This window comes from Paroedura picta, chromosome 4 (genome assembly GCF_049243985.1).
Source record: "Paroedura picta isolate Pp20150507F chromosome 4, Ppicta_v3.0, whole genome shotgun sequence".
NCBI classification, from domain to species: domain Eukaryota; kingdom Metazoa; phylum Chordata; class Lepidosauria; order Squamata; family Gekkonidae; genus Paroedura; species Paroedura picta.
Window position 1 is genome coordinate 128,132,675 of NC_135372.1, and position 144,179 is coordinate 128,276,853.

At 43.9% G+C, this 144,179-nt stretch overlaps 2 protein-coding genes and 1 long non-coding RNA gene across 11 annotated transcripts; 2 read left to right on the plus strand and 1 right to left on the minus strand.

Annotated features, from left to right (window-relative positions):
- Window positions 1-33,990: 33,990 nt before the first annotated feature.
- Window positions 33,991-77,456, minus strand: ADNP (activity dependent neuroprotector homeobox). Of its 9 annotated transcripts, XM_077335614.1 has the most exons (8): window positions 77,316-77,453; window positions 76,197-76,389; window positions 73,134-73,190; window positions 47,394-47,506; window positions 44,345-44,488; window positions 42,419-42,531; window positions 39,925-40,017; window positions 33,991-38,210 (listed from the first exon to the last, which is right to left on the minus strand). In XM_077335614.1, exons 5-8 carry the CDS (start codon window positions 44,421-44,423, stop codon window positions 35,067-35,069), a joined length of 3,429 nt encoding a protein of 1,142 aa, XP_077191729.1. In that variant the 5' UTR covers window positions 44,424-44,488; window positions 47,394-47,506; window positions 73,134-73,190; window positions 76,197-76,389; window positions 77,316-77,453; the 3' UTR covers window positions 33,991-35,066. The 9 variants fall into 9 exon arrangements, with proteins under 9 accessions (XP_077191729.1, XP_077191736.1, XP_077191730.1 ...); XM_077335621.1 differs by lacking the exon at window positions 44,345-44,488; XM_077335615.1 differs by lacking the exon at window positions 76,197-76,389 and having other exon boundaries at window positions 77,316-77,439.
- LOC143836386 (uncharacterized) lies at window positions 76,720-104,424 on the plus strand. Its single transcript, XR_013230598.1, has 3 exons — window positions 76,720-77,201; window positions 93,006-93,163; window positions 103,919-104,424. It is a non-coding gene; the product is annotated as an uncharacterized LOC143836386 (long non-coding RNA).
- A 9,870-nt stretch (window positions 104,425-114,294) lies between these two features.
- Window positions 114,295-116,519, plus strand: MOCS3 (molybdenum cofactor synthesis 3). The gene has a single exon (XM_077335624.1). The coding sequence runs from the start codon at window positions 114,545-114,547 to the stop codon at window positions 115,847-115,849; it is 1,305 nt and encodes a 434-aa protein (XP_077191739.1). The 5' UTR covers window positions 114,295-114,544; the 3' UTR covers window positions 115,850-116,519.
- The last annotated feature ends 27,660 nt before the right edge of the window (window positions 116,520-144,179 follow it).

A 144,179-nucleotide genomic window follows, 5' to 3' on the forward strand; every position in this document is an offset into this window, starting at 1 on the left:
CTCTGACTGCTTCTTTGAGTTGGTTCATGGTCATCCCTGTGTCGGCTTTGATTGTGTTGAGCCAGCGGATCCTTTGGCGACTACATTTCCTTTTGCTGCTGACCATGCCGAGCATTAATGATTTTTCTAGCGAGTTTGATCGCATGATGTGTCCAAAGTAAGTGAGCCTTAGCCGTAATACCTCCCTTTCTAATGACATAGTTGGTTGGTCCTCTTTAGAACTATCTTGTTGGCAACTTTGGCTGTCCATGGTATTCGCAGCATTCGTCTCCAACACCATAATTCGAAAGCATCTAATCTCCTGTCTTCTTCAGAGTCCAGCTTTCACACCCATAGGTTGTTATGGGGAAGACAATGGCGTCGACTTGCCGGCACTTTGTATTAGGGCTGATATCCTTACTGTTCCATATTTGGTTCATGCCTAACATTACGTTCCGGCCCAGTGTTATTCGCCGTTGGATTTCACGGCTGCGTCCCCCAAACTCCATATTATGTATGCAGCCTTTTATGGGCTTTATAAACAGACCAGCCACCTAATGGCATATGGAAGCCCTTGCACACTGTTCGTTAAGATTAGGAAGCCTGCATCCTTTAAGAGCAGCGCTGAGGGTATAATTAGTTAGGTATGACTAAACTGAGATTCAGCAACCCGATCCCTTTCTACAGCAGTAGCCCAGTCTTCAGCAAAAAGCTTAGGGCCTTCCGTGGAATTTGTTTCAAAGTTGTTTCTTTTAAGAAAAGAGTTATTTCTGATAGCAGGAGCAGAAATGTTGATATGAGAGTTTCCAGCTTGGCTGGGGAGGATTATGGCCATTTTCTGGAGACTGCTAGCAGTTTTCCTGTGATGTAATGGTGGCTGCTGAAAAGGTGCTGTTCTCCACTGTGGCCTTTAGGAGTTGTAACATTTGGCTGTTCTCTGCCCTGCCTCTGACATGCTCTCGCTCCGCTCTCAGCATGTTGTCGTCCCCCCCCCCATGTCTCTCCACAGAGCTGTTCCCTGAGGCAAATTTCTTGCTGTCTGGAGTATCAAATATGCACAGGCACTTTTGCCTCTCCCCTCCCCCTCTTAAAGGATTTCCCCGTGTAGCGCTCACAAAACATGCTACATCTTTAAAAGGCACATTTTCCAGTCAGTTTCCGTTTTCTATGACACACAAGTCCCCTGTTTTGTTAAACTTTTTCCGGACATGTCCCCCCCCCCCCCCCAAATGTGGCCCGAAGTCTATAAGTCTGTGGATCTTGGTTCCTTCTCTTTCCCCCACCGTGTTGAAAACGCAACATGAGCAGATGGCAAGTATTAGCCTATAAAACACAGTTGGTGCCTCTAGATGCTGATTTAAACAATGATGTAGGTTTCTCTCGTGGGTTTGCAGTTAGTTAAGTGGTATTTACAAGTTAATGAATTTGTTCCACTTGAAATATTTGAGGGGAAAAGAGGTTTGCTAATCAACAGCTCCATGAGGGGTATGAAGTTTCAAAACTAACTGCTCTCCTCTCAACAAATTCTCTGTCCAAAATTTAGATTATTCACTCTTTTAAGGAGTTATGAAAATTGATAATGACCTGCGAAATCTGACTTTTAAAAAAATCTAAAAAAATGTTTTTCTTTTCTGCATTCTGGCATTGAGTTTTGGAACACTTTTCCAAAGATGTGGATATGCAATTTTCTGAGTCATTGTATGTTATCTCTGTTATCTGTAGTTGCCCATCAAATCGCCTACTCTAAAATTCAGACAGCACCATAAATGAACACCGATCTGACTCATTGTTGCACATTGCATGTGCAGTTGGCATAAATGCACAACAGCTTGCAAACGAAGATGCCTTTTTTTTCACAAGTCTGATAATGTTTGCAAGCCGGGTGTCTTCTTGTGAAAACAGGTATGCAGTTATTGTACTCCAGTTCAAATTGCAGATATTCGTATATTTCCTAGTCAGAATAATAAAATAAATGACAGAGAGCAGCTATGCATGGCTTCCTATATCCTAAGTGGCTGTAAATCATGCAGTGGATTCCTAGCAAATTTAGCTTAAGCACCACTGTCACAACTGCCCTGTATCTCATGATGCTCTTTTAATACTTCATATATGTAGGTAGGCCCAAGGCAAGGAATAGAAACTACAACAGAATTTTCTGTATTTTGGCCATGCTCTGTTCTATTATTAGGAATGTGAAATATTAAATAGAATAGATGTATAAATCTTATTGAACTGTATGAAAGAGATGAACAGTTTATTGAACTCTATGAAAGAGATGGCAGAATTCTCCACGTTCCATCAATGTAAAATGTTTATTACTACTGCTATTATATGCATACACATAATCCACAAATATTGCTAGCCCTTCTCCAAAAACTTGTGCGGGGTTGTTTGTTGTTTTTGCTGATCAGTTTGGGAGAGGGGTTTGCTTGCAGAACTTATTTATTTATTTTATACTTCGATTTCTACGCAGCTCCTGTCTGACAAACTGTCTCGTGGCGGTGTTATTGGGACAAACAAAGTTGCTGCAATGTAGAATCAGCTGCAAATATTTTGCACAAAACTTATGCAATTTAATTTGGCCACTGATCAGCAAGGTCATAAATATGCAATTATTTCTGACTACTATTCACTCTTTCTTAAGTTCCATTTTAATGTAATACTTCCAGATATTATTTTTTTCTCTTACAGCTCTCCTATACACTATCAGTTCATAAGCATAAATTGAACAGTATTATTTGGCCATCAAATTTTTGATTATTTTATTTACTAAATTTGATGCTGCTTACAGCAGAATATGAATTCCAACTCATAATATCAATAAACACAAATGAAATCTGAATCTAAAAATAATCAGTTTACAAATTCTGCTAGGCAGCACACAAACAAAATTTAATCATAGAATAATCGAGTTGGAAGGGGCCTCATGGGTCATCTAGTCCAACCCCCTGCACTACGCAGGACACTCACAACCCTATCGTTCATCCACTGTAACCTGCCGCCCCCTTGAACCTTCACAGAATCAGCTTCTCCGTCAGATGGCTATCCAGCCTCTGTTTAAAAATCCATACAGTTGGAGAACCCACCACCTTCTGAGGAAGTATGTTCCACTGAGAAACCATTCAGTCAAGTTTGTATATTTTTTGTGGCTATGCTAAATATTTAGAAGGGCTGTAAAATTGAATAGATACATGTGTGTGAGAGAGTGCACATATTATTGGGGAGGCTTGTCTAACAGTGTAGCCAACAGCATTATAAGTGTTTCTTGTTTACAAAAGAGGTCACCACAAGCTACAATTAGGGGATCAGATTGCTTGGCTAATTCTGAAATTGAAGGAAGGAAGGAAGGAAGGAAGGAAGGAAGGAAGGAAGGAAGGAAGGAAGGAAGGACCTGGATAGCCCAGACAAGCTAAAATTTTGTTAGATCATGGAAGCTAATCAGGGTTGGCCTTGGCTAGTATTTGGATGGGAGACCTCCAAGGAACACTAGGGGCCAAGACGTGGAGGCAGCCAATGGCAGACCGCCTTCAAACATCTCTTGCCTGGCTGCCAGACAATACTCCGATCTCCTGGCTATACTACATACATGCCATATGATAAATCAAATGTGAATATTACTGTACCATAGCGTGGGTTGTAGCTTTCTAAATTAATATGCACCCATTGCAAATCTGGCCACTTTGGTGACGCACATCACATGGCTGGACAGCAAATCAGCTGATTCTAGAAAAACCAGGAGTAGATTACGTCTACAGTAGCAAAACTGATAAAATCTCAGAGCACTCTATGCAGTAGCAGTTATGGTGCAAATCCATCAAATGGTCTTTTCACTCTGCCTAAATGCTCCTAATTCCCAAAATGTTTGTCAAGTTTATCTAAGTAGCTTCTCAGAAGGTTCCCGTTTGCCACTAATCTTTCTTTTTTAAAGGTCTGTGCACTGTGTGTGCATGCACGCCCTCGCCTAGCCGGTAGGAGGAAAGGAGCTTTTCTGGCCTGCGTGGAAAATTCTAGCTCTTTCTCTTTGCAGTTGCTGTGGCTGGCGGTTGCTATTGCACACAGTGGTTCAGTGTAGTTTACCCAGCAGAGCTCAGCCTGCAGGAGTCGCCATGATTACTGCAGCTCCCTTCTGGCTGCCCATCCCCCCATCCACACTGCAGTGCCAGTTCCATGGGGAGGGAGGGAGGGAGAGAGAGAGTGTATTTTCACATAGTCATACATAGACTATTTTTATTCTTCCTTGGCCGACAAAGGTGTGCCATGTTGAATGGGGACCTTCTGGATCTGTTCACTGACATGCCTTCAAAGAAGTCATACTGACACCCCTCCACACCTGGTTTGCAGCTGTTTAACCCTTTTCTTGCCGAGGCATTTTCGGCCGTGGGGAGGCGGGTCTGTGCTTTCTGGTTTGTCGTGGGAATCATTTTGAAGTCACTACCCTGACTCTTAGGTAAGCCTGCACACGACCTTTGGGTGGTAGAGTTTATTTTCCAAGGAGTGCTTGTTTGCAGAGGTTGTTTCTTGCATGAAGATTATCTGAAGATGGCTGGAAATTCTGGAAGAGTATGAATCCCTTAACTGCACCTAAATCAGGATGCAAGATCTGTGGACTCAGTTTCCCTGTTCTAAAACGAGGAGCATTTTTGGATAAGCTCCTGATGCTGCTATGGAGACTTCTCATTAATTGAAGACAGTCTGGCATCAGCTACGCAACTGCAGAGCTGCAGCTGTCTGCCGTTGTAGACACCACAGACATCCCAGTGGGTAGGAGTCGCCCGTCACAGGGGAACCACGCAGCAGATGCATTGTGTCAAGCACTTTTAGTTTGGATCAGGATATCCATTTTTCCCTCCCAACCCTTTAACAAAAGTGTCTTGTCCAGGGCTAAAGCTGCACAATCTGTGCAGGAACTAGAGCAGAATGCCCTTGCACAAAACTGAGAACGCCTGAGAGACACAGGTTGTCAGGTTGATTGCAAATAGGAAATAGAAACAAGGAGATAAACCAGGGGTAGTCAAACTGTAGCCCTCCAGATGTCCATGGATTACAATTCCCATAAGCCCCTGCCAGAAAATGCATGGGAATGGACATCTGGAGGGCCACAGTTTGACTACCCCTGCGATAGACAATGCTGATTTTATGGGTATGGTGTTTCTGGCAATATCAGATGGAAAGACTTATCAAAGTCCAGGTCACCAGTGTGGGGCCTGATGCCTAGGAGAGATTGCTGATGATAATGAGTGCTAACAGTGCAATTTAGTCCTTCACCTGTGCACTTTGATTAATTTCCAGTTTTAGATTCAGGGCAATCTGTACGTTTGTGATTTTATTGCACAACTGCGGATTCTAGGATCTGGTGCACATGGACCTTCCTAAACATCTCAGGTTAATTTATTTTTCAGGATAAACTTCTGCCCCTTGCTATGGCAATGCACATTCTAGATACGTGTTGGGAGTGTCTAATCTTTGCCCTGTAATCTGTATGGAGCGGAGTAAGGCTTTATGTAGGCTGTCAGTAGGAAAGTTTGAACACCTTCCTGTTTAGCTCATGGTCTGCTCCAGGGGTAATCGAACTGCGACAGGGGCTAATGGGAATTGTAGTCCATGGACATCTGGAGGGCCGCAGTTTGACTACCCCTGGTCTGCTCACTCGGAAAGAGGGAACTGATTTCCATCAGTTTGCTGTTTGCAAAAACTTTGACCCTATTTATAGTGAGTTACTTTTCAAGTAGTCTAACAATCATACATTAATGTGCTACTGCCAGTGTTTCATACATACATGTATGTTTGTGGATAGTGGTTTCACCTGGTCCATAAGTTTTCTTGTATGGCGCCTAGTTACAGCCACATAACTGATCTGTCTTTAAATCTCATGCTCTCCCAATATGCCCTCAGAAGGATGCTTAGATCGTCCAACATGTTGGTGGTCCCTGGCCTGAAAGACGTGCATCTGGCCTGAACGAGGCCTCAAACCTTTCTGACATGGCCCCAGTCTGGTAGAATGAGCTCCCAATTGAGACCCGGGCCCTTACGGAACTACCTAAGTTCAACAGGGTTTGCAAAGCAGTGCTCTTCCACCAGGTGTTTGGTTGAGGCCAGAACAAGCTGCTAGTCAGCACAGCCAGTTCAAAAAACTATCCCCCTCCCCTCATTCACCTCCAGGTTATTCCCACTGCAAAACTGAATACAAAGATGTAATGTAGAAAGAAATGGATTGGATCGCCAAGTAGACAAGAAGCAAAGTATTATACAGTTTTATTATGGTTTTGTGATTTTAAAAAATTGTATATAGAATATTTGTTGCAAACTGCCCTGAGCCTACTTGCAGGAAAGGGGGGGTCTAGAAAACTAATAAATAAAATAATATTTTGCTACTGTCTGCCGGCATATGAAACCCCCCCTTAATTATTTGTTCTTCTGTAGATGGCAGAAACATTAGGATAAAATATTTTTCGTTCATGCTCTTCTCCCTCAACAGCCAGTACGAAGGTGTTGGGGAGATGGAAAGACTTCCTATAAACTCAGAATCTGAAGTTGTGAATCTTCTAAGCACCAATTCTGATCAAATGAAGAAGTCTGAGGGGGGTGGGGAGTTGACCTCCAAGAGTGCTTGTTTCTTCTAAAGTCAAATGGCTCCCTCTTGTTTCTGAATCCATTATTATTACAGACTTCTGACATTAAAAGAATGAGTAACAAAATGTCTTCCAAATTGTAGGGAAGAATACCTTTCCATGGAGTAAGAGAGGAAGTGCATAAGTCCCCAAAGCCCATTGGTATCTGCCACATCTATGACATAACAAGTGCAACCCCAAAGTGACATAAAACTCTCCCAAGAGTCCACTTTCAGTAACTGCTATTTTCACGGTCTTCTACCAAAAAAGCTGATCGGAGATGAACACCAGTGTAAAGGTTGTTGACAAATAATAGGAATTCTACTTCTAAGTACATAGGAATTAACATATTAACTTTCAAAAATTGTTGTCTATTTTGTAAGATTTTTATGGCACCAATATATATATATATATATATATATATATATATATATATATATATATATATATATATATATATATATATATATATATATATATATATATTCCAAGTATACAACATATAGAAATCCATGCCATGTTTATGTTGTGCCTGGCTTTCAATTTTTCAGCTGTTGAGGAAGGTCAGTGGTGTACACTGGCTTTCAGAAGCAGCCCATGGTCTGCAGCAGCAATTTATTCCAATTTCTCTCTTTTCCACATTTCTGGAAGGACTCTTTATGCCCAGAAGCTATTTGGAATAGAGATTACAAAAGCATGAACTATCAGCAGGGAGTGGCAGACTAGTTAGCATTGTCCATTTGATGTCAAGAAGAATATGCTGGGTCCAAGAACAGATGCCGTAATTGTGCAGGGCTTTTCAGGCTGTTGCTGTCAGGATAAAAGACCTGAGGAACAATGGCTTTGGCCTTATGATGTCATTCCCTTCTCTTCAGCCACCGTGGAGGGTTTCCTCCACTGTTGCACTTGCTTCCTCTGCTGCTAGCACTCCCGCTCTTGGGCAAAATCAACAGCGGGCCCTTGGGCAAATGGAAGTGCTAGTGGCAGTGGAAGAGAACTCTCCTGGGGCCAGAGCAAAATGTGTGCAGAATGCAACCACAGCATCCAAGCCCTAATTTTTAACCCACTTCATATAACTTTGTAAGCCCTCACGGGGGCTAATATTGGCTGAAGGGCAGGGTATTAACTAGCTCTGAATACATACTGTTCCGGAAACCTTAGGAAGAGTGCATTTGATTTTATCATGTTGTTCCCTTCACGCTTCCCTCAGCTGTAGCACTTCCTTCCCCTGCTGCTCACACTTCCGCATGTGCAGGATCAATGCTTTACAAGGAGCCCTTGTGCACATGGGCATCGCAAGACAGCCTGTGCAGGGGCCAGAGAGAAGCACAATATTATAGGATCTTAGCTCCGGCCCTGAATGAATAACCCTAATTTTTTTTCCCCATTTCTTCCCCACCCTTCTCAAAGAGATCATGGCTACATCTGACGTACGCAAGCCATTTAAAAATAGCTTGTGACTTAAAATATATTCAAAACTTTGCCCCCAAATGCATTTTAAAATGTATGCCAAAATGCTGTACAACTGAAGAGTGAAGCTACGTGTCATACCAACAACATGACTGGAACCCTAGTTTTTAATTGGTACTAAAAAGCAACTATGGGAGGGATTAGGCAACATGGATTGGAACATGGTATTAGTGAAGGGCTATGCACTAGCATTTTCCCTGTGCCTTACCACTGGCTGCTTTAAAATCAGGGAGTTGTGGGGGGAAGCAGGTCCTAGAATTCCAGTGTGTGGTTTAGCTCTAATTCAAACCTGTTTAATTTCCTTGGGGGGGGGGAGGGCGTCTTTTCCTGTTCTTCACTGTAACCAGGACAATTGTCTTTGGAAAATCTGTGAAGTTGGGCTTTTTTCCTCCTCCTCACTCATTGGATGCAGTTCAGTGCCCCAAAATGCCTCATTCACGCCCTTCCTGATTAAGCTTGGTACACAATTAGTACAACACTTCCTACGGTAGTTTTCAGCTTGGATCCTGTAAATGGGTTCCATATGTGACTCACTCCAGCTGAGTTTGTTTCTTCTGCCCCCAAGCACCTCTGTTTATCCAAGATCATAAAGGAACCTTGTGCAAATGGAAGCATTAGTGGTTGTGGAAGAGCCAGTCCACTGTGGCTGGAGAGAAATACATGCAGAGCATACAAGAACCAAGTCCTGCTTTAAGACCATTTTATAAAATGTTTTAAATCACTTAGGGCGCTAATATAATTCATTCATTCATTCATTCATTCATTCATTCATTCATTCATTATGTTTATATACTGTCCTCCCGTAAGGCTCAGGGCGGTCCCCATGGAACATAAACAGTACATCGAACTCCATGACTATATCAAATAAGGTAACAGTAACAATAATAGCAAGAGCCTCTTGTGGCGCAGAGTGGTAAGGCAGCCGTCTGAAAGCTGTGCCCATGAGGCTGGGAGTTCAATCCCAGCAGCCGGCTCAAGGTTGACTCAGCCTTCCATCCTTCCGAGGTCAGTAAAATGAGTACCCAGCTTGCTGGGGGGTAAACGGTAATGACTGGGGAAGGCACTGGCAAACCACCCCGTATTGAGTCTGCCATGTAAACGTCAGAGGGCATCACCCCAAGGATCAGACATGACCCGGTGCTTGCACAGGGGATACCTTTACCTTAACAATAATAGCAATAAACAGAGAAAATAACATTCTAACAGTAAACAATGAACAGTCTGACCCATGGTTGGTCAGCAAATGGGTTCAAGGGAGAGAGATTTGGGGGCTCAGTCGACATGGTTTAACTTCAGTTGACTTCAACCAAAAGCCTGGCGGAGGCACTCCCTTTTGCAGGCCCCGTGGAACTGCATTGGTTGAAGGGCAGAGTATAAATACGTTTTAAAACAGTTTTTCTGGAAACCCTGTTGGTTCTTGACAGCCCTGGAAGGGTTTCCCAACTGGGTGAGAGTTAATTTTTTAAATATATTTTAAATTAGCTAAACTTTATCATGTGATGTAACCATATATGGTCATGTTGACCTCCCCCTCCCACAGTGGCCAATGATAGTCCTGGAGGGGGCGGGAAGGGGGGCCTAGTGGGATGAGTACACAGCTGTGCTTCCCATCCATATTTTGCACAATCGTGCCAATTCCGGGGTTTCTCAAAGCCTGAAAAATGTTTTAGGGGTTTCTCAGTGGTAAAAAAAGTTGAGAAAGCCTGCTCTAAGTATGAGAATGATAAACGGTAATGACTGGGGAAGGCCCTGGCAAACCACCCCGTATTGAGTCTGCCATGAAAACGCTAGAGGGCATCACCCCAAGGGTCAGACATGACTCGGTGCTTGCACAGGGGATACCTTTACCTTTACCTTTAAGTATGAGAATACATAGGAAAGCTGTGCTTGCACACAATTGAATTAGTAATCTTCTTATGCATGCACACTTTCCCAGGAATACAAGGAAACAGGAATTACTGGTCCATTTTCTCTATACAAATTCAGCTCCCATTTCTCTCAGTCCTTCCAACTAGTTGTTCTTGTCAGAAAACTCTTGGTGATCCCATGGCACAGCCATGGCCATGATCCCCGAACCTATGCTGCTGCCTTCAGCCAGACAATGTTCTGGCCAACTACTTAGGCCCAGGTTAACAACAAGAAGAGGAAGAAGAAGAGTTGGTTCTTATATGCCGCTTTTCCCTACCCAAAGGAGGCTCAAAGCGGCTTACAGTCGCCTTCCCTTTCCTCTCCCCACAACAGACACCCTGTGAGGTGGGTGAGGCTGAGAGAGCCCTGATATCACTGCCCGGTCAGAACAGTTTTATCAGTGCTGTGGCGAGCCCAGGGTCACCCAGCTGGCTGCATGCAAGGGAGTGCAGAATCGAACCCGGCATGCCAGATTATTATTATTATTATTATTATTATTATTATTAATTTGATTTGTATGACCGCCGCTCTCGGAAACCGGCTCGCGGCGGTTCACAACATTTTGATACAAATACAATATATTAACCATTAAAATTCCCCATTAAAACCCCATTAAAACCCCATTAAAACAATGACTAAGTCACAATGATGGCGATTAAAACTATTCCCGTACAGGCCCACTGGATGAGCAGAAGGGAACGGAGGATAATTGGGCATAGGATGGAACACTCTGGGGAACCAGGTCAGTTTAGTACTGGCCTCCCCCCTCCGGGGAGAGGGGTCCGATCTTAGCCCCGGGCCATCACCCGGCCTTAGACAAACGCCTGGCGGAAGAGCTCCGTTTTGCAGGCTCTGCGGAACTCAGAGAGCTCCGACAGGGCCCGCAGCTCTTCAGGGAGCTCATTCCACCAGGTAGGGGCCAGGACCGAAAAGGCCCTGGCCCTTGTCGAGGCCAGGCGTGCCTCCCGGGGTCCTGGGATCATCAGCAGATTCTTATTAGAAGTCCGCATTCCTAACCACTACACCAAACTGGCTCTCTACACCAAACAAGCAGGAACTTCTGTAAGGATCTCTGCTTACAAATGTTCCTGAGTATCCCAGCTGTCCCTCAGCATCTGATTTAATGGGCAGCAGCTCTGAGCAGGTTTTGTTGTTGTGGAATTATGGCTAGGCTTGCTTGTTTGGATATTTAGAGCTGTTAGGTTCTGGCAAAGCTTTCTTCAAGGGACCTCCTCTCTGCTTGTGGCATGCGGTGATCTGAATGGCATAGACTGATATGTGCTGCGAGCTTTGGTTTTGAATTTACTGGGTCACCTTTCAGTGTCTCTGTAATGCCATTTATTACATTTGTATACTGCCTTCCCCTGAGGCTCAGGGCAGTTCACATGAAACGTAAAGGAACTTTACACTGAAAGTTTTTTATATTGAATAGAAACTATCAGCAATGAGGATATGAGAGCACTTGCTCCAAACGTATTCTGGACCAGTGCACAAAATGTGCCTCAGAGGCCCTGCTGTTATAGTCAATGTTACTTTAAATTTTCTTTTGCATTTGGAATAAGTTAACAAGTGGCTGATGCAAAGCTGAGCCTTAGTGTGTCGGGAGGCCTGGAGACATCAGCACAGCAGCCAGAATGGCCTTCTTGAAGTTTCAAGTGGCACCGTGCCTGAGGTTTAAGAGAGCAAAGAACACTCAGCCAATGGGCTCTGCTGGCTGGGGAGGACACAAGGATCGGATTGGACGGCAGAAGCTACTGGGATTTTTCACTCCAGATGGCTTCTGAGCTGACTCTTTGTGGAGCAGCAACCGTGGAAGCAATTTATCTACAGTACAAGAACTTGGCATTTCAGCCAAGGAACACTGCCATTTATGACCTGTCTCAGATTTTAATAATCAATGTCTACTGTGATCAAGCAGGGGACGACTGTTGATTTTATAATTAAGCCTTTGACTTACTGCGTATGTGACCTCCTAGGAGCCAGGATGGTTCGATTGCATTTGTGCTGGCCCAACCCTTTGAGGTAAGACTAATGAAACAAGGTTTGTAGCCTTTGTTGAATTGCTGCTTAATATTGGATCAAAAGCTTGTGGGAGCACAGAACAAAGAAAAAGGGCTTCAGTGCAGAATGCTGCCCTTAATGTAATGGTTCCCTCTTCACCGTGCCTTCTGTTAGAGTAACAGGTATTGTACCGAACATCCGTGACCCGAGTCCTACTTACTATCAGTGTTAGACACAAGCATCTGTTTTATACTGTCACGTCAGTACTCCATCTAGCACAGTGCATCCTTAGCCCAGGGTCTCTGGCTGATAGCTGCTGCCTTTAGATTAGAATACCAAGGACAATATAGCAAAAAAGGTCTGTTCTAGGCTTTGTCCTTTTATGCTTTTATTTAGTGGGATTTTTCTTGTCTTGCTTAGCTGAGCTTTCTAGTACATATTCTATATTTATATTTATATTTATATTTATATTTATATTTATATTTATATTTATATTTATATTTATATTTATATTTATATTTATATTTATATTTATATTTATATTTATATTTATATTTATATTTATATTTATATTTATATTTATATTTATATTTATATTTATATTTATATTTATATTTATATTTATATTTATATTTATATTTATATTTATATTTATATTTATATTTATATTTATATGCCGCCACTCTAAAATGTCTCACAGCGGTTTACAAAGATCCACGAATACAATAAAATCCCATAAAAAGCCATTAAAACATAATTAAAACACTATGTCAAGATGATGGATAATAAATATATAGCCCACTGCCCTCCCCCCATTCAGCAAGGGTCCATTACTCTCTATCTGGGAGTGAAGGACTTAGTTGGTTTCAGCTAGAGATCCAACAGCTGACAGCGCCGGGAGTTGCCCTGGCCTCAACCATATGCCTGGCGGAAGAGCTCCGTCTTGCAGGCCCTGCGGAAAGCTGGCAAATCCCGCAGGGCCCATCGCTCTTCTGAGAGCTCGTTCTACCAGGTTGGGGCCAGGGCTGAAAAAGCCCTGGCCCTGGTCCTGGTCGAGGTCAGGCATATATCCTGGGGGCCCGGGACCACCATTAAATTCATACCTGCAGAGGAAAGAGTCCTGTGGGAGGCATAAGCAGATACGCTTTCTAAGACAAAATAGAATTTGGTAACAATGCGGGGAATGGCCGAGTAGTTTGGGGCATTTTTCCTTATTGCAGATGAGCTCTTTTTAAAGAAAAGGTTGACAACTCTTGGTCTCTCTTGACTCAAAGTCATTTTCCATCGCCTTGAGTTGATTTCTTGCCCCCTCTTAATTTTCTTCTGACTAAAATAAGAGTAATCCATGCTAGGAGTCTTTAGGAAAGGGAGTGAAATAAAATGGAAATGATGAGGAATGGGGCGAGGATTCCTTCACGGGATTTTCTCCAAGTGATCTGGGATCTGAACCACTTTGTCTTTTATATAGATGTTTTATTATGATTATGCCAATAAAGGTATTTGATTTGATATAAAATGGTTGATGTTGTTATGTCCTTGTGTAAAGCTAAAGTGTGGCCTGATTTGGAATAGTGTGCCACTGTATCTCAAAAGAACATGGTATTACAGAAAAAAAACCCAAAAGGAGGGCAACCAAGACAATAGGGGGTTGGAGCATCTTTCCTATTAGGTGATTCTGACACTTGACTTAAGTCCAATAAAAAGATATCTAAGAGTAGGCATAATAGAGGTTTATAAAACTATACATAGACAGGAGGTAGCCTTTCCTTCCTTTTCCATAGTATTAGAGCTCAGGGGAGCATAATGAAAACATTGGGAAATTAATTCAGGACAGACTAAAGGAGATACTTCTTAAATTCATAGAATCATAGAATCATAGAGTTGGAAGGGGCCATACAGGCCATCTAGTCCAACCCCCTGCTCAACGCAGGACTAGCCCTAAGCATCCTAAAGCATCCAAGAAAAGTGTGTATCCAACCTTTGCTTGAAGACTTCCAGTGAGGGGGAGCTCACCACCTCCTTAGGCAGCCTATTCCACTGCTGAACTACTCTGACTGAAAAACTTTTTCCTGATATCTAGCCTATATCGTTGTACTTGAAGTTTAAACCCATTACTGTGTGTCCTCTCCTCTGCAGCCAGCAGAAACAGCATCCTGCCCTCCTCCAAGTGACAACCTTTCAAATACTTAAAGAGGGCTATCATGTCCCCTCTCAACCTCCTTTTCTCCAGGCTGAACATTCCCAAGTCCCTCAACCTATCTTCATAGGGCTTGGTCCCTTGGCCCCAGATCATCCTCGTCGCTCTCCTCTGTACCCTTTCAATTTTATCGACGTCCTTCTTGAAGTGAGGCCTCCAGAACTGCACACAGTACTTCAGGTGTGGTCTGACCAGTGCCGTATACAATGGGACTATGACATCTTGTGAGTTTGATGTGATGCCCCTGTTGATACAGCCCAAAATGGCATTCGCCTTTTTTACCGCTGCATCACACTGCCTGCTCATGTTTAGTTTACAATCCACAAGTACCCCAAGGTCTCGTTCACACACTGTGTTACCTAGAAGCGTATCCCCCACCCAGTAGGCATGCTTTTCATTTTTCTGACCCAGATGCAGAACTTTACACTTATAAAGTTCTACTTCTTTAGAAGTAGAAGTAGTCTACTACTTTGTAGTCTACTTCTTTAGAAGTAGAAGTTCTACTACTTTAGAAGTAGTGATGGCCAGCACAGTGAGAGCTTCCATAATCAGAAGCGGAAAACCTCCAAACACTAATGCTGGACCTGGGAGGCAATCGGTTGGAGAGGGCTTTGAGGTCAATGTCCTGTTTGCTTTCCAGGGCAACTGTTTGGTCACTCTGTAAATTAGTATGCGGGATTAGATGGACTATTGGTCTGATCCAGCCGGTTTTTCTTAAGTATTGAAGTGAGGATCCAGGAACTGGAGCTACCAGAAGCTCTACCAGAGCCGCAGTCTGCTTTCTACATAGAGGTTCAAAGGGGGGGGGGTGGAGCTGCGGGAGATTATGGCCAGGAAGAAGAGGTCGAAGAGAATTGGCTTTACTTGGAAGAAAGGTCGTTTTTCAGGCAGAGAGAACAACAAACATAGCTGCAAAAGTGAGGGCAGCAACCTAAGAGGATTTTCTTCCCCTTGAATGTGGCAAGATGCTGTTGTCAAGTAAATACAAAATGGTTTCTGTTCAAGATGAAAATCAATTTACACACTAAGTCTCTGCTTGCAGAGAAGGCTGCTACTGTTTTCTTGCAAGATGGGGGTTCCAGATTGAATGTTCAGGTAAAGGTAAAGGTATCCCCTGTGCAAGCACCGGATCATGTCTGACCCTTGGGGTGACGCCCTCTAGCGTTTTCATGGCAGACTCAATATGGGGTGGTTTGCCAGTGCCTTCCCCAGTCATTACCGTTTACCCCCCGGCAAGATGGGTACTCATTTTACCAACCTCGGAAGGATGGAAGGCTGAGTCAACCTTGAGCCGGCTGCTGGAGTCGAACTCCCAGCCTCGTGGGCAGAGCTTTCAGACTGCATGTCTGCTGCCTTACCACTCTGCGCCACCAGAGGCTCTGAATGTTCAAGCACACCCTTATTACAATTACAGTTTCATGATACCTGTCACGACGGAGTCCCTTCCGGTTAATACTGCATACTACAAGGACAGTGTGACTGCTGCAGAGCTCAAGCTGCTTAGTAGGCATTCTTGACAAAATATGAGACTTGAAGATACGCATGAGGTTGGATTCCCTGGAAAAAAACATGTACAAAAAGGGGAGGCAATTTCCACCGATTTTCGCCTTGGAGTGGGCAGCTCTTTAACACAAGGGTAGTCAAACTGCGGCCCTCCAGATGTCCATGCGACATCTGGAGGGAATTGTAGTCCATGGACATCTGGAGGGCCGCAGTTTGACTACCCCTGCTTTAACACCACCACACACATTACTGCTCCTTAGGGTCTGGGAACAGCATGGGAGGTGGGCATTTCAGTGTGTGTCACAATGCTGTGCATAAGATTTAGATGAGATCCAACCCATTTTTTTCCTGCATATGTAATAAATATGGATTTTCTCCTTACATGTCTAGAATTCTCAACAGTAGGCTTCACTGGGCTGGGGTAGCATAAGCTGCAAGTCCCTCGCAAATTCCACTTCAGAAATCTATTTGTATGTAGGGAGGGTTCCAAGGGCAGAACGAAAGGGAAACTGTCACGAAACAAGCTGCAAAGGAGGGAAGATCGAAATTAAGGGCTTCCTGGAATGTTCTTGTTACCCATTCAATCCCCCGAGTTTCTGAAGGCAACAGTAGAGCTTTATAACAGGCGTTTACAAGCAGGCGGTCGACCACCGCTCTCCCTCAAATCACTTGGACTTGCAAAAGAACATTACTCCTTCAGCTTAGGACGGCTTCTTCTCCTGCTTGTTCTTTCATACCAATTCTGGTCACTTCCTTATAATTGATGCCCTGTGTACTCAGACTGCGGAATGAAACAGCAAAGTCCTAAGGTGGTAGAACAGGCGACTCTTTAGGCTACTGGGCAGCAAATTCCAGCTGTGAATGTTCCTTCACATAAAAATGATAAACTGGCACAGCTAGGAAATAAGTCCTAACACTTCACTTGGTTTGCCATGCTGGCTCTCATTTTTCAGAGAGCTTTTAAAGTTGGGGAATATTTCAAATTGCGATCCAATATAGTTGTTCTACCACTTCATTCTCCAAGACCAGATCTCAGGGCCCTGTGTTTTCATTCCAGTTGGGGGTAAAAACTCAGAAAGTAAGTTATGCTTTTGACAACAGGCTCAGGGATCTTTCTTTCTTTCTTTCTTTCTTTCTTTCTTTCTTTCTTTCTTTCTTTCTTTCTTTCTTTCTTTCTTTCTTTCTTTCTTTCTTTCACTGGGAAAGTATCTTGAGCCATTATCACAGGGTTTTTTGTAGACAATTAATGCCCCACAAGGAGCCAGACCTAGCAGGTTTCCTTTTCTACCTTAACCCCATACCCTTCTCTTTCCCAATCCAATGACTGTAACCCCGGTTTGGGTTCAGCACACCCTGAGACTTTCTGTTTCTGTTTAAAATGTAACCAGTTTCTAGTCCTCATATCACAAAGAAAGTATGAGTAGAGAAAGAGCATATTGGCAGGACATTCAGAAGCCAAATGGACTTCAAGGTTCCTACGATGTCAGCCAGTCCTACAGAGCTGCTCCTCCCCCCCCTTTATATTGTGCCCATCTGCATTGTTCCTCAAAGTGGACATGGCATCTAGTTGTTATTCTGGGAACAGAGCTCAGGGCAAGTACAGTAGCATGGCTTCATTCCCACCAAGCTAGTTCTTCACCCTTAATAAGTATATGCAGGCAGCCACAGTCGTGCAAAAAGCAGAAAACATGGTTTTAAATTTTGTTTTGTATGTTTTAATGTATTTTATTATGTGTTATATTACTCTTTGTAAGCCACTTTGAGCTCTGTAAGGAAGAAAAGTGGCTAATAAATGTTTTAAAGGAATAAATAAAAAACCTGCTGAAAACTGGAATACTTTTTGATTTCATCAGGACCATTTAATGAAACTAAACAGTCCGAGCTGAGCTTTCCCCCCCCACACACACTACCCAAAGGAATCCTGAAACAGCTTACAAACACCTTTCCCTTCCTTTCCCCACAACAGATACTCTGTGAAGTAGGTGGAGCTCAGAACAGCTCTAAGAGAAATGTGATTAGTTCAGTGTCAGCCAGTTGGCTACATGTGAAGAAGTGGGGAATCAAACCCACCCAGATTAACTCTGCTGCTCTTAACCACTACACCAGGGTTAGTCAACCTGTGGTCCTCCAGATGTTCATGGACTACAATCCCCATGAGCCCCTGCCAGCGTCTGGGAATTGTAGTCCATGAACATCTGGAGGACCACAGGTTGACTAACCCTGCACTACACTATGCTGGCTGACCTGGTGGGGATGATTTGCAGCTGAGAATCACCTTCTCTTTATGCTGTATAAGGACTGGCAGGAACAGAGGGCTAAACCATCTCTCAGCACTGTGCCATGCTGCCGCCTGGTTTCTGGCTCTGGGCACCGAGTCTTCCCACTCCTACACAGCGGAGCGTTTGGCCCTCTGCTCCTCATCTACCCCAGATTTGTGCTCCTGCATGAGGCAGCCGGGGTGGCAAGATTTCACCACGCTGTCGGACGGTGTCGGCTGTTGTTTTTTGACATGTGTGCTGCGTCATGATGCAGTACCACGTTCCTAAAAATAAAAAGAAGTTCCCCAGGCAGCTCCACCAAACCGTGCAGCACGGTGGAGCCACCTGGGGCATTTATTTTTATTTTTAGGAACACAGTGTGGGGGGGAGCCAGGACAGGCCTGACATACACCCCAATGAGGCCCGCAGCACAAAAGGGAAGGCAGATTCATCCACGTTCCCTCGCTGCAGGCCAACTGAGGGCACCAGGTCCAGAACCACCCCATGACCGGACAAGCGCTGTGGCGGGCCAAATTCCAAGTGTGGAAAAGGTATTTTTTACATCTCAGCAGATTTTGTCTGTTTCTTGTAGTTTAACTGACAAGAAAATAACTCTTGCACGGATGTATTTTGCCGACTTTCTAAGGTATTTTAAAGCAACATGGATATATGATGGCAACTTGTTGATGCAGTGCAGTAGCTTGCACATTGGTCTTAAGTAGCGATCAGGTGAGTGAGTACTAGGGGTGTGCATTTGGCTGTATCTGAGCTGGAAAAAAATACTTTACCTATTTTCAAGTAGAAGAAGAAGAGTTGGTTCTTATATGCCGCTTTTCCCTACCCGAAGGAGGCTCAAAGCGGCTTACATTCGCCTTCCCTTTCCTCTCCCCACAACAGACACCCTGTGAGGTGGGTGAGGCTGAGAGAGCCCTGAGATCACTGCTCAGTCAGAACAGCTCTATCAGTGCTGTGGGGAGCCCAAGGTCACCCAGCTGGCTGCATGTGGGGGAGTGCAGAATCGAACCTGGCATGCCAGATTAGAAGTCCGCACTCCTAACTACTACACCAAACTGGCTCTCCAGTACTTTTAAGGCCAAATCATTTTTAAATCATCTGAACTACTACCGATATTACTGTTACTTATTCAGTCTCTATACCACCCTTCCGAGAACCGGCTCAGGGCAGTGTACATCATACAATTAATGACAGAATGATCAAAACAACAATAGCATAATAAAACATTTAAAATGTTAACGGCATCTGTAGGTAAAGGTATGCCCTGTGCAAGCACCGAGTCATGTCTGACCCTTGGGGTGACGCCCTCCAGCGTTTTCATGGCAGACTCAATACAGGGTGGTTTGCCAATGCCTTCCCCAGTCATGACCGTTTACCCCCCAGCAAGCTGGGTACTCATTTTACCAACCTCGGAAGGATGGAAGGCTGAGTCAACCTTGAGCCGGCTGTTGGGATTGAACTCCCAGCCTCATGGGCAGAGCTTTCAGACTGCATGTCTGCTGCCTTACCACTCTGCGCCACAAGAGGCTCTAAGCCAGTCGCAAAACAGATTATTATCATATTTCCACAGAATTAATCACTATCAATAGACCTTTTTCAGACTGGGATGTATCTGTGGGGGCATTTTGTTAGATTTTATGAGGTCACTGGCCTAAACCAAAAGCTTAGTTACAGGCCCTGTAGAACTGTGTCTGAGAGCTCATTCCACTAAGTAGGGGTCAAAACTGAAAATGAGTGAGGCCAGATGTACTTCCTTGGTGCCAGGGACCACCAACCAGTTGGAATCTGCAGAACAAAGCACTCCAGGGGGCATAGGCAGAGAAGTACACTGGGCCCATACTGTAAATACCAAAACGATAAACCTGATCTGGAATTCAACCGGAAGCCAGTGCAGCTGCTGAAGCACTGGCTGAATATGGGCCTTCCAAGGTGTTCTTTTGAGGACTTGGGCAGCTGCGTTCTGGACCAGTTCCAGTTTCTGGGTCAGGGATAAGGGAAGGCCAGTGTAGAGTGAGTTACAGAACTCCAATCTAGAGGTCACCATTGCATGGATCACAGTGGCTGGGTGTCGAAGATCACACCCAAGTCCCTGGCTGAGTGTGCAGCCATTAGCTGCATACCATCCAGTCTGGGTAAGCACACTTCCTCACATGGGCCTTTCCTACCCAGCTGTAAGACCTCTGCTATTCAAAGGTTGAGTTTCAGGTGACTGTGCTTGATCCACCCCACCAGGCATCTTTCACCATTCTTCACTGTTTTGGGGCTTCTTTTCCTCTTTTGTTTTGGGAGTGGGGAGGGAGTTGGGGATAAGGCTTTGTTGTTTGTTTCCTCTGCTTATCCTTCCTTTTTTGGTCATGCGTATGTGTGTGTAGGGACTCTTGGTTTAGGTTCTTCTTGCTTTCTATCTTAAGTCCCTTTCCCCATCTTTTCGCCCAGTAGAGATCCCCCAACCATATTTCTTCCCTTTAATTTCTAGAAGGTTGGTTTTTGGGGAAAGGGGGATGTTGAAGTTCATTATTCTGGTTTCCAGGTGTGTGCTTATGGTTTCAAGAGCTACTAAGTACAATACTTAGGTGCTACTAAATAGGCTTTTAGTAATAACCGATCTGTTTTAAGAATTGTATAACTTAAAAAAAGGTAAAGGTGTCCCCTGTGCAAGCACTGGGTCATGTCTGACCCTTGGGGTGACGCCCTCCAGCGTTTTATAACTTTTAAACACCTTTAATTAAATTTCAGTATAGGACTTCATTTCCTAAGTAAGAGGTCATTCACCTCATTGCCCAAATAGTGGCTGTAGATGGCTGCCCCTTCTCTATGGGTGAAGACGTTGCCTTCTGCATGCGGTTCCAGAATGCCTATCCCTGGTCCATTTCCCTGTTTACACCACACTGAGCAGGGCAGTGTTGCTTTCATTGTACAGGGCTGCCAGAAACCCACACGAAAGCACTGATGTCCTGTGCTTATGAGAGAACACTGCACTTCACATCAGACTTCTGGACTTTCTCTCAGGCACACAACATGTATCTGCCGCTGACTCTGCACTGGTGTTAAACTAGCAATGTGGGTGGAGTAACTAATGTGAGGCAGGGTGAGGGTCATTGGACCAGCTATTGTCAGGCTTTGTGCAATGTCAAGCTACTTGACATGGTGTACATAGCAGATAACTTATCAGCCACCACGGAAAAACAGTCGGTGGCATGGACAGGCAGGGACCTCTCCATGGCCTTCATGGTGACTGATGGTGGCATGAACATGAGGGCAATGCCAGTTTGGTGTAGTGGTTAGGAGTGCGGACTTCTAATCTGGCATGCAGCCAGCTGGGTGACCTTGTGCTCACCACAGCACTGATAAAACTGTTCTGACCGGGCACGGATATCAGGGCTCTCTCAGCCTCACCCACCTCACAGGGTGTCTGTTGTGGGGAGAGGAAAGGGAAGGTGATTGGAAGCCGCTTTGAGCCTCCTTCGGGTAGGGAAAAGCGGCATATAAGAACCAACTCTTCTTCTTCAGTAATATCAGGGCTCTCTCAGCCTCACCCACCTCACAGGGTGTCTGTTGTGGGGAGAGGAATGGGAAGGTGACTGTAAGCCGCTTTGAGCCTCCTTCGGGTAGGGAAAAGCGGCATATAAGAACCAACTCTTCTTCTTCTTCACTGGCCCTCAAGCACATGTACTGTGCAGCCAACCTTCTCCACCTGGTGGTTAAGTACACCTTGGGGATGGGTTCTGCAAAGAGTCCCAGTTGAGAAGCTAAGACATATGAGCTCAGGCATCTCCTCCAGAAGTGCAGGCATATCACGGGCCACTTCTCTCGCAGTATGAAGGACACCCATCTGCTGCATGAGAAGCAGACACTGACAGGCGTGCCAGTGCACCGCCTGATTGGTGATGTGAACACTAGCTGGAATTCCAGGAGCGCCATGGTTGAGTGCTTGGTGGGACAGAAGAGAGCCCTGAACTCACCCAGGAAGAGTAGTTTCTCATCTCTGACTCTGGAAGTTTTTAGGCCCTGTAAGAGTTACACAGAAATATTGTTGTCCATCGTGGCAAGTCTGGCTTTGGTCACCCCCATGATTCAGATAACTCATGAAGACTTGGCCTCCTGTCTGGAGCCAGCGGCAGGATGTGCAGACGTGGTTCTAGCAGTGTGTATATTGGTGAAAAGTCTGCTAGATGGACTCAAGGGCTGCCTTCAGTCTCTCACACAGAAGAAGGTCTACCATGTGTGACCCACACATCAAAGGCAAGATTGCTTCCAAGCTCATTCTCTGGAGAGACTCCTGGCAAGTTGAGCACATCCAGGCCAAGAGGGGCACATTGGCATGAGCTGAGGAACAGGGGAGCAAAAGTATCTGTGCTACAGTCCATCTCCCACCTTTCCCAGAAGGCAGCACTCCCTCCCATGGCTATCACCATGAGGTGGCACTCATTGGGTGGATATTCAGCCCTTCTGGGAGTGGTAGGCTCATGGGACAGGACATGGCAGCCACAATGGTGAGGGAGTACCTTGCAGGGCCCCAGGAGTCACAGGCCGCCAGGCTGCTGAGCCACTGGGCCATGAAGTTGGTGGTCGTGCCAGACCTTTCTGCCATGATCCAGATGCTCTTCTTATGCCCACCAATGAGCGTGCAGAATGAGTGGGGTTTTATCCCCATGTGGGTGATTTCGTCAGCTCACTTCGTGCACACCAGTTTCCCTGAACAGTTGGACTTCTTGAAGGTCTACTTGTTCAGCTACCCATCCCTGGACATTGAGGGTGACATACTTGTGCCTGCATCTTCTCTGTCTGTGCTGGGAAGGTGGGGCAAAATGTTCTCCCCCAAATGAAAACAAGACTAGAAAGAAGTCGCAGGGCTGTTAACCTGTTGGATTGGCCCATAAATGCCTCACTGGTCTCCCCACTGCAATTCTGAATCCACCCCCCGCCAAAGTACATCTACAGAACCCTGTTAGGAACGCAACACAGGATGATGTTGAAGGTGGTGTGCTCAAGTTCACTCACCAAGTCACCAGACACCCCAAAACAGAATTGCATGAAATTAAAATAGCGGCACAAAAACTGTTCTTAATCTTGATGAAGATGAAAGAGTAGAGTAGGATAGTGTGACCTGCGTGCCAAGCAGAAACCAGCAGAACCCACAGGAGCACTATAAATAACGAAGCTAATTTGCTGTGAAACATTCTTCTTTGCAGAGGTGGGGAAGGGAGAGCCTGTGATGAAAGGCAGCTGGAGCACCTAAGCTAAGGCTCCTCTACTGAAGCAGAGAAGTTAGATGCCCCTGCTTAGAGAGGAAGATCAGGGTGGACCCAACTCCTTCCCTCTGACTTTCTGAGGCCTTCCCTGGGGAAATGGTGTGTAAGGTTTCTCTTGAGTTTGCCCTTGGCTTTGGAAGAAAACAAAACATTCTTGGGCTTCTGTGTATTGGACTTGTCTTGGTTCAGGTGGGCTAGCAGAAGTACCTGCCCACCCTGCTCTTTTGCGTGTTCTGCTGGGCTTCTACTGCCCTTGCTTCTTTAACCCCCCCCCTTACTGGATTTATCTGGGGTGACCCTGGTTTAGGTGTGCACTGCTGCTACATTGGCCCTGGGTTGTGCTGCTGGGCACTCTTGCACTAGTTCTGAATTTCTTGCAATGCCCCCCCCTCCCTTGGATTGTGATTCTGTGCTTGACATCAGCCCAGTTGAGCTGGCATTTGCCACAGTGGTACTAGGTTCTGCTGCTGGGCTCCTTCTACTACCCTGTACTGGTTGTGCTGTCCTTGCAGAAATACCCCCCCCCCACACACACACACACACACGTTTCTACTTCAGGAATTCTCACATTTGACCTTTGTCCTGATGGGTTTGGGCACAGCTACAGTGGCACTGATTCTGCTGCTGGCCTTGCAAAAATGCCCATACTTTCTGCTGTAGAGATTCTCTGGGACATTCCACTGGGTTTGTATTGCCTTGCTACCCCCCCCCCCTTTGGAAACAAAGGACGATGGGGGCACTGTCTTTGGATGCCCCTAGAATTGTACCCGGTGTTCTAACCTTCTTGAAATTTGGGGTTTACTTGAGGAGGGTCCAGCAGCTATGCTGAAAATGTGGTGCTTCTACCTCAACCCCATCCCCCCCCCCGGACCACTGAATATACCCCAGGATAGATTTCCATTGACTTTTAGCGGATAACGGACCCCTCCCCCCCCCCCAAGAAAAGATTGGATTCCTGAATATGACTGAATCTAAATACTATACCAGTAGGGTCTTGCACTTTGGCCACTTTGGCGAACACCGAAGCCCAAGGCGGCCAGCAGAGGGGAGATGCTGGTGCGCCATCCGGCACACAGGCACAGAGCTCTGCACATGCATGCGGACGTCAGCTGGCCACCACCGCCCCTCCCCTCTACAGTGCTGGCCGCCTCGGGCTTCGGTGCTCGCCGAAGTAGCCAAAGTGCGCCAGAGTGAGCAACCGTAATTGGAATGCGGAAATATTGGGGAATACCGATACTTCTGAGCCCAATATACCTGAACTGATTTTCTTTTCCTTCCCCACTCACTCTCTCTATAAATATCTGCTAGTTCCCATGAATTCACTCTGAAAATGACCTTTCAGGGGATCTGCAGCCGGACACATGACCTTTGCCTCTGGTTTCATCTTACAACCGTGGGCAGTGTGGTTCCCCTGCCCCTTCCCTGTGCCAAACCAGATCGTATTGTCTAGTCCAGGGGTAGTCAAACTGTGGCCCTCCAGGTGTCAATGGACTACAATTCCCAGAAGCCCCTGCCAGCAAATGCTGGCAGGGGCTTCTGGGAATTGTAGTCCATGGACATCTGGAGGGCCGCAGTTTGACTACCCCTGGTCTAGTCTAAAGGTGACTTCCTTTCAGTGAACTTTGTTACCCTTTGCTAAAATAACCAACTTCGTTCTGTCACTATTGTAAGAATGAGTTACTCAGCAATTTCTGCAACAGTCAACCTGATCCAAGCAGCTAGAGAAAGCAAGACTTCTTCCTCGGCCACGGACATTTATGCCGGCAGTTCTGAAAAATGTAGCTTTCCTAGTCAGCAACATGTAATATTTATCTCTTTGGGGGAGGGATCTGGAGACTGTGAACCATTTTATTAAAAAATGAAAGGTAGATTCTTTGGGGTAGGGAAATATATATTTAGGCTAATGCACATAGGCTTTCCGGGCCCAATTAAGAGATGAGCATGATTTAGCGAGGGTGAAAATGTAGTATCTCCAGCCTTCACATGCTGCCTTATGGTTGATCTGTTTCTTATGCAGTACTTTTCAGGCATGCATTTATTGGGGGGGGGGGAGTGTTAAAGCTTAAAACCAACAGGCAATAAATGTGCGTTTCTCCCCTGCACGTGGCCCCAGGCTACTGCTCATTCATCTGGTCTTGACTTTGTTTCTTAGCCTGGATTTGGGGGAAAAGAGGGCTAAGCAAACCCATGCAACAAAATTCCTTACCTGCAGATCCCCCCCCCCCCTTCTTAACATTACAAGGGATCTGGGAGTCCCATCTTCATCTTGTAATGAGTGGTTCCTTCATTTCAAAATATTTACTCTGATATGTGAGGAAGATAAGCAGAGAGTTATACTTTGATTGGCAAGAGAAGGGTATTTTCAGGGGTTTCTGCATAACCAAATAGCCCCAGCATCTGGAAATGCTCTGCAAGGAAAAGCACCGGGAGACTAATGTCAACTATTGTTGCCCGCTGTCATTTTGGAGCTCACTGATTAGACAGTAGTAAACCCAGTGCTTGATAACCCAGCTGTTGAGAGCAGTGGTCCCCAACCTTTTTATCACCGGGGACCGGTCAACACTTGACAATTTTACTGAGGCCCGGATGGGGGTAGTCTTTTGCCAAGGGATGTCGCTACCGCCTGAGTCCCTGCTCCACTTGCTTTCCCGCCGTCCGCTGGGGGGGCTCTGCCTGCAGCAGCTGTGCAGTGCCACGCCGAGGGGGAGCCCCAGCCATGGTGGCCGCCAGAGAGCACAAAAGGTGAGCTGGCGGCAGAGTGGCAGGGCAGCCCCCCAGGCAGCAGCCAGGAAGGAGGACAAGGAGAAGTCGCAGACCAGTACCAACTGATCTACGGACCGGCACCGGTCCCCGGACCGGGGGTTGGGGACCACTGGTTGAGAGTACATGTATTTGCAAGAACATATTAGAATGAGAGAAGGGTACAGGTTCTGGTGCCCAATAGGAGATAGCGGGCTGAAAGGGAATGCCGCGGACACATCATGATGTAGATCGAGCAGAGAGGCTGCTAAGGGATGGGTCTGGCAGGGGCTCATGGGAATTGTAGTCCATGAACATCTCAGGACCACAGGTTGATTACCCCTGCTCTAAAGTAGCATAATTTTAAGTTCTATTTTATTATCTGTTTTAAATTGTATTATATCAAATGTCCATATTCTTTTGGTCTTTTATGTATTAACTTCATACAACTTGGGTCTGAATAATTGTAATAGTTTGAACTGAACTGAATGCTGGGAAGACTGAGACTTCAGGGTCTGCAGGGGGAGACAGGAGGGCCCTTTTGCTTTCAGTCAGAAGACAGGAAGGGGATTTTATTTTAGTGTTTGTTTCAACAGGGTTCTGAACTCCTCTGCTGCTTATCTAGCAGGCCAGGAACTGGGAGGCTGGACAGGTGCCATTCGGTTGCCACAAAGTTCCTTTGCATGGGCACTAGCCCAATTTAAACAGATGCAGTTTAGATGAGGTTCCATTTTTAAAGGGGGGGGGGAAGCTCTGCACCTCCAAGGAAAAGGATGGTATCCACACTCTTTGAAGGGCGGGAGCTCAGAGAACTACCTTCACTAGTCATCTAACTTCCACCTGACATCAGAGCCCTAGCCAGAAAATGTGCTGTTTGGTTGCCAGGATACAATAGCTAAGCTCTAGGAATTCTACTTGAATGAATCACACCAAGCAGGTACAGCCTCAGTACAAGCAGTCACTTCAAGTACACAGTTAACCACCATTCACCATAAAGAAATATGCCACTCAGCATCCAGAGACAGTGGCCTCTGTCTCCTACTGCATTGGCTTAAAACACTGATTTTTCTGCATTCCTCTCTGTTCTAGAAGCCCCTTCTGGGCTGCATGGATTGTGTGTGTAATTGTACTTTCTTCTGCAATCATGGTTCCATTAATGGGGAAGGATTTTACCACTTTCTCCCTCTTTACAGTAACTCTCTGACCCACATAGCTATTCCACCAGTTTCCACAATCCCAGAAATGATCTTTTTAGGGGTCAGGCTTCTAAAACAGAGAAATATATCCCCCCCCCCAAATAACCCACTGTTTTGTGCAGGTATAGGTAGACACAGGCCAGTAATAGCCAAATGAGATTTTCAGTTGCATATCAGAAGTTCAGATTATGTGAATTTATAGCTGTTTTCTACAGTTCTGAAAAGGTCCCCCCCCCTTTCAGAATTCATTGACTGAATAACATGCCTCCTGTAGTGCAGTAATGTGAATGACTAAGACCTGGGCCAGGTGCTTTCATAGGGCTAGCCCGAATCTATCTACATCTAGTAGTGACCCAGGGTCACTTTTTTGTATCTGTGGTGAAACTGTTGTTGTTAGGTGTGAAATCGTGTCCGACCCATCGCGACCCCATGGACCATGATCGTCCAGGCCTTCCTGTCCTCTACCATTCCCCGGAGTCCATTTAAGCTCACACTGACTCCATCTAGCCACCTCATTCTCTGTCGTCCCCTTCTTCTTTTGCCCTCAATCGCTCCCAGCATTAGGCTCTTCTCCAGGGAGTCCTTCCTTCTCATGAGGTGGCCAAAGTATTTGAGTTTCATCTTCAGGATCTGGCCTTCTAAGGAGCAGTCAGGGCTGATCTCCTTTAGGACTGACCAGTTGTTCACCTTGCAGTCCAAGGGACTCGCAAGAGTCTTCTCCAGCACCAGAGTTCAAAAGCCTCAATTCTTTGACACTCGGCCTTCCTTATGGCCCAACTTTCACAGCCATACATTGCAACTGGGAATACCATAGCCTTGACTAGACACATTTTCGTTGGCAGGGTGATGAAACTAAAGAGGTGTTTTTACGGATTTCTTGAGTTTTGACATTATCCAGTTGGCCTCTAGGACCTGACCTTATAGCTTGACTTGGCTATTGAGTATAGCTGATATCAGTCTGATTGGGGATGCTCAAACACCTGCCAGTTCAGCTTACTACATGTTCACCAGTGGTGATCAGACAGCCAGTTAATCCATGGGCTCTCAAGCAACCCATTTGTGCATATTTGCAGAAACACATTTACTTGCAGCCATCAGAAGCCAACCTGGTGGGTTGATTTTGCTCTGTTCCAAAGTTTTTTTGTCTGGTGGGAGTTGGGTACTTCTGATTTTGCATCCTGGAAATGACAGATGCAACCAATTTAGCAGGGTCAGGGGAATCGAGAGACCCCGATTTCCCTTCTTCTCCTTCTTAAGCTGTCAACTCCAGCTGCAGCACTATAGGACAAGCACTTTGCCCTCCTCTTTTGGCAAAGCAGAGGTCAAAAGCATTGCTTTTGTCAGGGTCCAGCTTACAAAGGAGGAAAGAGAAATAAGCTCTCCTATCAGTTTTGCCACTTCACTATTTTGCTGGGGTGTATCATAACCTAACTTCCAGTTGGTGACAGAGTATCTGTGAATTGGTTTCTGACCAACAGACAGCGGCAGATTTGTCCAGCAGCTGTTCTAGGTCCTCAGCACAATCCTAACGTGCCCATGATTGGTTCATAGTCTGCTTGCATGTACTGTTAGGTTCACTGAGAAATCACAACACGCCTATTTCTAACTGGTTGGATCTGATAATCTCCTCAGACACAAGCAGAGTAATTTTCACCAATGCTCCCCCCCCTCCTATGTGTCCACAAGCCCCCTTGCCCCTGGAGCAGCATTTCAAGGGACGTTCTGGATCTTGAACTAGAGGACAGAGAAATCATGTTCCAGTGTCGGTAGAGGTTTTTTAGAAGCCTCTAAGCCAGCCACTGCAAGTTAGAACGGTGTGAGGCATAATCTGAGGGACCGCTTCTGTCCTTATGCCTCCCACAGGGCCCTTCACTCTGTGGGCACCAATCTTACAGGTCCCTGACCCGAGAGAAATACACCTGACCTCAACCCGGGCTAGGGCTTTTTCAGCCCTGACCCCAACGTGGTGGAATGAGCTCCTGGGACAACGGAGGTTCCCAGTGGAGCTATCAGCGTTCCGCAGGGCCTGTAAGACGGAGCTCTTCTGCCAGGTTTTTGGTTGAGACCTAGTTATTAAGATCAATGGGGCCCGCTAGGTCATCAAGCAGATCCCTTGGTGGTTGTTTGTAGACGGGAGAAGGGAATTTTCGCTCTTTGTTTTATTGGGGAGGGGTTTTTATATTGGGGGTATGACTTTCTTATAACCCACTTTGAGCTTCAGAGTAAGGCGGGCTATAAATAAAATAAAAGCAACTCCTTATGTTAATACAGGCGCTAGGATGGGATGACAGCCTGAAGACTAGAACGTACAGGGCTGACACGCTCATACATTAGAGCACTCTGATTTGTAAAAAAAAGTAAAAGCTGTATATTGTGCAATCCACATGCAAAAGGGTTTTATCGAAAGCAAAAATAGGACCCTGGAAATGATCACCACAGCACAGAGATCACACCCCCTCCACTAACCAAAACAAATTTTGCCTTCAATTTTGTGGCAAACCAAGCTGTGTCCTGGCAGATGAAACTGCTTCCAGCACTCATGTCAACAACCAGCACAACTAACAGGTAACTCCAGCTGACAATTCAGAGTTGAAACAAATTTCATGACGTTTTATACTTCAATCTTCCGGGATACTCATAGGCCTGAAAATTCCTCTTTAAATTCTTTTTGGGCTCAAGTTTGTTGCTGTAATTGGAATTCCTGAATTTGCTTCCTTGATGTTCATGAAGCGCTTTCACGGATGTTGTGTATCATGTACATTTGATTGAATTAATTACTTAAGCGCAATTTAATTAAAATATCTTGAATGGCTTGGCAGCCAGCCTAGTAAGTATTGTTTTTCTTCTGTTCTCATTTCAGAAATGCAGCTCATCTCCACGGCTTACTTACAGCCTGCCAGAGTTCCACAGAAGACTGATTTCCTTCATAGGTAGCAAATACCCAAACCAATAGTTCTGCATTTATTGATAGCATTTTAGCCAAATCAGTCTACAAATATTTGTAGCGCTATACAAAGTAAAAGACAGGAAGAATGGCAGCATTTCTACCCTGTACTGACTAAAGAGTTGTCTCAGCCAGGAGGGAGAACTAATTCAGTATGCAGGGGTAGTCAACCTGTGGTCCTCCAGATGTTTATGGACTACAATTCCCATGAGCCCCTGCCAGCATTTGCTGGCAGGGGCTCAAGGGAATTGTAGTCCATGGACATCTGGAGGACCACAGGTTGACTACCCCTATGCTAGCCTATCAAAAAACAGCATTCTGATGAGAAGTCAAGAGTACTGAACCTCTGATTTCCTGCATTCAGACTTCACATTCTCCCCTTCCCCTTGTTGCAGCTGACTACAGACTTCAGCGCTGTTCCATCTCATTCAAATTTCTATGTAGTGTAATAGGCAAGCATAGGAGCCTGGACAATTTGGTATGCATTTCCTTTCCACAAATGAGGATCAGAATCCTGGTTTGTGGTTCAGTATCGAAGTCCTAATTGTGCAGGCACTATCATGTTGCTGTCTCTTTGCTTTTTGTTTCTGTTTGACAGCTGAGACATGTTGGCACATATAAACATCAGGATACGGCCTATTTCAGGTTTGATGAACCTTACTTATTCTTCTCTGATTGCCCTGAAGAAGCTATTTTCTCAGTTTAGATACAACCGCTAAAGCTATCATTGATACAAAGGGTGCTTCAGTTCTGCTCTGGAATGCGTGCCTTGCCAAAATTCCATGCTGAAAGCAGCTCTCACGAGTGCTGTACGGAAAAGCCATCCAACACATTGACTGAATATGCAGGAAGGGAAAGTGGGCACAAGCACCCTGGCCCCACCCCCACCCCTTCATGATTGCGGAGTTGTCTGGGCAGTGAAAATGCATCAAGTGTCCACGTCCATTCTGTCAGCATGACCTGCAATGTTTGTCAAGCAGCTTCACTGACCACAGGAAGGAAGTGCCTACAAAGGTACCGCCTCTGATCCTGTATGTTTGCGCTGCACAGGAATGCTCATGTCTGCTGGCCCTCTCAGTGCAGTCAGTCAACATGGGGATGGGTTGTCTGCCTAGGGCTGACGTGACATTTGGATTCAAATGTAAACAGGATCCATTTCCCCCCCACCCACTTCGCAGGTATCCAAAGTTCCTATATAATGTAGCGTGAATGGTACAAATAAAATTATGGAAAATATGTTTTAGCGTTTTGTTGGATCAGTATGCCATCTAAATGATGTGAAATGCCCAATTTAGGAATGATATCACACTACCCCCCCAAAATTCACTTTTTCTAGGCGTCTGTTTAAAAGTTCAGCCCCAGAGTTGTGAGCATACGCGATACAGCACATGCAATCAACAACAGAGCCCTCTGTATCAAACAGTAAGGCACACACCAAAGAAATTATGGGCCTCTTTTTATATGAGCAAACATTTTCTTATTGGAATAAAGGAAATTGATCTGCATGTGGTTTCTTGTATGAACTGATGTGCTCTTCCAACTGATTGAAGAGAATTCGTTAATAGGTATTAGTTTTACTTATGCCCAGAACAGCAGCTATGCAGACAACCGTCACGATAGATGATAAGTTTCCAAGAATTTAGGTCAGGCCTTTTCAACCAAGTTTTCATGAAACCCTTGGGATCCTTGACAGAACTGGACAGGTTCCCCAAATGGGTGTGTGTTAATTATTTTTTATATATTTTTAAAATAAAATTTGTTAAAACATTTAACTGGCGATATGACTATATATAGTCATGTTGGCCACCCCCCCCCCCAAAAATGGTCAATGGTACCATGTAGGGGGTGGGACAGGGAGCGGACTTGGGCGGGTGTGGAAACAACTATGCTTCCCAACTATATTCTGCATGATCATGCCACAGAATGTTTCAGGGGTCTCAACTGTAAAAGCTGAGAAAGGCTGACTTAGGTCCTGTATGTCACGTCAAACTGTCTAAGCTGATTTTGCTGACAGCAGCTGATGGACTGCCTTGGACACAACTGCACATGTTGACAGTATTACTGATAAATAATCAGAAATGCAGACACAATAAGCTACTTTCATTAAAATGAACCTAACTACATTAAGGATAAAAACCAAAGAATATGCAATTTAATACTATAGGCTGATGACTAATTGTATAGTCCAGCAAAAGATTTCCTGGACATACAAAACCTTTAAAAAAAATTAGAACCACAACACAAATGGCTGCAGTTTGAAGTCTAGTAAATGGCAGGCAGCAGAACATGTCCAAACTAGATCCAATTCAAAACGCTCATGGAGGGTAGATCGTACTGTCCTCAACAGGAGCAGCCACTAGAATCCACAAGAGGAAAGTGCTTGCACATCTGAATCAGTTTCTAAAAACTCATCAGCGCCCACATGAGAGACAATGATGAAATCTAACAACCATTATGAGGCACTAATGCAGGGGTAGTCAAACTGCGGCCCTCCAGATGTCCATGGACTACAATTCCCATGAGCCGCTGCCAGCGAGTCCATGGACATCTGGAGGGCCGCAGTTTGACTGCACCTGCACTAATGCAAGAAAAATCAAAGACTTCAGCCAGGAAAGAAAGTGGCCTGAAAGATGAGAGTCGAGTCTATTGGTCTTTCAGGAGCAATCCTAAACCAGTCTCCTCCGAAGTCCCATTTTAATCCAGTGGTATTTAGTTCCTCGCGGCCTTCATCTCTCTCCGTGTGCATTATGTTATCGGCTGCCAGGGATGAGCAAGCAATTTATGAGCTGTAGTTTATTCATTTCATTCTAACATCATCTTGTACCTCCAAAGTTTGCACCCAAAAAAACCTTTCACATTTAAAGCTGATACTTATCTTCTTTATAAAAGCAGCGTTTAATACATAACTCCAGAAAAATGTGTATCTTGCAATGGTTCCCCCCCCCGGAAATGCATATAGCGATATCAACTCTCCGAAATCATAACCACCCATCCTTTCTTTGTCATTACTTGTTCCTAGAGCAGAATATAAATCTTTGACTCCTTCCTCTAGAAAAATAAGGTCCCACATTGTTCAGTAGCTAGCCAACTTACAGGGCAGTATGCCTACAAAGGCAAAAATCAGTCTGGACCCCCACCCTCCCAAGGGACATTTAATTGTGCCACATGGGAAATCTGGTTGTAACAGAAAAACCTAAATCAGCAGTATTCTTCTGTCCTGAGTAGAAAATGCTTCATGCCGAATGTCCTGTCATTATGCTTTTCTTGAACAGTTTACTGACCAACCCATGAACCGTTTTGGAAGCCCAAGGCATCCTAACACTTTCCTAAGTTACTAAGTGTACTACAGCCTGTTCTTATGCCAACACAAATATTGCACCTGCTTGAAACACTCAAGCAGTACCTCCTCAAAGCTATCAGTCCATACATTAAAACTCATCTCACAGATTAAACCACTAGGGCCAGTGAGCTTCAAGGACAGCCTACTTGCAGTAAGTGCCAAAGAAAGGCCAACATAACACTCTCAAAGTACTTTGAAGTCCAACCGATTTCAACAGGTGAGTAACTAAGGAAACACAGGCATAACTTTCCCACTGAATGCAAGGTAGCAAAAAGGAGTCAATTTAACCGAGTGGTGGCCTAAATTTACTCCTTGGTTAATTTCCGTAGCCTTGTACATTCCCATCCCATCAAATTTGCTGCAGTTACAATTTCATATTGACAGACTGTTTGATTGGCATTAGGGTGCTTCAGAAGAATCCCTGCCCCCCTCCCATTTTCTTACAAATGCATCAACACAAAAGAACCAGAATCACTCCCATTTTTTTCTCCTCTCAACAAAAAACAGCTTAATAAAATACATTTTTAAAAAACAACAACAGGAAAGCAGACATTGTAATAAAGCAAATGTTTACATTAAGCACAATACAGCAATTTATTTAGATGCTTAAATGAATACAAAGGGGAAATAAAGATTCACAAAATTATCCATACTACAACAATGTGTCATATATTAGATGGTATAAATGAATACAACACCATGTTGGTGTTAACTAAAGATAAAACTAAATATCCAAAAAATGCAGCACTCATTTCCGTATGCTGCTTTAACACAGTACACTTTTATACAGATCTAAAAGGTGTCAAAATTAGTAGCTGCAAACTTGTTTCTTGCATGTGATTTTTTTTTAGCTTAAAAGATTTCAGAAAATGGCTCTGAAATTCATAGTCATCAGTTGTAATGTCAAGGATATTCAAGAACAAGAAAATTCTATAATACAATAGAGTCCAGATATACTTTATGTTGCTGGCCTCTGTTTTGAGATTGTACAAGGTTATGTGCAAAAACTAAGTCTGTCAAAAGTCATACTATGCAGCTTCAAGCTTTTTGCTAGGTAAACTAGATACAGCATTTATTACACAGCAGGGCAACACTAAAAAAAAAAAAAGAAGAAGGAACCAAATCTATGATGGGTACACAAGAACAATAGCATAAGCATCACTTGAATAGGTCTAAAAGACTGTACAAATATACATTTCAACTATTCAGAATGATACATGAAAAAAAACAAACAATTTTCCCAGAGTCTACTATACACATTGAACTGGTAGCTCGTATGTTGGCCCTATTAACTACCATGTGGAAAAGGTAATGTTTAAAAAGACATACAGCTGAACATATACAGAGTGAAATCAATGTTGAAAATGCCATAAAATAAACCTTTACTCTTCTTCAGTGAGCAACTGGGAGCCACCAGCGTATCCGTTTTCACATTAAGTTACTGTGCTTGTCACAGCAGATACTCTCGGGGTGAGAATTGCCAACGGGATACTTTGAAATAAGAACTGGAATTGGTGTGGCCACCTCACAGCTCCTAGTCAGATGACCTTGCACTTAGAATGCAGTACCAGTAACAATGAACTTCAGCAGTCCTGTAATGAAAATGTTTAGACAGTTGTCATGTGGAGGATAACAGAGGCTAGGGAGTTGAACAGCTTATGCTTGCTGGCTACTCAGCTCTACCCCAGTTAGGCTGCTATGCATTGATTCTGTAACCCCATCAGTCACACTGTCAAACTGATCTCCATCTTCACTGTCAATTGTGCTATTCTGCCACTCCATTTGCTGATTTGACAGGTTCTCCTCCATTTCTGTTGCATTTTTCCACTGTGACTGGTCCTTAGACCAAAACTCATCCACTTTTCCATAGGAACTATTCTTCCATTTTGTCGGTTCTTCATCACTCTCAGAGGCAACACCTTTAGTTTCTGCAACAGGCTTCCCATTATTAACATCTTCGCTTTGGGATGATTCATCAGTCCAAGTCTCCGGTTTCACTTCAGAGGTATTATCTTCGAAGTCAGATGGTTGCTGAGAACCAGGTCCGCTTTCAGATGGTGATGCTTCGTCTTTCCATTCAATGGCATCATCTTGATCTACTTGGTCACCTTCACTGTCAGAGCCATCCGCGATCAGTTTTCTTGGTTCTGTATTACACGTGTCTTTATGTTTTGGGTCTCCTTCCTCCTCTTTTTGGTCTGTTTTTTCTGGAGACACTAAGGTGATGACCTCAGCTGCCTCTTTGGGTATGCTTTCACCTGGGTTCTCATTTATACTATTAACGGAGGCTTTACGACCAGAATTCGACATGGATTCGGCAAACGGACTATTGCTTTCATTGAACTCCTCGTCTATATTCTCATAACTGTCTGAGGAACTTTCATTATCTTTATCTAAGTTTATTTTTTTGTCAACAGTTTTGCTAGCATTCACTCTAGAATTCTCTTCATCGTGGTTCTCAAAAAGCCACTCGGCATCAAAATCCATTTCATGTTTAACTTTGTTCAACTCTTTCATGTTGAATCCTAGTAGGACGCCCAGTTTATACTTTTCACAATCTCGAACACATTTCTTCCTCTTGTTGCTGAAGTGTGAAGCAATGTCAGATTTCCAAAGCCAAAGGCTGGCCGCTAACTTTTCGATTTCCCTCCTGCTGGGGTAGGGCTGCTTGTTGAAATACTTGGTCAGAAACGTTTTTCTGGCCTCGTAAGAATCGTCCTCATGACCCTTGGGATCTAAAGCTAGAACGACAGGTTCTTCAGGCTTTTCCTCAAAGACAGAAGGGCAGTCGTCATCATCCATTTTCCTTTTCTTCATTAAAGAGAATTCCATGTGTTCATAAGTACGTTTGACAGGTCCTGCACCAGGAGACTGATTCAGTCGGGATGGCACACTAGATTTGTCTTGCCCATTTTGGGTCTTCCCAACACCTCTACAGTGGACAAGATGCAGCGTTATAGTCGAGGCAGTCATATTACTGGTATACACTCCAAGACAATGAATACATTTGTAGGTGAGCTTTTTCTCTACTGGATGAACTGTTTGAATAACTTGATGCCTCTCCCTTAAGTGATGTGCCAGTGCATCAGAGATGGGTCCTTTTAAGATTGAAAAGCACAAGGGACAGAGTGTTTTCCCGACATCTTTTTTGTAGGGAACTGCAGCTTGAGGAGAACTTTTTATGGGTATATCTGCTTTCTCCTGAATTTTTGGCTGTGGTTTTGGAGGAACTGGAGGTGTATTTTGAGCGTGGTAAGCTACCGACTCCGCAGGTGCATCTCTCAAGTTGTAAGTTGTTACAAGTAAATGTATATTGGTGTGACTGCCTTGCTGTAACGTCAGATCAAAGGTTAAAGTGGAATCAGTTTTAGGTCCCATTTCTTCGTCAACATGAACCATTCGCATATGAGCAGCCATCTTTTCAACATCATTGAAAGTTGAGCGGCAGTAAGGACAAGATAGACCATGGATCAACATATGGTTAAGCAAAGTGTCAGTAGGCAAGTAGCGATTACAATATAAACATTTGCTAGTGAAATTATGTATTTTCATTATGTAGTTAGCAACTGCAGGCACCTTTTCAGCCTTGTGCTCTTTTTCAAAATGAACACTGTACACATTTTCTGGGAACAGCTCATTACAGATTGTACAAATTTTCCATTTCTGAGTTGATGAAGTATTGACAGCAGAGGCACCTGTAGCACCAGCTCCAAGAGGCTTGGGTGTGGACTGGCCTAATACTCTGGATGCTGCCTGAGACTGAGCTAATGACGTTGGTTTCAGTGATCCTGATGAAAGTGAAGATGAGTTGGCAGACTGGAGAGAGTATCTTGCTGAAGCCTGTGACCTTGGTTCCCCTCCAAGGGGGTAGGGTCTTCCATTTCCACTTGGAGGATACTGCTTCATTGACGGAGACTGCTGGGACAAGGAAACTGGAGAGCTACCAGTTAAACTTAACCTTCCCCCCGTGTGACCCACATAACCCGGTGGCACTGATTTTACTCCGTAGTTGTTTTGCGTTAAGTGAACATTGGACATCATATTAACTCCTCCAGAATTTAATGTAGGCTTTGGTATATTCAGTCGATTCATCATCTGCTGCGATGGAAGAGACCGGACATTTCCAGGGGATAGGGGCCCCATCCTTGGAGGAAGTCCCATAGGCTTTTTATCCTGTGGTTTTGGGGCAATCAGCATCAACGGTTTGGATCTTGGGACCACCACATTTGTATGCCCTATCATTGCTGTGACCTGATATCCTATACGCTCGTGGTCTTCAATAACATGCTGTACTAAAGCTTCATATGACTTCGGCATAAAAAGGCATCGTTTGCAGTGAATCATAACCTCCTCTCGGGTGCCAGAACTCAAGGATACTGCCCCATTGAGCGATTTCTCACTTGCCTTTGCTATATAAGGTGCAGCGACATGCTGAAAATGTTCCCTGTAAATGTGCTTTCTAACTATTTCGTAGAGAGGATCTCGGTAAGTGCACTTCTTACAGTAATAAACAGCTTGCTCTACACTGTCAGCCTGCTTAGGTTTAAGGCTATCATGCTTGTTTTTATCTTTAAAAGTGCTGATGCCTCCACTTGGTGTACTGGCATTTGGAGCATGAAATATTTTAATGTGCGTTTCCAAAGTCTTTTTGTCTGCATTGAAAGTACAGTAGGGACAATTAAGAAGAATCCTGTTTTCAAAGTCTTCATTATGAACATTCCGGAAGTGACTTTTGTAAGCCGAAAAGAACTTCGAAGAAAAGGGACATGCACTGCAGCAAAAGGGTTTTGTCCGGTAATCCTTAAAAACAAACAAACAAACACACACACAAAAAACAACTTTAAGTATTGGAAAATATATTCTATTTCAAGAAAGGTAATACAGAATTGTTATATTTCTTAAGAGTCATGCTTGGAAGAATTTATGAACTTCTTAAAGTGACTTCATGTTTGTAGAATAGAGCAAGTCCAGTAGCACCTTAAGGACTAACAAAATTTGTGGCAGGATATGCACTTTCATGAATCAAGTGAGCAGTGACTCAAGAAAGCTCATGAACTGCAACAAGTTTTGTTAGTCTTTAAGGAACAATGGGACTCTTTCTCTTTTCTATGCTTACCCACGTTGATCAGATTTCATGGCTGTAAAACTTTGCCCCAATTTGCCCCAAAATAAGATAATTTCAAATCATTTGGAATCCTAGCAGTTATTTTGCATATTAAGTCAATGGGCTTCAAAAGCTAGCTAGAGGTATATAAGGTAAGATTCCAATGGCGTTCCCATTATATTGTATATACAATATACCAAGCAGAAAGGACTTTCCTCATGGCCCTACCATGTAAAATTTATAAAAGTTAAGCTTAGACTTTCAAGAAATAAAAGATATTGCCATTTTTCTCATGACCCAAACAGATTTCAAGTGCTCTATGGCTATGGATTTAATACATAACAAATGATCTGTTCTTCATTCACCATAAAATCAAATGGTCAGGGCCATTTGAATACTGTCAGAATTCAAATGCATCTATTGCATACAGATCAGCTAAGTTCGTAAAGTCACAGTGGCATTTAGAACAATTTAAGGTTAAATACATAATCTGAGTTCTGAATATTATTTGTAGTTGTGAAAAATGAAATCTTAATTTTTCTAATAGAACTAAAGAACAGCATACCCTAAATAACGAGTATTTTGGTTGCATAACTTGCCCAAACTATCTGATTATGGAAATGGCAGAAAATTAGTCCTGGCTGTTCACCGTGGTAATGAGCTTTACAGAAGGATATATCCTTCTATTGCAGAGAGATTTCCAGTGACAGAATACATACACCATATATTTATTATAGAACCCCAAGTGTTTAGTATAGTCAACTCATGCTGTTATTCAGTCTCTCTCTCCATCTCTAGCAAAAGCTCCATGACAACGTGACACTTGGAAAACCTTCAGACCTCACCAAATTTCAGTCTAACACACACTAATTACACCAACAGAGGCCATTCTAGTAACACGATACTGCTTCACTTTCAATTCTTTGGCATTTAACTGGCTCAAACAGCCTACATTTAAAAAAAAATTATATACAATAATATATTTTAAAAGCACTAACTTTTCAAATGGAAAAGCCAAAAAAGTTGCTACTTGCAGCTGAATTTCTTATTTGAGAATCAGGATGTGCACTCCCCAAACTGTATGTTGATTCTATTGATGTTATCTGATCTGAGTGGTTGGATGGGTGGGCTACAAATAATTTATTATTATTATTATTATTATTATTATTATTATTATTATTATTATTATTATTATTATTATACCCTCTTCTCCTGTTCTTGTTCCCTGCCCCAATCTGAAATCCTAGGCACATTTACTTGGAATTTCCTTCTGGGGAAGTTGGAAGAACTTAGTTCTGTCTAAACAGGCACAGGATTATGTTAAGCTGCTAACATTCATAATTTAAAAGAGTTTCAAAGTAACTAGTTACAGATTTAAGTAAATATTTGCATGAACCTATTATTACCAACCTGATTTTTTGTAAGTGAAGGGTCCCACAATCCAACATCTTCCCATGTAGTGTTTTTCACATAGAAGTCATTAGGTTCAAATGGTTTAAAATCCTACAAAGATGGATAGGATGGGCAAGAGCACAAACAGAAATAAAAAGCCAGAAGCTGATTGTACATTCATATATTAATTCTTGAAAATTCACGGAGCACTCTATAGTAAGCATATCTAAGTAGAAGTCTTCAACAATGTCCCAGAAAATATAACATAAATGGGTTTATGGTCTTTAAAGCCACAAGTGAATTGAGTCAAAAGGCGTTTAAAGAGACCGCAATCCCTTTAAATGCCTACTCTTGCTATCTGGTGGTCCCAAAAAATCCCAAATATCTTCTGGATTTTTCAGGCTCAGCCTTTTTAGTAACTGAGGAAAAAAATCAAAATCTGTTTCCAGCTGAATTAATACCAAAATAAAATATTGATAAGGTGTTTTTCAGGCTTGGATTAGCAGTACATTCCCCAAGCACTGACTACAATCTAGCAGTAGTCCCTTGCCAAGAGCATGCAGACTTCCTTCTAAGAAAGTATACTGTCCATCTTACAACAGCCATAAAAACATGGAGATACTTGCAGAAGCAGAGACTGTGTTGTGTGCTGATGTAATTTTATTATGATCAATGAGATACTCCGGTGGAGGATTAGATGATATGAGAGCTCTGTCTGCATTTTTCAACTATGTAATCAGAATTAGACCTCAAGTGTTCTTAGATTTGTCCAGTTTTCAGAGTGGTGCTCAAACTGTTCCAATGAAATCAGTTATAGCAGTGAATTCAGATAGCAATTATGAAAAATCAAGAAAGTACACTGTGCACATTTTTATCTTTAAATTTTGAACTTGGAAACAATGGAACTGGTCATACATGCACATTTCTAAAAAATAAGGATAAGCCACCCAATAACTATATTTATCTCAAATGTTAAGTATCTTCTAATATTATAGTTTCAAAACATTTTATATATAGTATATAGAATTCTGTAGCACAATTCAGTAGAGAATGGATTTCCACCACAAAAGTGTGAACTGCTACTTTTCCAGAACACAATATCAGTTCATGATGTCACATCTAGAAGATACACATAGTTCATCTCTATCTCAAGGTTAGCTAGTTTTGCAAATTTAGAAACAGCTCCATGCATTTCTCAATCACTCTCTGGCCCCTCACATTATCATTCTAAACAAGGTGTTGTCTATTGCTGGCCTGGTTCTGAGTACACCGATACAAGGACTGAGGTTCCATGCAGCAAACTTCATTCCCTTGATGAACTGTTTCTGAAGCAATCTGGCCATTTCAAACAGCACCACACTTCCCCTACACACCCCTTTCTGTTGCACAGTCTTTCTTGAACTTTAAAAAAAAAAAAGTTCTGCTGAGCACTATAGTGCTAGATCGATATAATAGAGCCAAGGCATCTCAATGGTGTTGCTGTAGCAATGAAGCGCTATACTGTTCTAGCACTATAGCACTCAACTTAGAATGTTCCACCCAAAAATACAGTTTGAGAAAGACTGCACAGCTAAAAAGGATGGGAAAAGTGCAGTGCTATCGAAACTGTTGCAGACATTTCAAACAGCACGCTGCAGCTGTTCAGAAGTGCAAAGAATAGGTGCAAACCAAAGAAAGCAGTTTACCTCAAGAACAGCTTAACCATGCTTGCTAACTGGATGCGAGCAGCTTTGTAGGAAAAGGTTAATAAAATCTGTTAGCGGCTGGTTGCTACAATGGTTATGTCTTAAATGACACAAAAAATCCATTAGCAACCAACTACCAAAATGTATTTCAAAGGCTTTCTGAAAGTGGCTTCTTTCTCAATTTTTATGCTCACTGTGATAGACGGTACAACAGAATAGTAGGTCAATATGCCCCTCCTGTAGGAACCAATTCTACCCAATAAAAGGTGCAAACTTAGCTGATGTGCTGACATGCTATGTATGTGATGGAAGAAGGCACATCTGCCCACTCCACCATCACAAGAGTGATGTCTGGACAAACAAGTATGCTACCTGTCATGCTACCACCATGCATGCAAGTTACTGACATACAAATTTTATGAAGGTCAATGGAGAAGCTCAGTTAACAGACAGTATTTGTGTTGTAGTTGAAGTGTTGAACTAAGCCTATGTTTTAAGTTCCCTCTCTGCCATTAAGTCCACTGGTGACCTTTAGTCAATCATTTTCTCTCAGTGCGACCTACCTCACAAGGTTGTTGTGAAAGTAACATATGGAGAGTGGAGGGCCATGTATGCATTTTTAGCTTTTTGGCAGGAAAGTAGGGTAAAAAAATGCAAGGCTAAATAGAATTAAGGCTCAGAAGCAAGGTAAGCCAGAGCTCAGGTTACCCTGTTTTAATACTAGCCCAACTCTCATAGTTCTGAAAAAATTATAATTAAACTGTCTTCCACAGAAGATGGAGCTCTTACATTCTCTTGCATGTCAGAAGCTCCAAGATAATACTTACTTCTATATGCTCTTTACAGTATTCCAAACCGATGTCACTTAGTATCTTTTTCACAGTTTTCCGGGCTTTTCTTAAACTGCCAAGGTTGTTGACAGGAAGCTGGAACATAGTTTCTATTTGAGGGGGGGAAAAGAGAGAAAGCAATTCATTCGGAAACATTTCATCCCAAGGGGGGGTTAAGTGCTCACTAACAGGCCTGTCATCATTCAGTTAAATTTTAAGTTTCTGTATTTCTCTCTCATCTAGATTAAAGGAAATTTTGCATCTCAAACGCAATTTATTTGTTTAGCCTATTTTGTTTTTAAAGCATGTATCAGGTAGTGAAAACTTAGAGCAGCGCAAGTTGAAGAACAGGAATGGGAAACATAGGACTCTGGTGTCGCCCATCACACTCCTTCTCTCTAGCTCTGATTTAGTTTTTCATTTTATAAAGGACCCATATGAATGGGCTACTGATTACTAGTGAGGACTCTCACAATTCTTCGGGTTCCATTCCATTTGCTTGAATACTGACAGGACCATGGAAATGGTCAACAAAAAGCAAGCAAGAACAAATCTGGGCTCATGAATATGCCCAGCTCACCCGTGGACCCAAAAAGAAGACCTGAGAATCTAACAAAACAGAACCCAAGCAACAAGTAGGAGAAATGTTCAAGTTGAAATGGTTGCAAATACATATTACTCTGAATGCCTCAAGCAACTTTATGCAGATGTCTGGGAGTAGTAGCCAATGCGTATCCCAAACAAACAAATGTTCCAAATAAAAAACAAATTTCAAGCACTTATTGCCATCTGCATTAAAGCACCTTTCTGTAGCCCTTATTTTTGCATCTGGCTGTATGGAAATATAACTAAATTTTGCTACGGATGAGCACCACTGACTTCTAAGGTTACAGTTCGCCACTTTTCATAGTTATGACAATAACCAGAGGATGTTGATTTATAAACAGGCAAAGTGTCTAGCACTTGAAGTTGGGTCTGAAGCACTCCTTCCCTCTCTGTAATCAAAACTGCACAATGACTCATGAAGCAAAAAATTGTCACTTCATATAATCCATAGTCTCAGAAGAATAAAAATATGCAGACCCCACAAATAAATAATATAGGGTCTAAAATGAAGAAAACAGATACTGAGCACACTTCAGCCCACAATACCAACAATGGCTTTTGTTCAGCTTTATATCTACCGTTCCAAGAAATGATGCACTACATGAAAATACAATCAATTAACACAAAAGAATAGAATAGAATCATTTGTCTGTGGTACGTTATATACAATTAAATCAGTCAGATGTCTAGACTAACACACATGAAAATCTTTCAACATTCACAGTGCAGTCCAAAGCGGAGTTATACCCTTCTAAATCGACTGAAGTCAGCAGGCTTACAAGGGCTCTGCTTACAATTGCATTGCCAAACACGCTTATATAAAACAGTTTTTTTTAAGCATGACAAATTTAACGGGTGGACTTGTATTGCAAAAATGAACTGCCCAACTCTATATTTTTGCTTACGAATAAGATATCCCTAAATATTATGCATGTAGCTTGAGGGGATCAAAGTCTGCTAGCTAGAGGAAAGCATGAGGCAGTCTCTTCTTTACTTGCAATTTACAAACAGTAGCAGAGTTTCAGCATCCTTCCAAACCACTGGTCTATGTACAGCAATCTCATTAGTGAGAATGATGACATTCCTGATATTCAAAAGTTTTAAAGATAAGATTGAGTCTTAGGTCTAGTATGTAAGTCTGAAAGAGCAACGTAATATGTGCAAAAGAGAAGCGTCAAAACATTGAAAAATTAATTCTGTGCCCCAATAAAATAAAACTGGTTCTGGGTTCTAAGAGATGCGACATTGCACATTTCTTACTACATTGCAACAAAAGCAAAATTCCTAGTTTTGCAGAGCTCATTATAAATTACCAACCTGAGCTGACTGTGTCTTGTAACATGCAACAGCAACTGAGAGATGTACAGTATCCATGTTTGGGAAGGACACCACACATTGTTTTTGATTAGGATTGTTTTAAGAAGAATCAATAGGCTCAGGAAGGAGTGCTTGTTACATGACCTTAAAAACAAATCACACATTTTGTGATACAAAACTTAATGATAGGTTTTCAAGTAATAGCAAACACAAACAAGCATTTAAGATGGGGGCTGTACAAATTACAGGGCCCAAGGACAACAAAGCAATCAACACAGCAATGGCACTAACGTACAATCAATATTTAAGGCAACCCAATCAGAAGTTAAGTACTGGACTAGATCACAACTAAACCACGTCTGAAAAGGATAATATTCGGGGGGCGGGGTGCCACATTAAGACATTTGCATGTCTGGTCAGGTGCAGCACAAAAATCTACTACATGCAAATTCTGAAAAAGTGGCACCATCTTTACTGAGCTAGCAGATTTTTGACCCTTACCAAGAATTTCATTTCTCAGCTGTTTTTCAACCTTAAAAAAAAAAAATTAGGGGGTGTGGAGGTTTTGTGCTTAGGACTCTGTCCTGCAAAACATCAACTATTCAGGCAACCAGGGGGCCATGATTTTTCCTGACTTGCCATTACCTGGCAAGGAACCGATTTCCACGGAAAGTGACTGCCTGTCGAATCCTGGTATCGTTCTCACACTATATAATTCTTATAATTCTAAAAGGCATAGCTTTTATTAGTGATACATTTTCTTGTTTGTACAGTTTGCGAACTAACCTGGCATGTAACAGTAGAGGCCGAAAAATGCACTCTGCGTGGCAGCTTGTTTCACGAAATGCTGACAAAATGATCAGATTCAAGTGGGTAGCCGTGTTGGTCTGAAGTGGCACAATAAAATCAGAATCCAGTAGCACCTTTAAGATCAACAAAGATTTATTCAGGGCGTGAGTGCAAGCACTCTTCCTCAGACTATGCATGAGCTCAATAAAACTACGAATAAATCTTTGTTGGTCTTAAAGGTGCCACTGGACTCTGATTTTGTTTTTAAATGATCAGGTTAAGTTTTGGGGGCTCTCAGAAAAGATACACATGAGGCAGCATACAGAGAACTGGAGACCATGCCTCATTTTTGCTTTCCAGTGTATGTAGCAGTCCTGAACCACCTGCAGCTGTACAGAAAAGTGGCAATTTTATATTCTCAGGGTATTTTGTTGATAATCATGGTTGCTGTACAGGTAGCCTGATTATGAATTGGTATTCTGTATATTTTTTTTATATTTTAACTATACTCACAAGTGCAGTTGGGTTACAAATGGGTAGAAGCCTTATATTAAGAATCTGTGCTGTATGCAACTTAACACCTAAAACCTGACGTCACTACCCTAAGTAGGGATTTATATATTATTCAAGCAACTATTTAAACTAACAAAAACAAGTTAATATTTAAACATTAACAAATTCCAAATCTATCAAGCTCACATACATATTCCTACATATGTGTAACAAAATAATTATACTACGCTTCGTTTTTCTCTTCAGACTCAAGGCAGCTAGCAATGCAGCAAAAGCCGCAAGAATTCAGCAACAAATTAAAACAACAGAGTTAAAATACACAGTTGAATCCAATGCGCAGTTAAAACAGCAAGCCAAACCTGACTGTTTATGCTTGATCAAATGCCTTCCAGAATAAAACTGCCATATATGCCTTCCTAAATCATGCAAGTGAAGATGCCCCCCCCCACTCACTCTGGTAGAAGCATGGACCCATGGCAGAATACCCATGACCTGATGTCAAGGAGAACCATCCTATGTATCAACTGAGGAAGTCTATCTGAGGAGTGCAGCTAGCACAATGGAGTACCCTGGGAAATGTAGTTCAAGAGCTAAGTGAGTCTCAAGCCATGTACTCTGAGTTGGGCCCCTAAATAGATAAGTAAACAGCATAATTGATGGAGCACTTTGTAACATTCCAAGAGGATGATCCTAGAAAGCAATCTCATGGCCCCGTTCTATAGCTATAGAAATTTCCAAGGCATCTTCAAAGGCGTCCCTCACCTAGTGTGTGTGACAGTAGGCCCATCCATCCAGAGGTTATATTATGATAGGACAACGTGGCATGGTCAGCAGAGCCTAAATAAGGGAGAATGTTACATGCCAGTCTAATCAGAAGATTACTCCTAGGAACAGCACCGACCTGTTGATCTGCTCAACAAGACCAGGTACAAAAACATCCTAAAGTTCCTAATCTACTAAAGAGAGGTTAATACCACCTAATACTGGTAGACACAAACTAAACACTCCGTATTCCCAGCTGTCATTGCCTGCCTTGTCTGAAGCAAGCTTCTTTGTTTTACCCCTCTGTCACTTGACCACAGTTATTGAAATAATCTTCCCCAAGGAACTTTTCCCTGTTCCTAGCATAATAGCCAGAACAGGCAAGGATTCAGTTTGTAAAAACCCAGAGTACTCTTTTAAGATCAGCCAAGAGAACCAACCTGATCACTATCCACAGAATTATGACAAGAGGTTGCCACTAATACGGCAAAAGCCCAGGATCTACCCTCATCATGGCATCTAAGTGTGATAAGAGTTCTACCAGTAAAGAATCAAGCAAAATAGTCACAACTAGTATCTAGATTATACCAAGGTCATCAACTGCCCCAAATAATTATGTTGCATGAGAATCCTTTCTGGATGAAAAAAAACCTTTGTGGCCTTTCAAGGGCACCCTGAAATCAGAGCATACCATGCTGATGCAAGTTCCTCTACAGAGCTACTCAAAGTTCTTCAGGGATGAGTGGAACACACAGGTAGCTCTTTGCCTGTCTTCTAACTCTTGGAAAATGTTTAAATGTTTATACTTATGTGTTTCCGTATCATATAATATCTTACCAGGTTAATGTAATGTTTTATATCTCTCATCCTGCATTGTTCTCCACACATCTTTGAAAAATTTAATAATATGATTGCCCGGAAAAGTTCATGCAACAATCATTTTTGGGAAGTAACACAGAATTCTGATCTTGTTTCATGAAATTACCTTGAAGAACTGAACAAAAGGTAGAATTATTAGTTTCTAGTTCTTCTCAAATACACCATCCAGAATTTGTATCAAGCCTGAAACTGGACTGCAGGCACAGGTGATACAAAGAGCTGAAAGAGAGAGACAACACAATCTCAGAAACTCAGCAGGTACAAAGTGACTGGAGAAAAAAAAATGGAGACAATATCCTACCCTAGCATTCAGACAAATTCATATTCAGCCACAAAACTTAGAGTGATCTTGACCCACTAGGTATGATCCAGCATAAAAACTTGTTTGAGCTGGTGGATTGGATGTTACCCCACCCCCAAACATTCTGCTGTTTGTCCTGGAAATCATCTCAGAGCAAACAAGATGCATCAACATATGGGATACAGCATCAAGGGAGAAATAAGTAAAACTGCCTTCCCCCTCAGCTGATTCAAGCCATCAAATTCCTCCCTCATCACTATGGGGCATTTTGTTTGCTATTCTCTCCCAACAACCAGAGAGCATCTTTGAGAAGACAGAGAATAGTCTTCTCCATCAGCATCTTTGTGAGGGAATCAGTGGACAAAAGAGGTCCAATCATGTCTATTAGTCATGGTGACTCAAGTCAGCAAACCTCTGAATACCAGAGCTAGGAGGCAGCATCAAGGGAAGGCCCTGACCTTGTTGGCCCTCCAGAATACTGGACTCATTGAACCACTGGTGTGATCCAGCGGGGCTCTTCATATAAGCACTATGTACACTATTTTGAGATTCCCAGAGAAAGGACAGAACAAAAAATGTCAATAATAATTATAAATTGATGAGATCTAGAGTAGCTTAGCCACTTGGGAAAGATCTTAAGGTGATGCAAGTATGCTGTGGTAGTAAGAAGGAGATCTATCCTATTGTGTGTATGTTTAAATGGTATAAGTATGTCAACATTCGGAATATCATGAGTAATATAAAGAGTACAGGAATGGAGATGCACATCAAAAAGTTGGTGTGGAGGGAAAGGACTCAAGCGATTAAGAGGAAGCCATATTCCATAAAAGGAAATGATGAGTTCTGTGATATAAACATTACTTGGTGGCAAACTGTAAAGCTATAAGAACTGAGACAAAACAAGCATTAATACACCATGAAGCAAAATAGCCTTTCTGATGAAGGGTAAAATGCTGCAATGAAATGTTACATTTGGTGAGGAATGCTATACTTACAAAACTGAGGAGAATAGTAAAAAGGAAGCTGAGAGACATGAGAGTCAAATATCTAGAGCAGGGGTCCCAAACTTGTGGCCCACGGGCCACATACAGCCCCTAATCTCTTTCTAAGCAGCCCTCCCACCTGCTTGTTTGCTGCTATCACCTTCAAGGCATTTTTCCCTCAGACCCACCCTGTCCTTCCTGTTGCAAGAGGCACCCTCTACTGCTGCTTTTCCTGTTCCTCTCTTTCAAAAAACACAATAGCAGCACTGTTTCTTCTGGCCTCCATTGTTCCTTCTGTTATTCCCCTCTTAGTCTTTTCTTCCATACTAGCATTTCGGCCATTCAAGGTGCTTTGATGGCATCAAAGCTCAAGTGCTCCTACCATTCAGCTTTTTTCACTCCCCCTCCCTATGCATGACCATGTTGAAAGCTATATACATCTCTATCTTCTAAGAAATATAATACAGCTGTGTGCGTGTGGAGATGTGTGGTCTGCGCATGCAAAACAGGCACTAAAAGGACAATAAAAGGATACAGTGCCCTGCATACTGAACATTTCTAGAGGTTCTAGAAGTGGCTTCCAGGTTCCTGGTTGAGGGTGCTGCTGCAAGCATAAGCATTCTTCCTTCCTCAAAAGTGTTGGTTGCTCTCACTCCTTGCCTTGCTTGCTTCTGCCTCTCCTCCCCCACCACCTCCACCAGGGAGTCTTCTCATGCATCTGTGATGGCAAGATCCTGTGAGTGGCCCCTTGGGTCGAGAGGGAAAGCTGCTGGGATTCTCCTTCCCACGTCTTCCTCCAGTCAAATTTCCCTCCTCCCCAGCTGTCATTTTGCTTCTCATGATTGGGGCTTAGCTGACAGTGACAGGTACATGCATATCCCTGCTTATAATATGAAGCCGTGTCACAGAATCGCAGAGTTGGAAGGGACCCCCAGGGCCATCCAAGTCCAACCCCCTGCACAATGCAGGAACTCACAACTACCTGCCCACTCATGGTGATCCAAGTAGGAGGCTGCCCTTTCATTTGTTCTTGTACTCTACCTGTCCTTTTTTTTGGAGTGATCCCAATTTTTTAAGTATTAGCATGCGTAGATTAAAGCCTCAAGGCAGTGTGTTTATTGAGAAATAATTATCACAGTATTCTTCCTAGCCTGCACATATGGCCAAATACTCTTGGCAACTATAGTCAATAGGAAGGTAGGAATCTCTTCTCTTTGTTTGCCTTAGTCAAAATGAAAATTCCCAGCTAACAGCAGCTAGAGTGCAATGGATTTGATGGGAAAGGGAAAAGCTAGGCCCCTAAAATTAGACTTCTACTGAAACTCTTCAACTGCTGATTGGTTAAAAATTCCATAAGATGTCTGCCAAAGAGACAGGACATTAAAATGGGCTGAGTATTTCTATTTTAAACAGGGATAAAGGTTCTTCTGATGCGTCTTGAAACTGTCTCAGTATTAAAGGAGTACAAGGTTAAAAGGCACTTTGAATCCTGTCACAAGTCATATCAAGAAGTATGAATGAACAAGATGAAGAATCTTTTAAAAAATCAATGTTGTTTTTTTGTAGCTAAATAGTTTTAGAAGGCATGCTGAAGAGAACTTATGAAGGCAGCCTCTCATGCTGTACTGCAGAGAGTGGCAGACCATTCACTGATGGTAAATTTATTTAAATTTATTTAAAAGTTTATGGTTAAACAGAGGAAATGTGCTCCGATATTTTGTGCTAGTTGTGTCAACATATTGCCAGACATGTTGATGATCGAGGAAAAGAGCTGCAGATGCTACTGATTGTCAAGGCAAAGTTTTGTTTTGATTAGATGAAAACAATATTACAGACGCTGCTCAATTATTAGTTTTTATTAGGGGGATAGATTCCAATTTCAGAATTACAGAAGAGTGGTGTACACTGCAGAGTTTGAAAGGCACTGCAAATGCAGAAAACATTCTTGAAGACGTGTAAATCAGAAGAAAACCTTGGTCTGAGCTGGGATAAATTGAAAAGCATCAGAACTGATGGTGCAAGAAATATGGTGGGTAGTAAAACTGGTGAAGTTGCAAGAGTCAACGTAGAGATACTGAAATTAAATAGTACACTTCCCATGCAAGTTCACTGCATATCTATCGGCCAACCTTGTATAGTAAGAGTCTTCAGGGGGAACGTGTGACGTGTCCTGCTGCATTCAGCATTAATTAAATCAGACATCATGGCCTTACCCATTTCAAATTTTCTCCCAGCTGCAGACTATGGAGATGTATTGTACCATGCAGAAATCAGGTGGCTTAGTAGAAGCAAAGTCCTCTGACATTTTTTCAGTCTTCATCATGAAGTTGATATCTTTCTCAGGGAGAAATGAAAAAGCCAAGAAGTACTTTGATTTGGCTTTCTTGTGGCGCAGAGTGGTAAGGCAGCAGACACGCAGTCTGAAAGTTCTGCCCATGAGGCTGGGAGTTCAATCCCAGCAGCCGGCTCAAGGTTGACTCAGCCTTCCTTCCTTCCGAGGTCGGTAAAATGAGTACCCAGCTTTGCTGGGGGGTAAACGGTAATGACTGGGGAAGGCACTGGCAAACCACTCTGTATTGAGTCTGCCATGAAACGCTAGAGGGCGTCACCCCAAGGGTCAGACATAACCCGTTGCTTGCACAGGGGATACCTTTACCTTTTTTTTTTTAACTGATATCATAGAGCATCTGACCACTAAGGTTGCAGGGGAAAGAAATGCTTATCTTTGACATGTGTTATGAACTGAAAGGATTTGAAGGAAAATGAAACATTTTTGTGAACAAACTTTTTCCAAGATGAAAATAGTCAAATCCAAGTGACGGTTAAAACTCGCAGATAAACATGTATATGACATTTTAAGGGTGTCTGTCATAAACTTATTATTTATTTGCTTGTTTCCCGCCACTCCCAAACAAACTGGCTCGTGGCAGCTGACTTGGACATTAATGCCTTGACTCATAGAAAACATCCACAAAAATCACACTGACTAGGTAAGCATGTGTAACTAGATATTTTTCCAAAATGGATTGTATTCCAAGTTACCATTTCTTCATTGACCTCTGAAAATGTTTACTTTTGATCTAAATAGGTAGGCTAATACTTTTATTACAATAACTAGAGATGCAGAACTATGAGGAGCCAGTTGCTAAAAGATCAAGACAAACAATAAACATTTTTAGAAATATACCTGGAGCAGGAAATCAGCCAAAAAAGCATTGGGCCCTTTGGATGACAAAGGAATAAAGGAGTTGCTAAAAGAAGAGAATCAGAGAAAAGGCATAGAAGCTCGATTTGTTTGCTTCTGTGTTCACAGTGGAAACTCTGAAGAATTGAGCCAAACCTGAGGTCACAGAAGATAAGATTCTAGGCCTACTGAAGAAATTAAAAATTAATAAATCTCCAGGTCCTGATGGCATACACCTGAGGGTAGTTAAGGAACTCAGATGTGAGAAAGTTGATCTGCTAACCCATATATGTAACCTATATCACTAAATTCAATTGACTGCACCAGAAGACTGGAGAGTCACAAATATGACACCAGTTTGTAAAAAGGGATCCAGAGGGGTACCAGGAAATTACAGGCCTATTAGCCTAACATCTGCCCCGGGTAACAGTAGAAATTATAATCTAAGAAATGTTAGAAACATTGAGAGGCAAAGCCTGCTGAGGGAAAATCTGGATGGCTTATGCCTCTACAACCATTTGGAGATCTTTGAGAAACTGAAAAAACATGTAGACAACAGTAACACAAAGCCTTTTGAAAGTCTTGCCATATAATGTCTACTGTGTTACAATAACACAGTAGACATTGTATACTAGAACTTTCAAAAGGTGCCTCACTAAAGACTCCTTAGTAAACTTAACAAGTTGCGGGATAAGAGGACAAGTTCTCTTATGGATTAAAAACTGGTTAATTGACAGGAAGCAAAGTGTATTAATCAATGGACAGTTCTCACAACGAAGGGAAATAAGCAGTGGGGCCCCACAAGGACAGCTATTGGAGCTGGTACTACTTAACACTATTTCACTCCCTTATATATTTGGGAAACAGCCTCCTGGGAGGAGACTGTCCGGGGCCCTGTCTGTTCAGGTCCACCCTGATTGGCCCTCCCACTCCAGCTCCCACCCTCCCTCCTTGCCTGCTAGAAGCCTTGTGGCTGCTGTCTCGATTGTCACCCACGAGGAGAGGCAGTGACAGGGCTTGGCGGCTCACAAGTACACTCCTGCTGAGAGGGAGCTGAGGGGGGGGGGGAGTTTGCAGCCTCCCTGTGGGCCACAAAGCTCTGTTGCTGCCGGCTTTAGCCCGCTTTGCAGGCCAAAGGGAGCCGCAGCCACCCTCTCACGCCCTCCTGCCTGCCACCCCTTTCAAAGCCCATTTTTAAAATGGGCTTTGATGCTAGTTTATTCATAAATGGTCTGGAACTAGGGGTGAGTAGCATAGTGACCAAGTTTGCAGGTGATACCAAATTATTCCAGGATGGTGAAAACCAAGGCCAACTGTGAAGAGGTCCAAGAAGACCTCCTCGAACTAGATAAGTAGGTGACAATGTGGCAAATGAAGTTCAGTGTTGTTAAGTGTAAGGTGATGCACATTGGAACAAAAAACCCAACTTCAAGTATAGGCCAAAAGAGTGTGAACCTGCTGAGACTGAGATGGAAAAAGATCATGGGGACGTAGTGGACAGCTCAATGAAGATGTCAACCCAATGTGCTGCAAGGATGAAAAAAGGTGAAGTCTATATTAGGGATTACTAGGAAAGGGACTGAGAATAAAACAACCAAAATTGTAATGCCCCTTATAGAGCTATGATGCGGCCTCATTTGGAATACTATGTACAATTCTGGTCACCATATCTCCAAAATGACACTGCAGAGCTGGAAAACACAACTAAGATGATTATGGGGTTGGAGCACCTTCCATATGAGGAAAAGCAGAGGAGTCTGAAACTTTTCGGTTTAGAAGAGAGACAACAAAAGAGGGAAATAACAGTTTATAAAACTTTCAGGGGGTGGAGAAAGTTGACAAAGAGAATTTTTTCTCTCTCCCCCAAAATTCTAGAACTCAAGGTCATCCAATTAAACTGATGGCAGTAGATTCAGGATGGACAAAAGGAAAAACTACTTTACACTGAAGATTATCAAAATGTGGAATTCACTGCCTGAGGATATAGTGGTGGGAACAGGAATAAGCAGCTTTAAAAGAGAACTAGATAGATTCATAGAGAATAAATCTATCAATGCATACGGGCCATGGTAATATTCAAAGGCACTAAGCCAGGAAGCAACATCAGGCGAAGACCAATGCCTCTGTGCCCTCTGGTTATCCAGAGGAACTGGTTGTTCACTGTGTGAGACAGGTTTCTAGACTAGATGGGCTACTGGTCTGATCTGGCAGGGCTCTTCTTATGGTCCTAAGGGGACATAATAAATGTACATTTACAGAGATGTATAAAGGCCTGAGTGATGTTAAGAACTTACTCTCAACATCTCAAAGATTCCACATACAGATGCAGTCAGAGACAGCAAGCCAGACTGCATGGAACTTCAATGAGCAAGGCAACTCCTGGGTACCAAAGTAGATTGGTTACGTGCATCTGAAACTAGTCCAGATAAAACTCCATTCAACTAAGGACAGTTATATGCATTATGCAATTATATGCTAAGCTCGCCTATTTTTGGCATAATTTTCTTCAGTAACTCCCTTTCAGAAAAGGACATTAATTAATTAAAATTAAAATAAAATAATCTAAAGCAGCTACTGGCTATACCAGTCATGCACCTGTCTCAAGAGAAACCTTTAGACCTAGATACATAAACCACCAGAGATGTACCCCTTTGTAAAAGCTGAGGACAATCAATTCAAAAACCTTTCCTGTTAAAGGTAAGCTGCTACAGTTCTTTTATCTTATGAAAGCTGGTAGGAAGTATCAATATTGCCTACATGGTGAATTTAGAATGGTCTGCCATTAAAGCAAGACATTTATTATTCCGAGAGGATACTCAGCAAAAGGAGATTACCAGCAGCCAGGTCGAAAGGTCCAGAAACAAGACCTGTTTTACCCAGAATGAAACTGAACTGCAAACAGAGCTGACATTTTCATAGACTGAAAAGACAGAATGGCTTTCCAATTTCAGTGGTGATGTCTAGACAAACTACCCCCTGAAAAAAATATCATCCACGGACGCTCCCTACTTATTTCCCACCAACACCCAAAAAAAGTTTGGAGAAGAGGATGCACAGACCTACAACAGCAAGATCAAAATGCTAAACCAACCCTATTTTACTTCTCATAGTTCCTGATGATCAGTTCAGTATCTGATTTTATAAACATACACACAGAGGCTGAAGGGCTCACCCTCTCCCCCTTGCTCAACAGGCCACCCACTTAGCAGTTCCTGTTCTCCCCTTGCACACCAACCTGCATTAAAGCCACCTCCATGGCAGGTGGGGAGGGGGCTCCTACTCTGCCTCATCAACCAATTCTGGTGCATGTAGTACCAATCTCCTCCCAGAAGCAGATTGTTTTATTGTACATTTTATTGTGCATTTTTACTTGCTTATTGCTGTTTTATTGCGTATTTTTTATTCTCTACCTTTATAGTCCAACACATAGAATCATAGAATCATAGAGTTGGAAGGCCATCTAGTCCATACATCTAGTCCATACAGGCCATCTAGTCCAACCCCCTGCTCAATGCAGGATCAGCCCTAAGCATCTTAAAGCATCCAAGAAAAGTGTGTATCCAACCTTTGCTTGAAGACTGCCAGTGAGGGGGAGCTCACCACCTCCTTAGGCAGCCTATTCCACTGCTGAACTACTCTGACGGTGAAAATTTTTTTCCTGATATCTAGCCTATATCTTGAAGCTTAAACCCATTACTGCGTGTCCTCTCCTCTGCAGCCAACGGAAACAGCATCCTGCCCTCCTCCAAGTGACAACCTTTCAAATACTTAGAGAGGGCTATCATGTCCCCTCTCAACCTCCTTTTCTCCAGGCTGAACATTCCCAAATCCTTCAACCTATCTTCATAGGGCTTGGTCCCTTGGCCCCAGATCATCTTCGTCGCCCTCCTCTGTACCCTTTCAATTTTATCTATGTCCTTCTTGAAGTGAGGCCTCCAGAACTGCACACAGTACTCCAGGTGAGGTCTGACCAGTGCCGTATACAATGGGACTGACATCTTGTGATTTTGATGTGATGCCCCTGTTGATACAGCCCAAAATGGCATTTGCCTTTTTTACCGCTGCATCACACTGCCTGCTCATGTTTAGTTTACAATCCACAAGTACCCCAAGGTCTCATTCACACACAGTGTTACCTAGAAGCGTATCCCCCATCCAGTAGGCATGCTTTTCATTTTTCTGACCCAGATGCAGAACTTTACACTTATCTTTATTAAATTGCATCTTGTTCTCATTTGCCCATTTTTCCATTGTGTTCTGATCTCGATGAACTCTGTCTCTATCTTCTGGAGTATTTGCCAGTCCTCCCAATTTGGTGTCATCTGCAAACTTGATGAGTAGTCCCTCCACCCCCTCATCTAGATCATTAATAAGTATGTTAAAAAGTACCGGGCCGAGCACCGAGCCCTGAGGTACCCCGCTATTTACCTCCCTCCAGTCTGATGAAACACCATTGACAACAACTCTTTGAGTGCGGTTCTCTAACCAATTCCCTATCCACCTGACTATCTGAAAATCCAGATTGCAGTCCTTCAACTTATCCATCAGAACATCATGAGGAACACACTGGATTTGGTGCAGTTGCTGCTGAACATTAGCAAGCTGCTGGGACTGGATGAGTCCTGCAGATCATGTGGTGGTTGCAGCCAGCTTTGACCCCATCAGTCCTCCCTCAAAGGACAAAACAATACTGGAAAGGGCTCTGACCCCCTCCGCCTGCCTTTTACTGACAAAAACCAACAATTCAATTGGCAACACAGTTGTAGTCATCTACAACAGCCACAGAGGGCATTTCTTAAAGCTACAGGTGACTTTTCTTGGGTTTGTAGGAAGAATTGTCTTGTCTTTCTCTAGCTCCAGTCTCTGTATTCAAATCTATTTGGAAATGCTGAGAATCAAACATATTGCACAGAGCATCTCATTTTGCCCTCCCTAACAAGGCCCTCTTGCTCATCCATTCCCTCAAAGCCCCATGGCCTCTCCCCTTTGCCTGCATCTTTCTTACCTTGCCATCCATTAGCCAAGTTATCTTTATTCCCTACATGTTCAGTTTTCCCTCATTCCCTGCCCATGTCAGCATCTCACCTGCTGGGTCAGGTGAGATGTATGGTAAGGAATACTGAAGTACTTGTCTTATACACCAACCTGCCCACATCTGATCTGCCCTTCATTTATTGCTATATTATTTACTTCATTAATACCACACCCTTCTCCACAATGCAAACCAACATCAGCGTACATGTTCTCTTCTCCTCCAATTTTATCCTTGGAACATCCCTGGAAAGAAAGTTAGGCTGAGTGTATGTGACTGGCCCAAGGTTACCCAGTGAGCTTCCATAGCAAACAGAGAACTTGAACTTTGGTCTCTCAGATCCCAATATGAAACTAAGCAGTGGCTTTGTTTTGGTGCCTGTTGCTGAACAGTAGTGAGCAGGCAGTTCTGTATAAGTCATGCAAGTTGGGTAGAGAACAGTGGTCCTCCATGAAGGTCCAAAACAGCCCTGGAAAAATCCTTGCTCTGTTCCCCATATCTTTACTGAAAGAATGCAATATTTCAGTTGGCTATGATGTTATAGTTGCCTTTAACAACCACAAAGGACATGTGTTTCCTAAAGCAAAAGTTACTGCTTCTATTATTTTGGAGGGTTTTTTTCATTTCATATGTTTTCCTGCACACCTGGGGTTTTTCCTCAGGCTTGTAGAAAGATCTATCCTGCCCGGTCTTTGCTCCAGTCTCCAAATTCAAATATACACAAATCTGGCCACACTGAGAAATATACTGATATCTGTTCACTTTCATTAGCAGCTGCTGTATTTCATTTTACTTGGCAATTCTTTTTAAATTGCACAAATGCTAACTCTTTGGTAAGGCTTCCCTCTTTAGAACAAATTAGGTTCAAGTAAGTCTGAAGCAGGGCAGAGTACAAATATGAAGTGAATATATGAAGAAAGGGAATATTTAAAGAACAGGCAAGGGGAGAACATGAGCACAGAGATAAAATGGATTGAGGAGAGCAAGTGAGCAGAAAAAACAGGAGAAGGCAGAATGAAGAGAGAGGGTTTGGATTTGAGGTTGGTGTGACTGTGGGTGAGAGAAAGGACCTGGACCATAAATGTCAAGTAAAAATAAGTAAAGTGCTACCTGCCACAATGAGTTTCTGTACTAGCTATATCATACATCCTTCCCCTAGCCTGACTCTTTTCAGTTCCATGGTAAGGAGGCTGCCCTGCCTGAATACCTGTCCAAATTTCAGTCCATTGTTGACCTTCTTTGCTGCAGTAGTTAAAGCCCTACATATCAGAGTTCTAGCCACCAGCTTACCATCTGTAACTTCCATGGCTTTCTAAACCCACTGTTCAAAGATATATACATACATACACGCACACTGCTAATTCATACACTTCCCATGAATTTGTTTGACAGGTCAATGGAATGGTTGTCTTCAACCTATGGGGTCAGGCCCCTCAGGTGAGTTGTGCAGCTGCCCCTGCTGGCTTATGAGCCCTAAAGAACTGCCATTTTTACCATCTTTTGCAGGAACCTGCTGCCAGTAGGCATATAAGGAGAAAAAAAGGCACGCTCTCTTGCCAGCATGTGAATGGAGACGAGCCACAGGATGGCAAGACACAACACAGGCAAGTTTCAGAGAGTTCTAGCTGTATATTTCCATCTCAGTAGGTTCCATACTGCAGCCTGGGTTCAAAGGCCTGGAGAGGGTAAAGACCACAGCAAAGCCAGGTACCTAGCACAGAGCTGATAAACACATACCAAGCATGCTAAGAAATCAAAGTCACGTTCCAGCAGAGATTTTTTTTTGGGGGGGGGGATCAAGCACATTTTCACCTTCAGTTCTGATACCTCAAAATGCAACAGTGGCACAGATTTATTAGGAAATGCTAACAAGATTTTTTTAAAGTGATTACTTGAACACCCCATATATTCTGCACCAGGCCATTATAAAAGTCTGTATGCACCTATTTTGGCCACCTCATGAGAAGGAAGGACTCCCTGGAGAAGAGTCCTTATGCTGGGAGTGATTGAGGGCAAAAGAAGAAGGGGACGACAGAGAATGAGGTGGCTGGATGGAGTCACTGAAGCAGTCGGTGCAAACTTAAATGGACTCTGGGGAATGGCAGAGGACAGGAAGTCCTGGAGGATCATTGTCCATGGGGTCGCAGTGGGTCAGACACGACTTTGCAATTAACAACAACAATGCACCTCCTATTATCTTATTACAAACTTTCAGGCAGTTTTACCACCTGTGTATCAATGCCTATGCTGTAAAGTTTCCTCTCGCCAAAATGAGATGATTGCAACAAAAGAAACGAAACTGAAATAAACGAAAATCATCTAAAATTTCTACAGCTAGCAAGCTTCAGTTAACTGGAAAACGTCCTCCCTAACCATTAGCTCAGCTGCAACAGAATGTTTTATGAGCATTTCAACTACACAGAAGTTTGAAGAAACTCAGCACACAAGGACTAGGGACAAACAGAATTCAGGGTAGGATTGGTAGCCAGATATTTTATGGCGTGGCAATGAGAAAGCCCCTATCGTGCTAAACACTACATGAAATTTCACACAGCCGTCTTTTCATTCAATTCATGTAGAAAACTTTCTTCCATTGGCAACCAGACCCCATTAGTTCCCATATTCTATAAAAGAGGATAACCATACAGGTACATTAGTTCCAAAAGGTACAGATCAGGTGGCTGGCTTCTGACATTTTTTATAACCTGGCATTCAAACAAAAATTCACAAGCAAGGCACACTGAATCTGAAGCTTCCCCCTTAAGCACAGTGATTGGTGAGATGTACATAATGCAGGAGACAGTATTTTATATAGACAAGTGAGAAATGCAAACGATGTATGTGTAAACATGGAAGTGTACAAGAATATTGCGAATGGACAAAGAGAGAATTGCAAACAGACAAGTTTTTACTTGCTGTGTTTATTACTGTACAGAATTCTCCCACTTCCAGATGAAAAGCAAGTAACTTGCCCATAGCCGCAGGATGCTTACGTGTGCCTCTTAGTGGTTCTGGCCTGGTCATTAGCAAAGTGCATGCTCTGCAACAGAAGAATCCTAATGCTGATACATCAGCAAACAACTGAACAGCTCCTAGACATGGTACCGATATAATGCCAAAGCATGACCTGATTCTGTCGGAATCCCAACACAGTGGCCCTGGATGCTGTGGCCCCCACTGACACTTGTCCAGGGGCTTGTCAAATACATTTAAAGACCGGGTGGAGCTAGGTGAAGCTGCACAGATTCTAAAAGGCAAGAGCTCCTACCTGACACATAGAAGAGAAACTATTAGTTGTATGCAGCTTTGTTTCTTAACATTTTGGTGGTTGGCTCCATTTCACATGGCAGCCGGTTCAAGATGGTTCCCACTGACATGTGTCAGGAATGGATTCCAAAGGTGTCCATGGGCTCAAAAAGGCTGAGGACCCCTCTGGTACTGCATGAAAAAGCCCTTTGTCCAAGCACTGCTTCTTTCCTACTGTCACCCTGGAGTCAATAAACCACTTTACTTTAGCACCAACTATGGTTTACCATTAATTCTGAACTAGTTAACTATAGTATGCTCTGTCCTCCCCATACTAGGATTACAAATCAATTTTAAGCCACAATTTCTAACATGGGGGTGGGGAGCAAGTTATAGTCTGGAGGTTCGAATTTAATATTTTAATATCCATACGGTGTCAAAATAATTTGCAATAAGCTAAGCTGTTTAACAACTAGGAACCTTAAACAGGCACGAAAACCAGTGTCTGACCAGCACGGAGTTCAAACAAGGTCACTAATGGCTACTGGTTCACAGCCAAAGTAAACCGGGGGAGGGGGCCAGCAGGATTGGGCCCACTTTTAATCTCAAATGTAAATGCAGTATCTGAATCACTACATAATAACCTTTCGTATACGCTACACAGCATGCTGAGCAATGTTATTTGGGTCATATAAAAATCCTTTCTTTTCAAGTTTGTCAATCATACTGTACCTAAAGAAGAATTTTTAAAGTGGGAGGGGGGGAATGCTCCGTTTCACAGACTGCTGGAGTACGGTGATTAATGAAAGTAAAACCCACAATTCATTCAACTTTTCAGAGCACATAAGCTTGCATGCAAACAAACAGTCATGCAAATAGAAGGCACTTCCATTCATGCTAAGGCTGGTTTTGAAGATGCTTGCTGCCATCCTTATCTGCTCTTCCAGAAGAATTTCCTGATCCTCAAGCAGCTTTTTGAAGCAGGAGGCACTGCAGCGGAAACTGGGGGGGAGGGGAAGTGGGGTCGGGTAGGACAGCCCTTGTGCCCAAGAATGTCTACTGCAGGTCTCAGCCAAAGAAAATAAGGCTCATTTAAAGCATGCCTTGAGTTAACATAAGGGCAATATTTGGATTTTTAAAAACCACTAAGACTTCAACTGACAACACTTCAGACATGACATATGACAGCGTACGCCCACATTACTGAATCTTACATACCACTGCTAAGGACCTTACTATTCCTTCAGTTATACCATGGTGTTTTCCTTCAATTCAACCTGGCCAGATTCAGTACCTTTTACATAAACATGGCAACAGATGCAAATGGTTATCACTGTGCTAAAACGTGTAGCTAGATTCTATAGACCAGAGGTTCCCAACCCCTGGGCCGGGGACTGGTACCGGTCCGTGGATCAGTTGGTACTAGGCTGCGGCTCCTCCTAATCTTCCTCCCTGGCTGCTGCCTTGGGGGCTGCCCTGCCACTCTGGCGCCGGCTCACCTTTGATACTCTCCAGCGGCCGCCATGGCTGGGGTTCCCCCTCGGTGTGGCACTGCACAGCTGCTGCTGGCCGCCAGCTGGAAAGCAAGTGGAGCAGGGGCTCAGGCAGCGGCGACTTGCCTTGGCAAAAGACCCCCAGGCCTCAGTAAAATTGTCAAGCGTTGACCAGTCCCCGGTGATAAAAAGGTTGGGGACCACTGCTATAGACTGTGAGTGCATTTGTGCTAGTGGAAGCGGCTCTTTCCATCTTATGCTTCCCCCGGCACTCCTGAAATGCCAGGCAAGAGGAACACTGGACAAATGCCAGAAGTTGTGGTGGGGGCATGTGTGGAGGATTGAGGGGGATCCCAGGAAAACTGATTACATCTAACTTCCTTTTGCCAAAAGGGAAAAAATCCCAACATGATAAAGTTTCCTATTGACACAACCAGCTGTGCCTCAATGTATTTTGTCCAAGATGCTCCCCTGACCCTCAGCATTAGCTTTTTAAGGATCTTAGCGGGCTGTTGGTAAGGAGAAAGGCAGGGAAGATCCAGTGCCACAAGCCTCTTCCATTTGTAGTTCAAAGGATACGAATTATGGAAGCTATTCTACTTACCTGAACTGGTAAGTAAGGAGCAAAAGCAAATGAATTACCAGCTCAGTTGCAAGGATTCTCAACTAGGAAAAAAGCAAAATGCCATCTAACTGCAACTTCCAACCAGAAGACAAGAGCTTGTACTCAGCAGCTCAACTGACACAAACCAGACCACAGATTGCCACTGGCAGACAGTACAGCAAAAAGGTTCCTAAGAAAGCAAATGATTTCTAACCTGCTTTCAGCAAGAATATTAAAAAAATATTTACTATAAAAACACATTAACCCTTCCCAAGACAAAATACTATGTTGGCAGCATTCTCTTAACTACAGAGAAAATAGTACAAGCCAAATTCAACTATCTTGTAAAAGATAAAGGTAAAGGTATCCCCTGTGCAAGCACCGAGTCATGTCTGACCCTTGGGGTAACGCCCTCTAGCGTTTTCATGGCAGACTCAATACGGGGTGGTTTGCCAGTGCCTTCCCCAGTCATTACCGTTTACCCCCCAGCAAGCTGGGTACTCATTTTACCGACCTCAGAAGGATGGAAGGCTGAGTCAACCTTGAGCCGGCTGCTGGGATTGAACTCCCAGCCTCATGGGCAAAGCTTTCAGACGGCTGCCTTACCATTCTGCGCCACAAGAGGCTCTAACTATCTCGTACTAGAAGATTAATAGCCTCCTTAAAAAGGGAAGCCAGAAAAGCCTCTCTAAGACCCATTATGCACGGTGGTTTTAGCGCACATTCGGGGTGGAATGGCGGCGACTAAAATCACGGATAACACACGGAGCCGGCTGCAACCGGCTGCAGCTTCGGTGCATGCCGCCGAAAAAGCCGCGTCAGTGAAACGCGGAAGAAGGCGCAGCTTCCGGGTGAGCGGGGCGCAACCAGAAGCGGCGCCCGGATCGGCGCGTGCATAATCGGTTACTCTGGGTTTTGCCGCCGTCGCGCCCCGCCCCGTGCATAACCGGTATGCGTCGCGTCTTCCCCCTCAGCGTTTTCCACGTGACCCGAAATCGCCGTTTCGGCGGCCGTGCATAATGGGCCTGTATGGCCCATGATCTCACATCTGGATATGCCAAGCAGTAACAAAATTCCATAAAAATATGGCAGCAATATAGAGCATTTTAAGGCAGCATCACAGCAGAGATTCTTACTATTCCTCTATGATTAAAGAAGTTTACACATGACACAAGCAACAGAGCACTCTCAAAGTTCAGGGAAAGGCACACACACAAAACCAAAAACAACCCAGTAACATATGCATTCAATGTCAGATGTCCTATGATTTTACCGCAAAACTATTGTGCAGATTGCTCCAAAGGTTAGAATAGTGTATGCTAGGTCTTTCTCAGTAGCAAATTACTACCATCTGGACTGGGGAAACTTGTAAAGCAACCAATAAGGTCAACAGATCAGTAAAAATCTATTAACTCAACAAGTGGTGGCATGAACAAATACTCTTGCCCGTCTACTTTCCCTAGAATTCTCTTTGAATTTCCAAGAATCATGAGAGCAGTAAAAGTACTAAGCGACCATTAGTCTTACCAGTGAAGGGTCCTTCTCCCCAGAAATATAGGAAGATATCTTGGGGTGGGAATCACCCAAAGATGTCTTCCGTCTCTGGGGGAGAATTCCAGCATTCCATGCATAAATGCATATCTCTGAATAAGATCCCATGTTCAATAAATACAGGCAGTGGAGGGTTTGCTGGGGGAAAAGGTTTTGTGGTTTGATTGAAATGCACATGAGAAGCCCAGGAAACATACTGGACAGGACACCTTTGGGTCCTACAAAAAAAGTGAGATATTAAAAAAAAGAATGAACACACAAAATAAGTTCTAAATAGTATGCAACTTGAATCTAATGCTATTAGTTGAAATATATTTTCTCGCAGGAAAAACCGTCTACAGTTCCTGCCAACAGACAACTAATGAAGGCCGTGGGTGTCAGAACATGAAACACTGAATTGTAGGCACTGCTGGCTGGTTAAGAACAGTTTATCACAGCAAGTGCTTTCCTTACGCTATTTCCTGTATTTATCTGAAAACAAATGTTGTAATAACCTCCTATGGCAAACCAACATAAAAACAGTCGAGTTATTCTGTTTTTAAAAAAACCAAAGGAATCAGGAGTGAAATTTTCTAAGAACCAGGTCATCTAGTGTCTTGAGTCAGTTCATCTCAAGAAGATAATCGACAAGTCACAGTTAAATCAATCTTCAGACAGAGACTGATACTATCAAAAATTGAGTCAGGGAAGACGTCAATAGTGTAAAAAAAAGTTACCAGCAGTACTTCAAAGCTAGTGTCTTCTGATTATAAATAGTGAAATCGCAGCCTTTGGAAGTAATGCTATCATAGATTGGTTTTCTAAAAGCAAAGATTTGAGATTAAAAATGCATTTTTGGAAGATCATTATCACAGTCAGCTGCCAATGATACAGATTTGCAGGGTTACAATGTCAATACAAAGGATTCAAATTTATTAAAAATCTGAATATGCATGTATGAGTATTTTATTGTTGTCTTATTGATGCTCCATTATATATTCTACCTTTCTCACTGGGACTCAAGGCAATTTACACAGAGAGTGTCAAGGGGACATTTGATAAACTGTGGAACAGGATTTCTGTTGCAGAACCAGCCAGAATTCTTAAAAACAGAACTGAAGTGAAATAAGGCAAGATGGAGCAGTAGGACACACAATAATCTATGCTGAGTAATATTGAGCACAGTGCCTAATAATTTGTTCAAGTAACTTTCTGAATCATTTTGTACAGTGCTACCCTCAGGAAGACCATTCCATGAGGTGGGGGTGATAATGCAGAAGGCATTGCACAGCCAGTTGTTTTGTCCGTTTTCAGGTTAGTACCTGCTGAAGGTCCTACTCAGGTGACCTAGTTATGCACATTAGCATGAATCTATGGAAGAAGATCAGAACTCAGTACTAAGAGGCCTAGAAGGTACCATTCCTGGTGGAAATACAGTGCCATGCACACACACACCCTAATGTACTAATGGTTCTTCTCCAAAAGTTCTCTCTTCTACTTGCAAAGATTCAAAAGTACTTCACTCAAAACCTTTGTTATTAGGAAATCAATTACTATATTTATTAATTTAAACTGAATACCTTGTGAACTATAAAACAGTGCTTTCCCAAAGCAAAATAAAGCACAGAATCCACGCTCTATCATGAGAACAAGGGCACTAATTTGGCTATTGCTTAAGAGTATATATTTTCTACTATATTTTCTTCTAGCTTATTTCAAAACCAATTATTCTGGGGGGGGGGGAAATCTTCATAGCAAGGAAGTGAATGCCTCTGTGAATAGCAAAGCAAAAACGAATACTTTCATTAGAAAGACAGCAGAGGTATGTATGTAATAGGAAGCTTCTTAAGAAATATTTCAGTGAAGTTTCCCAAAAGGCAGCATTTTATCTCTGTTTAAACACAACTTGCTTTAAAACACTAAAGCATCTATGGTAGTGTCCAAAATCACGAGTTGGCTGATATCAGAAAAACTCGTTTCACGTTTGCGTCTCTTTTTTCTACAGAAGTCTTTCACACAGCATGTTCAAGAGATTTTTTTACTGGAAAGCTGAGAGACTATGTAAAACTATAAATATATTGGAGGGTAACTCAGGGAAGAGAGGAGATGCAATAACCATTAGACAGCTTATCCTAGCTTCAGATCTGATACATTAAGAGAAACCATGTGCATAACTAAACAATATTCTTTGAAGTTTCTTTTTAAATTCCTCATCCATATGAAAGTATAGCAAATTACAAATATTACAGCTTCATATAGCCTGTGGTTAACAACCTGGGTCATAGGTTATAGAAATAGATTCTTATGGTTGATATAGCAGAATGCTAATAATTCTCTTCATTTATCACTAGTTATATTTAGGGATGTGTGTTTGACTAATCCAAAATGGATTAATTTTTATCCATATTTTTCAGGTATTAATTAAGACAGAGGGGGGGGGATTCTATTTTTCCACCTACCAAAATAGCCAAGTGTGAAAAATATGAATATCCACCGGATATCCAGAGTTAAGATCCATTTAAATGCCTCAGCCCGAGAAGGTATTTAAAGGGACTGTGACTCCTTTAAATGCCTCAGATACATGGAGCCAAAAATATTTGGCCAGTCAGTCAGTATGTTTATTCGGTCAACTGACCCATATAAAAAATATTTGGCATTTCTGAATATTTACCAAATCTAGGTATCATACCAGTATTGGGATTTGGGAATATCAGAAAATATCGATATTCTCGCAGAAAGGGATAGGGTGGGCAGCTGGAGAAGAAACATACCATAGCATCCAATTCAAAGTTTAGCAAAATATTTTAGTTGATGATGAGAAATAACCAAGGAGTTAATCTATCAGATTTTTTAAAAGTCATTACTAGCTCTGGGTTTTAGGCAAAGCATGAAATAACATTTCCAGCAGGGTGATTCCTCTCTCCTGTGTTTACTTTGTTCAAAGTGTATCAAAACAATTATTTACTGGCTGTATGTTGGTATCTCTTTGGTTCAGACACTGTTAGGAACTGAATACCTAGAAGTATACATTTTTCACTGTTTCTCATAGGACTTGCTTAATCCCATGACTGTTTAAATTATTAGTTTATTGGCATCCAATAATTCTTGCAGGAGAAAACAACAAGAAGAGTGCATTAATAACAGATAGCCATGGAACAGTCTACCTTACACTAACAAGTCTCACATGGCAACTCTTTATGAGATGGTGTTAACAGCTGTAATCAATGAAAGACCAGCTAGTTTACAGCACTTCAAAAAAAGTCAGTAAATTCTGCATATAACCTGAGGTCATTAAAAACAAAGCTTTCCATTTGGAGAAAAAACAGCAGCTTGCATTAAAAACAGCCATATTAAATGTGGTTACATTCAAAAGGACAGGGCTTCTGCCTCTTAAAAAAATAACCAAGCCAAAAAAAGACCTATTAAGGGCACTTTGTCCTATATCTGCAAAACAGGGATGGGAACGACACCTCTCAGATATGTGTGTCTTCCTCGAAGCTTTCAAAAGGATGGCTGTTCTGTCCCTGCTTGGAACAGACACTCTAAAGGAAGTCCTCATGTTGAGATGGCAACCAAAGGAATTGCCCTTTCCTTGAAGTTCAGTTGGAAAATAAATGAAGCTATCTTCAATTAAATGGGTTCACACAGCACTCTGATCTGATAGTAGTTCTGCTGACACCAGCACATCTACAATCGCAGCAAGCCACAAAGTTAAAAAACAGGATCTGCACATCTTATAAAAACACTGTCTACCAAACATTTTGGCAATGAACTGTGCTGACTTGGGTTATGCTTCGCTGTTTGCTCTTAAAAGCAACGTAGGGTTATGCGCGGCGGTGTCTAAATCGGCCGTTCCGGACCGAGGCAGCCAGCACTGTAGGGGGAGGGGAGGCACGGGTGCTGGTGCGTACCTTGCCGCACACAACCCTATTTCTGACTGTTCCCTCACAAAAGAATGTAGTGTTAACCTAACTACACAATCTCCTGCTGTAGCTCACATTAATTGCTCATCACAGTCCATCCTTTGCGCCCGCCCCCCTTGATTCTGTACCTGAACTTGCTCCTGCCAGTGAAATGAACTACTTAATGCAATACAGACTTTGTATATGCTCACTCTCTGAAAAAGGCAAGTTCTTAAACAGCTTATTGGTATACTAATTTGGAGGTTATTTCCTCCAAATTAGTCTCCTCTCAAATACTTTGTTTTGTTTATTTCTCATATATTTCTATATTGTATTCCCTTGCAGCACAGAGTGGTTTACATAGAACAAGGGTAGTCACACTGCGGCCTTCCAGATGTCCATGGACTACAATTCCCATGAGCCCCTGCCAGCAAATGCTGACATAGAACAAAGGAATAGTACAGCAGAATTCACAACACTGGGTAAAATCAATAATAACCGTGGTTTCAATAATCCACGGTGCTTTATTTCTAAGTGAAAATTAAACACATGTCTCTGGGACTTAAAAATAAAACTACCCCCCTCTTTTGCACAGCTGAACAACTCCGCATAAATATACAATAACCCTAAGAGAAATTTAAGCAGCAGTAAGTTGCAAAGAGGCAGGCTGTTGATAAAGGAAAACACTAGATGGCCTTTTGGGCTCACATATGTCCAAGCTGTGGCCATGGACCATAGGACAATCTATCAACCCACACATAAAGAGCATCAAGCTATAGAACAGGGGTAGTCAAACTGCGGCCCTCCAGATGTCCATGGACTACAGTTCCCAGGAGCCCCTGCCAGACTACCCCTGCTATAGAACATCAGCTGTGCTTTCAACCAGGCTGACCACGCCACCAGAAATAAATAATGCTGGATAACACCAAATACTTGGTGGGGTTAGATTCTGACAGTTCCATAGTCACTGGGCTTAGAGGCCCTCAGAAAATGGCAGAAAATAGCCTAACCAAAAATAGCCTAATCTAGACAGATGCTCACTATTAGCAGGCACCATAAATAAATACCCCAACCTTGTATGCTAGGACTGCAGAAGAAGCTAGTTTAAAAGGAATTAAGTCTTAAACCACTCTGCAAAAGTAAGTGTAATACGAAATATCATTCACCTATTCCATAGAAGGCTTTCCCAATCCTCACCTACTGTATCAAAGAGAGTGCAGGCCCTCTTATGCTTTCATTTCAAAAATATTACGATAAAGTGCAAAAACCAAAACCATGAAGTCCGTTAAAAGTCTGGGGCTGGTCTTTTCCTTTTGTTGTGCTTGTTACTTGCTACAAGTCTTTTAGGAAAAGAGGGCTGTTGGGGGAGTCCTTAAACCTACTCATGTTAACATAAGGTATCTTTTTCATATTAATTTGGAAATAAACTTACAGCAAACCTTGCTGTGTACAAGAAACGGCATGACACTTTGTAAATGACAACATATGCTGGCGGATCCTTTTAAAGCTGTAATTGCATCAGCAATTCATTCCAGTGGGATTTCATTTTGAGGTTGTCCAGATACATGCCCCATCCCACTCCACTTTGAAATCACTTTCAATCTAATCAATTTCACCCAGTAACAACTGCAGCCCCCCAACCACAAAAAAGCATTCAACAACTGGTAAAACAAATGGCAGATGTGCTTCTCAGTCACATCATGCCAGCAAATAAAAATTCCAGCTCACCTCCCCTGTCCAGAGCCTAATTTTTCAAAAATACCAAGTACCTATAAATTCAAAGTGATGAGTTAGAACTGCATTTTTTTTGTGCAAACCTCTCAGAATTATGTAAAAATGAAGTTATATTACATTCAGCTCTGAAACTGCTTACACCACTTTGCTATCACTCTTGGAAGGACCAAAGAACAAGCCTGGCTTCTATTTAAAGAGATCAACCATTAGTTAGCAAGTTGTCGGAGAAACTAATTGAATAGTAGCACTACTCCTACACAAGTTTTCAGTGACATGAAGAGTCCTCAATGGGCTGAAATACTGCTAAAGCTCTTTGAGGTATTGATTTTTAAAAGAAAAATTCCATCTATTGCCAAAAGGCTGCAACTTTCAAACTGTGGATTAATGCTGTGCATCTAGCCTGGCTAGTGCACTTCTTAAAATTACTATTTATTTCATGTCCCAACATTACTAGGTTCTGATAAAAAGCCTGGGAAAGGTGTGACACAAAATTTTATTTTTCAAGTTCATTTCAAGGTATCATTCACAGGTTGCCACTCCTCATAACATCTACAATTTGGAGCTTCTTTCAGTACTGAATCTCATGAAGCCATCCTAACATACATACAGCAGAAGGGCAGAATCTAAGTTCCTTCATACCATGGCCTGGCAGGGCTACAATTTTCTGGCACATAAACATCCTGACAATGGGGTATCTACAACAATAAGGATAATTTTATTTTTCTTCTGCATATTAAATAGAGCTCCATTGCAAATACACTCAGTGGTGCATTGCTTGATTGCCATGTTAAATAGGAAGAACATCCATGAAGCCAGTTAGAAAGTCATGAGCTACGACTACCTTCCTTTTTTGGTCTGAACACTGTTCGGCTGCCTAGCAAACACAGCCCTCTCAACTCACATTCCTCCCTCTTGGTGAGTTCTGGAATTTTCCACTGGCAGCAAAGACGCCATCTAGTGTGCATGCACCTCGCTACATGAGTGAAAAGAAGGAATTGCAGTGACTATTTCCTCATGAAGCAGAATAAGCAGCACACATTGCATTCCTTTATGTGCAGCCATACCCCTTAGTAAGAATGTTGGCTGGTAGGGAAATCACAGCCTTGTATTTCCTTAAATAATGAAGTCTCATGGTTATTCAGACACACACATGGAGGAAAACTGAAACCAGCAAGCCTCCTCACAATGTTGACAACTTTGGCATGACCATGCAACTATTTTCCATCCAAGTGAACAGTCCTAGCCTTCCTCAAATGTACATGAAGCTGGGCAAATGCAATGAGTGAACCAAAGAAAAATGCCACCATAAGGACTGAAATATGTCTACCCATAACTGTGCAGATAACAATTCTTAGAACACAAGTGCATTTCAGAGATGGTCGAGACTGTTTATGGAGATTTTTAAAAACAAGTAATGTGTGAAGCAGATTTACCATCTTTGAAATAACAAAGAAGGTCAAAGCAGTCTACAAAACAGAACTTTTGCTGTTTGTCCGCTGGAAAGCTGAAACAAGGGATTCCACATTCAGAAGGCAGATTTTTGAATATGCTGATCTTCACATATATATTGGCACGATTCAGCTTTTGAGATTATACATGCCTGGAACTGCAGTTTCGTGAGCATAACCAAGGCTTATCTCATTTACTGCAAATTCAGCCATGACTTTACTAGGTAGTCTTAGTCAAACTATTTTCAGCTTCAATTCTTCATCCCCTCCATCTATCTATATGGACATATTACCTTAAAACTGGCCTGTTTCAACAGGCTGCTGGAACTGGCATGATTTACATGAACTGCTCTGAGCACTCATGAGACACGCTATATAAATACTAATGACAAATCCAGACGTTAAGCACCTTTAAGTCTCACTGGTTACAACATGAGAGATTTAGATACATGCTTAACTCTTCTGTTCAAATCAACTGGACTTAGGAATACTTACATCTGTTTGGATCATGCCCCAAGCATTTTTCTGTTACACCCCCATGCTTTGATAACTGGTTCTCTTAGTGCTTTACTTAGAACTAGTAATAAAATCACATTTAAATAATATGCTAAAAATAGTTTGGTCTGTCTAGCAAAGAAATTCAGCAAGCAATTTATAATGGTTTTGTATCCTAAGAACCTTAAAGCTTATACAATTTTTCATTAAATAACAGGTAGATGGGGGTATTTAGGGTGTTACAACTTTTGTTCTATGGTGAAATAAATCCTACATTCATCTATGCCTATCAAATGTTGATACAATATACCTCAAACTCCAACATCTAGGGAAGCTTACAGCTGTTGATAGATCTACCTTTGGGCTTTTCTTTTTGTGAAATTTGTTTTAAGTCACTTAACTGAATGTTGAAATTAACAATTATGAACAGCTCTTCTGCATATCTCAACCATATTTCATTCATTTCTAGCCATCTATGGCAACACCAAAATACAGGAACTACAGAAGAGAAAAACCCAACTGATTTCTAACTTACCCATTAAAAAAGTCTGTGAAGTAATGCCAGGCAAAAGAAGATACTAGGCTCATGATTACAAAGCCTGTGCTAGTTTCTATACCAGTGGTAGAGAAATGCTGGCAGGGCTCATGGGAATTGTAGTCCATGGACAACTGGAGGGCCACAGTTCGCCTACCTGTTCTATACCATAGCCTTTGAGTGCCAAGATATACACAGCATCCAGAAGGCACCCAAGGAAATTAATGCAGAACGTTTAAGAGGAAGAGTGTTTACCCAGCACAGTAGTGATCCATACCAGAGGAACAGCTGTGATAATCTGCTGCAGACAAACTGACAAAGAATTTTGTGGCACCCTGAAGACTAACACATTTATTGCAGCATGAGTTTCTGTGAGCAAGTCTGCTCTGTCATGATCATCTGTGCTCGCAAAAGCTTATGCACAACAAATTTTCCTATCTTTAAGATGCTGTAAATCTCTGTCATTTTAGCAATGATTCATACTACTTTGCAAGATAAGATGGGAAAAGAGAAGCCTTGAAAAAAGTCAGATAACTCATCAGCAGCAATGTTCAAACCTTGAAAGTTGTGGCAGAGGGACCCGTGTATGAATGCAAGGATGAGGAATGTGGCAGTTGCCATCCCAATCTCCAAATGCTTAAAAAAGATATGAAGAGAATCCTACATACATACGACCAGAGGCATTGTACAGACTCTGTACATATAATCAGGGATCCCATGTGTGTATACACCAGGAACAACCAGTGCCCTGCCCATCTGAAATCCTAGACTAGTGTGAGTCTGCCAAGACTAACAGGCATTTTTTGTGTGTATCCTCCTCTATACCTTTTACTCAGCCACATAATGAATTTGCACACTGCTAATAAAGTGAGGAAGAACTGGGTACTCTGCTTTTGAGATCCTTGCAGGAGGACAGAATGAAAGATATATTAGGTAGGCATTCAGACAGACTTTCAGGACCTCAAACAGTGGCCCACTTATGAAGGTGACAGTACAAAGTCTCAGCCTTATTTTTCTTAATACTTTTATTAATAATTTTGAAACTAATATGACTCTTGGCTGCTTGACCTGATTCATATATCCAGATTTGGAGCCCCAAAGTTAGTCATGTGAACACTCGTATCTCCTATCTATCTGAGCATACAAAATTACACATTGAAAGTGTATCAGTGGAGGCAATTGTGAACTTCAATCCAGTTACTTAAATGTAATTTACAGTTTGAAATCAACATCAAAAGGAATTCTCTTAACTTGGGAGTTTCAATATGTTTATGAACTGCAAAGAAGCTTATATTTTTCACAGGGAATGCAGATTTAGGTAAGCACGCTCTGAACGGGCTGCCTTACTCTGGTCCTTACCATCATATGGCGCATCAAGTTCTTTTCAGTGTCCAGAAATGCCACCAGGGGAATAATCTAGGTGAAAAAAATTACACCATTGATGCTGTGTGCCCCAAACTCACATCATCAGATACTGTCATTTTAGCACACTACAATAAAGATGCTTGCATGCAATACTTAACTAAGCCTTAGTCAACAACACAGCATGGGAAAGATGTGTAGGTCCTTCAGGTTCCTGTCTTGGCATGCCACAAATCCTTGTTATGCCACCTTTTAAGAAGTTTGTCTTCCATGATTTCGACAAGAGCTGACCCAGTTATTTGCTACTATTTCTATCTGGGCACACCAAAAGTGTTTTTATAACCTGCCTTCCTCACCTTTAATGTTAACATTCTTTGCTGAGTAACAGTTGCCCAATCAGTGATCAATATGGACATATAAAGCTGCCTTATAAAGTAAGGTCCTTCCAGCTGAGCAATGGCCACTCACGCTTGGCAGAAGCTCTCAAAGGTCTCAGACAAGTCTTGCCCGTTTCTGCTTTCTTTGGCTCCTTTACAGGGGATGCCAAGGGCTGAATCTAGGATCTTAAAAAAGAATGCTCTCAGTTACTTAACTAGATCTCCTTCCTATGGGAGGACGAGGCTAATTCACTATGGTAGGCATCCAGACCTGTCTCACTAAGTAGAGAGCAAGTTTTTTTCATGCCCCAAATGTTTTATTCCAACATTTTACTCTGCACTACTGCTGTGTGTGTTACTTTGTGCATTAATTATATGGAACATTATTATCTCCATCAAACTTGTGTGCAATTCTGACTGAATTCAAGTGGCTGTCTGCTACCAGTCTGCTTATCTAAGGCAGTATAGTTCACTGACATAGGCACATTCCACTGATCCAAGAGGCTTTCCCATCAGTGAGATGCACCTTGCACTGACTGCACAAAATGCCTTCAGCTGAGATGCTTGACCCACTGTGCTTCTCCCAACCAGGGGCATGCCATTCAACATTCCCTAGCATTACACAGGTACTACATTGCAAGCAAAGAAGATCCCTAACCCCTCCCCCACATTACAATCAGTGCTGAGAAGGGCAGCCCCACTTTTCTCATGCCATCCCATGTGTGGGGAATACTCGCTTACCTTTTGCAGAACTGATTCTTGGAAATACATTCTGCACCCCACCCTTTCCCTTGATTGCGGAAACTTATGCCCAAAATGAGACTTCTGGAAGACAGCTCATCTTTTGTTTTGTCTCTCTTAGATTTTGGAAAGCTCTAAATGTCTGCTTTCAACTCAGGAAGATGTGCAGTTGCAAATACTGACAATTCCTTCTTCCCTACTGTATATACTTCTTATACATATGGCACACATATGGATATGTACATACACTCATCCCTTAAAGAGATCCCACAAGCTGCTGGCACCATTTCTCCTCTATATTCACTCACACAGGTAACTCAGCCCACAATTTTGTGCAGATACTAACTTATCAGTTATTTATACCTCAAGCACATGCTTCCCACTTTTTGCTTTTAACCTGCAGACTCTGGCTAAAAAGTAGCCACAACTAAACAGTCTTCTACATTCACAGGAAGGCTCAAGGTACTGCATGCTCAAACTCAAGTTAAATGGTTTTCACATTTGTTTTGTTAGAAGTCATAGTATCACCATGCAATTAAAGAATCAGGCTATGTACTGATAATCACTGTTGGCAGTGATCTGAAATACACATTTGAGTATTGGCAAACAGGACTAAATCTTATCAGCTGAAAATGGCTTTCATAATCTACTGGCATGAGAATGAATTCTGGTCAATTTCTGAGGCACTGAAACAGAACACTGCACTTCCAACAAGTAAATGTGTAGAATACTGTAGTTACTACACATAGGATGACTGAAACCTATTAAAAAGCCAAACAGAGCAAAAATGTGAACACTTCTCTGCAAAAAGTAGCCAATTCATTAATACTCAATAGATTCCCAGACAATCTTACAAGCTTGACACATTTAAAGTTTAAGTATGATATGAAGTACAAAGTATTTTCCTCTGTTGTTGTTTATAGCGCCATGTAGTAAAAACTTATGCCTTTGACTAAACCCATTATAAACAGACAACCTCAACCATCCATCCTGGGAATCTGCTTCTTTAATTCCTCTGTGGCAAGAAAGGTATGGATAGAAAGTGGAAGCAATTGGATAGCAACCAATCAAAACATTCCAGAACAGTAATCCCCCCCCTTGCTCTTATGTAGTGGGATGAAGCAAGTCTCTGCCTCCTTCATTTTTTCATTTCATCAACTATGACTTGAAGTCTTTGATGTCACTCTTGTCCAGGTAAGGTAAACTGAGACTTGAGACACTGAATTTGTCACTATTATGACAACACAGAATTGTCAATAAGAAGTTAGAAACTTCCATAAAAGAGGTCACATCATAATGCAACGGGCATACTTCTTTTTCTGACATATTTCCTGTACTAAAAATCAAAGCTAAGCACTGCTCTGGGAGAAATTTCTAACAATCTCTGCTACCATGCTTTCAACAGGAGGGAAACAGCCATGCAAGAGAGCCAGATTCATTTATGACTTGGGATGCCACATGGCGATGCACAGTTCCTTGACTCATCATGAAGTTTTGTAAACTTCAAGGCTAGAGAAGGGAGAAGAATCCTCCCTCCACAAAGCTACTCTCTCCACTTAAATCACTGCTCTCATGCTTAGAAGCAAGTACTGCATCAACTTCTAAACTAGCAGCAGGCACTTTCAGTGGCTCAGGAAAGCCCAACCTCCAGGAATCTCAGTAGAAGCTTCAGGCAGGTGAAGGGCATCTGGGATGACATTGCTTTCAGGTACCAAACCACGATGACACTTCTGGTCCCCCGTTTCCAGGAAAGCGGAGGCAGTGGTCAGATTCCTTAAATCAATGCTCTGGCTCACTAAACCTTCGCCAGTGCTGCTGTCATCTCCTAAGAGCAGCCGAGCCTGCAGTGATAGGCCCATTTTCCCAGGCCTATAGAAGGCGCTGTGTGGCAGCTCCTTTCCGTACATCTGGGGCCCTTCCCCCCACTCTGCAGCAGCCTTACCCAGTGTAGAGAATGCGCCCCCTACTGACTTCCACGCTCATTTCTCCATTCCACCGACTTGGCTGCGGTGCATTTTGGGTGGGGGCTGGTATTTTTTTTTCCCCTTCGATGGCCGTAAACCCCAAGCAACGGTAGTTTTAAACGTCAAGCCACAGGCTCGTTACTGTAGATGCCTAAGCAAAACTGCACTAGACTGCAAAAACAAACAAAAACAAAACAAGAAAATGCCATAACCGAAAGCAGCAGCAGAGAGGCGTGCTGGAGGAAGGTGCAGCAGGAGGCGGCCTCCTTTCCCTCCCGTCTTTGTCTAGAAATAGGTTAGAGCAACTACTGCCCGGGATGGATGCAGCATGGAAGAGTTGCGTGGGCGGATGGGTGCCTGTTACTCTCCCCTGGAGCTGCTACTCTGGTTCTGCCACGAATCCCGCCTTTTCCAGCCCCCCCCCCCACGCCTCTAGTTAGGGGAAGGGAGGAGGGGGTCGCAGGGGGAGGTGGCTTTCCATTCATTGTACCGCAGCCCTGCTCTAAAATTTTCAGCGCCAAATCCGCAGTCATCAGGGGCTTTCCCAAAGCTTGCTTCTCTCTGAAACTAGCACATGCTAAAGGGACAGAAAGAAGCCCCCCGTTTTGCACCCCGCCAAAGCATGCCTGGGAGGTACGGAAGCCATCGCCGTCCCCTCTCCCCCCACCCCTCTTCCCCCTCCGCCTTCCCTCTCCTTCCACGATGCAGACCGTGCAATCACAGCCACACTCGGGGGCGCAACGTCCATGTGCCGCCTCCCTGCAAAACAAAAAAAGAAAAAAAAAAGGAAGGGGGGGGGGAAGCCAAGGCTGCACGCAGCAGCGGCCGCAGCCACCGCTTCCAGAGCGGCCGCATCCCACCGAAGGCGCCGGGGCTGAGGAGGAAGGACAAGAGCCGGCATTGCACGCCAAAGGAGGGAGGAACCGGGCGAAAGGCTCGCTCTGCGCGACCCGCAAGCCGGCCTCGGCCGAGCCGCAGCATGGGTGAGCAGCAAGCACGAGCCGCCGGGCCCGGCTTCACCAGAGGAGGAGGAGGAGGAAGGCGATCGGCGGGCGGGAGGGAGCGGGAGGGGGGGTTGCGCGCGCTCAGGCACTTACCTGGCTGTCTCTCGCGCGCTCTCCTCCTCCTCCTCGGCGCGGCTGGCGGCTCCTCGTCGGGCGGGCGGGAGGAGCGGGGCCGGCGGCGGCGCCGGGGAAACAAAGGGGGCTGGATGGCGGGCGAGGGGGGGACCCGGGCGGGGAGGGCGGGGGAGGAGGAGGAGGAGGGCGGCGGGTGGCGGGAGGGGCGGGGGCCGGGCCTGCGCGGGCTGAGGGCCGGGCGTGAGGCGGCTCGGCGGGGCTGGGTGGCCGGGCCGTGCGGGCGTCGCGCTCCGGGCCGCGGGGAGAGGGGAGGGGGGGCTCCCTAGGCGCCCTGCAGACAATACAGCCGGGTCCCTCCTGCCCAGAACCTGCCCTGGCCAAGATGGCGGCCGAGAAAGAGCGGAAGTGACGCGGGCGCTCATTAGCATATGGGACTCATTGTCCGGCCGGGGAGGAGGGGGGGGAGGCGCCCCCAACGGGGAGGGAGGGGGGGAAGGGGGCGCGCGGCCCGCCCCCCCACGGGCGTTGGGAGCCGCCTTCCCGTGCCCACCCCCCCCCCTCCTGCCCTGACAGGAAACGGGCCCTTTAACAGGAGGTGGAGGGGAGCGGGTTACATAACCCCGTCGGAGTGGGGGGATTCTCGCGAGAGGGAGGAAGAGGCGGCGGGATCTGCCCCGGCTCCGCTAGGAGGCGCCGCGCCCTGCGGCTGGGGCCGGAGAAAGGGACACGGAGCCGCCCGCTTATCCCTCCGCCGCCCCCAGCCGGGACTACATCCTTCCCCCTAGGGGAGGGGGGAGGAGGATGAGGGGTCACCCCCACAGCCAGGCAGAGAGAGAGCAGAGCGTGGAAGGAGCCCGCCGCCGCCGCCGCCACGTGACCTGATAGTGGGAGCACCACGTGACGCACACTCCCCCTCACTTGCGGGAGCATCATCACACCTCGTGCTCCGGGGTCGGGGATCACCCAGGTCGTGCATTAGTGAGTGAGTGGGGGACCTGAAGGATGAGTCACTTGGAGCACATCAGGCAGAGGAGCCTTTTGCATTGCCTTAACTGGTGTGCTGCACCACTCCAGTGCTTCCAAGGCCCTAGTTCTCTCTGCAACACCATGGTTGCCCCTTGGCATACAGCAGTTGCACCATGGCTGATTCAGCAGAGAGCATGTTAAGTGACAACCAAAGACCAACATGGCACATGCAGGGTGATACGGTCTGCCTGTGATGATGTTTCATGTTCAGAATGTAGGTTATGCTACAGAAGCAACAAACCCAAACAGTCTCTTGGGATGGCGTCATTTTAGAGGTGTTGGCGATGCAATGCGCAATCTCAGAGATGCATCCTAACACCTGTGACATTACGAGGGACCCCTTGTGCACACTTGTTGACTTCTGCAATGAAGTCAGAGAAATTCATACTAGAAACAATTCAACACCACAGAAGTATAGTAAAGATAATTCAGCAATGACAGGCCATGTGACCAACACTCAAGCAACTACTTACAGTAAAACAAATGATTTTAAAGCACACTGAATTACAGATTAGTTACTGCATAAATAGGATCCAACCATTCAAGCACATGTAATACAATCAGTACTGATAGCCTTTTGACAATACCCGTAACCCATGAATAGTAGTCTCAGTACTGGGGGTGAGACTGCAGACACTCCCAATTGCATACTATGGTATACTAGTTATATGCAAATACTCTAAACCAGTGGTTTTCAAGCTGGGGGTCGAATGTGCCTTTCACGGGTCACAGCAGGGTGAGCAGCTTGGCTGGGGCGCATCACCATTCTTGCCGCTCCTCCTGCAGGCATCTGTCTGGAACAGTGGAAAAGAGTGAGATCGAAATGGTGGGACAAGAGGCAGAACTGAACTGAGAAACCTCAGAAAAAACAATTTATATACAATCACATGAACAATGGATCTTCACACCATTGGTCAGTTTCGGTTTAATTTCTGTAAAAGAACACTTGCATAATTTTATGGTTGTGGGTCACCACAACATGGGGAACTGTATTAAAGGGTTGTGGCATTAGGAAGGTGGAGAACCACTGCTCTAAGCATGCATAGCAATGGCAATAAAAAGGACAGGGAAAATAACTATTCAAAACATGAATATTATTTCTTACATTAGTTTTCCACCTGATCTGGGGATTCAGAGCTGATTACATCCGCACCACGAACACCTTCTCAATATGCCCCCCAGAGCAGTCATTTGCACAAGGTGAGATAGAGTTTGGCCAGGATGCATTGGCAGTTCCAGCAGCAAGTCAACTGTCCAAATCATCCTCCACAGCACCGTGGAAGAGTTCTATGTCTCCACCTCCTTGTCAAGACCATCCTTATTATTTACCCTTGCCTTGACTTCAAGAATAGAGCAACTGCAAAGAATGGAGCAATTGCAAAAAGCATCTCCAGAACGGAAGCACCCCTTTGAGCCATGATGTTGCAGGTCTGCCAGTTGGGTATCCTCCTGCAATCTCTTCTCAACCCATTATGGGATGCTCAGATTCTTAGGAAGAGCAGTTTTTGAGGTCTGAGGTCTCCTCCTGGCCCGGGCTCAGATTTGCCATTGGATCCTCCAGAAGCCCATGGCAAATTGTATGCAGAGCTATACCTGGTATAATCTCCATACCTATCCTCGAGGGTATTGATGACTTCTCTAGGGCCCTATGGCAGAAACCAGCTAACATAGCTGCCACATCCAAAATGGTAGACAATTTATATAGAGTGCAATAAGAGGGTCATTCTTATTTTGCCATCCTCTAGCTTCATCCCTCCTCATAGCTGAGGGGATGCAGGCAAGAAGGTGTACAGGTGTGCATTCATCCCCTGCTGATAGAGAAGGGTGGAAAATTGATGAACTTAGTAGTTTATTGTACTGCAGCACTCAACTTGCACATTGTCAAGTATAATGCAATTATGGGAGGATACTAGTTGCTCACCTGGGAAAAGATGGTTACTAATATAGAGCTTTTGCCTGAAGACAAGAAGCCTCTGGCTAAATTTCTCCAAGCGAAAGCATTGTGCCCCTCCAAGCAACAGATCAATGCAGGCAGTCACTCCACTGACACTTCTTCAAGGGCCATGATTTCAGCACTCATACTGAAAAGGTGTGTTCTACAGCTCTTCCACCAGACAGAAGGTCTACCATTTGAGAGAATGACACTATTTGCTTCATCAAATTGCTTCAGATTTGATGATCTTTTATGCCAAATCAAGAGGAACAAGCAAACAGATTCATTTGGCACCACAGCAGGCCCTACTTCCTTGTATTGTTTCTACCAGTCATAGTCCCCATACTCTTGGTGCTCAGACCAACAACCTTGCTCATCAAAGTAGTCTGCACAGCAGCCCTTTTCAGGGTCTATGGCACAGGGCAAATGTAGGCCCAATTGTTGTTGTTGTTATGTGCGAAGTCGTGTCCGACCCATCGCGACCCCATGTACAATGATCCTCCAGGCCTTCCTGTCCTCTACCATTCCCTGGCCCAATTAGCATTAGCTATTTAGGCTTACAACACCAGCCACTTCCTTAAAAAAACACAACGAACTCCAAAGGGTTCTTTCTGACTAGGACCTGTAATAGACCAGTCACCTGTTATATTTGTCTGTTTTCAGTGACAAATGGCAAGAAGTCACTCATGACACTTGGGTTTTGTCAATTGTTACTTTAGGGAATAGATTAGAATTTTGGCAATGGCCACCCCTACAACATCCTGATCAGGCTCTGAATAACTCCATGACTGAGGTGGAATAGGAGCTGCTGCCATTATCCTGTCTTGGACCCACATCACAGGTTTCTACTCATGTTTTTTCCTGGTACTCAAGAAAGATGGAGACTTTAGGCCAATTCTGGATTTGAGGGATCTGAATTTTTTTTCTGAATGTTAGAAAGTTCAAAATGTTGTATTTGCAGTTAGTCCTACAACTGTTAACATTAAGCTGCTGGTTTTGTGTACTTGACCTTCAGGATGCTTATTTTCATATAGCTATCCACCCTTGTTATTTGCAAGTTCCTACGCTTTAAATATAATCATATTTCTTAACAGTACATAGCCCCTCAGTTTGGGCTGCCAACTGCCCCATGAGTATTGTCTAAATGTGTCTTGGTTGTTGTAGCACACCTAAGGCTGTTCTGTTTATCCATATTTGGATGACTGGCTTGTTACAGCACTTTCCTATGAGGAATTAGAGTTGCAGTTTTCCCTGGTTATACAAATGTGCCAGGTATTGGGTTTGATAATTAACAACAAGAAATCATGCCTCCAGCCTCCTTACTTCTTTTATTGGAACTGTTCTGGACACCACAGTAGCCAAAGCTTTCCTACTAGTAGATGGAGCCTTACACATCATGGTGGTGATAAGAGGTCAGTCTAACAACAGATTTCAATTACGCCTTTTCTTTCAAAAGCCGTTAGGACTGATGGCTTTTACCACAGCCACAACCCCACATGCACACCTGAGAATGCAACTTCTACAAGATTGGTTTTTAAGTCAAACACCCTTACCTCATTTGCAGAACTCTCACCAAGGGGAAAGTCATTCAAGTAATTGCAGACAATACTATGGCAATGACCTATATTTATTTATTTATTTAGATTTTTATACCGCCCTCCCATACGACCCTGGACAGCTTACATATAACATTATGGGATGATTACATAGAACATTGCAACAAATATAACAATCATAACATGTCAACCAGGACAATATTTAAACAGGAATAGGAACATGGACAGCTTTGGGTTGGTCAGATTCTTCAGTCATGGGTGGGGGTGTCTGGGGGGGCAGTGGGTGTTTTTTTGCTGGTCAATCTCAAACAAATGTCTGGTGGAGGAGCTCCCTTTTGCAGGCCCTGTGAAATTGTGAGAATTCAGACAGGGCCGTGATCTCTTCAGGGAGCTCGTTCCACCAGGTGGGGGGCAGGACTGAGAAGGCTCTGGTCCTTGTTGAGGTCTGACGTGCTTCTCTGGGGCCAGGGATCTGCAGCCAGTTGGAGGTGGCAAAGTGTAAGGCTCTTTGGGGGTATAGGCAGGGAGGCGGTCTCACAGATACACTGGGCCCAGACCACATATGCCCTTAAAGGTGATTAGCAAAACCTTAAGCTTAAATTGACAGAGGGGCACAGTCTTGGCAGCCCTGTGCAGGGAAGGCACCTTCATTTGGGAATTGGTCAAAGCCCAAGGATCCTCCCTCCAAGGAGTACATGTGGCAGGTACTGCCAACAGAAGGGTGCACATCTTCAACAGAATGTGGCAATTGGAACACTAACGGTTTCTAGAAAAGAAATATATCAATTTTTCAATGGTTGGGTTTTCCAGGAGTGAACTTTTTGCCACCCATGCCAAAGCAAAAGCCCTGACATTTTGTTCCAGGGTGGGTACTAGTAATCTCTCTCTAGGGGATGCACTCCAAATCTTCTGTAAAGGTAATCTATTTTATGTCTTCCCATCTCTCCTACTTATCTACAAGGTTTTGACCAAAATGTGAGAGAAGTACACATGGTATATTCAGATCACTCCCTTTTGGCCCAAACATATCTGATTTTATCCAAGGACCTTCCTTTAGCTACATACCTTCCCTTGTTCTGCAGGAATCCTATGGTTCACCACCAGGTGAGCAGGCTCAAGTGGATAGCTTGGTTGTGGAACAATTGTAGTTTGGGTTCTCCTGTCATGTAGCTAATGGTCTCTGTAGCCCCTGTTGTCCTACTAGGAGATCTTATATAAGTATATGGATCCATTTTTATAATTGGGCCAGGACACAAGGAATTAAGCAGCAACTTGTCCTATTGCCTTGGTATTTGAATATCTTCTTCCTCTTAAAAAATCTGGTCTAGCAGTATCTTCCCTTAAGTTACATTTAACCACTAGCCAAGATCCAGGACAGGATCCAGTTGTCTCACCCAGCGTCCAAGAGTTTTTTGAAGGGGTTGTTTATTTCCCCCACAACTGCCTATAGTGCCACAGTGTTCCCTGAAAGTGGTTTTCTCACAACTCATATTAGCCCCACTTGAACCTGTAGGTGCTTGGAGTTTGTGACTTGTCATTCAAGGTTCTGTTTTCGGTGGCAATCACGTCAGCCAGGAGACTTGGCAGCTTGGAGGGCTGGCCATCTGTTTATCAAGTTCCAGACTAGCCATGCAATCTGTCACAATGTTCTAAGACCCAGTTTATGTTTGGGGAAGCCTGTTACTTGGTCACTAGAGAACAGGTTTCACACCTATCTCCACACTGTCAAAGTTCGACAAGATACTGAGACAGCTGCGAGTACATTTAAATTGTAAACAGAGTCATCTTGGTGTAACGGTTAAGAGAGTCAGCTTCTAATCTGGTGAGTCAGGTTTGATTCCCCACTCCTCCACATGAAGGGAAACTGCATCTTCTGTATTTTCTCCAGCAAGACAATTAGCAGCTCCAAGGGCTTGCTTGAGATGATAGGCAAGGAAAGGGTTTATCTCTTCTCTAAACAGCCCATTCAGGAGCAATTTTTAAAACTTGTGAGATTCACCCACAAATCTGTCAGGTGTCTGGCCTACTTCAGCCAGGACTATAGCTTTCCTTTACTCTTCTGTAGGAGAATATCTCCTGTCCTCTTCTAGGGAAAATTGAAGCCCTGCCCTTGGAGACACTATTTCAGTGGCTGTGCATGTTAGACCTATTCATTGCCTCTGACGAGGGGTAGTCAACCTGTGGTCCTCCAGATGTCCATGGACTACAATTCCCATGAGCCCCTGCCAGCAAACGCTGGCAGGGGCTCATGGAAATTGAAGTCCATGGACATCTGGAGGACCACAGGTTGACTACCCCTGCCTCTGACCATGAGTATTCCTAGCTTCTACCAGTGAGGGAACGTGGAACTCCCTGCTCATAATGCATACGGTTCCCTCAAGGATTTCCACAGCATATGGGTCTTTCCTCCCCAAACACCTGGCTCATCACAGTGGCATTTTAGCAGCAGGAGGAATGAATAACAGGAGCAGTTATCTAGTGCATTGCCAAAGTGTTTCTGAACAATAATCCTCTCAAAACCCTTATAAATTAGATCAATACTATTTATCCTAGTATTGCAGACTGGGGGTGAGGGGGTGGGAGGCCAGACAACTGCAGAGGGAATAATCACTATATTAATGGTGCAATCCTAAAGGCACTTTCCTAGGAGTAAGCCCTACTGAACAGACCTGCCTTGAACTGTCTGCTCTGACTTCCTGGCAGAGCAGTGATTTGCAACTGTAGCTTCCCAGCTCACGCATTCATTTGTTTTAAAAATATGTACCCTGCTTTTTCAAGGCACAAAGCTGCTTACAAAACAATAGTGAGGCCACGCCATTAAAACATCAGATCATAATTACCCAAACAGAGGGAATAATATTCTATTAAAGCCTCATGGATGCCTATCCGTATGTCTTCAGAAGGAGGATACAACCCATGGTGCTATCCTGCTCCTTTCTCTTAGCTAGAGAGCCTTGGTCAACCTTTTGACTGTGGAGGAGCCCCTGAAGTATTTTTCAGGCTTTGAGGAGTCCAGGAACTGGGCCAAAAGTGATGTCAGCTGGCCACGCCTCCCTGGCCGAGGAGGGCTGGGGGACGGGGGAGAAAGTAGGTGGTTGGGGCAGGAGTAGATGTCTAGTCCCCACCCGCTTTCTCAAGTATGGTAACTACATGAGAACGCTACCTCCAGATCAATGGAAGTGTCACAGGAATGCCTGGAACACCTTGTGGCCAAGTCCATTAAGCAGAAAATAGGGGGAAGGCTGGGCAACCCCATGGGGAGAGCTCACGGAGTCCTGATTGGGAATCCCTGGGCTAGAGAACCAGTGTGGTGTGTGATTAGAGTATCAGACAGGGAAGTAGGAGATCCAGATTTGAATCTGACTCCACTTCCATGAAAACTTGCTTGGGCAGTCATATACTGTCATTGTAATCTACTACACAGGTTTGTTGTGGGGATAAAAGGAGGAGAGGAGAATGATGGAAGCGTGGAATAAATGAAGTAAATAAATAATAAAAAATTTCCTCTTCTCCCTTCATGACACCAGTTTCTATCCCTAGAAATCCAAAGGCCCAGAAAGATTTTGGGGAAAGAGGGCAATTGTTTCCCAAGGGCATTTTTCAATTGTTCCATTAGAAATTTTAGGCCGTACTGAAAGAAAAATTCCTGTGAAATATTTTCTCATTTGAAACAAGTGGAATGCACTGTAGAGATAAGATTTTACTCACTCAAAATGTAAAGCCATCAACTGCATTAGATTATAACTCCAGTGTATACATAGGCACACACACTCCATATTAAATGTAATTTTTGTGCAATTATGTCCTCAGTTAATTTTTGGTATCAGGAATAGACTATGGAAGAGGCCGGCATTTTCAATGTGATAAGGTTCGGGTATCCTATTGTGACCCTATAAAAATGGTTTATCCAAATAGTACACTTGCTTTTGTTGACTATGAAACCTGCGATTATATTTTCAAATTTTATTTCTATCATGCCTCTCAGAGAGCAAAAACAAAGACATATGACAAGACAGAACAGCGAATCATTACATACTAGGCCAGGGGTAGTCAAACTGTGGCCCTCCAGATGTCCATGGACTACAATTCCCATGAGCCCCTGCCAGCATTTGCTGGCAGGGGCTCATGGGAATTGTAGTCCACGGACATCTGGAGGGCCACAGTTTGATTACCTCTGTACTAGGCTGTCACAGGTTCTTGCCATACTCACAATTCTGCTTGTAGGAAACTACAGCATTTTCCCTAAACTTATTGAAATTATTTTAATCACGTTCTCCCAATACATCTTAGGTCTAATACAGTCCCATCAGCACTACATGATTGGATGTATGCTGACTGGCTTTAAAAAAATTAGCTCTTATTGTTCTTTCCTTTAGTTTTCATTCATTTGTAACATCTAGAAGTATTTTATCAGATGTTATTTATTGTGAACTGCTGGGAGGCTTACATCTCTAATAGTAAACTGGTTGGTTCCTGTGCCAGTTATGAAAGCAGGGAAATCATACCGAAGCAGTACTGGATCTATTTCCAAAACTGCCTGTATTAGTGGCCATTAGTATATTCTGTGTCAGTGAGTTTCAGGAGTTAGTTATGCATTGTGTGAAGAACGACTTCCTTTTGTGTGCCTTGAACCCATGACTCACGGGTTTTATTGGGTGCCCACAAGCTAAAAGGCCCTGGATTTTGTAAAACTGGATTTTGTAAAATGCTACCATGTTCCTTCTTACTCATCTTTTTTTTCCCCCAAACTGAAAATTCTCAAATTATTTTTGCCTTTTTCTGGGTGGAAAGGCAATACTGAAAACTGTTGAGAGTAATTTACAGGGGGGAAAGGGGAGAAGAATTTAGAGCAGAATTTATTTCCAATTTGTTCCCCCTTCTCCCAATTCCTTACTGGCTCCAGTGTTGTTATATTACTGAAAGATAGTACTATGAAGCTAAAGCTATGAAATGAGCAGGAACTCAGCATATGGGCCAGAGAAAGAAATTAGGAAAAGCAAAACAGAAAATGTAGGATATTACTTCAACTATCCTCACATTGATTTAGACCTAAAAATGTTTAAATACCATAAAATGGTCATATCATGGAACAGTTAGTGAAATATTATCTAGAGGTAATCCAGTCTAACACTTTCCTGGGAACAGGCCTCACTTGGGAGTTACTTCTGAGTAGACCGGCTTAGACTTGACCCTCATGTCCCTTGATTTTCATAAACTTAAACTGGAATAGATTTTTATTTTTAGTCACACAATGTACTAGAAAGGAGGAGACCCAAGTGGTGCTCAGGACCTGGCAGCAAATTTAAGCATTGCTGAACATTTGGGAACAGGCAGTATAGCACTATTAAGTTCAGCATTTTAAAAATGGGAATATTGCCCCAAAAGTCCAAACACAGACGCATTTGTTTCCAAGAAGCCTAAAAAATCATCCAAAAGGAGGGAGAAAAGGAGAGAGTAAAGTAGGTCAATCTCTTCCGGATGCAAGTTACATAAATCCACAATAATGGAAACTTAGACAATAAAGGATAACCAAACTGTTTGAGTACCTTTTTTTACCAGGAAAAGAAGAAGAGTTTGTGAGTTTGTAATTAAAAAAAAAAAAAGATGAGTGTGAGGGGACATGACAGCATTTTAAAAAAGTAATGTGAAGAAAGAAATATGACAACTCAGGGACATTCAATAAAATTATGAGTCATAGCTTCAAGACACACTTCCTCACTCAGTGCATAACTAACTTGTGAAAATCACAGCTACAGGATGTCCTAATGGTCACTAGTAAAGGTAAAGGTATCCCCCGTGCAAGCACCGGGTCATGTCTGACCCTTGGGGTGACACCCTCTAGCGTTTTCATGGCAGACTCAATACGGGGTGGTTTGCCAGTGCCTTCCCCAGTCACTACCATTTACCCCCCAGCAAGCTGGGTCCTCATTTTACCGTCCTCGGAAGGATGGAAGGCTGAGTCAACCTTGAGCCGGCTGCTGGGATTGAACTCCCAGCCTCATGAGCAGACAGCTTCAGACAGCATTTCTGCTGCCTTAACACCCTGCGCCACAAGAGGCTCTAATGGTCACTAGTACAGTCAACTTAAAAAATGGGTCATCAGAAGTAGGGTCATCAGAACCTATTTGGCTACAATGAAAGGTGTGCATTTTGGAATTCCTGGAGTAAAACTATACACGAAAATCATGGTTTCAGACCATTACTATGATTTTGTACAGTGGTTATATGAATATGGGATTCTTAGGTATTACCCCCCTTCCATATTTCTCCAGAAGTGGTCTGGGTAAGGCGGCTCCCAGCCAGTGAAAGCTGAGTCCAACCAAGCTGCATATCCCTACCTTCTTCGGTGGGGCCAGGGCCATTTCCCCCTCTGTAAGTGGGATGTCTGGGGGCACCTTGCTCTGGTTTTATAGAACATTTAACCCAGTATTCAGATCTGGGGATATTTCAGAAATCCTGAATTTTTCCAGGTCCAATAGACCTGAGAAGAAAAAAATGAGGAGAAAATTGCACACCTAAAGTTGAGCTGGTGAGGAGCAGTTTAAATGGGGCAGCACAAGAAGCCATCTTGAAGCTGAGCAGGCAGGAGCAGTCCACTCCCCACCTGCACTGATCCTTGGGCTATCTTCTGCAGTCTCTTTAAACCCGGTAATTCTTGAATATATCCAAGTCCTCCCTTCCCCCCAATTTTCCTGGAAAACCCTGGGTACCTTTGGGATGCTGAAATATATCCACAACATACCGATAATGCATTTTTGGAGATATATTCAGCACACCCCTAGTTAAGAGTGTGTCTAGCTGAGCAAATAGTGGCTTAAAGCAGAATGGGGAAAAGTCAGTTGGTAACAAAAGATCCTAAATGGTGGAATAGGGAAACAATTGAAGAGTTCAATTAAAAAAGAAATATTGTCACCTTTACCAGTCTTTCTTGAGTGTTATGTTCAAATCATCAATAAAAGTTAACCTTGTTTGTTTAATACACACACGCCCAACACAAGCTAAGATCTCAGTCTGTAAATATTTCACGGGAATGAATAAATGGTGGCAGCATGTGAGTGGAAGTGTTTGAATCCCCAACCCCAATAGCTCAATTTGGTGTTTGAGTGCAGGGAAAGTATGAAAGGGATGATGGTGTGTTTCAGTGCTGTGTCTGGATACCCTTCCCAGGCAAGGTCTAAAACCCCAGCCTGTAGATCCAGGAGTGAGAGCTCAGCCTACTCTGAGGCTAGCTGGGACATCCCCATCTAGATGCACATCTTCCTAAATCCAACACTACCACACAGAAGGTATCATCTTAGACAACATCAAAACATTTGTTCAACCCAATAATTCTTAACCGTTAGTCTGCTACCTGATAGTTATACTGGTCTAAATGACTGCAAATAAACGTCTTTGACCTTTAACCTCTTTATTCCACTACTGCTTTCCAAATGTACAATGTTATTGAACATTCTCCCCTTGTGACAATTGTGACAATTAAAAAATTGAAGTGGGGAAAGAGGCTGCCTAAACTCCAAAGGCCCCCATTCGCCCTTAAAGGTTCTGAATGCCACCCAAGGTTTATAGATCACTCCCTGGTGGGCCATATGACTACAGTTAAGAATCTGTTTTTCACTAACGTGCAAGTCCTCTCTCCACCCCGAAGAAATTCTAATTCTGTAAATGCAAACATACTAATTGGTTTGTAATCCTGTTTGAGAAATAATAGCTAAACTTTGCAGTACTTTCCTCCTGTTATTTTTGACGACTTAATATTTGTCTTGAGAACAAGGAGTGTTTTTCCCAAAAAATGATTTATATGTGAATTTGTCTACTAATAGTTAATAAGCTAGATGACTTCAAGACATGTGAGAGCTCTCCTTTTGTGTATACATCTGTGAAGTGGGGAACACAGCAGAGCTGCCATCAGAACATTGGTCTAGCAAGGTCAGTATTTTCTACTGACATCTGCTCTCCAGAGTCCCTGGTGGGCATCTTTTACAGCGGTGTTCCCCAACCACCGGGCTGCGGCTTGGTACTGGGCCACGGCGGGGGGGGGGGGAAGGCGCCAGTGCCAGTAGGCGCGCCTCCCTCTCCCCCCCAGCCCAAAAAAGATTGAGGACCACTGTTTTACAGCAGTGGTCCCCAACCTTTTTATCACTGGGGACCGGTCAACACTTGACAATTTTACTGAGGCCCGGGGGGGGGTAGGCTTTTGCCGAGGGACGTTGCCACTGCTTGAGCCCCTGCTCTGCTTGCTTTCCTGCCGGCACCCCTGACTTCCCGCCGCCCACTGGGGAGTGCTGCCAGCAGGAAGAGGAGGAGCTGCGGCCCAGTAACAACTGATCCATGGACCGGTACCGGTCCCCGGACCGGGGGTTGGGGACCACTGTTTTACAGCACCTACTATATGACCCTTCTTTAACTGGAACCTGGGATTGAACATGGGACCTGCTGCATACAATCCAGTTGCTCTGTCATTCAGCTCCAGTCCTTTCTCGACATATATAAAAAGTTCCAGTTGAGCCAAAAAAAACAGGGGAAGAAAATCCAACCCAGAGCAGTTTTCTGAGTATAACTGCTGACAAGACGAGCAAGATCTCTGTGGTGCCTTGTCAGTCTTTGAACAACTTGGTACAACTTACAGAGAAAGCATTCTATGCACATTAAAGTAAAATGCGATCACTGAAGTCTGGCTTTGCTTGGTCTGCCGCATCTTTCTCTGTTCTCTGGCCGGGCATATTTTAAGGGGTTCAAAAGTATTCATGAGCTCCCATTCTCTCTCTCTCTCTCTCCCCGCTCCCCGCCAGAAAGAATTGGTCAACTTAAAGAAGCTGAACATTTCCAAGCTATCATTCTTTTCATCTAGGAACTTGCATATGATAATATTTAATTGTTTGCATTGTGTTTACATTTAAATACTTTTCACATAATAATTTTAAATCTTGATAGGCACCCCGTTGAGGACTGACTCTAAGATGTGTCTTTGATGGTGGGTGCATTAATTCTGTCATCTTGGAGGTGCTTCCCCATCTCCATCAAAGGCAACATGCGGGTGAGTCATGCAAGATGCTACACAAGGCCTGACAGCTTGGCTGCCATTTTCCATGGCAGCCAAGCTGTTAGGCTTTGTGTAGCATCTTGCATTTTCCATGGGAGCCACAGGTCCGATTCACCCCTCCTCCCCCTGCAGAAAGTCTAGGCGATAACAAGATGGATCTTCTCTAGTCTTTAATAGTTTTAAATGGATGGATGTGTTTTTATATAGTTTTATGGTTTTATTATTCACACTGTTGTAAATTGGCTCAAGAGGGGTAGGCAGGCAATAGATAAATTGGTTGGATGGATGGATGGATGGATGGATGGATGGATGGATGGAAGCGGGGAATAGCATGGTACTTTTCTACTCCATGTTGCCCATTAAGCTGCTTGACCGACAGAGTTCTAAATGTGTATACCGGGGTGATACAGTGATTAGGGTGTCAGACCCAGGCTTATATCCCCACTTAACTTGCTGGATAACCTTATGCCACTCGCTCTCTCTACCAAACCTACCTCACAGGGTTGTTGCAAGGGAAAAATAGAGAGGAAAGTTATGTCTGTCCAGGGCTGCTTGGAGAGAAAGAGGGAGGGAGTAGATTTGAAACCCCTACAGGGAAATGCTTCAATTAAGGGAGATCTGGAAGAGAGCAGTACCAAACAGCAGGGGGAAAGGTTATGCACAACTGAGAATCCTGGATCAGACCAAGGCCATGTAGTTGTGCATGCTGTTTCTCATTCTGATTAAGCCAGGCTTTCTCAAGCAGGGTTTCTTGATAGCCCTGAAATGATTTCCTTAATGGGTAAGACTATATATATATATGGGAGTTGAAGCTCACCATGAGGCTGGGAGTTCAATCCCAGCTGCTGACTCAAGGTTGACTCAGCTTTCCATCCTTCCGAGGTCGGTAAAATGAGTACCCAGCTTGCTGGGGGGTAAACAGTAATGACTGGGGAAGGCAGTGGCAAACCACCCCGTATTGAGTCTGCCATGAAAACGCTAGAGGGCGTCACCCCAAGGGCCAGACATGCTGTTTGAAGCTCACCATGAGGCTGGGAGTTCGATCCCAGCTGCTGGCTCAAGGTTGACTCAGCCTTCCATCCTTCCGAGGTGGGTAAAATGAGTACCCAGCTTGCTGGAGGGTAAACGGTAATGACTGGGGAAGGCACTGGCAAACCACCCCGTATTGAGTCTGCCATGAAAACGCTAGAGGGCGTCACCCCAAGGGCCAGACATGACCCGGTGTTTGCACAGGGGATACCTTTACCTTTATGATCACATATCTCAGGCCAAGGAGTTGTACTTAATGAACTGGATCCATGCAAACTTACAAAATCACTAGTGTCCCTGTTGGAAAGGTCAGGATTCTTTTTGTTCATTTTACACTAGTTATTTTTTATTGCTGTTGTTACAGTGCTTATCTATACCACGAGGTTCCTCCCCCCCCCCAAAATCAGTTTCAGAATCCCAAATGGAATTTCTGCCCTCATAATAGAAATCAATAGAAAGGGTTGATAGACAAAGCCTGTAATCCACAATTCATTTTCTTTGGACTAGTCCCACTGAAGAAATTAGAACATAGCCAAGGTGATGGCATTTGAGGAGAGTGTTCTTGAAACATTCTGCTTTGGCAACAAAAGAAATCAGGCCCAAACGAAAGCGGGAAAGCAGCCCAGCCACAGCTGAGAAGCAGTTTGGAGAAAATACCTGGTCGCTTTGACAGTCTGTGGATTGCAATCTCCCTCACATTTCTTCATGCAGTTTAAGAGCATATTCAGAAAAGTTCTCTTGAATGAACAGCCTTGACGTGTTTATCGTTATTGCAGCTTTCACTTTCAGCAATGTAGAAGAGTCTTGGGCTGGCTGGTGAGTCTGTGACCCCCTTGGCCTCAGTGAACCCAATTTCCTGGAAGCAGGTTTTATACTTGTCTCAACACTGTTCCCAAATAAAATCCATTGACTTCATTTTGTAGAACCCTATCGGGTCCTGCCGTTAGGTGCATTCGTAGCTTTGCATTCGGTTTCATTTCTTGGCGGCACTAAAACGCGACCCTACTTTGCTAGTATATATAAAATACTGCCAGGTTTGATAGATGTAGGGAAAGGGCAGGATCTTGAATTCAAGTCCTTTTTTCAGCCTGACTAATGACATTCACCAATTCTCCCACGCACAGAAGCCAACTGGACTCAACCACTTACTCAGCAACATTAAACAGAAGTCTATGGGCACCTTCATGATGACAGGACTCCAGCATAAGATTTCATGAGTCAGAGCTCGCTTCATCAGATCAGAAATCGTCATCTACACACCACTGGCAGTCTTCAGGCAAAGGTTGGATACACACTTTTCTTGGATGCTTTAGGATGCTTAGGGCTGATCCTGCGTTGAGCAGGGGGTTGGACTAGATGGCCTGTATGGCCCCTTCCAACTCTATGATTCTATAATTCACAGTAAGCTCTAGCCACAATAGAGTATAGGAGGGCAACCAACCAACCATTAGCAAGCAAGAAGTGGAGCAAGGTCCACTTCTACTCAGCAGTCAGCTCTGAACTGACTCTGGTGTTCAGGAACTAAGAAGGGAAGACCCACATATGTCACCCCAAGTTCATTGGATGAAGGGCAGGATAAAAACTGGAGGGGCGGGGTCAGTCTTTGGGAAGAATGAATGTTTTTCATTTCCTTAGAACAGGGATTCCCAAACAGGAGTCCGTGGACCCCTGGGGTCCGTGGCAGCTTTGGAGGTGATCTGCAGCCTTTCCCCTCCTACCTTAATGGGCACGGTCACAAGCTAGGGAGCTGGCTGCTTCCCCCCTCCCTCCTTCTCTTGTCATTTCTGCACCTAGGAGAGGGTGGATCTTGTGGTCTCTGCACTTTGGAGGCGGAGCCTACATGCCTACTCCCACCTTAAACCGCCTCCTGTCTCTCCCCCTCAATACTCAAGCCTCCCTGTTAACTTAGATGGTGATGCCACTTTGGATGATAAGTAATTTCCAGGGGATGTGGCAGGGAGATGTGGTCAGTTGACACCACTTCCAGGGCTCCCCAAAGCCCAAAAAATTATTTTGGGCTCCTCTAGAGTCAAAAGGTTGAGAAAAGCTGCATTAGAAACTTACGTTGCTGGTTATTGCACCACTGAAAACAATCCACTTGCCTGAAATCCCAGAATACTGTCTTAACCTTCAGATCCAGAAAGAAACAAAAAACATCAGGCTTCCTTTGTAATTATATAATTGAGGTTTGGCACCAAAGACCACTCTCTCCCCATATACAGAAATTCCTGAACGGCAGATTGCATTGAGCAGTATCAGGAGACCACTGGAAAGGGAATAGGCATTATTTAACACATGCTGCCATTATTCACTATGAACATCATGTGGTTGGATGTATACTTTGTTTCCCTTTCCACCCCAAATTACACAATCATACTAAAATATGACTGTACCTGTGTGCCTCCTTCCCCCCCCCCCAAAAAAAAAACCAGGACTCACAGATAAATATTTTAAAATTCTCCTTAAACTACCTTTTGGTGCTCATGTTCCATGCTCCTTTGATGTTCACTATGGATTCAAAATGATCAAGCTTATGCAGAGAACAAATGCATATTCCATAGATGATAAGAGTCAGGTTGCAGAATGTGTTCTTCCCTTCCTAATTTGCAGCGGAATTCTAATACCAGTGTTAAGTCTAAATATGGGAGCAGAGACTCAGAAATCTAGCACTGGACTAGGCTGAGTAAAGTGTGGACTGCTGTGTTTAGTTACAAAAATATCTGCCTGTCTTCTGAGGCCGTCCCTGCTCTCCTGGGGGCAGCAGTGGCTTTGGAAGATGGGGGGCAGTGGGGGCACAGGAAACCAGGCTCAATAGCAGGCCTTGGCATCCTCTGGCGCCCATCCCCCGAGGCCATCCCCGTTCTCCTGAGGGTGGGAGCAGCTGCAGAAGATGGGCAGTGGCACAGCGAGCCAGGCTCAGCGCTGGGCATTGTCAGCTGCTGCCACCGCCTGTCTTCCAAGGCCGTCACCTCTCTTGGAAGATGGACAGCAATGAGGCCACAGTGAGCCAGGCTCAACAATAGGCATCTCCAGCCCCCCAGCTCACCTTTCGAGGCCGTCCCTGCTCTGCTGAGGGTGGGTCAAGATGGGTGGCGGCTAGGGTGGTAGTACAGCGAGCCGGGCTCAGTGCTTGGCCTCACCAGCCGTTGGTGCCACCGTTCAAACCAGCTTAACTTAGTTCATTTTGGGGCTTTGGTCTAGGTTTGGTTCAAACGTTTGGTTTGTGAAAACCCTGAACGGAATCAGAATTTTCTGGTTCATGCCCATCCCTGCGCATCCCTACTTATTGCATCATTTCCACATATGGATATCTTGTACAACCGGTTTCTGAGTGCTATAATATATAGAAAGGAAAGCACCAAGTGTTGCGCAAGATCTTGCACAAGCAGAACTATGCTAAGCCCATTTATGTTTCCTCTTGCACACTGCTGGATCCAAGCCAAAGCCTCTACCATTCCAGGGCTATCAGCCTGTTGATTTACCATCACTGTTGTAAGACCTAGCATTGCCAGGTTTAACAGTTAAGGTAATGTCCAAGGTTAGAAAACGTAAAAGAATCCAAAGGATGTTGCCAGAAGAAACCTAATTTTGATCACACTGTTTTGTAGCCTGCCATTGTCACTCAGCTAACAGCAGCATGATGTTGCTGGAAGAGAACGCTGCTGCCAGCAGAACAGAATAGCAGGATACAACCCATGCATCTTTCAACACGATGAAATCTTATTTCTGCAAAGAGAAAGCCAGTTTGGTGTAGTGGTTAGGAGTGCGGACTTCTAATCTAAACTCCCCCACATGCAGCCAGCTGGGTGACCTTGGGCTCGCCACGGCACTGATAAAACTGTTCTGACCGAGCAGTGATATCAGGGCTCTCTCAGCCTCACCAGGGTGTCTGTTGTGGGGAGAGGAAAGGGAAGGCGACTGTAAGCCACTTTGAGCCTCCTTCTGGTAGGGAAAAGCGGCATATAAGAACCAACTCTTCTTCTTCTTCAAAGGACCTTCCCCATGCAGAAGTAAAGGATCATATTTCAGAAAAAAAATATCTACTACAACATATAACTGTAGTGAGCCTCATTTATTTAAAATCAAAAAAATACAAATTGGTGATTTTTCCACAGTTAATAAATAACGCTTACTGGATTATCTGTGTGTTCCTTCTTTTTCTTTAAATTAGAATGGCTTTTCTAACCACAAGGAAGCTTAGCAAGGTTCTCTCACACAATGCAAAAACAGCTTTTCAGTCCAGATTATGTTGACTGCAGGGAAGAGTCCCTTATGTAGTTGCAAATAAAGTCAATAGCCCTTTTAGAAAAGAGACTATCTCGTTGCCTCCTAATTTAGATTCCCCGTAGACTCGGTCCACAAATGATATGGGAACCTATGGAAAACAAAACATATCATAAAATTATTCCACTCAGCTTTCAAAGATACAAGATAATGAAGGAATACAAAGGGAAACAAAGTGGGGGGCGGGGGGAAGACAACCAAAATCAACTGGATTGAATTCAGCTCAAAGTTTAACATGACATCTAGGAACACACTCATGACACAACATGTTTCAATGAAGAACATACAACTATATTAGCACTATCAATTAAACAATGTGGTTCTGTCTAACGACATGGTAGTCAAATTTAATCCACAAAACATTTGATGAAAATCCTCTACAACTCATCACAGCATCCAAAAATTATTAGCTATGATTTCTTATGAAACAGTGCTTGAATTCTTATGCAAAATGAAACTGGGGGGAAATGCCATAATAGATCAGCAGCTCAGAACAGACAATATTCAGGATCTTATTTATTTATTTTTCACATTTATATACCACCCTCCCTGAAGTCTGAGTGGTTCTTCTCCTCCAAGTTCCACCTGCCATTGCAGGTGCTCTGATAATAACTTTTTAAACCGCTATGGTGGCTCTTCACAGAATCACAGAATCAAATAGTTGGAAGGGGCCATACAGGCCATCTAGTCCAACCCCCTGCTCAATGCAGGATCAGCCCAAAGCATCCTGAAGCATCCAAGAAAAGTGTGTATCCAACCTTTGCTTGAAGACTGCCAGTGAGGGGGAGCTCACCACCTCCTTACGCAGCCTATTCCACTGCGGAACTACTCTGACTGTGAAAATCTTTTCCTGATATCTAGCCTATATCGTTGTACTTGAAGTTTAAACCCATTACTGCATGTCCTCTCCTCCGCAGCCAACGAAAACAGCATCCTGCCCTCCTCCAAGTGACAATACTTAAAAGAGGGCTATCATGTCCCCTCTGTTCTGTTCATCTGAATCCACTTCTACGACTGTATCTGGCCAGGAGGATATTTCACGGTGCTTGCTGACATACGCTCAGGCATGCAGCCACATAACATGGACACAATCCAAGGATGTGTTCAGATGTCATGTTACTGTGCCAGAAAATTACTTAAGTGTATTGGAATGTTTATGGCAGTGGTACGTATACCATACTGTCCTGGAGTATTTATTAACATTTTGATTCTGTCCTTCAGCTAATGAGCTCAGAGTGGCATAATTTTTCTCACCCTGTTCATTTCATTTATTTATTTAATTATATTTATATTCCGCCCTCCTCCTCACAACAACCCTTCAAGGTAAAGTTAATCTAAGACAAGTTTCTCAACCTGGGGTTTCTTGACGGCCCTGGAAGGGTTTCCAAATGGGTAGGAGTTATTAATTTTTATATGTATTTTAAATGTGTTAAACATATATTGGGTGCTATGACCATATATGGTCATGTCAACCCATCCTTCCTTCACAAAATGGCCAGTGATGGGCCTGAATGGGGAGGGGAGGGGCCCTAGGTAGGTGTGTCCACAGCTGTGCTTCCCAACCATACTGTTCACTATCTCGCCACTTCTGGGGTTTCTTGAAGCCTGAAGAATGTTTCAGGAGTTTCTCAATGGTAGAAATGTTGAGAACACAACTAGCCAAGGGTGACAACAGTAAACGTCAAGGCCGAGTGGAAATTTAAACTGGAAATTTAAATTCTTAGCTCAATACACTCAATGCTACACCATAGTGGTAAGGTGCAACAAAAGCACTGCAGTATTTCATGACTAAAAATGACTCAGTAAAAATAAAAGTTTCAGAGTGGAGCCATGCTGGTCTGCAACTGAATAGCTAGATTCCAATCTAAGTAGCATCTTTAAGGCTAACAAGATTTTGGTGCCTTAAGCCAGGGGTAGTCAACCTGTGGTCCTCCAGATGTTCATGGACTACAATTCCCATGAGCCCCTGCCAGCAAACGCTGGCAGGGGCTCATGGGAATTGTAGTCTATGGACATCTGGAGGACCACAGGTTGACTACCCCTGCCTTAAGCTTCTGAGAGTCAAAGTGGTAACTGACAAGGGAGATGTGCCTTCTGGATACTTATACTTGAAAAATCTTGTTGGTCTATAAGCTGCTACAGGAGTCTCCTGTAATAAAAGTAAAAGTGGAGAAGGGATCTTTGGCCCTTATTTGCATTCTGCACGCAATAATGATTTCCTACCCACAAGGCTGTTGACAAGGACCAACAAGGCAAAAAATGGCCAAGCGTCACATCCAAGGTCCCAACTAAAAGGTTACTAATGAATTTCACTTTCCTTTTTAATGTATCACTCACCGATAACATTCCCATATTTAAAGGCAGCAATTTCAACTGTAACTACACATTTCCCTAGTTCCCTTAGTTAAAAAGGGGAAAACAGGCTTGCAGTGGGTTGGACTATCGCTTATTGTCGGAACAGCAATACAGGAAAAAGTTAAATGTTTCAGCAGGCAAAACTATATAGTAAATTTTTTTCAAGGGCTCAAATTCAGTCTGTGGAATCCACAGATGATTTGGTTTGGTACTTTCAAACTGGCACATGCAACTCAAAAGAAATGGAAAAGACGTTTCCCACACCTGTGCTACTCTGCCAAAAGTAAGGAGGTGCTCCATCTCAAAGCAAACATTGATTCTGCCACTGCAGAGCCCAAGGCAGGTTTCCTGGTACATTTTCTGGTACCTCCCAGACAAGGGCACAAAGTCAGGAGAAAAAACACCACAGCTGAGTCATTCAGAGTTCCCAAGGGAGCTTCTTTTTCATACTGACAAGCTAGTAGAACTGGGGTTATTTTTTAATTTTAAAATTAGTAGGGTAAAGAGGCCATTAAGATTAAGAGAGCCAGTTTGGTGTAGTGGTTAGAAGTGCGGACTTCTAATCTGGCATGCCGGGTTCAATTCTGCACTCCCCCACATGCAGCCAGCTGGGTGACCTTGGGCTCGCCACGGCACTGATAAAGCTGTTCTGACAGAGCAGAAATATCAGGGCTCTCTCAGCCCCACTTACCTCACAGGGTGTCTGTTGTGGGGAGAGGAAAGGGAGGACAAATGTAAGCTGCTTTGAGCCTCCTTCGGGTAGAGAAAAGCGGCATATAAGAACCAACTCTTCTTCTTCAAGACATTCCATAATTAAGGCAAAGGACCATTTCAAGAATGTCTCTGATGTGGAATCAGGCACAGATCCCCCCGCAAAGCAGCATCCAAGCACTAAGGACATATCATCACTAAATGTTTGCACATTTTAGCAATTGAGTGCTTCATTTGTGGGTCATTAACTATCAGGCTCTCCATGATGCCCCTGACACAATTTGTGCAATTCCTGATCGGATACTAGATCGAGGCATTCTCAGTCTGCTTTGTTAATTATCAGCAACAAAGATCTCAATTTTCTCTCGTTAATCTTCAGCAATCTCCGGATGGAGTTATGTTTCCTAAGCATTTTCACCGGGCAGCCCATTAGGACTTTAGGAATTACTTAACAAACGCAAAAGTGAAAATTAATGTCGCTTACCTCTCCGATGGAGTATCCCAGTTGCCTAGCCCGCACAATCATTTCCATCTGGAAAACATATCCTTTTGAAACACACTTCTCAATTAGCTTCTGTAAAGCCTCTTTCCTGTATAACCTGGAAGCACACATCAAATTTACTTATTTGCCTCTCTCACATGGACTCAAAGAGGATTATGCATAGTGAGTCAGTACAATCAACAAAATGGGATATTCAATAACTAATGCATTAGGGTATTAGAAGACTGGTACCACGACATACTAAGCAGTACAGAAATTAGAGGATCCTACACACAAGTGGATAAGTGGATCCTACACACAACACAAACTGCAGGTTAAAATGCGGCTTCGTGAATGGTTGTTCCCTCAGGAATGGCATGAGGGGCAAACTGGGGGTTGTAGTGACATTGATGTACCGTATTTGCTGGCGTATAAGACGACTGGGCGTATAAGACGACCCCCCCAACATTTCCACTCAAAATATAGAGTTTGTTACATTACATTACTATGGGCCACTATGGGCAGCTATGTCTATCCCAACTGAAGTGCACCCAGCGTATAGGACGACCCCCCCACTTGGAGGCATGTTTTTCAGGGGGAAAAAGTACTTATACGCCAGCAAATATTGTAATTTATACTTCCCATTCCATTTGCAGAAAATTTCTTCTGGATTTGCAAGAACATAAGTACAGCATACTAGATCAGTGATAAGAATGAATTTTTAATGTTAGCTTTATTTCTATATATTATGATTTTATTATGGTTTAAACTGTGTGAACCACCCCGAGCCTCTGGAGAAGGGATGAATGAATGAATGAATGAATGAATGAATGAATGAATGAATGAATGCTCATCCTGTTTCACACAGCAGCCAATCAGATGGCCTAGAGAAAGCCAAGCAAACAGAGCACAGAGCCTGAGGACTTGCCCTAACGCTGCCTCTCAGCAATAGCATTCACTCGTTTCTTGCCTGTGTATATGGATTCCCTTTTCTCACCATAGTTAGTAACCACTGATAGACTTCTCCTACATGAATCTGTCTTTTGAAGCTATCTAATGTTCATGATCACCATTTTCCCACTCTCAGTAAATTCCAGTTAAATTACTCACCAAGTATAGGAGTATTTTCTTTTTCCTGTCCTGAACCTGTTTCTCCATCAACATCACCGGGTGCCCTCTAGTTCTAGTATTAGCCAACCCAGCTCTTTAGTTGGCACTATTAGACATTCAAATACTACATTGGAGCCAGCATACCTGAAACTTCCTGTTAAGTCAGATGCACCTGGTCGCAGAAGAACCTGAGTCAAGAAGTTGGCACCACGGCTGCCAAATAAGACATACAGTATTATTAAATGATTAAATATTAAATATGGAGTCTAATATTTGGCGTATTAATTTTTTTTCTGTTACTAAAATGAACATTTCAGCATAGGCTCATCCTATCACAGAGTAGCAATGAAGGCACAAGTCACAGTTGGTGCAATCTTCTCTTCAATTGAACTTTTACAGGGTTTGGTTTTGGTTAAATATTATGTGCAAACTCTGCCTGACGTTTCGAAGCCTCATCTTCTTTTAAACAATCAAGCACTTGGCCTAGTTCAAATACGGACGGCCATGCAGATGGAGGGTTTAACCATCCCTGCTCCACTGTTTTCCCAACTTAAAAAAGTCACATAGCACTGCAAGTTCGCTCATGCAAAACAGCAACTCTATGGGGAAATTCAAGGGTCATCAAGACAAGCAAGAAGGACGGGTTAAACCTTCCTTTACCCTTACCACAATGGTAATCCATATCAGATCCCTAGCAGTTATTTAAACGGAAGACAAAATCATAGGCGCATCAGACATGGAAATCTCAGCATCGCACATGATTTGACCCACAAAACAGAATTCTCAAATTAAAAAATCAAACCAAAATGGTAACATCCTCATTCGAGAGTTTTAGTATCAAGGAGGACCAGAACAACGATATAGGCTAGATATCAGGAAACAATTTTTCACAGTCAGAGTAGTTCAGCAGTGGAATAGGCTGCCTAAGGAGGTGGTGGTCCCCCTCTCACTGGCAGCCTTCAAGCAAAGGTTGGATACACACTTTTCTTAGATTCCTTTACATGCTTTAGGATGCTCTGGGCTGATCCTGCGTTGAGCAGGGGGTTGGACTACATGGCCTGTATGACCCCTTCCAACTCTATGATTCTATGATTCTAACAATCCTGTGTTGCAGGTGGAAATTACATGCAGAGGGCTGTTTGCAACCACCTAGACAGGGGTAGTCAAAGTGCGGCCCTCCAGATGTCCATGGACTACAATTCCCACGAGCCCCTGCCAACAAATGCTGGCAGGAGCTCAAAGGAATTGTAGTCCATGGATATCTGGAGGGCCGCACTTTGACTACCCCTGACTAGGAAAAACACTCATGCAGCTCAGATACAGCAAGTAAGTCCCACTGAAGCCAACTGTGCTACTCACAAGGAAGTCTGCACAGCTGAACTGTTATTGTGAAAGGAGCCAAGAAACTCATCGTCCGGAAGAATCTCTGCTCCCAGGCTAGACATACCCCATCACTTGTTATTTACATCAGCATTGAAGATGGGGCCATAAATATCTCCTTGCATAGACGCAAAACCTTTTAATAGCTTTTATTCCAAAGACAACATGGGACAAATGTAAGCAGTTGTTCTCCCAGGCAGATTTCATTGACGTTTCCAATCCAAGCTCTTTGAGATAATCATGAAAAAGTTGGCTGAGGTACTGTAAGCCTGAAATCAGGAATTGCAGGGCTAGAGCCTCTTCTGGCGCAGAGTGGTAAGGCAGCAGAAATGCTGTCTGAAAAGCCCTGCCCGTGAGGCTGGCAGTTCGATCCCAGCAGCCGGCTCAAGGTTGACTCAGCCTTCCATCCTTCCGAGGTCAGTAAAATGAGTACCCAGCTTGCTGGGGGGTAAACGGTAATGACTGGGGAAGGCACTGGCAAACCACACTGTATTGAGTCTGCCATGAAAACGCTAGAGGGCGTCACTCCAAGTGTCTGACATGACCCAGTGCTTGCACAGGGCATACCTTTACCTTTACCTATGTTTACATCTAGGCATCTCAAAATAAATAACAAGATCAGTGATATCTCAATTATGCAAATTTAATTCTGTTTGAACTTTTGATAAGAATCAAAGGCAACAGAATTCATGATATTTCGCTTCAACAACTACATGTTCTGAAGAAACACAGTACATATGCCACTGTCAAGACACGTATATCTAAACAAGTTTTGGGGATTGACTTGAACTACTTTTTCCTAAGGATCACAGATAATTGATTAGGTGCCACCTTTCAGACATGCCTGAAATAACATTGTTTGGAACATCTAAACATTAGGATAACAATGATTGTTATGAGCATCCACTCCCACATGGGAATGCCAACAGTACTAAATCTTTCTACCCAACTAGCAGATACTTGCCAGAAATAATATCAAGAAATGCAAATTTACTCATGAGTTGTCACATTGACTTCAATGGTTCTCGCCTGCTACATTCTGAACTCTTTCCTTTATATGAGTTGCAATATTTCATGTTTTCATGAGTTGCAATATTTCATACATTTTCCTTTTGCCATCTGCAGCTGGTATCCAGAAGTGAAATGTTTTTAAACTCTTGCACAAACACACCTGACCAAACTCCTGTTCACAGTTTAAGGATAAACTAAACAGTCCAATATTGCTAAGATATGAAATGTATTTCCTAGTTCAGATTTGTAGCTTCCAGCTCTGTGTATCCTGAGATTCTCTAACAACCATGATTTTTAAATTCACTGCCCAGAGAGGGGGAAAAAACCCTATTTAGACCTGTCATAGAAATAAAGGTAACTGCTATCTAACATCTAACTCCTAATGGGAAAAGGCATTTATGGGATCATGAGCTTCATCAAATGTTAAAAAGGTGGTTATGGGATTATCAGAATCACGATGCAGGAATGAGGCTTTGCCACAACCAGGTTTTTGCTTTCACACGGACAGTGCATGGACTGTGACTAAGCTCTTCGCAATCATTAGGACGGTTTATCCTTGAAAAGAGTCTCTTCTGAAAGAAACACTTGGACAAATCTACTAACCTGATTAGTTTCCGTTTCACATCCCATCCGTGAACACCACCGTTTCCTTTATACCGAGTTCCAGACACAATATCAAAGTTACCTTCTTTCTGTTTTCTGCAGAAATAAAAACCGGGACGGAGAAGAAAACGCAACTGACAAAAAGCTAGGCCAGCAATGTTATGATAAGCAGATATGGCTGCCATCCAATTGAGCACACATTTGTTCTAGCACTAAAATATGTCAACAATGGCATAAAACCAAATCCGACAACGTTGAGTCTTGATTTAGATAGGCAAACACCAATCTCTTAGTTTTGATAGACTGTGTGGTTAATGTTTAGAATTAGGAACTGAGCAAGTTACAAATATAATGAGTTTAGTGGCACACAGAATTGCTTTATATTTCTGTGCTTTTATGGTGAATTGCTGTCAAAATTTATGTAAACTGCCCTAAGCCTTATGGGATGGTGATATAGAAATTCAATCAATCAAATAATAAGAGCCGGATCAGATTTCTTTTAATGCAAAAATTTGTCTTGCCCTTTTTTTGTGTGAAAGACTAGGTGAAAAGCAAGAGCATTCAGGGGTGGTATTACAGGGGCTGTATTTCTGCCATGATTTAGTAGTTTGAAGTAATAAAGAAACTTTTCTAAACATGGTTTGCATTTCTTGAAGTAAACGAAGAAGAAGAAGAAGAGTTGGTTCTTATATGCCGCTTTTCCCTACCCGAAGGAGGCTCAAAGCGGCTTACAGTCGCCTTTCCATTCCTCTCCCCACAACAGACACCCTGTGGGGTGGGTGAGGCTGAGAGAGCCCTGATATCACTGCTCAGTCAGAACAGTTTTATCAGTGCTGTGGCGAGCCCAAGGTCACCCAGCTGGCTGCATGTGGGGGAGTGCAGAATCGAACCCGGCATGCCAGATTAGAAGTCCACACTCCTAACCACTACACCAAACTGGCTCACACCATGGAGCCTCTGGTGTATTCCATGCTGGATGCTTCCCTAGCTCTGCCCTTAAGCTCCTGTAGAGTTGCTGCTGATCATTCCGCACCACCTGATACTCAGGCTGGGGTGAGGGCGGTTAGCTATAGCTGGGGTAGTCAATCTATGGTCCTCCAGATGTTCGTGGACTACAATTCCCATGAGCCCCATGCCAGCAAACACTGGCAGGGGCTCATGGGAATTGTAGTCCATGAACATCTGGAGGACCACAGGTTGACTACCCCTGAAGTAGACCAATGATCTAGCAAGGTCAGTGCTGTCTACTCTGACTAGAAGTAGCTGTCCAGGATCTCAGAGATATTTCACATCAGCAACTGGAGATGCCACGGACTGATCCTGGGACCTTCTGCCATGCAAAGGTGTTCTTCCACTGACCCAAGCCCCACCTACCCAAGTGGTCCATGATGACCTTTATATATAAACTGCATTCAACCTGAGAATGCAACTTTTGAACTGAAAGAGTTAGCAACATGGCTCCAATGAAATACAATTGTTTGGTGATCTCTGATATACATAATTCAACTGTATGTTAGTATATATAATACAGAAAGGCAGTCATTTTGAAAACTTAAGGTATTAGAAAACTACCCACCTGATAAATTCTGGAATGAATTTTGGCTGAAACACAGAAACATTCCAAATCAATGCACGCTGAATAAATCAAACTAGTTGAAATACATATGCATGTGCACAGGTAAAACTTACATGGTGCGAGAGGTCAGCATCCATAATAATAACGAAGTTCCCTGTAGCATGTTTCATTCCATGAATATAAGCAGTCCCTGATACAAACAGCACAAAAAAACATTTCTGTCATCCACATACAGATTGATGCATACAAAAGGTTCAGATGCAATCTTCTCCATGTATTTCTAACTCAGTTACCAGGTTCTAAGTTCAATCCTACACAGTGTTAAGTTCACTTAACTCAATGGGCATGAAAAGGTGTAATTCTGTATAGGATTGCACTGTCAGTATTCTACAGCAGTGGTCCCCAACCTGCGGGCCGCGGCCCGGCGCCGGGCCGCAGCTCCCTCTCCCCGCCCCCCCCCCGCAGTAAAAAACTTCCCAGGCCGCAATCTTGCGGCTCGGGAAGCTACTTACTGCGGGAGGGCGGGGAGAAGGAATCGGGGCCGGGCTGTGCCCGTGCAGGCCGCGCCTGCGTGGCCCGATCTGCAGGCACGGCCCGCGGGTGCGGCCCGATCCGCGGGTGTGGCTCGCGGGCGCGGCCCGATCCACGGGCTTGGCTTCTGGGCGCGGCTCGATGCGCGGGCGTGGCCCGCATGGGCGCGGTCCGATGCCCTGCCGGTCCCCAGCCTAATAAAGGTTGGGGACCACTGTTCTACAGAATTTCTTTGCCCTTAACAGTGAAGGGATGATTTTAGAAAGCACTGGAATCTTTCAAAATTGTTTTTAACCAAATTGCACTCTGATTTCAACTTCAGTTTCAAATGTTGGTGTGCAAGACAACACCTAGATCAGCGGTTTTCAACCATTTTGATGCCGCGACCCCTACTTCAGTGGCGGTGTGCATTGGTGTGCGGCACAGGTGCACAACAATCAAGGCAGGGTGGAGGCAGCCAGTGCCATGGCTCCGCCTCCTCCGGCCGCTACCTCTACCTGCCTCTGCTGTAGCGGTAGCCAGCAACGGGGCAACCCCGTGGAAGGCGCCAAGCGACCCTAAATGAGGTTGTGATCCCAAGGTTGAGAACCACTGACCTAGATTCAAGTCAAGTAGTACAAAGGCAGCTTTGACTTTCAAAAGCTCATACCACCAAAATTGTGCTTCCGGACTATAATCTAATTAAACCTTTATAAATAAGAAATCAGAAGAACTCACGCATTACAGGGACAGATACGAACAGCACAAATGAATAGTCTTTTTGCCTTTCCTTAGATGTTTTAACATCCATTTTTATTTATTTCACAGTGCATAATCATTAAAGCACTCCTCCAGAAATCTAGTCCGCTCTTCCCTAAATGAATTTCATTCTAAAATGAAAGCATGAGACATACTACGTTTTCTTGGAGAAAATCCTATGTAATTTCTAGAATACACTTGTCATCTAAGAAACGTGTGTCTATGATTGATAAATGTTCTCATTATGCAGGATGCACACTACACTGTTTTTAAAACCATCTGCCCCTTTTCTTTGCCAACATTTCAGCAAAACACAGTATTCCCTTTTCAGTATTAAATCGTGATTCATTTCATGTGGGTCACAAAAACGTATGTGATGAACAACACAAATCCAACACTGTCTATCCACTTGTGGAAATGAAGAAGAAGAGTTGGTTTTTATATGCCGCTTTTCTCTATCCAAAGGAGTCTCAAAGTGGCTTACAGTCACCTTCCCTTTCCTCTCCTCACAACAGACACCCTGTGAGGTGGGTGAGGCTGAGAGAGCCCTGATATCACTACTCGGTCAGAACAGCTTTCTCAGTGCTGTGGTGAGCCCAAGGTCACCCAGCTGGCTGCATGTGGGGGAGTGCAGAATCAAACCTGGCTTGCCAGATTAGAAGTCCACACTCCTAACCACTACACCAAACTGAGAGAACTAGATTTAGGAACAGGGAACTGTGAGTTCCTTAACGCAGAAAGAAGTTTTAAGGACCACAGAGCAGCAAAACATTTACTATATTTTTACCTGACTCAGAATTGCAAATAAATACACACACACATCAAATCATCAGCACTCTAACAACATTTCATCCACCTTTATGTGCCAAGACCTTAGCCTAGGCAACTGTTTGCATGCAAGGAATGGTTCCTGCTAATAAGTGAATGGTTGGATACAGGATTGGTGCAGTCTACAGATACCATATGGGAGACAGAAATGGCCAGCATTTTTAATTGTTCTTCAGTCAATCAGCAAACCTACAATCAGCAAACATCTGGAAGAAGTTTCTGACAGTTAGAGTGGTTCCTTGGTGGAACAGGCTTCCTAGGGAAGTGGTGGGTTCTCCTTCTTTGGAAGTTCTTAAGCAGAGACTAGATAATCATCTGACAGAAATGTTGATTTTATAAACTTAGGCAGATTGTGAGTAGGTGGTCAGGAAGGGATGTGTTTGAGTTTGTCTCTTGTGGCCCTTCCTTGCATACCCAGGGAATTGCTGATTGCCACTGTGGGATGGTAGGTGAGTTTCCTCCAGGCAAGGCTGATTCTATGATTCTATTTTAGCAAACTGTTGGTGAGAAATACATACGGAGCTATTTCAGGCAACCACTAGAAGGACAATGATTGTTTTTAACCTAAATCCAACCGATTTCAAGAAAATGGAGTTAAGCTTGCAGCCTAATTACCTTTTAAAACTGTACAGGGATTGCTTGTAATTTAAAGAACTTGAGATATGCTACTGAAAAGTTAACACTCCTACTTCTATAACTTAATATATATAGAAAAGCTTCCTCAAGTTCCCAGAACTAACAGGAAAACCTCTACTTAAAACTCCTACATCATCCATTTAGACAAACACTTACCCAATCCCAGTTTCTTTGCTCTGGGCCTTAAAAGCTGTAAAATAGGAGACAAAACGGATAATGTATTAACTGCATTCCATGACTCATAACTATGTACAGTTCCTTTACTTAGATAAAATGTCAACATCATCATGGTTTGTTCTTCTCTTAAGCACAACTGTTAAATATTTGTGCATCATTTGTCTTCCAAATAGGAACGATACAGAACTTTGTAAGAGCTGTTGATAAGAAGGGGTCTAGGTGAAATTTAGAAGATGTGGTTCCTGTTCTTTCTCGTTGGCCTTGATGGGTTGAACTGCTTTTCGTTGGGATGGCTCACACTCATGGCAGCACTTGACCTTCCCACCCCAACTGGTTTCCGCTGTCACTCTACTGGCATTTCCCCCACCACCTCTTCTCCTTCCACACTCCTTCCCTGCCACCTTCTCCTCCATGCAGAGATGACTGCTGTCTAGCAGGAACCCTGCAGTGCTGAATGCAGCATCTGAGGAGCAGGCCGGCTGCCCTTAAAAGGCAAGGAGATGTCAAGGAAAGAATAAAGTGGAGGAGGAGATTTGAAGCAGTAGAGAGGCCTGCAGTGAAGTAAGAGATTTTTTTTCCTCTTCTTTTTGCAAAGCTCAGCAGGTTGTGGGGGAGAGGTCAAATGCTGGCTGCCGCACAGAGGTCCCTTTTCTCTCACTTTCTCTCTCCAACAGCTTCTGTCAAATGCACACACACTCTTTCTTGCTCTGTCCCCAAAGACTTCTGACACAATTGCGTGAGGGCACACGCTCTCTTTGTCTTATTCCCTCCATTCCACACCAGCCCACACTGCACCCCGCTGAGAGTCCATGAGAGAGAGAGAGAGAGAATGAGAGGAGCCAAATCAGCAAAAAAAAATCAGCATTCTCTTTCTCACATCTCTGTTTCTGGCCATGGGGAAAACTGAAAGGGGAGGGGGGCTGAAGCAGTACCCAACTACCTGTCTCTTATCTGAACTGGGAGCAGTGACTGCAAGAGCAGTGCCAGGTTTGAGGGCACTGGAAAAACCAACATCTTTCTGTATAAATGGTCCCTGATGGTTGGCTTTCAATAGATCAGCCCCAGCTCTACTGTTAGATAGATAATATATATTTTAAATACCTTTCTAACCTGTCCTGGCTTTTTGTCCCCCCGTATATGGGAAAATATTAGCAAAGAGAACTACTTGCACCTGGCTTGAGTCCCTCCTTTCAGTCCATACCTGCAAGACCTCTCTGACAACCAACTATGAAATCATCTTCCGACAACATGATGAAAGAATGCTAAAATCATGTGCAACTTTTAACAGTGAGACGCAGAGCTGCAGCAAAAGATATCAGTTCATGGCATCTAAAGATAACCCTCTGGACTAAGTATCACTGCCCATTATTATGGAACGGCAGAGCAAAGGTTAGTTTGTCCAGTTAACAAAACCAAGAATCCCATTGCCATTCCAAATAATTTAGAACGGTTTTTGTTCTATCAGCTCAGCAGGTGGGACAAAATAAACAAATTGCAACTTACAATTTTATCTGATCCATAAATCTTTATCAATTGTTCAGCAATTTCCTGTGTCCCATCTGGGCTTCCATCATCTATCACTATAATTTCGAAATCATTGCCACTGAAAAAGAGAATGAGCTTGTAAAGCTAGTTTTGAAACTTCTCTCATTTCACGAGTCAGTTCTGAAAGGAATACAAGGAAGGCAAATGCCCGATGCCCACAAAGGTAAATACTGTAATTAATGCTATCACCGTTTGCTTACATCTCAGAAATGAATTCAATTGCTTCATCCAATAGACTCCAGATGGTTGGAGGCAAGATGATTGTCCATCACTTTCACTTCCCGTGCCAGGATTTAAGAATACTGTATCCCACTAGAGTCTGATTTCAGCAGTCCTGCTACAAGAACTAGTTCATGGCTAATCAGCAATAACAGCTTTGTATTCTACAGACTGCAGCCTTCAGACTTTCTGAGGCTATTGGCAAGGGCTGAAGTTCTCTGTCTATGAACATATTCAATTAGGCCTTACTGAATTTGTTATTTGGGAAGCAAATTCAAAGACCATTACACTGAGTCCTGAATCAACTAATATATTCAGCATTGCCCAATAGGATCAGCCCATGTAGTCCTGCATCTAGTTTCTCAGTGATCAGCAGCAGACCGCTGGGAGGTGCTCTGGAACACACACAAGCACAGCATAAATGCAATATCCCTCTGCAGCAACAATTCCAGAGTAGTAGCGGCATAAAGGTAAAGGTATCCCCTGTGCAAGCACTGAGTCATGTCTGACCCTTGGGGTGACGCCCTCTAGCGTTTTCATGGCAGACTCAATACAGGGTGGTTTGCCAGTGCTTTCCCCAGTTATTACCGTTTACCCCCCAGCAAGCAAGCTGGGTACTCATAGGGCTGTCCTATTCCTTTAAACCAGTGATTCTCAACCTTCCTAATGCCACAGCCCTTTAATATGGTTCCTCATGTTGTGGTGACCCCCAACCATACAAGTGTTCTTTCACAGAAATAAATGGCATAAAGATCCATTGTTGGATTGTATATAAATTAGTTTTTTCCCCTGGGGTTTCTCAGTTCAGTTCTGCCTCTTCTCCTACCATGCCAATCTCGCTCTTTCCCGCTGCTCTAGACAGATGAACGCTCTATTTTGATCTACCCCACAAGGCTGTTGTGTGGATGGCGCCCCCCCCCCAGCCAAGCTGCTTGCCCTGCCACAACCCCTGTAAAAGGGTCGTTTGACCCCCAAAGGGGTTCCTACCCCCAGGTTGAGATCCACTGCTTTAAACAGATGCTAAATTATTAACCTTCATACTGAGAAAAACTTCACCTACCATTTCTACACATAATAGAGACTTAAAGGGAAAGAACATTATTCTGTAGGCCTGCTGGCAGTTTTACTGCTGTGGCAAAAGAACAAATTTAGAGTCCAGTGGCACCTTTAAGACCAGCAAAGTTATTCAAGGTATGCAAAAACAATTCTTGCAGCATCTAGGCTTTTGTGTACTAGACACCACTTTGTTAGAGATATGTAATGGGTAAGCTGGCATACATTTATGGCTTCTTATTTATATGTTCATCACATGGTGCTGCTTGGAGGGACCAATGTCTGGAACCAACCGAGATATTTCATTGCCATGAAAAAGGGAGTTATTCTTTATGAAGGCAGGACAATCACTTTTTTTGTGATACTATTTTGGTGTGTGTGGCCCCCTTGCCTTTCTAATGACCTCATTCAAATTACAAAGAGCTCTTACTAACTTTTTTTGTATGCTATTTATGAAAGCACCAATATGCCACATCAAGTGATGTGTAGCAAAACTTGTAGCAAAAAATCAATTTAATATGCAGCTGTTGAAGTGAGCAAAAAATCACTTCTGTAGCAAAAAATCAATTTAATATGCAGCTCTTGAAGTGAATATATCGGTTATTAAACAAATAAGAACAGATACCATGGTTAGATCTTCGCCATAAAGCTGCAAAATTGATACACAGAACTCTTATCAACTTTTCGAAATCAAAAGGTGTGATGAGCCCCATTTGCTAGAGATAAGATCCCTTGAACCTACTACTCTTTCCTCTGTTCAGGAGCCATTATGAAATCATGGGGAATAAAAGAGACCTTGTGCATGGCAGTAGGCTGCTACTGCTTCTGCTTCTTGTTAGAAGCGATTGCAATAGAGATGAGCTGATACTAAGAATGGTCTGGTTCCTTTTTTCCTAAGGGATTCATTCTCAAAGCCAGTCTTTACACAAATATACTTGCCGTGGGGTTTCTGGACCCTTTTCTGTCAAAATCATTCTGCTGTCAAAATCATTCTGAGGGTCTGGCTGTTTCCTCAGTTGCTGCCTTCATTTATGTGACAACAGCTAACGGCAACTTAGCACGCACTTGCAGAACGTCCACACATGTTGCCAGCTTACATATATGTGAGTCTGTGAGTTTATAAGCACTTATTCTGGAAGCAACTTCTGCTGAACACAGTGAGATTTACATTAGAGAGAACGAGCTTTGGATTGCGCTTACAGTCATTTCATGAGCCTCTTGTGGCGCAGAGTGGTAAGGCAGCCGTCTGAAAGCTTTGCCCATGAGGCCGGGAGTTCAATCCCAGCAGCCGGCTCAAGGTTGACTCAGCCTTCCATCCTTCCGAGGTCGGTAAAATGAGGACCCAGCTTGCTGGGGGGTAAACGGTCATGACTGGGGAAGGCACTGGCAAACCACCCTGTATTGAGTCTGCCATGAAAACGCTGGAGGGCGTCACCCCAAGGGTCAGACATGACTCGGTGCTTGCACAGGGGATACCTTTACCTTACAGTCATTTCTGTGATTTGAAAGAAATAACTTTAATATTTTTTTTCTTTTCCTATGGGCAGTTCTTGACAGAAGAGGCCATAGAAAGGGTGACAAAGAAGACCAATTTAACATGCAAAAGCCAAAATGCCAACAGAAGAGACTGAATAATTAAACTGGGAACTTTAAAAAAGAAATCATCATTGGAGCTCCTGCCATGATCGCATGAACTGGTCATGAAGAAACCTAGCAAATAAACCCACAAATGTACTTACTAAGCTACCAGATCTGATTCTCCCCCCCCCCACACACACACATCAGTAGCAAACACATCTTTCTAAGTGATTGTGATCTAGTGCCAAATTCATGTCACTGATTGCCAAGTGGTTGCACTGAAGCCATCATACACAGATGAACGTCAATAGAGGGTGAAACCATAATTTCCATGGCCTCAGAAAATCATGTGAATTGTTCCTGAGGAACAAAAAGCTACATAATAATAATCTATCCAATCCATTTATTCCTGATGAATACAGGTTAGATTAAATTGTTTAAAAATCATTATTAGGCTTAAAATATGAACAAAGAAAACACAAAAAGGCCATATTTAACTCATTTCATGAATTTGATGAAGTAGGCACTAGGCTACAGAACCTTACAGCAAAATAAAGCTTTAAAGAATCACACAGCTCCTTTTTTCTGTAGAAAAAAGCATAGACCATCTGTCAAAGCAGGCTCTAGTCCCTAAAAGTTCTTGTTAGAAGAAAAACCTGTTGATATTCCTGCTTATTTTTTAGCTTGTCAGAATCACAGTAGAAAGACATATGACAATCTAACCCAATAAACCTTAAGAGGGGCACCTAGCTAACTATTTGCTGCACTTTATTCCACCTGTTCTCCAAGCCGTTCAGATCAACACACTACCTACCCACATTCCATCCTCACAACAACCTTGCAAGGTAGTGTAGATCAAAAATGACAGTCTCAACATCATCCTGTGGGATCCACAAAGAATCAGGATCTGAACTGCTGTCTCCCTGCCCATTACACACTGAGAAGCCTCAGCATATTATATCGCCCCAGCCTATTTGGCTCGCCTTAGTGACCCTACACCACAGGAATGTGATGGGTGGAAGGTTGCCAGATCCAGGTTGGGAAACTCCTAGCAATTTGGGGGTAGAGCCTGGGAAGGTCAGGGACCTCAGTGGGGTCCAAAGGCCATAGAGTCCACCCTGCAAGACATCCATTTTCTCCAGAAGAACTGATCTCCAGGCTGTAATTCCGGGGGATCTCCATGTCCCACCTGGAGGCTGGCATCCCTATCAAAAGAACCCTATGGAAGGGCAGTATAAAAATCTAAAATAAACAAACAAGTAAGTAGAATCATAGAATCACAGAGTTGGAAGGGGCCACCCAGGCCATCTAGTCCAACCCCCTGCTCAACGCAGGATCAGTCCAAAGCATCCTAAAGCAAAGTAAGTAAATAAATAAATAAATAAAGATCAAATGACCCCTAAACACCCTTGAGCCCACTTCCTTGGCATCCTTTCCCCCTTTCCTTTTGCGCCGCCAAGACAGGCGCAGCGCGGGAGGGAGCGACTTAACCCTCTTCGTCGCCCGTGCAAACGGGAAGGGGGGTATACCCGTCTAAACCGGATTAACTAATCCGGAGTGCAAAACCTGTCTGGATCCCCAGCGGCGGGCACCCCGCAGCCCCGGCCTGGTCACCTTTGCTGGAAGCTGCGCACGAGGAGCCACACGATGAGCGGCAGGTTCTCGCGCTCGTTGTAGGTGGGCAGCAGCACCGAGTACTTGTCCCGGCGGGCGGCCATGGCGGCGGGCCGAGCCCACGGCGCTTGCGTGGCGAGCGGGCCTCGCGCCTGGGCGGCGGAAACGGAAGAGGCGAGGCCGGCCTCCGCGGCGTCGCCTTCCCCGCCCGGCCTGAGGGAGAAGCGGCGGCGATGTCTGAGGCGGGGAAGTCGGCGCGGCCCGCTGAGGCCGAGGCCGAGGCGCTGCTCCTCCCGGCCCCGCTGCCCGCGCGGTCGGAGCTGAGCCGGCCGGAGATCGAGCGCTACTCGCGGCAGCTGGTGCTTGCGGAGGCGGGCGTGCGCGGGCAGCTGCGGCTGTCGGCCTGCTCGGTGCTGGTGGTGGGCTGCGGCGGCCTGGGCTGCCCGCTGGCGCAGTACCTGGCGGCGGCGGGCGTGGGCCGCTTGGGCCTGGTGGACCACGACGCCGTGGAGCTGAGCAACCTGCCCCGCCAGGTGCTGCACGGCGAGAGCCGCCTGGGCCGCCCCAAGGCCCGCTCGGCGGCCGCCGCGCTGCGCGAGCTCAACTCGGCCGTGGAGTGCGTGCCTTACGAGCTGGCCCTCGGCCGCCACACGGCCCTGGCGCTGGCGCGGGCCTACGACGTGGTGGCCGACTGCTCCGACAACGCGCCCACCCGCTACCTCGTCAACGACGCCTGCGTGCTCGCCGGGAAGCCCTTGGTGTCGGCCAGCGCGCTGCGGCTGGAGGGGCAGCTGGCGGTGTATGGCTACCGCGGGGGGCCCTGCTACCGCTGCCTCTTCCCCAGGCCGCCGCCTCCGGAGACCGTCACCAGTTGTGCCGACGGCGGGGTCTTGGGGGTCGTGCCCGGCATCCTGGGGTCGCTCCAGGCCTTGGAGGTGCTCAAGATCGCCATGGGGATCGGGACCTCCCTCAGCCAGGCCATGCTGGTCTTCGACGCTTTGGAAGGCCGCTTTCGGCACATCAAGCTGAGGCCCAGGGACCCGAATTGCGCCGTGTGCGGCGACCACCCGTCCGTGACCGCCCTGCAGGATTACGAACTCTTCTGCGGGTCTTCGGCGACGGACAAGTGCCGGACGTTGAGCCTCTTGAGGAACGAGGAGCGGGTGTCTGTGGAAGAGTACAAGAGGGTACTGGACGGAAAGGTCCGTCACGTGTTGGTAGACGTCCGTCCCCAAGCCGAGGTGGACATATGTCGCTTGCCGCAGGCTGTCTTTGTGCCTTTGAGCAAGTTGCAACAAAAGGATGAAGAGTCTCTGAAATTTCTGGTCCAAAGGATATGTGAAGCAAGGCAGTTGTCACACGAGAATACGGCTTTTCCCGTTTATGTTGTTTGCAAAGTAGGAAACGACTCTCAAAAGGCAGTGAAAATATTGCAGGGATTGTCTTACCCTGAGCTAGGGTTAATTTCCATTAAGGACATCAGAGGGGGGCTTATGGCATGGGCTGTCAAAATCAACCCTGAGTTTCCTCGATATTAATTTTATATAGTGATAATCTTTTTTGAAGCTTGAAATAGCATTGATCATTGTCCTTGTTAAGATTTTTTAAAGAACCTCTACAGTGGTATACTGGAATATTCAGTTTCTCATCATTTATTTTTATAAAATAATATAAAAACCAAAAGATGTGTTTATTTCACAGTGCTAAAGCTTATATGATGTTTCTGAAAGGTTTTCTTGCTATTGAAATTAGTTGCAGTTTACATCTTTATTGCAGTAAAACAAAACCAGGAATTCAGTCACAACATTTATTGCAACCTAATAATCCATGCTTGTCCCAACCTCTTACTAGGCTACTTTGCCTCCCTATGTACTGGGGCTTCCATCTTTCTTTTTCTGCTGAATTTGAGAATTCAAGATGTGTGCAAAAGATCATGAGCCAGGAGACAATTTCCAACTAACTTGAAAACAAATATTAACAGTAGTTTGCACAAAATTTTCTTCTAAGTTACATGTACAGCCTAGGAAGATGGATTAAGGAAGAGCTATTTCTCGCAGTAAGGTTAGCACAAAGAGGAGACAGGATCTGCTGACATATTGTGCTGTAGCATGTAGAGCACAAGGTGTCTGTTCCTAGACTCTTGCAATGTTGTACAGATTCTCTCAAACATACATTTTTAAATAAAAGATTCTGAGCTTGGATAGGAAACTTGCAGTGTGTTAAGCATGTGCAGCCTTGATTTTTAGCTCTGTAAAGTAATGACTTTATACGTACCAGTGATGATGACCTCACTGTTGTTTTCCCTGTCTCATATGAGAGTTAGTTATATGAAAAGAAAAAGGAAGGGATGGAGGTAGAGAGTTGAAAAGGCCATATGGAAAGCCAGTTTGGCGTAGTGGTTAGGAGTGCAGACTGATAATCTGGCACACCAGGTTCGATTCTGTGCTCCTCCACATGCAGCCAGCTGGGTGACCTTGGGCTCGCCATGGTGCTGATAAAACTGTTCTAACTGAGCAGTGATATCAGGGCTCTTGCAGTCTCACCCACCTCACAGGGTGTCTGTTGTGGGGAGAGGAAAGGGAAGGTGCCTAAGCCGCTTTGAGACTCCTTCGGGTAGAGAAAAGCGGCATATAAGAACCAACTCTTCTTCTGTTAAATTGGCTTTGTTTCTAACAGCTTTAATGTCTTATAGGAAGGCTGTGTATTTCTTATTATGCCATCCTAAGCAAAATTATACCCTTGGCTTACACACCATTGTCTTCATTAGACTTAGAAGGGTGTAACTCTGCTTAGGTCCTGACCAAGATTTGATAATTTCTCAGAAGCTAAACCAGCTCAGCCCTGGTTAGTATTCCAGTGGGAGACCACCACGGAAGAAGTCCAGAGCATGCTGCAGATGCACGCAGTGGCAAACCACCTCTGAACATCTCTTGCTTTGGAAACCCTATGGGGTCATTGTAAATCAAGTGTAACTTGACAGCACTTTCAACCACCAGCAGTACACTGTCAGTACCCTTATCCACTGTAATACTGAAGCAGGTTTGACCTTCCCCCCTCCCAAGCTGCCTAGATGTAAGACTGCTTGAGAATGCTGTATAAACTATTATATCTCTTTGGAAGAAGAGCAGGATTTAAATGTAATATTTTAAAAACTGTAACCTTTCTGCTCAGAAGGATCAGTCCAACAGCTCACAGAAATGGAGGAAACTATCACCCATACCCCCTCCCCCAAAATTTTTAATAATGACAACAGCAGGAAATTACTACATAAAATGACTGGGCGACTAAATACAGTAGTCATAATGGAAATTTAACAAATTCCGGGCAAACATTAAAGCACCCTCACAAATAAATCTGTGACCACATAAATCAGACTCTCTGCCAATGACCAGTAAAGGATGGATTTAGATGGGATGATGTAAATAACAGTGGAAAGTTTCACAGGCAGGATGCAACTAAAAAGCTTTTAATGGAAGACACCTGCCTTATTTCTGAATGTGGGAAAACCATTGAAGGGTCTTCAGTGGCAATTTCAGATGATGGCCAGGTTCAAAGGAGAAAAGATATTCCTTAACTCTTGGGTATCAGATTGTTTAGGTCCTTAATTGCCATTACCAGCACTTTCTCCAGCTACAGGGTACAGAGGCTAAGCCCTTCCCCTGATGTTGCCTCTTTGCACTGGGATTCATAGAGTGACTGCCTTTGAATGTGGAGGTTTCTTTTGGTCACCATGGCTAGAAGAAGAAGAGTTGGTTCTTATATGCCGCTTTTCCCTACCCGAAGGAGGCTCAAAGCGGCTTACAGTCGCTTTCCCTTTCCTCTCCCCACAACAGACACCCTGTGGGGTAGGTGAGGCTGAGAGAGCCCTGATATTACTGCTCGGTCAGAACAGCTTTATCAGTGCTGTGGCAAACCCAAGGTCACCCAGCTGGTTGCATGTGGGGGAGTGCAGAATCGCACCCGGCATGCCAGATTAGAAGTCCGCACTCCTAACCACTACACCAAACTGGCTACTAACTACTGATAGACTTGTCCTCCATGAATTCGTCTAAATTCCATTTGAAGTTTTCTATTCCTGTGGTCGTCACTACATCCTCTGGCAGTGAAATTACTGACACTGACACTGAAATTACTTGCTGTGTAAAGAAGTCCTGAATCTACTGCTCAGCAGCTTTATTTGATGCCTTTGAGTTCTGGTATTTTGGGAGAAAATCAATTTTTACCACTGTCTGCCTAATTTTATAATGTGGCATTGGAAGTGCCAGTTTACAAATTTTGTAGGCGTGCCCATCAGTGTGAACATTGGCATATGAAAGTCTAAATCATCTTTCTGACAGCAGTGTCTCCACACTTTGAGCCCAACATGTGCAGTAATTGAAAATGTAAATTGCCCGCATTGTGTGAAAACTGCATCTCACCACAGTGTATTCCTTGAATCTGTCTGCTGAGGATATGGATACTTGTAATCTTGATTTGGCCACTTCATATGCTGAATGGCTCTACCAAATATAGCTAGTGTGGAAACCGACAGATGTTACAGGCAGGATGTGTAAGCCGCACTGAACAGATTCCATGGCAAAAGTGTCCTTTCAAAGGTACATCGTGAATCAAATTTGTGCTAGATGGCGCTACAGGCTAATATACAATTCATTTTGCAATTTACACTGCTAGATTGGGTGACTACAAGGGACTGAAAAGGGTCTTTCTTCTTTGTGAAACAGTTCTACTTGGAAGCAGTGGAACCTTACAAAAATGGTGTAAAGTAGGATCCAGCCACCTAGCATGCTGTGTGAGTGCTTCAAACGTAATATAGAATATAAAAGAGATCTTTGTTTTAAGGATTGGGAATATCCCTCATGCTATCTGAACATGAGTAATCTACTTGGTTAGGACACATTGAGGGAAAAATTAAATCTATAGGGGTATCTTTAGACTCCTTGTATCTGATATCTGAAAAGTCTGCATTTAATTTAATTGAACGCAGAGTGTTAGACATAGAACTGCAGGAACTTAGCAGTAAAGCTAAAAATGTTTGCTCGCCATTGAGCTTGGGGATCTCACCAAGCTCTCAGCCCCTAGCTGCATACTTCTACCATCTAATCATCCCACAACAGCGTAGAGCATTCATGTTAGCTAGAACTAATGCTCTACCTTCTGCTGTTCTATATGGGAGATTTCAACAGATCCCGTATTCAGCTAGGTTGTGCCCCTGTGGACAATGCTGTATAGAATCAATTACACACGTTTTCTTCCATTGTCCACTTTATTCTTAGAGCCGAGCAACATTTCTTAACTCACTGCTGTGTAAAATAGAACTGCATTCGGATGAACGAAAGACTCAGTTTCTTTTGACATCCCAGAACCCTGATATAATTGAACCAGTTGCAAAGTTTTGACATCTTGCCATGAGAAATCGTGAATGTATTATGTCTAAAGCATGATCTTTGCCTTTGTTCTCACTAGCAGTGGATCCTTTTGCACTTTCCCTTCTTATATTGTACTTTTATATGCTATTAAAGGCTTGTTGTTGTTGTTGATTGGGAATAAAGACTAAATGTGTGATCCCTATTCACTTAAAGGAATATCTTGCAGAAACCCATACAATTCTCATTGACATGAATTAAGGATGCAGATTAACTGTACATGGATAGTGTGTTTAACTTTCCATATGGCTGGCGGCTGGAATTTTCAGAGGGTTTCTGCAGAATATGTCCCATCGGGAGAAAAAAGGTTTGCACTGGAAGAGCAATTTTGTAGATTGGAAAGATTATAATCTTGCTAAATTTCACAGGGTGTCATATTGATGAATCTAGGAGGGCAACAAAGCTACATCACAGGGAATATATTTCATACTGTATTTGTATTTCCCGTTTCCCCCATCCCATGTAGTTATTCCCATAATGCCATCTAGTCCGAGTATAAGGTTGAATGGGCCTACTGTACTGATTGCTGCCAAGCTTGTTTTATGATGTTCTACTTGTTTCTATACATTTGATTGTATAATATTATTTCAGGTATTTTTGTTAGTGATATTGCGTTCAATTTGTTTGTTTATAATTGGATTTGTATGCCGCCAGCCCCAGAAGGCTCATGGCGACTAACAATAACAGAATCTCCCAATAAAAAACCCATGCAATAAAAATCGATATAACACAGGCAACTGACTAAAATCCCATCCCAACTCCATTCCCAGGAGATGCATAACGCTGGGGGGGGGGGGGGTTATAGAAAGTGTCATAGATCTTAAGTGCCTGTGGGGAACTCAGATCTTAGCTGCCCTGACCTCAACCAAAGACCTGGTAGAAGAGCTGCATCTTACAGGCCCTGTGGAACTGCACAAACTCTATAAGGGCCCCCAGCTCTCCCGGGAGCTCATTTCACCAGGTTGGAGCCAGGACCAAAAAGGCACTGGCCCAGGTGGAGGCCAAGCAAGCCTCCCTTGAGCCAAGAATCTCCAGTAAATTCACACCCGCAGAGCGACGAGGTTTACGGAGGACATAAGCAGGTAAGCGGTCCCTCAGGTAAGTGGGGCCGTGACTGGACGGCCTTGAAGGTTAATGCCAAAACCTTGAACTTGATCTGGGCCATAACTGGCAGCCAATGCAGCTGCCTCAGCACGGGTGTGCTGAGAGAATCCTAGCAGCTGCATTTTGCACCAGCTGCAGTTTCTGAGTCCAATCTGGAGGTGACTGCTGCATGCCAAATGGACCACAGACAAGTAGGGCGCTAGTAGCCATGCCTGTTGCAGATAGAAGAATGCTGAGGTGGCTACCTGTGACCTGGGCCTCCAAAGATAAGGAAGATTCTAGAATCACTCCCATATTTTTTGCTGATAGTGTGATGTTGTGCCCCAGCAAAGGTGGGTAGGCATGCTTTGCAGCCTGCCCCCTTCCCATCCGTGTTTCCCAGGTTGAGTTTCAAGCGAGACTGCTCTAACCAGCCAGCCACTGCTTCCAAACATCTGGCAAATGTATCCGGGGGGCCTCTGAATGAGGAAATCTATGAGGAAATAGAGCTGGGTGTCATCTGCATATTGGTGACAACCCAGCCCACAACTCTGAACCAGAAATTGCTAATTGTATAAAAATTGGCGGGTGCCTTCAGGAGGAGCGGCAACAGTGGTGGTGCCCCCCCCCAGCCAAGCTGCTTGCCCTGCCACGACCCCTGTGAAAGGGTCATTTGACCCCCAAAGGGGTCGCGACCCCCAGGTTGAGAACCACTGGTGCAGGGGATTGGACTAAATTACCCTGGAGGTCCCTTCCAACTCATTCTATGATTCCTTCTGTCTGTGACTTTTAAAGGTCCTTGTTGCTTGTCCTAACAAAATGCATTAGACATTATCTTTGAATAAACATGCAAATTCCCATTTTTATCTCTGAAATTAAAGAGGGTATGCTTCCTTGTGTTCGAACAAGATATCCAAACTGAGCTCCTTGCGTTTGTAATCTTTTTAAAGTTCTTGTTTAGCTTTTTGAAGCAAGGATGCAGGTGCGACGTTCAGCTTTTCAATGTACCTTTAAAAAAATTAATTTTGTTATGGAGTTGACTTTTGACAGTTCATTTCACTCTTCAGATAATTAGTAGAATGAATGGGTACTTCTGCCAAGTTTTGAAAGGCTCATTAGAAATCTGTTTAATTACCTGCATGGCATTATTTGTTATGCAAAGAGCCTGATTAATCTCTGATTGATTTAGGTGAAAGCTGGTGTTCAACGTGAAATGTGGAAAGGGCACCTCTTTCTGCTCTACTTACTCTTCTTCAAACGCAACAGTGGGGCAACTTCCTTTTTTCTCCCCTAATATTTTCTATTAATTATTCTACTCTTTCTAAGGCCGTATCTACATGGAAACACAACCGTGCACTCCCACTATGGCGGCAGCTGTAAACAGGGTAGGAATGTCATTTACATTCACATTAATTAAATTAATTGTTATTATATTATAATTGTGGTTTGTAATCTTTTGATGTTTTTTGAAAGTTGTTTTGATGTTATAGTCTGCATAATGTTTCATGTAAGTTATAATGTTCTGTGCAAACCGCCCAGAGCTGCAAAGAAATGGGCGGTATAGAAATCTAAATAAATAAATGAATGAATCTTTTTGCTCCCCTTGCTGCTGCCACAGGCCATCACCCCATTGCACACTCTTTTGTTTGCAGTCGTGTAAAAGCCTAGACATGACTGCATTCCTCCTCCCTCATATTCTAGACCAGGGGTGGCCAAACTGTGGCTCTCCAGATGATGATGGACTGCAATTATCATGAGCCCCTGCCAACACATGCTGTCAGGGGCTCATGGTGATTGTAGTCCATGGACAGCTGGAGAACTACAGTTTGGTTACCCCTGTCCTAGGTCCTCCCCCCCCCTTTCTCCACTGTCCCCTTGCTATTACACTATATCAGGGGTACCCAACCTTTTTTCCAATACAAAATGGTGGGCATTGTCACAAAATGGTGGCCAAAGGAGGGGAAGCCAAAGACAAAATGACTGCTGTAACTTACCTTCAGTCGCACAGTGAAGATACTTGTGCTGGGGTGGCGCGTGTTGCTAAAGTAAATCTGCAGAGCCAGTCAAAATCTCCCATGGCCAACTAAAAATCTCACTGGGACCAATCCACTTTCTAAGAACACTTGGTGCTTTCCAGAAAAAGTTTTTTGGGGGGGGCACGTTGGTACCTATAGGCACCATATTGGAACCCCCTGACAAAGCATGGTCTAGCTAAAAAGGGAGGGTAAGTCCTGGAAAGGGAAGTGCATGGAACACATCATTGGAAGCAGAGTGTAGCTCTTTCCCCTTCCCTGTGTAGCTCTGTAGGCACCACCCTATAATTTCCCATTTCAATAGCCCCCCCCCCCACAGATTAAAAGGGGGAGGGATATAGCAATCAGACAAGTCATATCCACAATGAGTATGATGTTGCTTGGTCATTTCCATGTACTGAGGCTTCCCACACCCAGCTGGGGAAAATATCTCAGTGTGCTAGCTGCCCAAAGTCTTCAAAATTACACCCCAGGATTAGTACCCACCCTAATGATCAGCATTTTGCTAGCAGATTATTATTTCGAACAATAGACTGTTCTTATATATGAAATTACTTCCCAGCAGATTACTGGGCTGGGCATTTTATTCCTCAAACTGAACCGTTCTGTCACAAAACATGATAGGCTCACATCACTCTTTCTTCTTCACCAAACTACCCCCAGAACGAGGTCATTAAAATTTCACTGAGAACATCACTGCTACCACCTAATTTATAAATGGCTATGATTAACAATCCCAGTCTACTTTGACAAGAACTGTGAATGCCCCCTGAAAGAAGCCTTTTGTAAAACTACCCAGCGGGCATCAGAAAGCCACTGCAGTTACTCAGCACAAAGTAGATGATTTCTGAGCTGCAAATCCAGATAAGAGCCATCTTTGCTTTACTAGTACTCTGCTGTTACAGCTATGCAGCAGGTGTTATGCCATCACTTGGGAGAGAGAAACTCACTAGGGTACATGAAGAAGAAGAAGAGTTGGTTCTTATATGCCGCTTTTCCCTACCTGAAGGAGGCTCAAAGTGGCTTACAGTAGCCTTCCCTTTCCTCTCCCCACAACAGACACCCTGTGGGGTGGGTGAGGCTGAGAGAGCGCTGATATCACTGCCCGGTCAGCGCCGTGGCGAGCCCAAGGTCACCCAGCTGGCTGCATGTGGAGGAGGAGTGGGGAATCAAACCTGGCATGCCAGATTAGAAGTCCATGCTCCTAACCACTACACCAAACTGGCTCTCATGATACAATGGCAACAGAATGCAGCCAGTGAATGAAACAAGGGTTTCAGGAAAAGGGGGAAATGCAGGGCCACTGACAGGACAACTGATGCAATCATCTCATAGATTTAGAGTTAGGAAAATAATCTTCTAGTGATCTAGGGAGCCAGCTTGGTGTAGTGGTTAGGAGCGTGGACTTCTAATCTGGCGAGCTGGGTTTGATTCCTCGCTCATCCTCCACATGTAGGCAGCTGGGTGAACTCGGGTTCGCCACAGCCCTAATACAGCTGTTCTGACTGAGCAGTAATATCAGGGCTCTCTCAGTCTCTCGCCCCTCACAGGGTTTCTGTTGTGGGGAGAGGAAAGGGAAGGCAACTGTAAGGCACTTTGAGACTCCATCTGATAGAGAAAAGTGAAATATAAGATCTTCTTTTCCTCCACCTCCTCCTCCACCTCCTCCTCCACCTCCTCCTCCTTCTTCTTCAGTTTTGAAGGTATGTTTCTGTGTGCAGATGATGATGATTTATCCTGCTTAGCATGCAGAAATATACACATATGATATTGGCAATGGGCATCCACATGTCACCTGTTGTAAGAATTAAATGGCTAATAAAGATGCTGAAGTCAAGCGTATATGGTAGTTGGAGTATTCAACATGTCTCATCAGGGCATGTATAATTGGTACTTATTTTGAAGCCTGGATGTACTTACGCTAGCCTGGATCTACTCAATATTCGGGTAAAAGTTTGCTTTGCTTTGAATGTGTGGAAGAAAGCAGGGAGGCGAAGCAAATTTATAGGATAAAAATATGAGGAGGAAGTTTGCAGAGGCTGGAGAGTGGAAGATAATGTGAACAAACAATTAGGAATCAGGAGGTATGATTTGTGCATTTCATGCACAACACCTATTTCTTAAACAGTCTGAACAATGGCTCATGGGAATTGTAGTCCATGGACATCTGGAAGGCCACAGTTTGCCCACCCCTGGTCTGAACTGTGTAGTGTTGCAAATCTTATTCCCACTGTTAGCACATGAGTATGTGATTCCATTAATCACGAAAACAGATTCAGGTGGGTAGCATGTTAGACTGAAGAACAAATCAATGTTTGAGTCCAACTAAGTTTTGTTCTGGATATAAACTGTCATGTGTGTGCACACTGCTTCAGGAACCTCATCGTTGTTCCGTTTATTTAAATGTATTATTGAACTATTTAACTTGAATGCTGAAATCATTATGAAAGAGATTGAATTCAAAGAATCAAACACTGGACTTAAGCTTGGAGGAAGATATATAAATAATCTTTGGTGTGCTGATGACCCTATGTCAGGAATGAAGGAAGGCCTAGAACACCTGGTTACACAAATCAGAGAAGAAAGCAAGAAGTTTGGCCTCTTCGTAAACATTAAAAATACAAAAATAATGACCGTGGCAAAAAACAGACATGTCACAATAACAATTGATGGTGAAGAGATTGAACGTGTTCAAGAATTCATTTATCTTGGATCACAAATTGGTAAGAATGGTGATTGTAGTATGGAAATAAAATGCCAAATGCCTCCAGTTTCCTCAGCTTGAACTGAGTGTGGAAAAGGAGGGACATAAACCAGACTACCGAGTGTAGATTAATCCAATCTATCGTCTTTCCAAAAACCACTTATGGCTGTGAAAGTTGGACGATGAAAAAATCAGACAAGAGGAGAATTGATTCATTTCAACTCTGGTGCTGGAGAAGGTTCTATGAGTTCTATGGACAGCAAAAGTAACAAAGAAGGAAATACTAGAATGCATAAAGCTTGATATCATCACTGGAAGGCAAAATCACAAAACTCCAGTTGACTTACTTTGGCCATATCATGCGAGCCAATGCAATGGAAAGTGCAATTATGCTAGGAGTAGTCAGTGGTAAAAGGAAACCTGGCTGACAAGGACACGGTGGTTAGACACGATCAAAATGGACACTGGCCAGAGCATAATGCAACTAAAAGGGAGGGCCTTCAATAGGGCATAACGTTGTAGAGTCCACCTTCCAAATTATTTATTTTCTCCAGGTAAACTGATCTCAGCCGTCTGTAATATCAGGAAATCGCCAGCTGCCAGCAAGAAATTGGCAACCCTTTGTGAACTTGCATGTCATTATAATATTGCTGGGTCTCTTAAACTTCCATTTTATTGGCTTCTCTTTATTTCCCAATTAGTTTGGGGACTGGATATCACTGATGTGCTAATGATATCTGTGAAGAATCTACCTGATAAAAGTTTGCCACCTATATTTGGATTGGGTATGTAATGGTCATATATATTGAAAAGGCAAAGAGAGAAAGGATCAGGGTTAAGAATAAGATTGGTTAAAAGTTCTGAGGTAAAAGTTGTGTGGTTTAACTCTCAGCAGAATTTTTATACGGCTATAATGCAATGTAGGCCTCTGTTGGCAGCTGGCCAAACAGCAGAGTTCATCCTAATTATTGTAACCAAGGGAATGGAAACCCTGTGAGACCTTACATGTCTAATTGGACAGAAGGGTCCAAAAGGTCCAAAACTAATTGGTCAGTTATTGGCTATTCAACTCTATCCCCTTCTTCCATAATTAAGAGCCAATGGACCAGTGGCGTGAGATGTAATTTGGCTGACGAAATGCTGGCCAGAAAATGTAGTCAGACATTACCTGCTAACATTTTGACTGGCAGAAATATGAAGAAAGGAAACTAAGGAAGCAGCAGAAATTTCCAGAAGAAGACTCTTGTGTTCCAGTACCTTTGGACTGTGGAAGTTATTATTGGCCTCAGAAATTATGAAAGTTATTATAATTATCAAAGAACCTGATCAGATGAAAGCTTCAGAGCAAAGTGAATTGATGTTGGGTAAGTGCTAACTTGGGTAGTTATTTTGAAGGGAAACTGGCTGTTTATGTTTAATTAGGGGAGTGAACTAAAATACCAGTTTCTGCTTCCCTTAACTGCAGTGTGCTGTAAGCAAATGCCAGAATTTTATGGTGTAAAATTATATGCCTGCTATGTTGGGGGAACTTACCTTAAAAAGTGCTCTCTCAATTAATGTCTGACTGTGAGTCCAGTCATCCAGTTCTGAACATGGGTCTCTCAGATACTGACCCATAACTCTAACCACTGGTTTTGTCGCATATTCAGTGTTCATACGGCAAACATAAACTGAACATGTGTATATTGAATGTAAGAGCCTCTTGTGGCGCAGAGTGGTAAGGCAGCCAACATGCTGTCTGAAGCTCTGACCATGAGGCTGGGAGTTCGATCCCAGCAGCCGGCTCAAGGTTGACTCAGCCTTCCATCCTTCCGAGGTCGGTAAAATGAGGACCCAGCTCGCTGGGGGGTAAATGGTAATGACTGGGGAAGGCACTGGCCAACCACCCCGTATTGAGTCTGCCATGAAAACGCTAGAAGGCGTCACCCCAAGGGTCAGACCTGACTCAGTGCTTGCACAGGGGATACCTTTACCTTTACCTTTTATATTGAATGTGGTGTCACTTAGATGTGAAGTCCACAATTGGTAGTATCTGTTTTCTTCTTGAATATTGTTTCATGTCCTGGATCATTTGGCCACAGAACCAAATAACAGAATAACAGTTACTCAGATATGTGGAATATAAGAAGAGCTCTCCTGGTTCAGACCAATGGTCCATCCAGTCGAGCATCCTGTCTCATACAGTGGCCAACCAGTTCCCCTAGAGGGCAAACAACATGGCATAGAGGCTGAGATCTTCCCTGATGTCACCTCCTGGCTCTGGAATTCAGAGGATCTGTAGATCTGAGTGTGAAGATTCTCCCTTGGTCACCATGACTAGTAACCACTGATAGACTTATCCTGCATTAATCTATCTAAGCCCCTTTAAAGCTGTTTATTCCTGTGCCCATCACTAAATCCACTGGCAGTGAATTCCACATCTTAGGAATTCTCTGCTTAAAGTAATATTTCTTTTTGTCTATTCCTAAAGGATATTTATTTATTTTCTTGGATTTCTATACTGTCCTCCCATAAGGCTCAAGGTGGTTTACATGAAACGTCATGGGCATATATCACAATCACAACATATCCACAGCAATTCCAACAGTGATTCCGAAATTAATAGAATATTACAGCAAATTTGGTTGAACAATGTTCACAACAACAGCTTAACAAGAACCCCTAGGAGTTCAGCTTGGGTCAGGTCATGGAGAGGGTATCTGGAGGGGGGGGGGAACCAGTGGATGCTGTTGGGTCGGTCAGCCTGAACTGAACGCCTGGTGGAAGAGCTCTCTTTTTCATTCCCTGCGGAATGGTGGGTTGTAATCGCCTTCCCTTTCCTCTCCCCACAGCAGACATCCTGTGAGGTAGGTGAGGCTGAGGGAGCCCTGATATCACTGCTCGGTCAGTGCTGTGGCAAGCCCAAGATCACCTAGCTGGCTGCATGTGGAGGAGGAGTGGGGAATCAAACCCGGCTCATCAGATTAGACGTTCTTAACCACTATACAAATAAATAAATTATGCTTACGGATTATCCTATCAATCCGGAGGAATTTACAAACATTACATTTTTCGTACCTTGGTGTTTCTCTCTGTAGAAGTTAAAAAAGAGAAAGTGTACAACATATCTATAAAAAGGCCTGTAGATGGCAGCATAAGATGCACACATGAATTTTGCTCCCCCCCCTTTCCCATTTCTGGGAAAGCAGAACTCAGCTAGAAGAGTCGGAATCTTGCCAACAAATAGCTGGGCCTGCTGGTAGAAATGGGTTTCATGATTCCTCCCCACCCTCTTACATGCTCTGCATTCCCTCATGGGATTTATCAGATGACATACCTCCGAAGGGCATTTCCCTGTACAAAAATCTGAAGCATGCCTCCCCAAGAAAATATGGGAATGTTCTACAAGAGATTAAGACATTAGAGGGAGAACAGGTCTACTTGCTGCACTTGCAGTCCTTTCAGTGTCAGTGTCCCAGCTGTTTGCAGTATTCCCCAGGTATTTTGCAATGTGTAAGCATGAAATTTGTCACTGGGTAGATTCCAAGAATCCTGAATGTTTCAGCTGGATGCATCTTGAAAGACGGTGGGTCAGCTCCTGCCGTGAAGGGCAGTATTTCTTGTGGCCAGATAGTCTTAGGGAGGGGCCACAGTTCAATAGTGGAGTATCTGCTCTGAACACGGTCCCACCAGGTACAATCCTCCAGCATCTCTACTTAAAAGAATTAGCCAGTAGGTAATGTGATAGGCCTCAACCAGAGACCCTGGAAAGCCACTGCCAATCAGAGCTGGAAAAGCTGATCTTGGTAGTCTTGACTTCCTTTTGTCCACCTTCCTTTTGCACTCCCTTGATATAGTGGTTAAGAGCAGCAGCCATTAATCTGGAAAACTGGGCACTTTTCCTCTGCATGCAGCCAGTTGGGTGACCTTGGGCTAGTCACAGTTCACTGAGCTCTCTCAGCCTCACCTGCCTCATAGGGTGTCTGTTGTGGTGAGAGGAAGGGAAAGTGATTGTAAGCCGCTTTGAGATTCCTTCAGTAGTGAAAAGCAGGGTTTAAAAACCAACTCTTCTTCTAGATCAGCCTTTCTCAACTTTTTTTTACCATTGAGAAACCCTTGAAACATTCTTCAGGCTCCAAGAAACCACAGACATGGCATGATTGTGCAAAATACGATTGGGAAGCATAGCTGTGTACACACCCACCCAGGGCCCCTCCCCTTCCACCCCCTCCAGGCCCATCAGTGGCCATATTGGGAGGGGGAAAACATGTCTATGTATGGTCATATCAGCCAAAAAAAAATGTTTGTTCAGCTTTCAGCATCACTTCTCATAATTGTTTAAAAGAAATGCAATAAAGAGACTTTATTTTTGCCCTTTCTTCATTGTGCTCATAAGATATAATCAGCCACATCATCTGTTGCCTAGCTTAGAGGCATGCAGGCAGGCAAAGGTTAACATACTGGCTTGACCCCTACCCATCTAGTAATAACTTCTTCCCTCTGCAGTCTTCTAGTAAGGCCAATAGCCTTCTCCATCTGCTGTGTCCCCAGGCCAGTCTTCTTTACTTCCCTCTCACAATTGTTAAAGCAGCTTATGTGCATGACATAACAAAGCCCACCCAGAAACTGTATCTGCTAATTATCTGCTAACAGGTAGGTGAGTTTGAAGGCTTCCTGTTATTTGAAAATGCAGAACCGGCAAACCAGCCCTTCAAGACATCTTGTCCTGAAGGGACAGCTTTATTAATTGATTTTATTTCTTTTCAGCCACCCTTTCTTACTTAGGCTCAAGGCAGATCATGGAAGGGAACCTTCAGGGTTCAATAAAGCAGGGGGCTTGTCACTTGATAGGGGATTAGCAGATATCCACCCGGTATGCACAAAGGCACCTATTAGAAATCTTCCAGATGCTCTCTGTCTTTGCAAAGGAAAGAGGCTTGGGTGGGTGAGTAATTGAGAGTGGAAAAAGAAGGAATTTTTACTTATGTGGCCGAAGGCACAATAGGAACAGAGATGTGTGGCGCTATGCTAGTTAAGTCTTTCAAGGCAGGGGTGGCCAACAGGCCCAGCAAAAGATGTTCTGTCTCTTTAACACAGAAACGTAGAGCTGGAAGGGAAACTTTAAACTATGCAAACTAGCAATTGAAGCATTTCCTGGCATTGAAGTAGATAACCGTGCAATGCCACACATGCGCGTTTGTGCCCCGCTGGGCGCAAACATTCATGCGCGGCAGGTCCGCGCATGTGTGTTTGTGCGGGTCCCGGGTTGCTCTCTCCCCCCACCCCTTGGCAGCGGTCCGCAACAGGAAAAAGGTTGCGGACTGCTGGACTAGATGCTCCTGGAGAGGTACCTTCCAACTCTATGATTCTGCCTTAAAGTAGGATGCATAGTATTGCAAGATTACTGGAACTCAAGCAATGCTGGCACAACACATTCTGTCAGGTACCACTGCAGCAAAACTGCACAAAAGCTTCCAAAACACAGCCTAAAATGAAACAGAGCACAGAGCATCTCTTAAATGGAATTTACTGGGATCCTTCATTGTGCTATGGACATATTTTGTGGTTTTTGGTTCTACATTGTTATGCATTATGGAGGTCACTGTGCTTTGTGCAGATTCTTTAAGAGATTTGTGATACAGAGCAGATCTCTACCTTTTACCATTTAAAGTATATTTCCGTGAATGGAAAACTAGGACCAGTGCAAAGGGATAGGATTAAAAACTTGTCTCCTTGGCTTGTTAAATTGCCTGGAGTTTTTACATACAGGAAGGTTAAAACGATGACCATTCCCCTCTACAGCAGTCCTGTCCTTTCTACGACCTTGGGATTTTACCACCCCCTTCTGCCTCACATAGAGACCACTGTGGTTATAGCGATTAGAATACCGGACTCTGAGGTTCAGGTTTAAATCTTTGCCCAGCTGTGAAACGGAATAGGTGATCCTGGGCCAGTCATATTATAATCTAACCCGTCTGTATGGACTGTTGCAGGAATAAAATGGGGGAGAGTCATGGATGCTGGTCTGAGTTAACTGGAGAAAGGACAAACAACCAAGCACTAGAGACACAGAGCTGGAAGGGGGCTCAAAGACAATCTAATCCAACCCCCTGCACAATGCAGGAAATTCACAACTACCCTTCCCCTCTCCCCCAATCACCCCTATTCTATGCCCAGATGAAGGCAAAAATCTTCCTGGAGCCCCTGGGCCAGTTTGACCTGGAGGAAAATTCCCTCCTGATGCTGAAGTGGTGATCCATATTACCCTGGACATGTAAGAAAGGGCCACAAGAGCAGAGTACTGGCTCATCCCTTCCTGGCCTCCCTCTCATGATCTGCTTAATTTCCTAGAAACAGACGAGGAGGAGGAGGAGTTGGTTCTTATATGCCGCTATTCTCTACCCAAAGGAGGCTCAAAGAGGCTTACAGTTGCCTTCCTTTTCCTCTCCCCACAACAGACACCCTCTGAGGTAGGTGAGGCTGAGACAGCCCTGATATCACTGCTCGGTCAGAACTATCAGTGCCCGGACGAGCCCAAGGTCACCCAGCTGGCTGCATGTGGGGGAGTGCAGAATCAAACCCGGCTTGCCAGATTAGAAGGCTGCACTCCTAACCACTACACCAAACTGGCACACAGGAGTGTGCATGTGTGAACCAGCCCTAAGGCAGCCATGCTGGGTAATGCGTTGTACTCTTGAAAGAGGAAGAGGGACAACTCCCACACCCACCCATGCAAACTTACTGGGTCAGTGACATCCCAGAAGTATGGTTACTAACTTTTAAATTGGTCCATCTAGCTGTATCTCTAACTTCAGTTTGAACTGCAACACATGTCCAATGATTTTTTAAAAAATCTCTATGCCATTTCCACGCATTTTATCTCTATTAAAGAGCCAGGATGTATTTCTCCTGATTGGTTGGGAACCCAATCAGGAACAGGTCTCGTGCATTCACATTCTGAATTCCTTGTTTCCTAGAACAAGTCTGAAAAGACTGTGGGAACCATGCTCAGCTAATGGCAGCTCCCTGTGTTTTGATTTCAGTTGCTCAGGCTGTAAAACATGATATATAACCCTGTTTCACACCAAAAAGGATCTCCCCGTTGTTTAACCAGAAATGTTATTTCTGTTACTGTTACATATTAAATTTATATCAAAGGATTTAGGAGTATCCCATCTGTTCAATACTTTCCTGTTTAGGAACACTGAATGTGGTTTTGATGTTTTCAAGTAGCTGAGTATGTTTGAAATATTTGTCAGCCAGGGTTTTTTTTTTGGTTGCCATTGTTGATTTTTGGTGGAGGATGAACAAGGAAGGCAAAGTGTCCAGTGCCTTGAAATCATTACCTTAAATGAACATTTTCAGCAGCAACAGAGGTCTGTTTTGTAGTATGGCTTTAATCACAAAAGAGCATCTGCTGGCTCTGAAATTGCTTTGGTCGGAAGCTTAGGAAACACGAGGCGCACATCTGGATTTCACATGCTGCACAGCTACATCAATGTGCACAAGACGCATACAAAATGATTTCATAGTAATGTGTACATGATCGCATCCTTTTGTTCATAAAGGACTGTCAACAATCACTGCTTTGTTTCTGGATAAAGATTCCTTCTGAGCACCCCTCACTTTATTTATTTATATTTATTAAGATTTAGATTTATCCAGTGCAACTCCCAAACCAAGTCCGGCTCATGGTGGTTTACAATAAAAGACTAATCTTTACACCGCCTGTGGCGCCGCGGGCGCCACGGACTAAATAAAACAGTAAGCCCTTGGAAGGCAGGCTGTGTCCGGGATGAGGAAGGGTGCCGATTGGCCCCTTCCTCATGACAGACTATCGGAGGGACCAATCGGGAGGCGCGAAGTGCCTGCCGATCGGTCCCTCCGATTACTTGCCGGAACAACTGCGAGCCGCGCGTAGCGCGGCTTGCAGTTGCTCCTTGGCCGCCGGCAAGGGAGCACCCGCCAGCCGCGCGAGTAGCGCGGCTGGCGGGTGCTCCCTGCCCGGCGGCCTGACGCGGTGGGAGGCGCGAAGCGCCTCCCACCGTGTCAGGCCGCCGGCTACGGAGTCCCCGGCAGCCGCCCTGCGTAGCGCGGCTGGCGGGTGCTCCCTGCCAGGCGGCTGGACGCGGTGAGAGGCGCAAATCGCCTCTTGCCACGTCCAGCCGCCGGGCAGGGAGCCCCCGACCTCTAAGCCTCTAAGTTGCCGACACAAGAAGATGGCCGCCGGCAAGAAGACAGCGCGAGGGAGCCGCCCGCCGAAGGAGCTGCCACCGCCGCAAAAGAGCCGCCCGCTGCTGCGGCAAAGCGCCTCTGCCGCGGCAAAGCGCCTCTCGCCGCCTCAAGCCGCCGGCCAGTGAGCCCCCGGCCTCTAAAAACGCATCGCCGGCACAAGAAGATGGCCGCTGGCAAGAAGACCGCGCCAGGGAGCCGCCCGCCGAAGGAGCTGCCCGCCGCAAAGGAGCCGCCCGCCGAGAAGGAGCCACCGAAGGAGCTGCCCGCCGCGAAAGAGCTGCCCGCCGAAGGACCCGCCCGCCGCGAACGAGACACCCAAGGAGCTGCCTGCCGCAAAGGAGCCGGCGGAGCCGCCCGCCGCGAAGGAGCTGCCCGCCGTCGCTACAGCCCTCTCACCGGTAAGCCACCTTTCCTCACCCTGCCCTTGCCAGTCCCTCGCTCTCCCCCCCTTGCTAGGGCCCATTGTATTTGGAATACAATGGGCTTTTTTACTAGTACCCCCATAAAACAGGAACAACAATAATCCTCGATGGTGGGTAAAACAATCTATTAACCTCCCCCTACCCTCACTGCGGCCTATAACGCCAAGGCACACCGGTCTCCAATATCTACTGACGTCCTCGTAAGAGGTATCTGTGCCCGGTGGATTGAAGGCTGTGCCTCTACAGGCATCTACAGGGGCCTATATAGGGAGGGACTCAATCTCCCTGGCCCAGCCTCAACCAAATGCCTGGCGGAAGAGCTTCACTTGATAGGCCCTGCGGAATGTTGACAGCCCTGCGGAATGTTGACAGGGCCCTCAGCTCTTCCGAAAGCTCATTCCACCACGTCAGGGCCAGGACTGAAAAAGCTCTGGTCCTGGTTAAGGCCAGGTGTGCCTCCCAGGGACCAGGGATAACCGGCAAATTCATACCCACAGAGCGAAGAGTCCTGTGGGGGGGGGCATAAGGAGACAAGTGGTCCCTCAGATATGGAGGGCCCAGGCTGCAAATGGCCTTAAAGCTAAGAACCAGAACCTTGAGCCTGATCCGGAAGGTGGCTTGAGCCACAGTTTGGAGGAATTTTGATGAAACAGATGGTGGCAATATCATACAGGTGAAATGTTGGGAGTCACGCTAAAGAGACAAGTGAATAAAAAGCCAGTTTGGTGTAGTGGTTAGGAGTGCGGACTTCTAATCTGGCATGCTGGGTTCAATTCTGCACTCCCTCATATGCAGCCAGCTGGGTGACCTTGGGCTCACCACAGAACTGATAAAACTGTTCTGACCGGGCAGCGATATCAGGGCTCTCTGAGCCTCACCCACCTACAGGGTGTTTGTTGTGTGGAGAGGAAAGGGAAGGCGAATGGAAGCCGTTTTCAGCCTCCTTCCGGTAGAGAAAAGTGGCATATAAGAACCAACTCTTCTTCTTCTTCTTCTTCTTCTTCTTCTTCTTCTTCTTCTTCTTCTTCTTCTTCTTCTTCTTCTTCTTCTTCTAAAACAATCATCTAGAAAATGCAGTGTTCTGGCTGCAGGACCAGGGCAAGATGCCAAGGCTGATTTGTGGGACTTGGGTAGGAACAGCACATTAGCAAGCCAAAAAAGAAAGCAGAAAGAGGAGGGCAAAGCACTGGATGAAACAAGAGACCGGCACAGAAAGCAAATGATGATAAATGACCTATGGAGGCTGTTTCTTTGCTGTTGCCTGTCAATAATCATTTGTTTCATGTCTGCAACCTGCACTCAGGTCTTGGTTCTCTGCACATTCTGGATTCTTGCCTGTTGGTATCATTTTAAGACTACAAATCCCATGATGCATTGCATTCATACGAGGAAATGCCTGTATGAAGATACTTATCTAGAAGGAATGTGAACAGTAGGTGCAGGGTCATTAACAGATTCAAGTAGTACCTTAGAGACCAATTATATTTTGTGGGTACACGTCAGGAGTCAAGGCCCCCGCTGTCAGATATGAGCAGGAATAGAGATCTTTGAGTCTTTATACCCCAGTCATAAGGTGGGTTGGGTGTTGAAAAGAAGTAACTCAGGATGCAAAGGTACAATGAATCCTGTAATCAGTTTGATTAGAGGGGGGGGGGATGCTTGGGGGCAGAAAGTTCAGGTCTCTAATCTCAAAAGCTTATATTCTAAAAACCTTGTTGAAGCCTAGAGTGCTACTGCAGAACTGCATGGCTGCCCTCTGAAACGACGACCATGAAGGAGGGCATCTGCAAATCTCTCCCTCCTGGTTTCAGGGTCTTAAGCAGGGTAATTCATACTCTTCCACCCCCACCCCCCTTTTATCTGACACTCAGCAGTCCACCCAGCCCTGTAGCACTTTCATAGCAACTTTGGAAGTCTCCCCCCACCTCTTTAATTAATTTGCAGTTGCATTTTTCTGCATCTCTAGCCCTGCATGAGATCTGCCCTGGGTAGCCCAGCCTAGCCCGAGCTTGTCAGATCTTGGAAACTAGCCAGAATCAGCCCTGGTTAGTATCTGAATGGGAGACCACTAAGGAAGTCCAGGGTCACAGCAAACCACCTCTGAAGGTCTCTTGCTTCAAAAACGGGGTTGCCATTGGCCCTTTCCACCACCATTCTGTTTGTTGGCAGTCCTGTTTTCTTGCTTTCGCAATCTCCACAGGGAGCACTTGATATACTATTAGCTACGATGCTGAAGAAAAACCCAGTACAACCAAAACTGGTTGATGTTCAAATCAGGCACTGCTTGAGGCTGGAAGAGGTGGGTGGGAAATGACACAAGAAATGGATTTCTTCCTGCATATTCTGCATAGAGCCGAACGTGATGGGAAATCTGAGAACAAGTGAAATGTGATGATCGTCTGTTGACTGCCTATGTTTCTGCAGAGGCTTGAGTTCATTGTGGAGTCTTATAAAATCCCGACTCTCAGCAGGAAGGAATATACAGGAAAGGGAAAAGGGATTGTTCTTCACAGCAGTCCTTGGGTTTCACACAGCCAAGAAGCCATCCTCTAAATGCTGCCCATACAGATTGTACGTGGTGAACCGGCATTGAATGGAACTCCATTGGAAATGTAATGTTTGGCCTTCTTGGAACACCAAAACCTGGCGGAATGTGGGCTACCCATGCAGCAAATAATTCACTTAGAAACGGCAGCGAATTAGATGAAGATCCAGTGCACTGTTTGATGTAGTGGTTAGGAGTGCGGACTTCTAATCTGGCATGCCGGGTTCGTTTCTGCGCTCCCCCACATGCAGCCAGCTGGGTGACCTTGGGCTCGCCACGGCACTGATAAAACTGTTCTGACCGAGCAGTGATATCAGGGCTCTCTCAGCCTCACCCACCCCACAGGGTGTCTGTTGTGGGGAGAGAAATGGGAAGGCAACTGTAAGCCTCTTTGAGCCTCCTTTGGGTAGGGAAAAGCGGCATATAAGAACCAACTCTTCTTCTTCTTCTTCTTCTTCTTCTTCTTCACTGTGTCATCTCAAGCTGCCATTATCATTTTTACATAAGAAGCTCCGGACAAATTGTAATTCAAGTATGAGGAAGTCAGGAGAGGTCATTTTGGGTAATGAAATTCAGAAGGAAACATTAATTTTTTTATCAACAGTTCTCTTCAGGTTCCCAGGGGCAGGGGAGGGGGTATTTCTGCAAACAGGAAACTTGTCCACCAATTAGGGTTGCCAGCTCAGAGTTGGGAAAAACCTGGAGATTTTAAGGCTGGGGCCTGAAGGTGTTGTTGTTGTTGTTGTTGTTGTTGTTTTTTGGGGGGCTTCATTGAGGACTAATGTCATAGAATCTATGTTCCCAGGTGGCCATTTTCTCCAGGTGAACTGATCTCTGTTGTCTGGGGATCAACTGTGGTAACAGATCTCCAGCCACCACCTAGAGGTTGGCAACCCTATCACAAAAGCACCCATAATGAAAGAAACCTGCACCCACTTGGCAACCCATGTTTGCTCCACCATGGGCTCCGCTTTCTGACCACAGTCCTGAAAGGCTCATCTATGTTCTGCATTCCCTTTCTACGAATTGATAGGTCTTGATCGAGGAGATTTAGGGAGTCCCTTTCCATGTGAAAGAAGATGGAGATTCATTGTCATTCTTCCAGTTACGGGCCTCGATCCCTTGGAGATGAGCTGTTTTCTCACTTCCTGCACTGCTGCTGGAAGAAAAATGCCCCATCAGGGATTTTTTGGGTTATAGCAAGCCAGAAAGCCAAGCTGTATGTATGGAAGTCCTTCCACCCACGGAATTATTTTGGTAGATCCAAGGCATTGTTATCCAACTAACTGGTCCTAATATTGGTTTAGCCAGTTATATTTTACATGCAGAGTTTATAAATGTCCCCTTGATCACAAGAAGCTGCTGTAATCGCTGAATTGTCCCATCTTGCTACTCTGACAGGCAGCTGTGCCTCAGGACCTCAGGCCGTTGCACAGCACCTGAGACCTTTTAAAACCAGAGGTGCAAAGCTTGGAATTTCCAGCATGAAAAGCAGGCATTCTATTACAGAGCCAGAACTCCCTCTCAACTATCTTATCTCTTCAACAATTTAATACTTCCTTAGAATGGCATAGCTTCATATTCCACTGGCTTCCAGCATATTTTCTTGCCTTGTCCATTCCCTGGGCTCAGCCCTGAAAAAGGATATGTTTTTTTGGAGCAGTACCTCAATAACCACAATGCACTTATGCCCTCGATGTCTCTTTCTCTTACACTGCTTGTTTCACCTCAATGCATTATCAATTAGGGGAAAGGTTGTGGCTCAGTGGTAAATCACCTGCTTGGCATGGAGCAGATCCCTGGTACAATCCCCAGCCAGGATCAGGTAGGTGAAATCAGATTCAGGTGGGTATCTTTATTGGTCTGAACAAAGTATGAGTCCAGTGGCACCCTTAAAATCAACAAAGTTTAGAAGAGCTAGTTCTTATATGCCGCTTTTCTCTACCGGAAGGAGTCTCAAAGAGGCCTGCATTCGCCTTTCCTTTCTTCTCCCCACAACAGACACCCTGTGAGGGAGGTGAGGCTGAGAGAGCCCTGATATTACTGCTCAGTCAGAACAGCTTTATCAGTGATGTGGCAAGACCCTGTCAGTCAAAGTAGACAATGCTGACAGTATAATTTGGTTTCACTTGTGTTCAGACAGAATACAAGCTCCAGAATTTGCCCAAAAGTGTTTGTTTATATAGCTAAACGATTGTGGACCTGATCCAGAGACAGTAAGCCTCGAAATACCAGTGCCAAAAGACAACACCAGGGAAAGGCTTTGCCCTCTGTCCTGTCCATTGGCCCTCCAGTACAACTGGTTAACCACTGTGCAAAAGAAGATGCTGGAGTAGCTGGACCCCTGGCCTGATCCAGCAGGCCTCTTCTTATGAACGCAGTATGTAAACAATAAAAAGAAAACACCATCCTTTTTTATTAATCAAAATGAACATGGTGGTTCTGAACCGAGAATGTACACACTCTTCCTTTTTACATGATATGTACAGCGGCCTCCGAGTTGTCACTGATAAAACAGTGTCATTGTACACCATTCAACAATATGTCACCCTATGACAAACTTTTTTTTATCAGTGATCATACAAATAGTCCTACTGCAGTTCCATGACAGCTTGATTCCTCTCATCAGCACAAGTGGAGGCCATCTCTTTTTGTACTGGTCCTGCTTGTTCCGAAAAGCATCCCAATGCCTAACAAATTTAAATCCTTCCCCTACTCCATTGTCTCATCCACACATTTAGATTCTGAATTTGTGACTGTCTAGCTGGCCCTCTACATAGAACAGACAGCACTTCTGAGAAGACTACCTTGGAGGTCCTGGCCTCGAGTCTTCTGCCTAGCAGTCCACATTCTTCCTCCAGGACCACGAGACATGACTGCATTTCAAACATCTGCACCACAACCACTGGCTCCTCCCCAGCACTGTATACCAGTCTATCTGGACTATATGTAATGTGTGCTACCTTCACACCAGACAGGCAAGTCACCATGCAGTCAGTACATGGATTCACAACCCATCTATCTACACGCCTAAGTACTGAAGCACCAACTACCAAGAGCTCCCCTCCCTCCCTGTCTAGGGATGGTTCCTTGGGGTGAAAGGATACCTGTTCACCAACGGTAGGAGGTCCCATCTGAGGAAACATTCCCCTTTTCTTATGCACAGTGCCATTTCCCCTTGACCCTCATGCTCCCTAGCAATAATAGGGCTGCCATTTTTAGAGTTGGGCACAACTAACAAATCCCTGGGAGTCTTCATTCATGTGCCTGACTCTCTGCTTCTCTGGGTCAGCCATGTTGTCCTTGAGGGTGCAAATTCATTCCCTGAGAACCAGGAGCATCTTATGCCAAGCACACACCCATGACTTCTGCCCAGCTGGCAGATAAGACGTCCAACAGCAACCCCCAGATAATGCTCTGGAAAAAAATGTTGATGATCATTTCTGAAATCTTTAGTCTTCACAGCTGGGAGTAGGGCACAGCATGGGAATTTAATGTTAATGTTACAACTGTTAAAACGTACAAGCTGTACTCATTTCAGCGTACGAAGCCACAGTGCGTAACGTTTTGCTGTATTTTTTTTTTTAAGCAGCGTTTTCTTACAGTGATTCATAGGACAACACGTTGGTAACTTACAAGCAGCTTTGTTGCCAAGAGACAAAAGCAAAATGGGCCCAGTTTTAGCCTTGTTTCCTGGTGCTGGGACTGGCACCTACCTGGACTCCAACTGTTCTGAATACGTTGGATCTTTGAGTCACCCAAATAGTCACCTGAATGTTGCTAACAGTGTTGACACTGGATTCAAGTGGAAAGCCGTGTTGGTCTGAAGTAGTACAACAGAATTTGAGCAATGGTGCCTTTAAGACCAACAAAGATTTATTCAAGGCATGAGCTTTCCATTTTCTGAGGAAGTGTGCATGCACACAAGGCTCCCACCTTGAATAAATCTTTGTTGGTTGGTCTTAAAGGTGTCATTGGACACAAATGTTAATGGTGTTAACACTATTCATCACATTCTCATTTGCATTGTAAATCAACCAAGTAAATTCACTTGGAACAAATTTCTATCAAAATTATGGAATTCCATCCTGAGGGGGATTCCTCTGCCCAGTTCTATTATTGTGTTCCACCAACAAGTGAAGAGTTAAACGTTTTGTCTTGTTCTCTCACCTGATCCTCTTTCCTTGTGTGAAACCTTCTCCTTCAGATTCCTATGGCATCTCCATTGCTTTCTTTGAGTCACCAAGCCAATACATTTCTGCTCACCCAACATTTTAATTAAGGAGTTGATATTTTAAGTAATATTTTGTTTGCGGGAATGGTTATTTTACGCTGGCAACGATCTGTTTTTATGATCTGTGTTATTAATGCTAGATTTTGTTGGATTATGTTTGATTTTGTAAGTTGCCTTGGGCAGGTTCCTATGGAGGCTCTGTACAAATGTTCTAAATAAATATGTATTTTAAGTATTGTATGATTAGTTTAATGGTTGCTTTAATTGTTTATGCATAGTGTACTTCAAAAGATTGTTTTAATATTTTGATTGGTTGCTACTTTGGGAACCCTAAACTGGGTGTTTGGGTGGCATAAAAATGTTTCAAATAAATAGATATAATACCTGGTTCTGCAGACATTTTCATTTCAGAACAGAATATGAATTCCTGCATGAATTAAAAGGACACTTTGCTTTTGTAGTGCTCATTTAATTGCCAGTCACTTACACTGGGAGTCTGGCAACCGTATATATTGGAAGCATGTGCTATATGCAAAAATCCCGGTATGTGCAACTGCCATTTGGACTGAAAGGAGCAAACAATTATTTTCAGCTGTAGTACATGCAACTCAGTACTCTGAAAAGTTATGGTTCTGATACATGTGTACCAAGGATGTGCATCAGCACCTTTCAGACAAAATGGCAGTTGTGTATACTAGCATGTAGCATACTCCTCTGGTAAGTATGGTAAAATTAACAACCAAAAATTACTACTAATAAAAAGTTATATCCAGCAGGAAAAGATTAGGGAGGATACAATGAATGGGACTAGTCAGGTTGCCGATGATCTTTATCAAGACAAAAATAAACCAGTCGACAAATGCTCGCTAGTCCATTCTGGAATAAAATCTGATTAGACTTTCTGGTGCCACCAGCTTCCTGGGGTTTTCCACATGGATACAGACTTGTGCCGTTTCCCTGATGCTGCTGATATAGCAGCAACAGAGCTACGACGGGGCAGATTTTCCTGCATTTCCCATATGCCATTACAGCAGCTGTCCTCCACTGTGCCAGAGCTTTCCTGCGGTTTGTTAATGGGCATTCTATTGTTATAACAATCTGTACATTAGGTTCTCTGAATTCCTAGACTTCATTTTTTTTTAAGTAACCCTCCAGCCTCTTTTGTGGCTGAGATTTCAGGAGGAACACGTATCTCCACAATGAAAGTGGATACAGACTCACTTTGTAAACAATGAAAAGAAAATTGGGAATTGGGAATGCCTGAACACTATAATAATATTCACTTGCTGATTCAGAATACATACACACCAAAAATACTTAACCCTACTGGCAGAGGGAAGAAATGGGGCAAGGAAAATGGCTGCCATGTAGGCACAACTAGAAACATCAACATTTTCCTGCCCTAAGGGGAATCCAGCCTTGGCTGTGACCTTTTCAAAATTCACAGCAAAATAGATTTGGGAAAGATCAGAGAAGAGCTAGGGGCAACTCAGGAGGTACCCTACATGATGCTGTGGGGAAGCAGGCAAACTTCCCAACAGCATCAAACCCAGGTTGAAATAACCCATGCAGAAAAGGTCCTTGTTTATTTTTCCTGCAAAAGACTAATAGATACTTTCCTGGACTTTTCACGACAAGTAGGAGGACTGTTTACAGACAGGAACAAATTTAGTTGTCCATACAAGTATTTTCCAAACAGATTAATTTGCAGAAGCCCTGCATACATTTAGGACACAGCCTTAGTTTAGCATGCCGTAACTAACAACTAAATGATCTCCCTGCAGTTGCTGCAGAGGATCTGTAACGGGGGCATAAAACTGTCTTTCTGGGAAGTTCACCCACCAGAAAATCCCTAGCAAGCTTTCAAGGAACCCCACAGTCCCACGGAACACAACTTACAAATCACTGATGCAGACCCACCCCCTCGACTCCATAGCAACTGACACCCAATTGCAAAATTGTTTATTGTATTGGACAAAAATTGCTATCTAGTATACCAGTTATGAATTTGACCTTGAGAAGTTTACTGTACACCCAAACTGCCAGTGACGTGGATTTTTCTAGCACAAGGACTATCGGGGGGGGGGGTGTTGCTTGTGGCCAAGTTTACCCAGCATGAAGTCACACGATGGATTCCCCAGACAAAAGCATTATTGGGAAAAAAAGCCCAGTTTGACTTGGAGTGAATTGGACTTGAATGAATGGGGTTATCGGCAGGCCTTTGATTGATTTTCAGTGACCTACAAGCACTCTCTGTTGATTGCTGCACAGCTTGCTGTCCTAGGGAAGGCCAAGGCAATTAGCAGGAGGCCTTACACCTTTTCAGTTTGACTCACAGGAGACTTACTGAGTTTCCGATGACGCATAGAAGACTTGTTATCTCTCTGTTTCCTGCAACTTGGTGCAATACTTTTTTGCTTCTGTAGAGGAGACAGATATTCATGAGTTATCAGAAGGTCCTGCCAGTGATGTGGGGTAGTCTGTTTATCCCTAGTTGCCATAATGGTTACACTGAAAATCAATCATGTTATATGGGCTAAATGTGGGATACAAAGCATGGGCAAACCAGAGGGCTTGAACATGGTCCCGGCTTGTATACGGCTAGAGATGCCAGCTTCCAAGAGGGGGATCCCCATGAAACACTGTTAGCCTTTGTTTGTTTAGCAAGAGCCAGACAAGGGGTGATTCATTGACAGGGACAGGCAAGTGTGGGTCATGTGGTTTGTTTGTTGATATGCAAAAGTGTTTAACGGCCATTTTATACATGCTTGTTATCCATGTCTGCAACTGATAATGGAAGAGAAGGATTTCTACTTCCTCCCTTTGCTCTCCTCTGAGAACTGCTTTTGGCAGTGAGAGAGATCCATCTTAGATTCCATGCCTAACATCTAAGCTTAAGAGCTCCATTGACGAGCTATAGGAAGCTATGCATTTGCTTGTTTTATTCTCTGATATCATTTATATTTTAACTCTAATATTATTTTTATACAAAGTATCCAACAAATACAGGTCATCTCCAGATTACAAAGACCAGTTCCCCAGTAGGAAATGGATGCTCCTGAGGGTGGAATCCATGGCATTATACCCTACTGAGCTTCCTGTCCTCCCCTGGCTCAATCCCAAATTTAAATTTTCCTGGAAAAGCCACAGCATTGGCTCCCACACTTGTAATTGTTTCTGCTGAGCTAATTGTGAGGGTTGTTATTTCTT

Excerpts from the sequence above, each read along its gene's own strand:
- ADNP (XM_077335614.1), bottom strand. The coding sequence starts at position 44,423 with ATGTGTGGTGTCCTTCCCAAACATGGATACTGTACATCTCTCAGTTGC. Across the intron at positions 42,532-44,344 it reads ACAAGACACAGTCAGCTCAG|AAACTATGTTCCAGCTTCCT; the intron begins GTTGGTAATTTA and ends CCCCTCAAATAG. Across the intron at positions 40,018-42,418 it reads ACTGTAAAGAGCATATAGAA|GATTTTAAACCATTTGAACC; the intron begins GTAAGTATTATC and ends CCATCTTTGTAG.
- MOCS3 (XM_077335624.1), top strand. The coding sequence starts at position 114,545 with ATGTCTGAGGCGGGGAAGTCGGCGCGGCCCGCTGAGGCCGAGGCCGAG.